The sequence below is a fragment of the Sus scrofa genome, chromosome 3 (genome assembly GCF_000003025.6).
Source record: "Sus scrofa isolate TJ Tabasco breed Duroc chromosome 3, Sscrofa11.1, whole genome shotgun sequence".
In the NCBI taxonomy this organism is placed as follows: domain Eukaryota; kingdom Metazoa; phylum Chordata; class Mammalia; order Artiodactyla; family Suidae; genus Sus; species Sus scrofa.
In genome coordinates, this window is record NC_010445.4 from 43466459 (window position 1) to 43577830 (window position 111372).

Consider the following 111372-nt stretch of genomic DNA (forward strand, 5'->3'; position numbering starts at 1 on the left):
GCTTAGGCTGGCAGCTGTAGGTCTTATTCGACCCCAGCCTGGGAATTTTCATATGCCCCTGGTGTGGTCCTAAAAAGCAAAGAAAGAAAGAAGAAATTTGAAGTCAAGCAGCAGGGGACCAGGCCGCTGTGGAATTGTGAATAGGTTTGCTGCCCCGGTAGAAATGTCCAGGGTGAGATTGTAGGTGGTAAAGGTAAATACAAACTGGAAAAGCACTGTCACAGCTAAAATGGAATCAGGTTGATTATGATTCATTCCCCAGTTTGGTTTTTTTGGGTGGCTTTCGGCATTGTAACCATGTTTTATAGGTGTGTTGATTTGGACAGCTTAATTTTCCAGCCTGGAAAGGGAGATACTGGGCTCTGGGTTCAATTTTTGCTCCCTGGTTAAGTCACTAAGACCTTAGCTTTGCCCTGCCCTCAAAACCTGAGCTGGGTCTTCACTCACAAAGGAATGAAGCTGTCAGATGAGGAGATCCATAGTTTGTTTTAAAATGCAAGGATCGTGCTCAAAAGAACTGCTTTGAGTTTTAACACCCATGAAGACCTTCTTCTAACGTCTAAACCATATGTTGCCTTGGGCCCTTATAATTAAGCAAAGCTAAAGCTCCTTGCCGTGTTTTAAGTGTTTGCCATCTATTTTATTTGGGGAGAAGGAAAAGAGGCAAAGTGGAGGTGAGGAGAGGTCACACCTTTTCCTAAATATCTCCGTCTGTCCTGAATCTTAATATCTAAGATAATTACTGTGTGGTGCCATCGGCAGAAGGAAACCTGCATGATCCAGAATTGGTCTTTGTTATAAACTAGACATACATAGGTAGAAGGCTTTTATAGTCAACTGCCTTTTGTTGTGCCAAAGAAAAGTGGGAGTGTTAGAGAAATTGGCGAGTATAAGTTTTGGATTTGTAGTACATGTGCCTCCAGTGTAGCTATTGTCACCACTCTGCAGTTGAAAACTTAACTAATACCTAATGTTTGGTGAAAAATATATACCTTTTAGGAGTTCCTGTTGTGGCTCAGCCGTTTACCAACCTGGCTGATATCCATGAGGGTGCGGGTTTGATCCCTGTCCCTGCTCAGTGGTTAAGGACCAGGCATTGCTGTGAGCTGTGGTTTAAGGTCGCAGATGTGCCTCAGATCCCAGTTGCTGTGACCGTGGCGTAGGCTGGCAGCTTCGACCCCTAGCCTAGGAATTCCATATGCCATAGGTATGGCCCTTAAAAAAAAAAATTATGTCTTTTATTAATTACCCAAGGACCCATTTCATAACCTTATTGGCCAAGCACAATGGCCAATTGAATGGAATTGTGGAGAATTAGATTTTGTGAAAACCTTTAAATGTACTTTATGGAGGGTTTCTCGTGTGGCGCTGCAGTGATTTGGGTCACTTCTGTGGTGCAGATTCAATCTCTGGCCCAGGAATTTCCACATGCTGCAGGCCCCCCAGCCCCCAAGTACCTTATGGTACAGTGTGACAGTCTGCAAAAGCTTGTTGATGGTTTTCTAAAACCATGAACAGAATTTGCTTGTTTAACACTCTAGATGAAGGGTCAAAATCCCCAAATAACCATGGCCTGGAAGTGGCTGGCTGTAACTGGAGAACACGGCATCTAAAGGGGACAGGCAGTAAGTTAATTGCTTCAGTTGATGGTGGCAAGGATTTATACATGCAGTCACTAATTTTCTAGTTTATCAAGAAAGGTGGAGAGTTTATGAAATTTGATGATATAAATTTTGACATTATAGTAAATATTTCTTAAAATCTGTGGCTTCAGCAGTACATGGTGGGCTGGGTATTAGGCCTCTGGTTTGCATCCTCTGATGTAATTGAATTGTTTCTTCATAGCAAGAGGTTTGATTTTAAGCAAACATTTTGTGATTTTTACCAAGGGCATATGGCCAATAACTTTTTTAGAGCCTCTCAGTGAGTGAATTCTGATTGGTTTGAATTTGAAATAAAACCCCCAAAATATGACCTAATTTAACAGGTTAATTTGAAATCCATCTGTTAAGTGGAAGACTGGCAAGAAAAAAAAAAAATGGGTTCCTAGGAAGAGGTAGTAGGTTGCATAGTTTTAGGGCAGAGATTTTGCCCACAAGGAGGTAACTATACGACCTGCTGCCTTTCTTAGGGCCTTATTATTCCACGGTAACCAGTTTCCTTGCTACCTTGCTTTGGTGTAAGCAGAGTTGTTTCTGCAGGTTTTCTGACAAATGGAAACATTGCAGGAATACCAGAGGAAAGAAGCATTGCTTACATTGGTGATTTAAAAACAGCAGCATGGTACCAACATTGATTAATAAAAGTAAAGTACTGAGAATTTAATAAGACTTTTGTAGTATATCTAGTTGCTTATATGATCTCATTTTGGGGTTGCTGTGGAAAATTTTGGAAAGCATAGTTTTTTTATTTTTTTGGTCAAGTACCTTTTTCTGATCAGAGACTGCCGGCTCCTTTCCCCCTCTGTAGCCTCTGTTAACACTTCAAAGAAGGCATTCACCGAAGCTAGTGGGAAAATTTTGCTTTTTCATACACTGTATTTGTAAATATTTATCTTGCTAAGTGTTTGGGTTTCTTTGTCTTCTGGACTTAAAATTTGGAATAGTTGTTAGGGGTGGAATGTATTGCATATTGTGGGAATCCATCATTGCATTGAGCACCCATTGTGGTATGCAACTCTGAATCTGTTTAATGTGTACAGGGACTGGAAGGTCAACAAAAATGAGTGATTATAAAATTATTTGTTAAACATCTTTCCAATAAAAATAATTACTTTTGCTTTAAAACTTGTGCTTTTAAAATCATTAACCTGTCCCCCCCCCCCCCCCCCGAGAATGTTACAGTAGGAGGAAGGTCAGTAGGTTCTAGGCACATTACACACCTTTGACGGAGATAGTTATGTCTGGCATCTAAGGCATTTTTTACATTGTGCAGTCCTTTGAAATCAAAGTTTTAAAGATTTTAGTTGAGTGGCAAAGCTGCATCAATTACATGTATGCTGATTTGAATGAAAATGCATAGGAAAAGAGCAAGGAAGTGAAGGTGATACTGGCTATAGCAGGATTTGGGATGATTTTTTTAATCAGTATTTCAAGTTTTCCCTAGTTTTACTTATAAAGGCATTCTAAATGACCTGTAACCACCTTCCTATTAAAATATTTGGACCACACCATACAGCCCTTAATTTTCCAGGTGGTTCTATTTTGTGTTTTCTGTTTTGCTTCTTCCTTTGGTTGGGATCTTGGTGGGAGGGGAGCTGAAGCTTTCCTAGGGATTGGGCATCAGTGCCTTGAGAAATGTTTGATGGTTGGAGTTCCCATTGTGGCTCAGCAGTTAAAGAACGCTACTAGGATCCATGAGGATGCGGGTTCGATCCCTGGCATCACTCAGTGGGTTAAGGATCCGGCGATGCCATGAGCTATGGTGTAGGTCGCAGACGTGGCTCAGATCCCACATTGCTGTGGCTGTGGTGTAGGCTGGCAGCTGTAGCTTCTATTGGACCCCTAGCCAGGGAACTTAAATATGCTTCAGCTGCAGCCCTAAAAAGCCAAAAAAAAAAAAAAAAAAAAAAGGAAAGAGAAATGGTTGGTGGAATTCACTTCGTGGCTCAGTGGAAACAAATCTGACTAGTATCCTTGATTTTGATCCCTGCCTGGCCTCACTCAGGGTGTTAAGGATCCAGCGTTGGCTGTGATAAGTGGTATAGGTCACAGTCACAGCTCATATCTGACATGGCTGTGGTGTAGGCCAGTGGCTACAGCTCCAATTTGACCCCTAGTCTGGGAACGTCTGTATTTGCCATAGTGCGACCCAGAAAGACAAAAGAGTGTTTAAATGGTTGAACAAGCACATGAAAAGATATTCAACATCACTCATTAGAGAAATGCAAATCAAAGCCACAATGAGGTATTCCATCAAAATGGCTCTCATCAAAAAAATCAGAGTTCCCATCATGGCTCAGTGGTAATGAACCGGAACAGTATTCATGAGGATGTGGGTTTGATTCCCTAGCCTCACTCAGAGGGTCAAGGATCCAGTGTTGCCCTGAGTTGTATAGGTTGCAGATGCACCTCGGATCCCTAGTTGCTGTGTGTAGGCTGGCAGTTGCAGCTCTGATTCAGCCCCTAGCCTGGGAACTTGTATATGCCATGGGTGTGGCCATAAAATATATAATGTACAAGTAGCCGTTCTCTTATGGGTTATGTAAATTGGTGCATCCATATGGAAAATAGCATGGGAGTTCCCGTCGTGGCGCAGTGGTTAACAAATCCGACTAGGAACCATGAGGTTGCAGGTTCGATCCCTGCCCTTGCTCAGTGGGTTAACGATCTGGTGTTGCCATGAGCTGTGATGTAGGTTGCAGATGCGGCTTGGATCCCGCGTTGCTGTGGCTCTAGCGTAGGCTGGCAGCTACAGCTCCGATTAAACCCCTAGCCTGGCAAAAAAAAAAAAAAAAGGACAACAGTATGAAGGTTCCTTAAAGAACTAAAAATTGAGCTACTGTATGATCCAGTGGTCCGTCCCACTGCTGGATAGATAACTGGAAAGACAAAAACTAACTTGAAAAGATACATGTACCTCAGTGTTCATAGCGGCACTTTTTACAATAGCCAAGACATGGTAACACCCCAAGTGCCCATCAACAAATTGATGTAAGAAGTGGGAGGGGTATGTGTGTGTACACAGTGGAATGTTACTCAGACATAAAAAAGTATGTGGAATCTTAAAAAATAATGTAAATGAATCTACATACAACACAGACAAAATAGACTTAGCTTATCAAAGGGGAAGGGAGGGGGAGCAGGGGACTATATTTAATATAATCTGTAATGGAAAATTATCTGAAAAAATAGTCACTTTGCTGTATACCTGAAACTGACATCAGATTGTAAATTAATTGCAATTGGGAGTTCCCGTCGTGGCGCAGTGGTTAACGAATCCGACTAGGAACCATGACGTTGCGGGTTCGGTCCCTGCCCTTGCTCAGTGGGTTAACGATCCGGCGTTGCCGTGAGCTGTGGTGTAGGTTGCAGACGCGGCTCGGATCCCGTGTTGCTGTGGCTCTGGCGTAGGCTGGTGGCTACAGCTCCGATTCAAGCCCTAGCCTGGGAACCTCCATGTGCCGCGGGAGCGGCCCAAGAAATAGCAACAACAACAACAACAACAACAACAACAACAAAAAATTAATTGCAATTAAAACAAGTTTGGCAGTTGGCCCACCTGAAGGAAGCATCTTCTGTATTAACTCAGATCCTGGAAACCTTGCTTAAAATCCATTAACTTTAATATTTTAGATCGATTTAAGGCTATTTTCCTTAAGTAAGAGAGCCCAGGGGTAGAGTAATTGAATTTAACTGCTATTAATATTAGAACAATGTGTTAGAGAAATTTACATTTCAGAGAAGTGTGGAGGTTGCCCAGTGCTGATGTGGAAGCTTAATAATTGCAGTCCTGAACTTTTTTTTTTTTTTTTTTTTTTGCTTTCTGCCAGCTCTAGCACATGGTTTCCACTTTTAAGTTCACCTCTTTGTCATAATATGGCTCCTGTTAGGTGGTCATCACCCCTTTTCTAAAGAGAAAGATGTAAGGAGAAGGGCACCTTTTTGTAGAGTTTTCCCAGCCATGCCCCATGGTGGCTGCAGGGAAGGCTGGTAAATGGTTTAGGCCATTTTCCAGGCTGAACAGGATTGGTTCCATTGGTACGGAGATGAAAGAGAAGTACACCATACCTCAAAGGGCATTAGGAAAAATCTTGGCATAACGGCCAATGGTTTCTGTTCTACCCCTCCATACTTGAGTGGCTTTGGGCAGGGCCCCTCCAACTCCTCTGAGCTTGATGAGAAATTTCTTTTGAGATGGAGTGGTTCAGTAAGAAGGGCTGTTGTGCGGGACTTTCCATCAGCAGAGAGAACTGGCAAGGGACCTGCACAGACCCGACAATGTATAATTGCCCCTAGCACAGGGCCTGGTACAGAATTGCATCTGATGAGTCTTTTTCTCTTAATAAACTATTAGAGTAGCTTTAGGATCACAGCAAAACTGAGCAGAAAATAGTTTACATATACCCTGCATCATCTATACCCTGCCCCCCAAAGTCCCCAGCCCAAACTTAGCCACTGTGGACATCCTGACCACAGTGGGACATTGTAATAAAGCTTTTTTTTGTCTTTCCCTTTCCTTTGAAGTTCTTCTATCATTAGAATTAGTCCAAGGCTTAGATTATGGCCCCATGGAAGGAAGGGAACAAAACTGCAATGACCAAAGGACAGATTCCTGGCCTTGAGTGCCAAAGTTGGCTGAAGAAAATGTCAGAAGCAGGTACTTACAGTGCCTTTTTTATTTTTTGCTTTTTAGGGCCGCACCCGAGGTATATGGAAGTTCCCAGGCTAGGGGCCAAATCAGAGCTACAGTAAACCACAGCTACAGCCGCTCGGGATCTAAGCCATGTGTGCAACCTATACCAGAGCCCATGGTAATGCCGGATCCTTAACCCACTGAGCAAAGCCAGGGATCAAACCCCCATCCTCATGGGTCCTGGTCTGGTGGTTACTGCTGAGCCACGATGGGAACTTCCTAAAGTGACTTTGGAATTTTGAATAAACTTGTCAAGAGCTAAACCTGAAAGACTGAAGACAGTGAGTTGCATTATGACAATAGTAGAAGAAAATGTGTAATGAACTTTCCACTCCAGAAGAGTTTTACCAGCAAGTAAGGAGAGAATGACTTCAATGAGTGCTGGAGAAAAGGTTCCTGTGCTCAGTACTGTGAGCATGTGGAATTCCATAAATGAATTGGGGGGAATGCAGGAGCAGGGGTTGGCAGGTTTGCCGCCTTTGCCAGGGCAGAACCTGGGAGACTTGTAGGCAAGACCGTAGATAGCATGGTACCTCAGCAGTTAGGGCTGGAGGAGTGCTGTGGCTTTTGATGGAGCTGGAAGACCTATGCAAATCACGTATTTCTAGGAGGGCCTCAGTTTCATTGAAGCATGAATCCTTGTCTCAGGAAAAGTGCCCCAGCTCTTGGTCTGGGGATAGACAGACCAGATCTGAACTGAAATGTAAAAAGGAGTGGTAGAGGGTTCATAAGGGGAACCTTCTGGAAAAGAAACAGGCTTGTAGTGTACCCTGCTGCTTACCTTTGGCTGTGGTTGTGTGATGACCAGAGCTATAACAGCCTCCTGAAGACACCCGGGAGGGAGGGAGGTCAGTGCCAAGTGGAAATTTTGACATCATTGAGCCTGTGTCAAGCATTTGCCATCCTTCTGGTTATATGTGAAAAAGAAACTACCCCACAGTGAGTGGGTATGCAGAGGAGAGCTCCTTTTACAGATCCCACATTCAGGGACATCTTAAGGAAAGCCCCTAGATGTGTTTAAGTATGAGGAGTGAAGGTGTGAAGAGACTGTCAACTAGGTAGAAGCTTTGGTGCTGGGTTGAAGATTGTAAGAGACTGCATATCTGACATTTGGAGGCCATGGTATGATCCTGAACAGGAGCATAGCTTGCTGTGGATAAAGGCTAACAACAAAGACCATGTTTCTGAAACTGAGATCTTAGGAGTGTTGGCCAGCAAGGACCAAGTTCGGACAACATGTGGACCAGCCATCCCTTTCTGGTGGTGAGGTGTCAGCTCCTTGGAAACTTAGATCCTCAAGGAGGAAAATGGGTCGGGGAAGAACTCTGAGTTTGATAGGCTACTCTGTTAAAACTGCTTTAAATCAAAACAGTTTCAGCTTTCTGTCAGCAGAAATGGGAGCATTTTAAGACATTTAAAAACAAATGTTAAGTTACCTTACGCTCCTGAATGCTAAGTGCAATTTTGAACATCTACAGTTAGCCTAACGCAGAACTTACTACTCAGAAATAAGAGCTTCTTTGAGGATTTGCAGTGAAATACAGATGTAGAAACATTTTAAAAGGCAAACTATATGGCTTACCTACTTCTTAATGGGTAATGTAGATTAAGTTTTCTAACATCTCATTTTATACCCCAGGTATATTATCCTTAGTACTTAATATGAGCATTAGTCACATGACAGGCTCTCAATAAATGCAGTGTGTGTGTGTGTGTGTGTGTGTGTGTGTGTGTGTACTCCTTGCTTTGCATGGTACCTTGCTAACAAATTTATGCATATGAGAAATGTTCTTCCTTTGCTTTGCCTAATAGAGAACCATGCAAAGTGAGTACAGCGGAACCAGTATATACATGTTTTCATTAACATGGCACCATGCAAAGTGAGTATTGCCTGCATGTATATGTACCCTTTGCTTCTTAAAATATGCCCAGCTCCCTTCCTTGTCTTGCTTCCCATCAGTCTAGGACCCTTTAGTCATAGATTCTCATGGAGCTAACTCTCTAAACTTCCAGGTTTCATCATTCAGCCCATTGGCAGTGCTTAGAAAGCTTAATACTAAATCTTGAGGTGTGGTTTTTCAACCAGGTCTGAAAGTGGAGGAATGACGCAGTGGAGGGGGAGCACTGGCTAAAATGAGAAAGGAGACGGCTAAGGAAATCTGTAGAGATGCACAGAGTTTGAGGTCCAAATACATTGGTCTGGTAACTCTCAAAATTGTAAATAATGCCCTCTAAGTAATCTTAAAATGATTAATATCTTGGATACCCCAGGGTAGGGACTAAGGAGACTCAGGGTATGATGAATGGCAGAGCAGAGGATGTTTGAATGGTGGGAAAATACATTGCAGTTACTGGAAACCTCCATTGAAAAAAATGTATCTGGTTTGTATATGGTTATTTTGTGATTGGGGGTATGGCAACTTAGTTCGTAAGAATGATGAAACACGCAGTCCTTTGAATATGGTTTCTTTTGCTTAGCATATTTTAAAAGTTCATTCCTGCTATAACATATATGAATAATCTGTTCCTTTTTATTATTGCATAGTATTCTGTCATATATCACATTTGTTTAGTCAGTGGTCATTGGATTTTTTTTCTAGATTTGGCTTTTTTGATTGATGTGCTATAAACACTTGTGTACATCTCTTTCTGTGGATATCTGTTTTCATTTCTCTAGGAGAAATACTAAGGAATGAAATTGCAGGGTGATCTGGTAAGTTTATGTTTAACTTCTAGAAAGTTGCCAGATTGTTTGTTGCAAAGTGTACTATTTTACATTCCCAACAGCAATAAATGAAAGTTCTATGCATCTTTATCAACACTAGATAATTACTTTCTAGTAGGTGTTTAGTGGTATCTCATTGTAGTTTTAATTTGCATTTCCATAATGACTAATAATGTTACACATCTTTTCCTGGACTTATTAGCTATTCTTGTATCTTTGGTAAAATGTTTACTCACATCTTTTGACCTTTTTTTCCCATCAGCTTGGTTATCTTTATATAATTGTGTTATAAGGATTCTTTTTATATTCTGAGTACAAGTCCTTTATCAGATAGGCTTCCAAGTATCTTTTCTCAATCTGTTTTTCATTTTATTAATGGTGTCTTTTGAAATACAAAAGCTTTAACTTTTGATGAATTCTAATTTATGGGGGGGTTGTTTTATTTTTTAGGGCTGCAGATGCAGCATATGGAAGTTCCCAGGCTAGGGGTTGAATCAGAGCTACAGCTGCCAGCCCACGCCACAGCCATAGCAACGCCAGATCCCAGCCACATCTGCAACCTACACTCACGGTAATGCCAGATCCTTACCCCGCTGAGTGATATCTTTATACCTTTGTATCATAAAGGTATAATATAAAGGTATAAATTTATCTCTTTGGCTGCCCAGTTGTTTCTCAGCACCATTTGTTGAAAAGATTGTCCTTTTCCAATTGAATTGGCTTGGTGCCTTAAGTGAAAATCAATTCACCATACCTATGAGGCTTTACTTCCTTTTTTTTCCTTTATGTTTCTAGCTTTATTGAGGTATGATTGACCAAAAATTATATGCATTTAAGGTATATAATATGGTGTTTTGATATAAGCAAGCATACTTTATGTAATGATTGCCATAGTCAAGTTAATATATCTGTCACCTCATATACTTCGATTGTGTGTGCATTGAAAGCAAGATCTACTCTCACAGTGGATTTCAGGTATACATTATTATTATTATTTTTGTCTTTTTTTGTCCTTTTAGGGCCGCACCTGTGGCATATGGAGGTTCCCAGGCTAGGGGTCTAATCGGAGCTATAGCCACCAGCCTACACCAGAGCCACAGCAGTGTCAGATCTGAGCCGCGTCTGTGGCCTATGCCGCAGCTCACAGAAATGCTGTATATGTAACCCACTGAGCGAGGCCAGGGATTGAACCTGCAACTTCATGGTTCCTAGTCGGATTCATTTCCACTGAGCCATGACAGGAACTCCAAGTATAGGTTATTATTAATTATAGTTACCACATTGTACATTAGATTTCTAGAACTTAGGCATCATGCAATATTTGTCTTTCGTATTTAGCTTATTTCACTTAACACGTTGTCCACCTTCATTGCCATTATCACAAATAGCAGGATTTCCTTCTCATGGCTGAATAATAGTCACTGCATGTCTATACCATACTTTTAAAATCTGTTTCTTTGTCAGTGAACATAGATTTTTTTTCCTCATATCTTAGATAATTGTGAATAATGCTACAATGAAAATGGGCGTACAGGTATCTCTTCAAGATAGTGATTTTACTTCCTTTGGATATTTACTCAGGAGTGGGATTGCTGGATTACATGGTAATTTTTTAGTTTTTTGAGAAATGTCTATATTGTTCTCCATAGTGGGTGTACTAGTTTACTTTCCCACCAACATTGTACAAGGATTTCCTTTTCTCCACATCATCTCTTTTTGATAATCTTCATCCTAGGAGTGAGCTTTATTGAGCTGTAATTGACATATAACTTTGTATAAGTTAAAGTGTACAGTATGATGATTTGATATACATATGTATTACAGAATTACCAAAATAAAGTTACTTAACATATCTTTCACCTCACATGATTACTGTTTTGTTGTTATTGTGAGAATTTTAAAATCTATGCAACTTTGGAGCATAAATACAGTATTATTAATGTAGTCACAGTGTCGTACGTTAGATCCTGATACTTAGGTCTCTGTCACTGAAAGTTTGTACCTTTGTCCAGTACGTCCTCATTCTCCCACTCTTGCAACCCTTGGTAACTACCTTTCTATCCTCTGCTTCTACAAATTCAGTTTTATTTTTGTTGGTGTTCTTGTTTTTGGTTTTTAGGGCTGTATTTGTGGCACATGGAAGATCCCAGGCTAGGAGTTGAATTGGAGCTACAGCTAGGGCCTTTGCCACAGCCACAGCAGTGTCAGGTCACAGCGTCTGCGACCTACCCCACAGCTCACAGCAACGCTGGATCCTTAACCCACTGAGGATTGAACCTGCATCCTCATGGATACCAGTTGGGTTTGTAACCTGCTGAGCCACAACAGGAACTCCCCAACTTTTTTATTTTTTATTTGTACATTTTTAAATTTTATGGCCACAGTCAGGGCATATGGAATTTCCCAGGCTAGGGACTGAATCTGTAGCTGTAGCAGTGCCAGATACTTCTAACCCACTGCCAGGCTGGGGATCACACCCAAGCTGCTGCAGTCAGATTCTTAACCCAGTTCACCAAAACAGGAACTCTGAGTACACCTTTTCTAGATTCTGCATATAAGCGAGATTATACAGTATGTGTTTTTGTCTGACTTCTGTCACTTAGCATAATGCCCTCAAGGTCCATCCATGTTGTGGCAAATGGCAGTATTTCCTTTTTTTGATGGTGGTGGTGGGGTTATGCTTGCAGCATGCAGAAGTTCTGGGGCCAGGGATTGAACCCCATGGCAGTGACAATGTGACAGTGCCAGATCTTCAACGTGCTGAACCATTATTTCCTTTTTTTTTTTTAGGGCTGCATCCACGGCCTATGGAGTTCCTAGGCCAGGGGTTGAATTGGAGCTATAGCTGCCAGCCTACGCCACAGCCACAGCAACATGGGACCTACACCACAGCTCATGGCAATGCTGGATCCCTGACCCACTGAACAAGGCCAGGGGTTGAACCTACATCCTCATGGATACTGGTCGGATTTGTTTCTGCTGCGCCACAACGGGAACTCCTGGATTTCCTTCTTTTTAGTGACTGAATGATATTTGTGTGTGTGTGTGTGTGTGTGTGTGTGTGTGTGTGTGTGTTTTCTTCATCCATCAGTAGACACGGGTTGTTTCCATGTCTTGGCTATTGTGAATGATGCTGCAGGGTATATGTGTGCAGATACCTTTTCGAGATACTGATTTTATCATTTTTGGATATATACCCAAAATGAGAGTTCTGGATCATATGATAGTTCTTTCTTTAAAATTTTTTGAGGGATATTTATACTGCTTCCATAGTAGCTGCACCAATTTACATTTCCACCAGCAGTGCACAAGAGTTCCCCTTTCTCCACATTCTTATCAGCATTTGTTATTGCTTGGTTTTAGGGTTTGTTTGTTTTTGTTTTTTTGTTGTTTTTTTGTGTGTGTCTTTTCTAGGGCCGCACCCACGGCCTGTGGAGGTTCCCAGGCTAGGGGTCTCATTAGAGCTGTAGTCGCCAGCCTACGCCAGAGCCATAGCAACACTGGATCCGAGCTGTGTCTGCGAACTACCCCACAGCTCATGGCAATGCCAGATCGTTAACCCTCTGAGCAAGGGCAGGGATCGAACCTGCAACCTCATGGCTCCTAGTCGGATTTGTTAACCATAATGGGAACTTCTAGGGTTTGTTTGTTTCGTTGGTTTTTTCTTTTTGTCTTTTTAGGACCTTACTCACAGCACATGTTAGTTTCCAGGCTAGGGGTTGAAATCAGAGCTGTAGCCACCAGCCTACGTCCCAGCAATGCTGGACCTGAGCCGTGTCTGTGACCTACACTACAGCTCATGGCAGTGCCAGATCCTTAACCCATTGAGCAAGGCCAGGGATCAAACCCGGGTTCTCATGGATACTAGTCATGTTTGTTACCACTGAACCATGACTGGAGCTCCTTTTTGGGGTTTTTCGATAGTAGCCATACTAATAGGTGTGAGGTTTTAACTTTCATTTTCCTGATGATGAGTGATGTTGAGCATCTTTTTGTGTATTCTTTGGCCATTTGTATCTCTTCTTTGGAAAAATTTTCTCTCTCCTTTTTTTAAATCAAGTTGTAAGCTTTTTGCTATTGAATTAAAGGAGTTCTGTATATATTTTGACTCTTAACCCCTTATCAGATAGATGGTTGCAGATATCTTCTCCCATCCTGTAGGTTGCCTTTTCATTTTGTTGATTATTTTTTGGGACTCCTTTAATTTAGCCCTTATTTTTTTTGAAGGACAGTTTTGCTGGCTATAAAATTTTCATTTGATAGCCCCGCCCCCCCACCCCCTGCATATTATTGTTTTTTAGGGCCTCACCTATGGCATATTGAGGTTCCCAGGTTAGGGGTCAAATCAGAGCTGCAGCCCCTGGCCTACACCACAGCCACGGAAACACCAGATCCTTAACCCACTGAACAAAGCCAGGAATTGAACCTGCATCCTTATGGTTTCTACTTGGGTTCCTTAACCTCTGAGCCACGAAGGGAGCTCCCCCTCCAGCACTTTAACTGTTGCCTTCTGGCCTTCAAAGTTTCTGTTGAGAAACCTACTAGTAATCTTATTTGAGATCCCTTGCACATGATGAGTAGCTTTTCTCTTGCCCCTTTCAAGAGTCTCTTTTTGTGTTTGCTTTTTTCATTGTGCATCTTGATGCATTTGGTTCTTTCATTGTGTCTTGATGTGGGTCTCTTTAGATTTATCCTACTTGGAATTTGCTGAGCTGGCCATTGTTAATAAGTCTACAAATAACAAATGCTGGAGAGGGTGTGGAGAAGAGGGAACCCTCCTACACTGTTGGTGGGAGTGTAAATTGGTACAGCAACTGTGGAATACAGTATGGAGGTTCCTCAGAAGACTAAATATAGAACTACCATATGATCCAGCAATCCCACTCCTGGGCATATATTTGGGCAAAACTGTAATTCAAAAAGATACATGCACTGCTGTGTTCATTGTAGCACTATTCATGTTAGTCAAGACATGGAAACAACTTAAATGTCCATTGACAGATGAATGGATTAAGAAGATGTGAATATATACAATGGCATACTACTCAGCCATTAAAAAGAATAAAATGCCATTTGCAGCAACATGGATGCAACTAGAGATGATCATACTAAGTGAGGTAAGTTAGAGAAGGACAGATACTCTATGATGTCACCTATATATGGAATCTAAAATATGGCACCAAATTACCTATCTATAAAGCAAACAGACTCACAGACATGAACAGACTTGTGCTTGCTAAAGGGCAGGGGGAAGGAGTAGGATGTACTGGGAGTTTGGGGTTAGTAGATGCAAACTATTACATTTAGAATGGATAGACAAAAAAGTCCTGTATAGCACAGGGAACCATATCCAATCTCCTGGAATAAACCATGATGGAAAATAATTTTTTTTAATGTAAATATATGTATGACTGAGTCATTTTGCTATACTGGAGAAATTGGCAGAGTATTGTAAATCAACTATAATAAGGAATAAATGGGCAGAGGACCTAAATTAACAGGTTTTCCAATGAAGACACAAAGATGACCAACAGGCACGTGAAAAGATGTTCAACATTACTAATCAGGGAAATGCAAATCGAAATCACAATGAGATATCACATCACACCTGTCAGAAGGGCTGTAATCAAAAAGACAAGAAATGAGTGTTGGTGGGCAAAGGAAACCCTCAGGCACTGTTGATGAGAATGCGAATTCATATAGTCACTATGAAAAACATGGATATTTCTTAAAAAAATAAAAATAGAACTACTATACAATCCAGCAGTTCTACTTATGGGTATTTGACAAAACCAAAAACACTAATCTGAAAAAATATAAGCACTGTTGTGTTCATTGAAGCCTTACTTACTATAGCCAAGATATGGAAGCAACCTAAGTGCCCGTCAGTGGATAACTGGATAAAGAAGATGTGATTACTCAGCCCTAAAAAGGAGGAACTTCTTCCAGTTGTGAAAGATGGATGAACCTAGAGGTTATTATGCCAAGTGTGACAAGTCAGAGGAAGGCAACTATGGTATAATTTCACTTATGTCCTTAAATGCAAAGGAGCTCCGTTGTGACAGTGGGTTAAGGATCCAGTGTTGTCACTGCAGTGACTGGGGTCACTGCTGTGGTACAGGTTCAGTCCCTGGTCAGGGGACTTCTGTGTGCTGCGGGTGGGGCCAAAAAGTAAATAAAAAATAGGAGTTCCTGTTGTGGCTCAGTGCAACTAACCCAACTAGTATCCACAAGGATGCAGGTTCGATCCCTGCCCCCACTCAGTGGGTTAAGGATCTGGTGTTGCCGTGAGCTCCCTGTTGTGGCTCAATGGTAATGAACCCAACTAGTATCCATGAAGATGCGGGTTCGATCCCTGCCCCCACTCAGTGGGTTAAGGATCTGGTATCGCCGTGAGCTCCAGTGTAGGTCACAGACACAATTCGGATCTGGAGTTGCTGTGGCTGTAGTGTAGGCTGACAGCGGCAGCTCCAATTTGGCCCCTAGTTCAGAAGCTTCCAAGTGCTGCGGGTGTGGTTCTAAAAAAACCAACCAAACAAGCAAACAAACATAACTAAACAGAACAGAGTCATAGATACAGAACAAACAGGTAGGTGGTTGTGTCATCCTATGCATGAACAAGGTCTTTTAAAGGTCTTTAAGAATAACTCAGTGATGTTTTGTAGTTTTCAAGTTTTGCAAATCTTTTTTCGTATTTATCCCTCAGAATTTCAAATTTGAGGAAAGTGTCAATTGCTGATTGTTCCTAATAAAGATAATCTTTTATAAAAACAATTTAAGTTATTTTAAAAATTTTCTCAAGTTGCTAAACTTTTTAGTTTCATCAGAACTAATCATTGGGAGTTCCCGTCATGGCGCAGTGGTTAGCGAATCCGACTAGGAACCATGAGGTTGCGGGTTCGGTCCCTACCCTTGCTCAGTGGGTTAATGATCCGGCGTTACCGTGAGCTGTGGTGTAGGTTGCAGATGCGGCTCGGATCCTGCGTTGCTGTGGCTCTGGCGTAGGCTGGTGGCTACAGTTCCGATTTGACCCCTAGCCTGGGAACCTCCATATGCCGTGGAAGCGGCCCAAGAAATGGCAAAAAGACAAACAAACAAACAAAAAACTAATCATTGGGTTTTCTACAAAGGCGATCATGCTGTTGTGAATAAAGACATTTTTGTTTACCATTCTCTATGCTTTTCGTTTATCTTCTTGCACTTACTCCAGTGCCCAATTCAGTGTTGCATAAAGTGGTGAGCATAAGCATCCTTTTCTCATTTCTGACATTTGTTGAAAAGTTTTCATTCAGTATAATGTCCACTGTACCTTTTATTCATAGTTTGCTGAGAAATTTTACAAATTAGGAATGGATCGAATTTTGTGAAATGCTTTTTCTGTGTCTATTTAAATAATCTTTTTAGGGGAGTTCCTGTTGCGGCTTACTGGTAACGAACCTGACTGGTATCCATGAGGATGCAGGTTCGACCCCTGGCCTCACTCGGTGGGTTAAGGGTCTGACTTTGCCATGAGCTGGGGTGTCAGGTCACAGAATCTGCTTGGCTCTGGCATTACTGTGGCTGGGATGTAGGCTGGCAGCTGTAGCTTGGATTCAACCCCCAGCCTGGGAACTTCCATCTGCTGCAGATGCAACCCTAAAAACACAAACCCCAAAAAATAAAACAAAATTTTTTTCCTCTTAGCTTGTTAATATGTGGATTTACAGCGATTGATTTTTCAAATGTTAAATGAATCTTGCATTTCTGGGACCCACTTGGTTATGATGTGTTATTATTCATTTTTAAGAATCCTTCTTTAATACTATTTTTTTTCTCTTTTTGTATTTCAACTTAAGTATTTTCTCTTGACCTGTCTTAGATTTGATTCTTCCGTTGCCTTACTACAAAGTCCACTGAAAGACTTCTGTGATGGTATTTTTCATTTCTAACATTTCCTTTTGGCACTTTCTGAATGAAGGGATAGTTTTCATCTGCATGTTAAAATTCCCTGCTGTTCAATGTTGTCCCTCCTTTCTGCTGTTTTCTTTAAAATACTTATTATAGTTATTTAAAATTTTCTGTGTAATAATTCCCATATTGGAGCCATCTCTGGATTAAGAGTCTTTCTTCTCTTGGTGATGACTGCCATAGACTGCCATTGCCTGTGCTAATACTAAAACCCAAAGGTCTTGGAGTTCCTTTAAGTTCTCCCAGCCTGCCTCCAGGCTTAAGCACACACTGCCTCTGCACACCTCTGCCATTTCTCTCTCCGCTCCCCACTCCTTCCCTCCGCTGTAGACCACCACTGCCTCATGCTCAGTATAGGGCTCAGATTTCACGTGGGATTTCTCTGTTGCCCTTTTTTGTCCCAATTTTCTATAGAGCCTCTCTATAGATAGGCTGCCCTTATATCTGGGGCTACTAAAGATCCTAAATTCTCAAACTAGCCCACATTTGGCCTTCAAAAGTTCCTACCCATGTCTGTGCACCCTTCTCTTCCTCCTGCTGCTCACTCAATGATAAAATAACTGGGATGCCTTTATTTTCAAGAGGGGTCTGTCATGTTCTGTATTTTTGCTTAGCATTTTTTTTTTTTTTTTTTTTTGGTGACCTCAGCTTTCTGATGGTTTAAACGATCACTTTGAAGAAATATGATGTCGTAGGTTATCTGCCTTTGTTTTTGTTGTTTTTTTGGGTAGGAGAGACATTTCCCCATGACTTTCTGTGTCCTAAGCAGGAGTGGAAGTTCCTAATGTCTTTTTTTTGGGGGGGGTCTTTTTTTTAGGGCCGCACCCCCAGTATATGGAGGTTCCCAGGCTAGGGGTTGAATCAGAGCTACAGTTTCCGACCTATGCCAGAGCCACAGCAATGCCAGATCTGAGCCACGTCTGTGACCTATACCACAGCTCACGGAAATGCTGAATCTGTAACCCACTGAGCGAGGCCAGGGGTCGAACATGCAACCTCATGGTTCCTAGTCAGATTTGTTTCCGCTTCGCCATGACGGGAACTCCCCTCATGTCTTTTAAGCCCAGGTCCTAGTTGTCTCCAAGCTTCAGTGGCACTCACTCCTTCCCTGTGATCCTTGAATTCCACTTTTGTTTAAGCTGAGTAGAATTTGGTTCATCTCAGTGTAACCTCAAGTGTCCTGTCTAACACAGGAGTGGGAAGACATTGGGGAGATGTTAAGCAGAGACTACAATCTACCAGAATGCCTCTATTCCTTTACTTGCAGAATGGGGGTGAAATTCTCTCCTCTGTCTGCTTACGGGTCTCTTGGGAGAGTCTTCTGGTATAATGGATGTGAATGAGCTCTGTAAACTATACAGTCACTATGCATGTGTAATTACTGAAGATAAAGGTTTGTTTTTCCCACTGCCTCAAATCTATGGAGCTCAGGTCTTCTCTCCATTGGTACTCCCACCTTCTGGTTTGGGTCCATCATTTCTCATCAGTAACTTCCTATGTGATAGTGATCCTGCCTGAGCTCTTTAGGCATCTGTGCTGTCCTTATTACAGATATGGTCTACAGATTTATGACTCCAGCTTCTTACTGGCTGTGTGAGGTTGGAGAAATAGTTTAACATCCCAAAGCCTCTGTTTCTTTATTAGTAAACGGGTTAAAATAGCATATAATCTCAGAGTTATAAGAATCAAATGCCGTGTTTGAGATGTGTTCCTGGCATGCTGGAAGTGACTGGCCCCAAGGCCATGTGGTCAGTTTACATTAGGGCTAGGCTGGAGCCCAAGTCTGATGTCAGAGGCATCATTTAGAATTACTGAGTTATGTGGTCTCTGAGTAGCTTTCCTGGACTCTCCGCTTCGCCTTTGTCAGATATTCCAAAAAAACACATACTTTTAAAAAAAGTCTTTCTCTTGCCCTTAAACATTTGTTTGTACCTCAATGCCAGGAACTCTCTTCACATCTCCAAATGAATTATCCCAGCATTCAAGGCTCCTCACGGTCCTGGATAAAACTTATCTGTCTGTCAAGCATGCCTTATTGCTCTATTTAGCCCACAAACACTGGTTGTGCCTTGAACAATGAGTAAGCTAAGGACAGGCACAGACAGAGAGGGCTATTTTGGGTTGTGTGGGAGAGGGCATTTCCAGGGGAAAATGATGAGAGTGAAGACCAAGGGACAGGTAAGCAAGGTGGCCTGTATGGGAAGCAGAGAGCAGGCTATTGGATGCATGGAAGATGTGTACTGTGGAAGGTGAACCCGGGGTATTACCCATAGTTGGACGGTTTGGACAGCAAGTATAAGCTGCCTGATTCTTGTTCATTGTGTTTTCCATGGGAAACCCATGGAATTGGTTTGAGAGGTAAAGACATGACCATCTGCGCTGCAGGGTTTCTTGCTCCTGGTTTTACTTCCACTATTTCAGAGGTCAGACAATCTGGAGTGGAGTCTCAGGGCTCTCCTCTCTGACTTCATTCTCCTTGCAGCCTCTGAGAGGCCCAGCCTCACCCTCCATCAGAAAGTTACTGTCTCTAGCCTCATCCTCCTGAGACACCACAGCTTGAAGTCCTGAGAAAGACTTAGAATATGACCACAAGATCTCAATATCTGCTTGTCCACATCAAGATCTCTCTGTGCCTTAGTTTCCTTGACTGTATATTGGAAGGAATATCACCTGTTTTGGAGGGATGCACTGTGGGTTAAGTGAGATAATGTAAGAAAAGTGCATAGCACAGGGTCTGGCATGAAGCTAGCTCCCAGTAAAGCCTTCTGCTCTGGCCTTCTCCTGGGACATTCTTCCCTCTAGCACTTTCCATTCACAGACAGTGAATGGTTCCATTCCAAGGCGCCTGTTCACTTGTTCAGAGTGTGGGCATCACCTGAGAGGCAGGGCACACAGTTTCTGCCTTGAAGATCGCATGGTTGATCTATGAATAGAGAGGACTGGTGTCCAGACGTCCAGCACAGTAGGGAGCATGAGGAAGGAGAGTTCCTTCCTCTCTCAGAGGCTTCTGTGCTCACAGGGACAACAGTGTGACAGAGGAAAACTGTCTGCCTCCAGGGTTAGCTGATTACAGTCACCAGCTGCAGAACGCAGGCAGGTCCCTCCACTTCTCCGATCTGTTTTCTTCATTGAAATTGGTTCTGTGTGAGGGGAAATGGAAGAGTACAGGTAAAATGCTGCATATTGTCTGGCAACACTAGCTCCTGATGAAGGCTGCCCTCTCCCACATGATTCTCCCTGAGACCCATGGAGAGGAGGAGCAGTCAGGATGGTCAGAGAAGCTCCTGGTTGCTCTCAAGGCCTTGCAGCAACCTGGACCTCAAGGGCCAGCTCTGATGTGATGGTGAAGTAATTCTGTGATATCCATGTGCCATATTGCTTTCCACCTTGGGGCACAGCCAAGACCACCAGGGTCTTGATTCTGCAAGTTCTCTTCGGAGATTCTACAGAGGGTCAAGCACTATACTGTCCATTAGAAATGTAATGTGAACCACACGTCTAAGTTTAAATTTTCTCGTAATCACATTAATAACGAGGAGTTGCCACTTAGGTGCAGTTGGTTAAGGATCCATTGTTACTGCAGCTGCAGCTCGGATTTGACCTCTGGCCAGGGAATTTCCATATGCTGTAGGTGGTATGGCCAAAAAATGAGGACAATGTTAATTATTTAACCAAATATATCTAAAATACTGTTTCCACATGTAGCCAATATAAAAACATTATTAATGAGATAATTTGTTCTTCACACTAAATCTGCAGACTTCCATGTGTATTTTATATGTAAAACAATCTTAATTAGGACTGGTCACATTTCAAGTGGTCATTAGCCATGATGTAGCTAAGTGGCTATGAACTGGACAGATTCAGCGTGACTGGACCTCCAGGAAAGAGCCATGCTGCCACCTGGTGGTCGTGTTGTCAAATAGCAACTTGAACATCCACCCTGGGCTGGCACCAAAGACACAGAAGTTACATATTTCTTGCCCTGGCATGCATTCATCCCAGTGAGAGAAAAGGCAGTCAGAAAGAACCAACCTTCAGAGGGTGCAAACTCCCAGAAGAGAAGGCCCTAACAATGCCCTGGGATCTGGATGCATCAGGCACAGAAGTCAGCCAGAGATGTGAAAACACTCTAGGCAAGGAGGCATTTCACAAACATGGGAGAGGAGAGGCTTGGGCCACATGATAAGTAAACAGTTGTCCTAGGGTGAAGAGGCTCTTGGCCAGGCCACCGGCATCTTCACATGGGCCATGGAAATCATTTTAAGTACTTTTTTGCCTCTTTTTATTAAATACTACATTTAATGATTCAAAAATCCAGTAAGAGCAAAAGCAAATAACCTCCCTCTCATCCTTGCCCCCTAACCACCCTGTTCTCATGAGAACATTTATGTGAAACATAAACATTTAGTGAAGTATGCAAGCAATGCCATGATAACTTTGTAGACAATTTGTAGACAATTATTCTACACGTGCAAGTACACCTGTAGAATAAGTTTCTCTCTCTCTCTTTTGCCACAATCACAGCATATAGAAATTCCCAGAAAGTCACAGCAGTACAATGCTGGATCCTTAACTGCTAGGCTACCAGGGTACTCGAGAGTAAGTTTCTTGAAATTATTGGGCCCGAATATATATGCATCTGTAATTTTGATAGATAAGGAATAGCTTTTAAAAAAGATTTAGCTTTTTTTTATTTTTTAATTTTTCAGCCATGCCTTGAGTGTTTGGAAGTTCCTGCACTCAGGATCAAACCTGCACCACAACAGTGACAATACCAGAGCCTTAATGGATAGGTCAGCAGGGGACTCCACATTAAGTTTATTTAGATAATAATCTGCATGTAATAAATTCCCTGTTTTAACTGTAAAATTTGATGAGTTTTGAAAAATGTATACAGTTGTGTAACCACAACCACATTCAAGATATAGAACATTTCTATTGCTTCACAAAGTTCAGTCTTGCTTCCTCCCTTTTCCTTTCACGCGAAAGTACTTCCTAGGAAACCCTTTCACTCCTAACTGTCTCAGCACCTGCTTCTTAGAGGACCCAAGCAATAAACAACTTAAAAAAAATGAAAATTTATAAACAACAGTTCACAAAAGGATAAACACTAAAAGAGGCTTAACACTATTAGTGAAGAAATATAACAACGAAATGACCATTTAGGGAGCAATTAGATAAGAACTTTTGTCTATCGCATTGGCAAAAGCTTAAAGAAGTTGAATAATATCTGTGTTGGTTAGCGTGTGTTGAGAATGTAAATTGCAAAGTGTATGGTAATGGAAACTGATATAGTCATTTTGGGGAACTGGCTTACAAAATATTTTGAAATTATGTATAAATACCATATGACTCAGAATATTTCATTTCTTAAAATGTACTTTAAAGAACAATTGCTAATGTATAAAATGAGGTATATTCAAGAATATTCATTGTAACATGGCTTATAATTGGTAAACAATTCTAGAAAGAAACAAACGAACCTGACTCCTGAGGTAGTTTTGTATAACCAGTTAAATTTAGAGATCTCTTCGCTCCTTGGCAAAGAACATAGTGATTTTTTAAAAACTGTAAAATCTAATATTTAGTATTTTAACCATTTGTAAGTGTGCAGTTCTGTGACATTACATATATTCATAATATTTTGTTTGTTTGTTTGTTTGTTTTTAGAGCCACCCCTGTGGCATATGGAAATTCCCAGGCTAGGGGTCCAATTGGAGCTGCAGCTGCCAGCCTATGGCACAACCATAGCAACTTGGGATCCAAGCCACATCTTTGACCTACACTGCAGCTCATCATGCCCAGATCCTTAACCCACTGAGTGGGGCCAGGGATGGAACCTTCGTCCTCATGGATACTAGTCAGGTTTGTTACTGCTGAGCCACAACAGGAACTCCTATCATTCACAATGTTTTCAAGTTCCATCTATGTTGTAGCATATTTAAAAAGTTGTTGGTCTGAATTAAATAAGATTCCACCACATTTTGTTTATCCATTCAACTGTTGATAGGCACTGAGTCTTTTGACTGTTGTGACAATGTGAATATGGGACTAGATATTGCTTCTAGGAACACTGCTCTACAGATTCAAGTTGGTGCTTTCAATTCTTTTGGATTATATACCTAAGAGTAGAATTGCTGGATCATATGGTAATATAACTATGTTCTAGTCCCATCAGCAATGCACAGAGTTCCAATTTCTCCACATACTTGCCAATACTTGTTATTTTATATTTTTAAAATTAGAGCCATAATATCTTATCTTTTATAGTTTCAATTCACATTTCTCTAATGGCTAATGATGTTGAGCATCTTTTCATGGGCTTATTGGCTATTGGTATATCTTCTGTGGAGAAATGTCTATCCAAGTCCTTGGCCTACTTTTTGAACTGAGTTATTTTCTTGTCAATGAGTTGATTTGTATGCGTTCTTTATATTTGTGGATAACAATCCCTTATCAGATATATGATTTGCAAATATTTTCTCTTATTTTGTGGACTGCCCTTTGATTCTTTTTTTTAAAACTGTTATAACACAACATGTCATTTATTGAACATTTTCTAAGAGCTTTACATATACTAGTTCTATGATATTTCTAAAAAATCATGATAAATTAGGAAGCTGAGGCTTAGAAAAGTTAAGTGATCTGTCCAAGGTCACATATCTAGGTGAGCGGAGCAGTCAGCATTTGACTCCAGATTCAAATGATTCTAAACAGTCTCTTCCCATCTATTAAGGTGTGACTTCTCAACAAGCCATCAAGAGGATCAACAGCTTTGAGGTACAGAGCCAACAAGAATTCAGCTAATATCAAATAGTCGAGATGTAAGATGGTGGATGAAATCTGAGGGGCAGGCTAACACTCACGTGTGGTGGACCTTCATGAGATTTTTGGCATCCTAAGGTCCTTTCCTTTCTTCCCAGCACCTTGGTTTCTATAGGGGACTTACTTCTTTCCTTCAGGATACCATATGATGAGATCTTAATCGGGAACCCTACTGTCACTGATAAAAAGAGTATATATTTGATCTAAAGTCAGCTGGACACTTGTTCCCTGGAATTTTGAATATTTTTTTCTCTATTTTTGACATTTTCTTTTATTTATTTTTTTAATTGACATATAGGTGATTTACAATGTCATGCTATTTTTAGGTGTACAGTGCAGTGATTCAGTTATATTTATTTATAGCTATTCTTTTTAAGATTCTTTTCCCTTATAGGTCATTACAAAATATTGAGGATAGTTCCCTGCGCTATATAATAGGGTCTTTTTTTTTTTTTTTTTTCTCCTTTTTTCTTTTTTGGCTGCTTCTCAGCATATGGAGTTCCTGCGCCAGGGATCAGATCTGAGAACCTCAGTTGCTATCTACACTGCAGCTTCAGCAACTGCCAGATCCTTTAACCTACTTTGCCTGGCTGGGGATCAAACCTGCATCCTGGCCCACTGCAGAGATGTCACAGATCCATAGCGCCATAGCGGGAACTCCTGTTTGCCTTTTCACTCTTGATGCTATTTTTGACACATAGAAGTTTTTTTTTTTTGTTTTTTGGGTTTGTTTTTTTTTTTTTTTTTTTTTTTTTTTTTTTTTTTGCTTTTTAGGGCCACACCTGCGGCACATGGAAGTTCCCAGGCTAAGGGTTGAATTGGAGTTGCAGCTGTTGGCCTATGCCACAGCAACAGCAACGTGGGATCCAAGCCGCATCTGCAAACTATACCACAGCTTATGACAATGCCAGATCCTTAACTCACTGGCCAAGGCCAGGAATCAAACCTGAATCCTCATGGATTCTAGTTGGGTTGGTAACCTGCTGAGCCACAACAGGAACTCAAAAGTTTTTAATTTTGATGTTCAGTTTGTCTATTTTTTTTTTCTCTTGTTGCTGGTGCTTTGGGTATCAAATCCATGAAATTGTTGCCAAATCCAGTGTCCTCAAGATTTTCCTGAACATTTCTTCTGAAAGTTAAATCGTTTTAATTTTTATGTCTATATCTTTGTACTAATTTGAGTTCATTCTTTTGCATGTGGATATTCAACTTTTCCTAGTACCATATTGTCCTTTCCCCCACTGAATGGTCTTAGCACACTTGTCAAAATTCAGTTGACAATATGTGTGAAGGTTTAGCTCTGAACTCTCTTCTGTTCCATTCTGATATTCTATATGTTTGTCCTTATGCCAGTACCATAATGCTTAATTATTATAGCTTCCTAGTAAGTTTAGAAGTTAGGAAGTGTGAGTCCTCCAACTTTACTCTTCATGTTCAAGATTATTTTGGCTACTTGGAGATTACATTTAACATGCTAAAATTATAATGTTATAATCTGAGTTGATACCGTTTGAATTCCATATGAGTTTGAGGATAAGCTTTTCCATTTCTGTAAAAAAAGGCAGTTGAAATCTTGATAGTAATTACACTGAATCTATAGGTTACTTTGGTAGTACTGACATCTTAATAATATTATCTTCCTATCCATGAACACAGGATGTCTTTCTATGTATTTAGATTTTCCTTAAATTCTTTCAGTAATGTTATGTAGTTTTAGCATGTAAGTCTTTTAACTTCTTGGTTAGATTTATTTCTAGGAATTTAAAAATGCCATTATAATTTAAATTTCTTTCCTAACTTCCTTTTGGATTGTTCATTGCTGGTATATAAAAACACAACTAAATTTTATGTTTTGATCTGTACTGTGCAACTTTGCTGAATTTGTTTATTAACTCTAGGGGCTTTAAATGGCTGTGAATTCTTTGGAATTTTGCATATATAGGATCAAGCACCCACAGATAGAGATAATTTTACCTGTTCTTTTCCAATTTGAATGCTTTTATTTCTTTTTATAATAGCTCTGGCTAGAAATTCTAGTACAGGGTTGAGTAGCAGTAGTGAAAGTGGGCATATTTGTCTTATTCCTGAACTCAGGAGAAAAACTTGTAGACATTTACCATGTTAGCTATAACCTTTTCTTAAACGGCCTTTGTTGTGTCAGAAGAATTTTTCCTTTATTCCTAGTTTTCTGAGTTTTTATCATGAAAGGATATTGAATTTGTCAAATGTGTTTTCTGCATCAATAGAGACGATCATCCTTTTTTCCCTTCATCTTCGTAATTTGATGTATTTCATTGATTAATTTTCTTATGTTGACCTATGTTTTCATTCCTGGGATAAATCTCACTTGGTAATGGTGAATAATTTTATTTATTTTTTTTTTCTGGTCAACTTTGCCCTAGTTTGTGAATAATCTTTTTAATGCACTGTTGGATTTAAATTGGTAATATTTTGCTGAGGATTTTTGCATCTATATTCATAAGGAATATTGGCCTGTAGCTTACTTTCTTGTTATATCTTCATCTCACTTTGGCATTAGAGTAATGCTGGCATTACTAACATGAGTTAGGGAGTATTTCCTCCTCTTCAGTATTTTGATAATTTGAGAGGTGTTGGTGTTCATTATTTAAGTGCTTCGTAGAACTCTCCAGTAGAGTCATCTTGTCCAGAACTTTTCTATGTTGGGAGGTTTTTAATTACCTTTTCAATCTCCTAACTTGTTATATGTCTGTTCAAATTCTGTATTTCTTCTTGAGTCAGTTCATGTAATTTTATGTTTTAAGAAATGTGTTGGAGTTCCCGTCGTGGCGCAGTGGTTAACGAATCCGACTAGGAATCATGAGGTTGCGGGTTCGGTCCCTGCCCTTGCTCAGTGGGTTAACCATCCGGCGTTGCCGTGAGCTGTGGTGTAGGTTGCAGACGCAGCTCGGATCCCGTGTTGCTGTGGCTCTGGCGTAGGCCGGTGGCTACAGCTCCGATTCGACCCCTAGCCTGGGAACCTCCATATGCTGTGGGAGCGGCCCGAAGAAATAGCAAAAAGACAAAAAAAAAAAAAAAAAAAAAAAAAAAAAAGAAATGTGTCCATTACTTCTAGGTTATCTAATTTTGTGGTGTACATAGTATTCACTTCTAAACCTTTTTATCTTTATAGGATTGGTAATAATGTCCCCACTTTCATTTCTAATTTTAGTTATTTGCATCTTCTCTACTTTGTCATCTTTTTTTTTTTCTTTTATTTTTAGGGCCACACCCATGGCATATGGAAGTTCCCAGACTAGGAGTCAAAATTGAGCTGTAAACACCAGCCTATGCCACAGCCACAGCAGCTTGGGGGCTGAGTGTCATCTGTGACCTACACCACAGCTCACAGCAATAACAGATCCCTGACCCACTGAGCGAGGGCAGGGATTGAACTGCATCCTCGTGGATACTAGTCGGATTCCTTTCCACTGTGCCACAACGGGAACTCCTCAAAGAACCAAGTTTTAGTTTCATTGATTTTCTCTATTGCTTTCTCTTCTCGAATTTATTTCTTTACTTCCTTCCTTCTGCTAGCTTTGGGTTTAGTTTATTTGTCTGCCCTCACCAGCTCCTTAAGGTATACATTTAGGTTCTTGATTTGAAATCTTTCTTCTATTTAATGTAGACATTTGTAGCTATGAATTCCCCTCTGCTTTTGTCTTTTGCCTTTTTAGGGCTGCACTCATGGCATATAGAGATTCCTAGACTAGGGGTCGAATGGGAGGTACAGCTGCCAGCCTACACCCCAGCCACAGCAACACGGTATCTGAGCCTCGTCTGCAACCTACACCACAGCTCATGGCAACGCCAGATCCTTAACCCACTGAGCAAGGCCATGGATCAATCCTGAATCCTCATGGATGCTAGTCAGATTTGTTTCTGCTGAGCCACAACGGGAGCTCCTCCCCTCTGCTTCTTAATGCAGAATGTAAATGTAAGAATTTAAAACTATTTCTTTCCCATAAAATTTGGTATGTTGGATTTTGTTTACATTCATCTCTGGATTTTCTAATTTCTCTTGTGATTTATTCTTTTACCCTTTGGTTGTATAAGAGTGTGTTGATTAATTTTTGTGTGTGTGTGTCTTTTTGCCATTTCTTGGGCCGCTTCACGCGGCATACGGGGGGTCCCCAGGCTAGGGGTTGAACTGGAGCTGTAGCTGCTGGCCTACACCACAGCCACAGCAACTCGGGATCCGAGCCGCGTCTGCAACCTACACCACAGCTCAGGGCAACGCTGGATCCTTAACCCACTGAGCAAGGGTAGGGACCAAACCCGCAACCTCATGGTTCCCAGTCGGATTTGTTAACCACTGAGCCACGACGGGAACTCCCTGTTGTTTAATTTCTATATATTTATGAATTTTCCAGTTTTCTTTTGTGTTATTGATTTCTAAATTCATCCTGCTGTGATTGAAGTTGATGCTTAATATGATATCTACTTTAAAAATCTATTGAGAAGTTCCTGTTGTGGCTCAGTGGTAATGAAACCAACTGGTATCCATGAGGATGTAGTTTGATCCCTGGCCTTGCTCAGTGGGTTAAGGATCTGGTGTTGCCATGAGCTTGGTGTAGGTTGCAGGCACGGCTCATATCCTGTGTTGCTGTGGCTCTGATTCAACCCCTCGCCTGGGAACTTCCATATGCTGCAAGTATGGCCATAAAAAGAAAAAAAAACCCTTTTATTAATAAACAATGTCCTTCTTTGTCTTTTGTAAACCTTTTTTATTTTAAGTCTATTTTTTCAGATATTAGCATAGTAACCTGCCGAGACCAGCTGAGCAAGTGAGGGCTGAAGAACGGGTGCTGTGAAACTTAAGGTTATCATAAAACAAGACACAGAGACATTTATCTTAATCAAATATGGGAACTGGGGGACTCAAGGTCTCAGGGACCAAGAGCGCCACTTCAAGAAACCACACTGCTTTTATTGTGCTCTTTAGGATTACGTCAGGTGAGGAGGGGGCTGTAGGTGCAGGATATAGTTTTTCTTTATTTTTTTTTTTTGTCTTTTTGCTATTTCTTGGGCCGCTCCCACAGCATATGGAGGTTCCCAGGCTAGGGGTCAAATCGGAGCTGTAGCCACCGGCCTACGCCAGAGCCACAGCAACGCGGGATCCGAGCCGCGGCCGCAACCTACACCACAGCTCACGGCAACGCCGGATGGTTAACCCACTGAGCAAGGGCAGGGACCGAACCCGCAACCTCATGGTTCCTAGTCGGATTTGTTAACCACTGCGCCACGATGGGAACTCCAGTTTTTCCTTTTTTTAAAAGTCATGTAGCTGGTAGCTGGTTAAGCTTTTACTCTGACCTTTAGGCATTTAACAATCTAGCATTGAGGAAGCCTGTCATCAGCTGTCTATGCATAGCATCTAGAGGATCACCATTGTGCTTCTGCAGACAGTGTGCCAATCTGTGGCAAACCAGGAGTGCCTAGGTTTGTACCTTGTTCTCCTTGCTAATGCATATCCTGCTAATGACCCCTCATAAACCCCTTGGGGTCATGGCTCATCTTCCTCTTATTCTTTTTTTTTTTTTGTCTTTTGTCTTTTTGTTGTTGTTGTTGTTGCTATTTCTTGGGCCGCTCCCACGGCATATGGAGGTTCCCAGGCTAGGGGCTGAATCGGAGCTGTAGCCACTGGCCTACGCCAGAGCCACAGCAACGCAGGATCCGAGCTGCGTCTGCAATCTACACCACAGCTCATGGCAACGCCGGATCATTAACCCACTGAGCAAGGGCAGGGACCGAACCCGCAACCTCATGGTTCCTAGTCGGATTTGTTAACCACTGCGCCATGACGGGAACTCCTTCCTCTTATTCTTAACAGGACCTAACATGCTGTGCAAACGGCATCCCTATCTGCACAGGTCTGGCATGCCTAGACCAACACATTATGTCCTCATTCAGCTGACCACATGAATAACTTATGCCTTTTAGTCTTTGTTCTTAAGCTTAAGTTATTTGCCAGCACTTTGACTGTTTTTCAAGCAGGAATATAGGGTAAAGGTAAAGCAGGACAAGAGTTTTCAGCATAGAAAACAGAAGCAGAGAGGCTAAGAAAAGATGGTAGAAACATGTCTCCCAACAGTAACCCAACTCTTTTTTAGGTATAATTTCATGGATTTTCTTTTTTTTTTTTTAACCAACCTTTCACTTTCAACCTATTTGTGCCTTTGGATCTGAAGTGAGTCTTTTGTAGAAAATTTATAGTTGGATCATGCTTTCTTTAAATCCATTCCATTAATCTGTGCCTTTCATTTGAAGAGTTTAATCCATTTACATTTAAAGTAATGAGTGATAAGGACTGGCTTGTTTCTGCCATTTTTTCTTTCTTTTCTATATGCATTATAGACTTTTTGTCCCTAATTTCCTTCATTAATGACTTTTTCTGTGTTTAGTTGATTCTTGTAGTGAATTTTTTTTTTTTTTTTTAATTTTCCCACTGTACAGCAAGAGAGTCAGGTTATCCGTGTTTTGTTTTGTTTTTTAGGGCCACCTCCGTGGCATGTGGAGGTTCCCAGGCTAGGGGTTGAATCAGAGCTACAGCTGCCGGCCTATACCACAGCCACAGCAACATCAGATCCTAGCCACATCTGCGACCTACATCACAGCTCATGGCAATGCTGGATCCTTAACCCACTGAGCAAGGCCAGGAATCAAACCTGAATCCTCATGGATGCTAGTCAGATTTGTTTCCACTGAGCAATGATGGGAACTCCTGTAGTGAAATATTTTTATTACCTTATCATTCTTTTTGTGTATAGTCCTTAGATATTTTCTTTGTGGTTATCCTGGGGATTACATTTAACATGCTAAAATTATAATACTATAATTTGAGTTGATACCAATTTAACTTCTATAGCATGTAAAAACTCTGTTCCTAAATAGCTCTACCTTTTTTATGTTGTTGTCACAACCTATATTTGTATATAAACTATGTGCCCAATAACATAGTTTAGTATTTGCTTTTTGGGGAGTTCCTATTGTGGCTCAGTGGGTTAAGAACCTGATAGAGTGTCTGTGAGGATGAGGGTTCAATCCCTGGCCTCACTCAATGGTTAAGGATCCAGTGTTGCCATAAACTGGGGCATAGGTCATAGATGAGGCTCAGATGCACTGTTCCCATGGCTGTGGTATAGGCCTGCAGCTGCAGCTCTCATTCATCCCCTAGCCCAGGAACTTCATATGGGGTAAGTGTGGCTATAAAAAAGACCAAAAAAAAAAAAAAAAAAAAAAGACTCCTGCATTTTATGCATTTGTCTCTTAAATCATGTAGAAAATGCAAAGTAGTGTTATAAATCAATGTTGCAGTTATATTAGCTTTTATAATTATCTGTATATTTACTTTCACCTGAAATCTTTATTTCTACATACAGCTTACAATTAGTGTTTAGTGTCTTTTCATTCCAACCTAAGGACTCTCTTTAGCATTTCTTGCTGGTCATATCTAGAAGTAATGAGCCCCTTCAGGTTCCAATTATCTGAGAATGTCTTAATTTCTCCCTCATTTTTGAAGGACTATATTTCCGGATATAGAATTGGTTGGGAGTTTTTTTCTTTCAACACACTTTGAAAGTATCACCCAACTGGTTTCTGGCCTCCAAAGTTTCTTTTGAAAAATGATGAATACTCTTACTAAGGATCATTTGTATTTGATAAGCTTGCTGCTTTCATGATTCTTTGTCTTTCTTTTTTGACAGTTTGTTTATAATGTATCTCATGTGTGTCTCCTTGAGATTATCCTACTTAGAGTTCATTGACCTTCTTAAAGTTATAGATTTATATGTTTTTTTCAAATTTGGGAAGTTTTCAGTATGTATTTCTTCAATTATTCTTTTTTGCCCTTTCTCTCAGTCTTCTGGGACTTCCACATTGCAAATATTGATTTGCCTGATGGCATTCCACAGGTCCTTTAGGCTCTGTTCATTTTTCTTCAGTCTTTTACTTTGTTCTTCATATTTTATAACTTCAGTTGCCCTATTTCAAATTTGTTGCCCTATTTCAAATTTGTTGATCCTTTTCTCTTCATGCTCAGTTCTGCTTTTTCTTTTTTTTTCTTTAGGGCTGCACCTGAAGCATAAGAAAGGCTAGGGGTCGAACTGGAGCTGCAGCTGCAGGCCTATGCAACAGCCTCAGCAATGCCAGATCTGAGCTCTGTCTGCAACCTATGCCACAGCTCACGGCAACACCAGATCCTTAACCTACTGAGTGAGGTCAGGGATCAAACCTGCATCCTCATGGATACTAGCTGGGTTTTTAACCAGCTGAACCACAAAGGAAATTCCTCACTTCTGCTTTTGAACCCCTCTTACGAAGCTTGCATTCAGTTATTGTACTTTTCATTTCCACAATTTCTTTTTATTTCCTTATTATTATATTTATTTACTTGCTTATTTATTTATTTAATGCTGCACCTGAGGCTTACATAAGTTCCCAAGCTAAGGGTCAAATCAGGGCTGCAGCTGCTGGCCTATGCCACAGCCATAGCAATACCGAATCTGAGCCACATCTGTAACCTATGCCACAGCACATGGCAACACTGGATACTTTAACCCACTGAGCAGGGCCAGGGATTGAACCTGCATCCTCATGTATACTAGTTGAAATCATTACTGCTGAGCCACAATAGGATTTTTATATTTTCTTTTTATTAATATTCACATTTTATTTATGCATTGTTTTCCTGTCTTTGTCCATGTTTTCCTTTAGCTCTTTGAGAATCTTTAAGACAGTTTTTAAAAATCCTTTGTCAGAGTTCCATGGTGGCCCAGCAGTAAAGGATTTGGTGTCATCACTGCTGTAGCTTTGGTTCTATCCCTGGCCCAGGAACTTCCACATGCCACCAAAAAAAAAAAAAAAAAAAAAAAAAGAGTCTTTGTCTAGTGAGTTTAATGTTTGTGTGTCTTTAGGGTACTTTCTGTTGATTTATTTTTTTCCTTTAAATTAGACATATTTTTCTGTTTTTCATATACTTTGTGATTTTTTTGTTGTTGAAAACTGGACATTTAAGACTTTTAATGTGATAATTCCAGAAATCAGACTCTCTCCCTTTCCCAGGGTTTTCTTTAAAATAAAAATGTTGTAGGGTGGAGTTTTTGCTGTGGTGCAATGGGATTAGCAGTATCTCTGGAACACTAGGATGTAGGTTCAATCCCTGGCCTAGCACCGTGGGTTAAGGATCCAGTGTTGCTGCAGCTGTGGCATTTTACAGCTGTGGCTCATATCTGATCCTTGGCCCAAGAACTCCATATGCTGCACAGTGACAAACAACAAACAAACAAACATGTTGTAGGGTATTTATGTACCAGGTATCAGCCTAAGGTGAAAGGTTAAATTCTTTTCAAGACTTTGCTGAGGCTGTATCTTTCCCTGGGCATTATGGTGACTTTCTAAATATCCTTATACATATGGTTGCTTTGGAATGTCCTAAACTTCAAATATCTGTCTTCCAAAATGGGAAAGCGAAGAACAAAGTAAGAACAACACCCCCTAGGTGCTGTTCTTTCAAATACTCTGAATATTGCTTCTTCCAGTGTGGGTTAAAACAATAGCTGGTCACTTCTGTGCCTGCACTTTCATGATCAAAAGCAGCAAGCAATCAGAACACAGATCCATAATATTTAGAAAATAAAGTCCCTATTGATCACCCTGGCTTCTGCAAGTCTCACCAGGAACATGGGCATGGCTGCCTGTGAGGGATGGGGAGCTACTATCACACTAGTGGCTGTAATTGACTAAAATTATTGCTATTTAGTATCCAGGCCATCCTCTGGAAGCTGCAAGTGCCCATAGAGACTCTAGAGTTTCAAAACAGTTACTTCAGTAACTATTTAGTTAACTGGCAGTTTTTGCCAGTATAATTATTGTGTATGCCTAGAAACAGATTTCTGGTGCTTCCTAATCTACCTTCCATGGTATCACTCTATACAGATTTTTTTTTTGTGGGGGGGAGGCTATGCCCATGGCATGTGGAAGTTTTCAGGCCAGGGATCAAACTTGTACCACAGTTGCAGCCTGTGCCATAGCTGCAGCAATGCCATGTTCTTAACCTACTGCCCCACAAGGGAACTTCCTCAGTACAGATTTTTTTTTTCTTTTTTAGGGCTGCACCAGCTGCATGTAGAAATTCCCAGGCTAGAGGGTCCAATTGGAGCTACAGCAGCTGGCCTACACCATAGCAATGTGGGATCTGAGCTGTGTCTAAGACCTACACCGCATCTCATGGCAACACTGGATCTCTGACCCACTGAGCAAGGCCAGGGATTGCACCCAAATCCTCGTGGATACTAGTCGGATTTATTTCTACTGCATCAGAATGGGAACTCACCTCTATACAGATTTTTGGTTGTCATTTTATTTTAAAAATTCCATGAAAGAAATAGCAATTAAGGCAGTAAAGTTTGATTTGACTGTGGCCAATAGCTTTATTTTCCAAGTTTAGCCATGTAGCATTCATGTATGGCGAACAGTAGTCATATACTTCTGACACACATTGGATTACTTTCCTCTTTCAAAAATTATTAGAGTTCCTGTTATGGCTTGGGTTAAGGACCTGATGTTGTCTCTGTGAGGATGTGGGTTTGATGCCTGGCCTCATTCAGTGGGTTAAGGGTTTGGCATTGCCATGTGCTATGGTGTAGTTCTCAGATGCAGCTTAGATTGGTATTGCCATGGCTGTTGTGTAGGCTGGCAGCTGCAGCTCTGATTTGACCCTGCCCAGGAATTTCCATATGCTGCAGGTGCAGCTGTTTAAACAAACAAACAAAAAACAGGAGGGCTTCAACTTTGTAGGAACTTGAACTGCAGAGAGATGACAGAGGAGTTACTAATAATCTGTACCCAAAATTCTGAGTGCAGAACTAGGGACTTCACTGAAGAGAAGGGAAAAAAATGTAGGCCCATAAAACTAGCCAATTATAATACTGTTTAATTTTTATTTTGGCTATTGATGCTTCTCTTTTATTATACAGAAACACAATTAATATGTATAAGTTTCATTTCTAGTAACTTGGTTATTCAACTAAATGCAAAGACTATTGGCAACTAAAACAGAGAAAATATTTTTAAAAATCGACTTGAAGGCATTAAAGAGCTAACTAGAGAGTGAACAGTCTGGCCAAGAAGTTAGAAAAGACATCTTTCTTTTGGGGAAAATAGAGATGAGCCATTCTTCTGTGGATTTTTGTATGGAAGTGCTTGTGCATATTGAGAGGTAGTTGAGAGGCTGAGCAGTGATTTCCACAGTCATTTAGGGCCAGAAGGTATCAGTCTACACTTTGGGATGGTCCCTAGAGCCTGAGCCCTAGAAGTGTAGATGGACCAGAAGCAAACCAATTCTCACATGGGTTGCAACTTAGCTTTGTGTCATTAGGTAGCTCAGAAAAACTCAATTTCTTTCCAGATTGCCTGTCACTAATTATCTCAAACGACATCAACTTTTCCATATTCTTTGCAGCAACAAATAGCTTCTTCAGTTGCCTGAGTGCCAGGTTTTCCAGGTTCCTCTCTTGCTACAACGCATTTTGGCTCAATCACTCTTCCTTCAATTAAATGAGATTTTGTAGCATCAACTTCAGTTATGGAAGAAAAAGTTACAAAACCAAATACTCTTGATTATTTGCTTGCAGGATTCCTCACTACCACACAGTCTGTAAGTTTTCCCCATGGCTCATAGTAGTTCGTCAGACTTTGCTCTGTTTCAAAGCTTAAGGCACCAATGTTTACAAAAACGTCCCTTTTCTCTCTCAATAGCAGGCTTGGTCACTTCAGCTGGATTTCCCAGACAGATGAGAGAGAAAGCCACCAAGGAGTATGAGCACACCTCTCCTGGCGCTGTTGTCTTGAGGCATTCTTTTCTTTATGGTCTTGGTTTCAGTACAACGCCTGCAGAGGCTTTCCATACCACAAGATGGTTTTCAAAATAATATTTCGTATTACATCTCTGATTTCGTTTTTTATATTTGCCTTGTGAACTAGCTTAATTTCTCCCAAATAACTACTTTTCAGGCTTTCCAAACTGATTTGAAATAAGCTTTCTCAATTTTCCTCCCTCTCTTCCTTATTAGCTAATTTATTGATGTTCCCTTAGTTCCATACAGCTGACTTGCATCACTGACACAGATTATTATACCTTTGTAACTCAAATAAAGCAAATTGAGGTTTTTATAAATTTTTAATTTTTTAATTGCTTTTTAGGGCTGAACCTGTGGCATATGGAGGTTCCCAGGCTAGAGGTCCAATTGGAGCTACAGCTGCTGGCCTACACCACAGCCACAGCAACACAGGATTCAAGCCAAGTTTGGATCTCAAGCTGCATCTGAGAACTACACCATAGCACACTAAGCGAGGCCAGGGAACAAACTCGCAACCTCATTGTTCCTAGTCAGATTAGTTTCCACTGGGCCACAATGGGAACTCCTGAGCAAATTGACTTTTATTAATCATTTTTTGATAAATATCATCAGTATAGCCATCCAGACAAACATTAGAATTACTTTGTGGTATTGAAATATATGCACATGCTATTTTAATTGAATTATGTTAAATTTAATGTTCATTTTATGAGAAATCTTGAATTTATCCTTCTTTAAAATTTTATGTAAGAATATGTATAATTACATATTATACATTTTACATACATGATGCATGCAGAAATGAAAGTGGGAGTTCCCGCTGTGGCTCAGCTGTAATGAACCCGACTAGTATCCATAAGAATGTGGGTTTGACCCCTGGCCTCACTCATCTGGCATGCTGTGATCCGGTATTGCTGTGGCTGTGGCATAGGCCAGCAGCTGCAGCTCCCATTCGACCCCTAGCCTGGGAACTTCCATATGCTGTGGGTGTGGCCCTAAAAAGCAAAAAAAAAAAAAAAAAAAGTTTAAGATTTTTTTTTGGCTGTGCCCACAACATACAAAAGTTCCCAGGCCAGGGATTGAAGCCACACCACAGCAGTGACCCAAGCCAAAGCAGTGACCATGTGGATCCTTAACCCATTAAGCCACCAGGGAACTCTAACTCTTAAGATTTCTGAAACGGAGTTCCACTTATGGTGCAGTGAAAATGAATCTGACTAGTATTTATGAGGATGCAGGATCCCGGCCTTATTCGGTTGGGGATCCGGCATTGTGGTGAGCTATGGTGTAGGCTGACAGCTGTAGCTCCGATTCCACTCCTTGGCCTGGGAACATTCATATGCCATGGGTGCAGCCCTAAAAAAAAGCAAAAATAAATAAAAATAAAACCTAAAAAAAAAAGGGTCTTTGAAACGTATTTGACACACTTCTCCCTTAATTTAAGATTCAATCAAGCATTTAGGCCTAATTTTGCTCCTATCATTCAGGCAAAACCCTGTATTTTTACTCCACACTATGCATGGGAATTATGATTTCCACTCTGTTAGGAACAGACACTGTTCCTGGCCCTATGTGAACTAAGGGTATTTCCCTCCTTCCTTTTCAGTTTCTTTCCTAGGGGTTGTACATGTGCATGCTGGTTGGCACCCAGTGGAACTTCAGGAAGAGGACCCTCACTGGATTTCCTTTCTCTCCCCTGTGACCTGAAATTTCTCTCCAACCAGTGATGCTCAAAGGCTTGCACCTGGTTCCTCACCCATTTATCAGGGTTCATTGCTCTTCGTTGTCTTACGTCCAGTGTCTTCAAACTTGTCATGTCATTTAAAAGTTGTTTTAGGCAAGGGGTTAAATCTGGTTCCCAGTACTCCATTTTGAGAAGTAAACAGGAAGTAACTTTAAAACACTTTTGTCAAATTCCTAGAGTCTCTTTGTAAAGACTTTATGTTCCTGAGATTCCTATTCTGTTACATATAACCCATGATTTTTGGACTAGTAAAATAATTTTTATTTTAGTTATTGTAGCCCTATATGTTTTCATGCTTACTTTTTCCTTTTTTTTTTTTTTTTTTTTCTCTTTTTCCCATTTTAGGGCCGCACCTGTGGCATATGGAGGTTCCCAGGCTTGGGGCTGAATTGGAGTTGCAGCTGCCTGCCCACACTGCAACGCGGGATCCGGGATCCGCTCCGAGCTCCGTCTGCGACCGACACTCCAGCTCACTGTAAGCTCCCGGATTCTTAGCCCACTGAGCAAAGCCGGGGATCAAACCCAAATCCTCATGGATACTAGTCGGGGTCATTGTTGCTGAGCCACACGGGAAGTTCCCCCAATTGGCTTGCCGTCATTACCTGGACCGCAGGTGCCGGAGGAGCAGAGGGATGGAACGCTGGAGCTGGCGGCCTTATAAAAGGCCTGGTCAGGTTGGGGGGTGGGGGTGTACCCGTGCCGCAGGGCATTGTGGGTATGGTAGTCCCACCCCGAGGAATTGTGGGTAGCGTACTTTCGCGCCGCCGGACCTTGGTTCGTGAGGCTTGGACGACTTTCCGAGCTTGTGGTGAGCTAGCCCACCTTTGGCCACTGGCTCCCTGGTAAAGCGGGTCGGGAAAGCCGGGCGAGGGCGGCGCGGTTGGTCCATTTTGGCTGCGGGTTCTTTGAGAGTTGATTTTTTTTTTTCCGGGCGGGGTCGGAGAAGCTGTGGGCAGAGGTCTTGGGTCGCGCTGGCCAGTGGTGCTGCGGACCCAGCGTCCGTCCCAGAGGGGTCGGGACTAGTGCAGGTAATTTGGGGGGCACAAATGCTCCTCGTCCGGAGCAGACGTCCCCACTGCTGAGGCGCGCTGCTCAGGCGCCCTTCCTGGATGTTAACTGGGGGGCCGCTGCCAGGTGGTGCCCAGCGCTTGGCTCCTAGGACCTGGGTCTTTGGGGAAGGTCTGGCTTGGGGCAAACACCCAGATTTACCTTGATGGGAGAGAGGGATGTGGGTTAACAGCCTCAGGCCCGCGGTCTTCTGGGGGTGTTGGTAGGATCTCGGGGGGCGGGGGGCTGGGCCAGACATCCAAGGGTTTGTGGCCCCATGATTCTGCCCAGGTCTGCAGCTCCCGGACATGTCTGGCTTCTCCGGAGTCGGTCTCTTTGAGAAGCATGGGGTGGAGAAAGTCGGGTGGGAGGAAAACTCCTAGGGGCATGGCAGGCCCACCTCAGATGGGGACTACCACCTCGTGTTCTTGCCTTTGCTCATAACTGGAAGGTGCATTACGTGGTTGTCCTTAATATTGTAGTCCTATCTCATATTTTAATAGCAGGATATCACTGCTGGACACTTAGTGCATGACCTCAGGATTCTCCTTGCCTCTTTGAGTTTTACAGATTTTCCCACTAATCTCACGTGCTGTTAAATCTTGTAATTTCTTCTTCCCTTTCTCCTCTCCCCTCACCTTTGTGTTCTCTCAACATATTTTGTCTTTTCCCATGTTCTAGTTCAGCTGTTAAAAAAGGGGGTCCTCTCTTTATTGCTTTTCCCTGCTTGTGGGCTCTAACGTTGGACTTGTGAGGTTCTACCATCAACTCTGGACCTTGGGCGTTTGCGTTTATTCTGTGTGCCTCCCTTTCCTCGTCTGTAAAATGAAGTCGAGAGCACTCTTTTTATTGTGAGGTAGAGATGCGACTGTGTTTCTGCAGTGGTTAGGGTGCCTGACAGACAGTGAGGGCTCAGGAAAAGGGATTATCATCAATTCTGAATTGCCTCTTCAACCCACCTTTCCAGAATTAGCTCGCTCTCTCTCTCTTTTTTTTTTTTTTACCTTTTCTAGGGCCGCTCCCGCGGCGTATGGGGGTTCCCGGGCTAGGGGTCTAATCAGAGCTGTAGTTACCGGTCTACACCAGAGGCACCACAACGAGGGATCCGAGCCGCGTCTGCAACCTACACCACAGCTCACGGCAACGCCGGATTGTTAACTCACTGAGCAAGGCCAGGGATCAAACCCACAACCTCATGGTTCCCAGTCTGATTCGTTAACCACTGAGCCACGATGGGAACTCCCAGAATTATCTCTTACTCTTCACTCTGGTTGGACTCTGTTTTACAATGACATGTATTCCACTCCATGGAGTTTTATTCCTTCATTCCTTTATGCTTCACAAATTCACTTTTTTTTTTTTTTTTTTTTTTTGGTTTGTTTGTTATGCTTTTTTGTCTTTGTAGGGCCTGCACCTGAGGCATATGGAGGTTCCCAGGCTAGGGATCGAATTGGATCTACAGCCGTCGGCCTACACCACAGCCACAGCCACAGCAACTCGGGATCCGAGCCCTGTCTGCAACGTACCCACAGCTCATGGCAATACCAGATCCTTAACCCACTCAGCGAGGCCAGGGATCAGGCCCGGAGTCCTCATGGATGCTAGTTGGGTTTGTTAACCACCAAGCCACAATGAGAACTCCACAAATTCACTCTTGTTAACTAACCAGCTCAGATGTTCCTTCAGAGCAAGGATTTCGAAGTGTTCTTGCCAGAATTACCCCCACTGCCCCCTTTAGTCCCGGAGCACTTTATACATGAGGACTCCAGGGCTCAGTGCATGGTACATCCTGATTGACTGTCCCACTGGGTTTGAGATATTGCTTTGAGGAAGGGGCACCTTGTTTGGCTCTTCATGGGTCACTGATTGTACCCAGCTGTGAGGATATGATGGCTTGTTCTTTCTGCCTGGAAAGGGACATGTATGGAAGGAATGATGGAAACTCAAGTGGGAAGTGGGGTTAGGCTATTGTTGGGGTAGGCTGTGGTTATTAAGATAATAGGTGTGGATCTCTTTCTGTGGTCTTTGGGACCCACTGCAGGGTTTGGACCAGAGCAGGTTCATCGTTTCTTCATTCAGTTATTTATTACCTCATCTCTCTGTTCCCCTTTATAATGGAAGGCATCAAGAGAGTTGTCTATGTTTGATAATCCAGTTTTTCTCTGCCCAGTCTAATTAATTTTCAGATATTTGGGATTTTTTAAGGTAATCTATTGTTACTGATGTCTTACTGAATGCCATTCAAGTTCAAGAACCTTCATAGTATTTTCCATAGTGGCCGCACCATTGTACAAGTCACCAGTAGTGCACTAGGGTTCAGTTTCTCCACATCCTCTCCAAAACTTGTTATTTTGTATGTGTAGTTTTTAAATTTTTTTTGTTGAAGTTGATTTACAATGTTCTGTCAATTTCTGCTGTACACCAGTGACCCAGTTATACATACATATATATGCATGCTTCTTCCCATATTATCCTCCATCATGTTCCAGCACAAATGATTACATGTAGTCCCCTCCCTTTTAAATAATGGATATTCTGATGGGTCGAGGTGCTATCTCATTGTGCTATTGATTTGCATTTCCCTGATAATTTGTGATGTTTAGCATCTTTTCATACTTTTGGCCATTGTATCTCTTCTTTGGAGAAATGTTTATTCAAATCCTTTGTCCATTTTTTAGCCAGGTTATTTGTTTTTAGTTATTGAGTTGAAGTTCTTTATATATTTTGGATAGTAACCTCTTATCCCATGTATAGTTTATATCTATTTTCTCTCATTCCGTAGATTGCCTTTTCACTTTGTTGTTTGTTCCCTCTTCTGCATAGAAGTTTTTAAGTTTAATGTAGTCGCATTTGTCTATTTTTGCTTTTGTTGCTTGTGGTTTTGGTGTTATAGCCAAGAAATTATTGCCCATTTCAGTGTTAAGAAGCTTTTTCCCTATGTTTCCTCCTGGGAGTTTTATAGTTTCAGGCCCAGGGTTTAGAAAAATTTTTTTTTTTTTGAAAACGATAAGAATAATATTTATTGAATTCTTACTAGGTATAAGATGCTACATTTGGCTTATTGTAACTAATTCAACACATTGAGTATTATTCCCATTTTAAGACAGGGGAGCTCTGCTTAGAGAGAATCTGTACCACTTTACTAGTCAGTTGCAGAGCTCATATTCTTTAACAGCATTTCCCCAAGTGAGTCCCAATTTATGTAGAAATTTTAACATTTGCCAATAATCAACCTTTGGCTTTTTCATTCTCTTTGGAGTTTCATTTATATTTCATGAAATATAAATTCCTCTCTATTACTTTTTCCTTTTCATGTCTTAGCTTCTTAAGGTGGGAGTTGGTTTTTAATTTCTTTTTTTTTTTTTTTTTTTTTTTTTTTGTCTTTTGTTGTTGTTGTTGTTGTTGTTGTTGCTATTTCTTGGGCCGCTCCCGCGGCATATGGAGGTTCCCAGGCTAGGGGTTGAATCGGAGCTGTAGCCACCGGCCTACACCAGAGCCACAGCACCGCGGGATCCGAGCCGCGTCTGCAACCTACACCACAGCTCACGGCAACGCCGGATCGTTAACCCACTGAGCAAGGGCAGGGACCGAACCCGCAACCTCATGGTTCCTAGTCGGATTTGTTAACCACTGCGCCACGACGGGAACTCTGGTTTTTAATTTCTTTAAATTAAAACTTTTCTGGTGCATTCATTTGAAGCTATATGTTTCTCTTTAAGAACTGCTTTAGCTGCTGTCTTTGTTGCTAGGACTGTTATAATAAAGCAGCACAGACTGGGTGGCTTAAAAAACAGATTGATTTTCTCCCAATTCTGGAGGTTAGAAGATAAAGATCAAGGTGTTGGTTTCTCCTGAGGCCCTTCTTAGGCTTGTGGATGGCTGTCTTCTCACGGTTTACACGGTCTTCCCTCAAATCTGTCTGTGTTCCAATTTTCCACTCACCAGTTATATTGGATTAGGACCCACTCTAGTAATACCATTTTAACTTAATTGTCTCTTTGAAGACCCTGCCTAAAAATACAATCACATTCTAAGGCACTGGAGGTTAGGGCTTTGTGAGTTTGATGTGAGTTTGATAGAGGACACAATATGGTTAGATCCATATTACAAATTTGGTTAGTTGTGACATGTTTTGATATGTTGTGTTTATTAGAATCATTCAGTTAAAAATATTTCTAAATGTCCCTTGGAATTTTTTTCATCCATATCTCCTTTAGACCAGTACTGCTTAATTTTCTAATTGTGGAGGTCTTTCTAGATACTGATTTCTGCTCTAATTCCATCTTGGGCAAGGAACATACTCTTTTAAAATATTAATCTTTTGAAATTGGTGACTTATTTTATATGCATTGGTTAATATTCTGTGCCCTTTCTACACTTGTGGGGTTTAGTGTTCTATAAACATCAATTTGATCTAATCTGCCTGATAGTATTTTTTAAATCTTTTGTTACTTTGCTTTTTTCATTTACTGAGAGGTGAAAAAATTTCCTTAACTGTGATTATGATTCTCTTTCTCTTTTCCATGCTGTTATTTTTTTTCCTTCAAGTATTTTTCCCCCAATTTATGGCGTGACTTTTTATTTTCTTGCCAGTATTTTTTGCAGAAGTATTTTTTTTTTCCATTTCTTGGGCTGCTCCTGTGGCATATGGAGGTTTCCAGGGTGGGGTTCGGAGCTGCAGTTGCCAGCCTATGCCACAGCCACAGCAACCTGGGATCTGAGCCACGTCTCCAGCCTACACCATAGCTCACGGCAATGCCAGATCCCCAACCCACTGGGCAAGGCCAGGGAGTGAACCTGCAACCTCATGGTTCCTAGTCAGACTGTTAACCACTGAGCCACAAAGGGAACTCCAGAAGTTTTTAATCGTAACAGAATCCAGTTTACCAATTTTTTTTCTTTTATGGATTGTGTTTTTGGTGTTATGTCTGAAGAGACATTGCCAAACCCCAGGCCATCTAAATTTTCTCCCATGTTCTATTCTTTTCTTTTTTTTTTTTTTTTGGTCTTTTTAGGGCCACCCCTGCAGCATATGGAGGTTCCTAGGCTAGGGGTCGAATCGGAGCTACAGCTGCCAGCGTACACCACAGCTCATGGCAATGCCGGATCCTTAACCTTCTGAGTGAGCCCAGGGATTGAACCTGCATCCTCATGGATGCTAGTCACATTCATTAACCACTGAGCCACAACGGGAACTCCCTCTTCATATTATTTTCTAGGCATTTCAGAGTTTCACATTTTACCTTTAAAAGCCTGTGGTCCATTATGAGTTAATTTTTGTGAAAGATATAAGATTTATGTATGTGGATGTGTAATTGTTCCAGTGCTGCGGTTTATTGAAAAGATAATCCTTTCTCCATTGAATTTCCTTTACTCCTTTGTCAAAGTTAAGTTGACCCTATTTGTGAGTCTATTTCTGTACTCTATATTTTGTTCCATTGATTTTTTTGTCTGTTTTTTAAATCTATTTTTTGCCAGTATCACACTTTCTTAATCACTGTAGCCATATAGTAAGTTCTGAAATCTGGTCATGTCAGTTGTCTGATTGTGTTTGTGCCTTGCCTCTACATATAAACTTTAGAACCAGTTTGTTGATATCTTCAAAGTAGCTTGCTGAGATTTTGATGGGTTGAATGTTACGACCATTTGGGAACAACTGACATCTTAAAAATATCAGATCTCCCTATGCATGATATGAACTACCCATTTTTTTAGATCTTTGATTTCTCTCAGCAGAGTTTTATAGTTTTCATGATATAGATCTTGTACAAATTTTTAAAAGATTTATACCTAAGTATTTGATTTTTCTGAGTGCTAATGTTATAGTTGTTTTGATTTCAAATTCCATTTGCTAATGACTGGTATAGAGGAAAGCGTTGATTTATGTATATTAACCTTATTTCCTGTAGCCTTGATATAATCACTTCTTAGTTCCAGAAATTTCTTGTCAATTCTTTGGGATTTTCTACACACACAATCAGGTCATCTGCAGACGAAGACAGTTTAATTTCTTTCTTCCCAGTCAGCATACCTTTTATTTCCTTTTTTTGTCTTCCTATATTAGCTTGGAATTCTAGTATGATATTAAATAGGAGTGTTAAAATGTGACATTCTTGCCTTATTTCTATTCTTAGTGAGACAGCATCTAGTTTCTCACCATGAAGTATAGTTGTAGATTTTGCACTCTTTATTTAAGCATAGCTACGGTTTTTTGCAGAGGGTAATAGCACAGCCCATTTTTAGTCTAAGCCTAACAAAATTGATATTAACTCTTTTTTTTTTTTTTTCTTTTTTGGTCGACTCACAGCATATGGAGTTCCTGGGCCAAGGATCAGATCGATGCCACAGTTGTCACCTATGCAGCAATGCTGGATCCCTTAACCTACTGTGCTGGGCTGGGGATATGCTCCAGACACACTGCTGATCCTGTTGTGCCACAGCAGGAACTCCAGTATTGATTCTTTAATGTTGTCAAATATCTTAGCACTGTTCACATTTCCTTGAGTGCCTCCAAAATGTCTAAGCAAGGTCCACACATACATTTGATTGATAGGTCTCTTAAGTCTTCTTTTATTCTATAAGACTTTTCTCTTTTGATGCTATTGACTTGTTGAAGTCTTCACATTTTTTAAAAATTGCAAGTTACTTCAATTCACCCTCAGTACTTCAGCATTGTTTCTTAATAATGTTTTTTTTTTTTTTTTTTTTTTTTTTTGTCTTTTTATCTTTTGTTGTTGTTGTTGTTGCTATTTCTTGGGCCGCTCCCGCGGCATATGGAGGTTCCCAGGCTAGGGGTCTAATCGGAGCTGTAGCCACTGGCCTACACCAGAGCCACAGCACCACGGGATCCGAGCCGCGTCTGCAACCTACACCACAGCTCACGGCAACGCCGGATCGTTAACCCACTGAGCAAAGGCAGGGACCGAACCCGCAACCTCATGGTTCCTAGTCGGATTCGTTAACCACTGCGCCACGACGGGAACTCCATTTTCTTAATAATGTTTTCTTGTTTTTCTCTGTGTCCAGAATATCGTGATCATACCTAACAATATTCATAATAATGCTCTAATATCATCTAATATCCAGTTCATTTTAATTGGCCTTCATAGTCCCCAAAGTGTCTTTCAGTACATTTGTTCAGATTAGCCAGTTAAGGCTTATAGATAACATCTGAAGAATGGTTTATCTTTCTCTCTCTCTCTCTCTCTTTTTTTTTTTTTTTAGTCTTTTGTCTATTTAGGGCCTTACCTGTGACATATGGAGGTTCCCAGGTTAGGGGCTGATCTGGAGCTGTAGCTGCTGGCCTATTTCACAGACACAGCAAAGCCAGATCTGAGCTGCATCTGCGACCTACACCACAGCTTATGGCAACGCCTTATCCTTAACCCACTGAGTGAGGCCAGGGATCGAATCTGCCATCTCATGGTTACTAGTCAGATTCGTTAACCACTGAGCTATAACGGGAACCCTTATGGATTTTCATTTAAGGAAAATTTTCCCTCTTAAAAATTTCATCATGAAATTGACTTGTTGAAGACCTATACCATTTTATGACTGCCCATTCTTAAATTTTGAATCATATTTCAAATCTTGGATATAGAAGTAGAAGGGAAGGTGCAGCCAGGTTATGACTTCTGCCCTGCTTCAAGTCTCCCCCGAAATCTACATTCTGTGGAGAGCTGTAGTGCTCTTGCTGTTTGGAGTTTCTTGGGCCTTGTCCTTTGACCCATGACTAATGTGGTTGGGAAACTTGTCTTTTCATTGTAATAGGTCACTTTTTCTCCATGCGAACACTCACCTGTGGGCATAATGCAGCCCTTTTCCTCTTAACAGAGCCCACACACTTACTTAACAGAGTTTCATCCAGCTGCTGGGGTCGTGGGCTTCATTTCCCAGCTGGAGACTGGGGCTGAACTGCTCCTGGTCCAGCCCTGGGGCCTTTTTTTATAGGACACTGGTTAAGAATGGGCTGCCTGGAGTTCCCGTCGTGGCGCAGTGGTTAACGAATCCGACTAGGAACCATGAGGTTGTGGGTTCGGTCCCTGCCCTTGCTCAGTGGGTTAACGATCCGGCGTTGCCGTGAGCTGTGGTGTAGGTTGCAGACGCGGCTCGGATCCCGCCGGTGCTGTGGCTCTGGTGTAGGCCGGTGGCTACAGCTCCGATTCAACCCCTAGCCTGGGAACCTCCATATGCCGCAGGAGCGGCCCAAGAAATAGCAACAACAACAACAACAACAACAACAAAAGACAAAAAAAAAAAAAAAAAAAAAAAAAAAAAAAAAAAAAAAAAGAATGGGCTGCCTGATGTCCTCTGTAACCTGCCTTCCTTACCTCCCTCTCCACTCTGCTGCACTGGCAGGCTGGATATAAGGGTCTTCCTCCTAAGCACCCCCTCACTTCTCTCTTCTCTTTCCCCAGCTCTGCTTTTGCAGCTTGACTCTTCTCTAGGAAGAGCACTTAGCAGACCAAGAATATGGCCCCAGGGCCCCTGACAACCAGGGATGAGGTGAGTCCTGAAATTTCTCCCTAGCTCTTAAAGAATGGACCCACTGCCTCTTGTCCTGGAGCTGCCTTGTTGGTGTCAGGCTGTACCTAGCCCTGATCTTGGCTCATCTAACCTGGCATCTTTTCTCAGACTCCTTTTCTCCATTCATGACTCATGCATTCACCAAGTAGTAAACTGTTACCAGCACAGATAAAACACAGACTCAGGGTATTTATGCTAATGGGCCCAAGGTGTAAAAAAGCGAAGGAAGGCTTTCAAGGGAGGAGCTGCTTGAGCTGCCCTAATAGATTTGGCAAGTTGAAGAGCTGAGGGCATGTATTCCTGTGGGAATGAGGCAGGCCTAGCACATCTCAGAGACCAGGTGACCTGCAGGCTGTCCCTCATCATATAGGAAGCTTGTCAGTGGCCTTTTGTCACGTTAGTTTTCTCTTTGTAGAGGTGAGGGTGTTGACCTGATATCTGTTGGTGACTCATGGATAGATTTAGTTGGGCTGGCCCAATGCTTTATATTTATTTATTTATTTATTTTGCTTTTTAGGGCCACACCCATGGCATATGGAGGTTCCCAGGGTAGGGATTGAATCCAAGCTGCAGCTTCCGGCCTATGCCACAGCCATAGCAACACCGGATCCTTAACCCACTGAGGGAGGCCAGGGATTGAACCTGCAACCTCAGGGTTCCTAGTTGGATTTGTTTCAGCTGTGCCTCAATGGAAACTAACCCCCCTATGCTTTATATTTAAATGAGTTTTCTGCACTTAAAAATTGGAAGATTACAACTAAGTCCCAAGTCCACACTCTTGGCACATATGACAGGTATCTGAAGCCAGTGGGATCTCTGTGATGAAGTAACACCCCTGATCCTCTTGACTCTATGGCTGAGGTGCCTACCTCATTCACTCATTACTTGTCTTGCTCCTGAGGGCTGTGGTTTCCTCCCTCTGGGTCTGGATGGAGGTGATTCAGCCAGAAATCTGAACGTCAGGATGAGGAGTGTGGACTTGAATTTGGAGCAAGCTGGGTTTTGAAGGATTTTCAGAAGGAGTTTGCCATACTGAAATCAAGGATTTGGAAATAAATAGTAATCCAATGAATCTATGTCCCAAAGGAAAGATTTTCTAATCCCTAAGCCTAGGCATTATGCGAACATGACATAATCAAATGGAGTTAAAATTTACTGACCACGTAAAGTGATACCATGTGGGATACTGTGTTGATTATATCAGGTTTGAAAGATAGTATTTACTGGGTTAAGTTTTGTGTTTCCTGTCCTATAAATGTGATATGTGTAGAATTTTTTTGTAAGAGCTGAACTTGATCTTAATGCTGAGTTCATATGGTAGATGTCTGCCTGTAACTGTATCAGTTAAAAGTGATTGGTTTTGGTGTTATCAGCCATCATTGAGGGCTGTGTCTCTCAATTGTCAAATCTTTTATACCTTTGAGAGAAAATGTTTATATAGTGTATGCAATTCAGAATGTCTGCTAAGGTAGCAGAGGACAGCTTTTCTTTTGTAGGTCTCACTTTAACATTTCCGATGTTAACAGAGAGGCATTCTTGACGAAATGGAACATTGCTTTTCCTGTCCCTATTCTGCCACTTCTTGTGGGGGATCCTTAGCACACCCTGAACCTCATTCTGTCTATGACAAACCTCTCTCAATGTATATATTTTTCTTTTTATTTATGTCCTTATGAAAAATTGATGCCGGGGCACAAGCATTTGAGTGGCTTTGTCTTTTATTTTATTTATTTTTATTGTTTAAATTTTTATTATTTCTGTTATAGTTGGTTTATAGGGTTCTATCAGTTGTTGCTTTTTTAAGATGCAGTTTCCTTCCTTGCAAATGTCAGGCGCTCATAACATACTTGTTACATAAAGGGGCCCAATCGTAACTTAACTTTGAAAGAACAAAGAAGTTTGTTTGTAGCTCTTTGTTATTTGAGGCATAGCAATTATATTCTTTAGGGTTCTTTAAATTGTATTTCTATTACTTTGTTTCGTGTCAGATCTGAATTATATAGAATATTCTGACCTACGTATTCATCATGACACATAGGTATTTTTCCTAAGGGCTTTTGCCTGAGAGGAAAATTTGGAATACGCACTATCGTTGTGACGTAGAAGGGGGCTGTGCCTGTAGGCTACTAATGAGTAAGAAATTGCCACTCTTAGGAGTTCTCTTGGGTTAAGGATCTGTCGTCACTGCATTGGCTTAGGTCACTGCTGTGGCATGGGTTTGATCCCTGGCCCTGGAAATTTCACATGCCGAGGGTGTGGCCCCCCCCCCCAAATTTAACATTCTTTTATTTAATCTTAAAAAATTGGGCGTTTCCTTGTGGTGCAGCAAGTTAAAGATGTGGCTTTGTCACTGCAGTGGTGTGAGTTTGATCCTTAGCCCAAGAGCTTCCACATGCTGCAGGTGTAGTCAAAAATTTTTTTGAATGTCTGCTGTGTGCATGAGCCTTTGATAGTGTACAGTGTTACCTACATCATAGCCTGCATTCTTACAACACTTTCAGCTTATTTGGGGTTTACCTATCACTGGAGTTTAACATTTTGGAAAGTTTTTATTGAGATATAATGCACATCTAGTAAAATTTGCCCTTTAAAAGAGTACAATTCAGTAGCTTTTAGTATATTCACAAGGTTGTGCAACCTTCACCACTATCTAGTTCTGTATGTTTTTTAGTATTCCCTCAAAAAACCCTGTACCCATTAGGAGTCACTCCCCGTTCTCCCCTCTACTAGATCTTGACAACCACTGATCTGTCTTCTATCTCTATAGATTTGGTTGTTTTGGCTGTTTCATAGAAATGGAATCCTGTAATAAGCAGTTTTTTATATATGTTTTCTTTCACTTAGTGTAACATTTTCAGGGTTCATTAACATTGTAGCCCAAATCGGTAACAGTTCATTCTGCTTTAAGGTTGAATAATATTCCATTGTATTGGTATGAGACATTTTGTTTATTTATTCATCAAATGATGGACATTTCAATTATTTCTATCACTAGAATTTAATTAATATTTTCGGTCTGTGTGTATCTGACAGATTTTAATGGTAAAATTAGAGTGTATTAAAACTAGTGACTACCCCATTATCATACCTTTAGAGATGAAGAAACCCCATTCACATTGAAATTGATGACTATGGGTTAAAAACATTCACAGATTTTCATTATTCCGTCCCATTATTTTTCAGTCATTTGAAATTTAATCCATTCTCAATGTTTGAGAACCTATTGAAGGGATTTTTTTTTTTTTTTTTTTTTTTTTTTTTTGGCTGTGCTTGTAGCACATGGAAATTCCTGGGTCAGGACTCAAACCTTATTTATTCATTTATTTATTTATTTTTATTTTTTAAAAGATAGCTTATTTGGATATAATTGCAATACCATATAGGTTAAAACATACAATTCGATGGTTTTAGGTGTATTTACAGAATGTGTAATCATGGCTATTTAATTCATGAACATTTTATCACCCCCCCCAAATAAACCCCATGCCCAAGAGTAGCCACTTGCCAACCCCTCCTTCCCTCAGCCCCTGGCAAATACTAATCTGTTTCCTCTTGATAAATTCATTTCACATAAATGGCATTTTACATTATACGGCAGGACTCAAACCTGAGTCACAGCAGTGACTGCCGAATCTTAACTGCTAGGCTACTAGGGAACTCCACTGTGGGAAATTTTGTTCATGAAAAGAATTTTGGACTTACCACAAAATACGACCAAGTGAAGAGACATGAATATTTTGAATATATGAACTACATCTCTGTAGTAGAGTGTCTGTTTTTTTGTCTGCTTTCAGAACCATCCACGGTTTGCTACACCTCTGCTCTTAAATATTCTTAGTTTACCTTTCCCTGCTGCCAGAAGTTTTTCCCTATGCATATTGTAGGCTTTTTCCCTCTCCCTCTGCTCATGGAATCTGTGTTCCCTTCCTTGCTACATGTCTCAGCTTGATTCTTAGCCCTCTCTCTGCTTTTTCCTTGACTATTCTGAGTCTTACCTTTTAAATTTTAGTTTTTTTGGATATATAGTTTATACTATAATTTACCCTGTAGATGAAATTATTAGACAAGGACTTTAAAGTCTCTATTTTAACAATGCTCAGTGAGGAGAAGGAAAATGTAGTACTGTCAGCTATCAGATAAAATCAACTTCAAGACAAACAGGAAGAAGACCATTTCAGAATGATAAAGGAGTCACTTCATCAGGAGGCTATAATGGCTCTGTGTGTATATGTCTAATAACAAAGCTTCAAAGTGGTTGACAGAATTCAAGGGAGAAAAAGGACTCCCTCTGAGTAATTGATAGAACTAGGTAAAAAAATCAGTGAAGACATAGCTGATCTGAAGAAAACTAGCAACTCTCTTATCCTGGTTGGTATTTATAGAACACTGCACCCCACAGCTGGAGAATACACATTCTTTTAAAGTACATTTGATATGTTCACCAAGATAGACTACATGGGAGTCTATAAAGAAAGTCTTAATGAATTTAAAAAGATTTAAAGACTATATTAAGTATATTCTGAGACTGTAATAGAATTGTATTAGAAGTCAATAATAAGAGATCTAAAAAAATTTCAAACATTGGAAATTAAACAACACATGCCTTAGTAATCATTACATCAAAGAAGAAATTCTAAGAGAAATTAGCAAATATTTCAAACAGAGTGATGATAGAAATACAACATACTAAAACTGGTGAGAGGCAAACCTGGCTAGTTCTGCTTTGCCAGCCCTGAAGCAGAGCCTTCTACTCTTGGGGCTAGGGACTCTGTGCTAGCCCCACCCCTGGCATCCAAGTTGAAGCCCCCATGCCATGTCCCCAGAGGCCCTGGAGGAAGACAGGGTATTGCTGATTTGGCTGCCATATTCTCTTTCCTGCCTGACTTTCTGTCCTTGATGGAGAAGCTCATGGTCTGTGATTGGTGATGAGGTTACAGGGATTAGCACTAAGGACAAGTAAGGGGGCTTAGCACTTGGGAAGTGACTGAATGAACACTCCAGAGCAGAGCCATCACCTGCTTGCCTTCCCATACTTGGACAGAGGCAGCTACGTGTGGTCACAGTGCTAGCTTGCCAACTGGCTAATGAGCCACTCTGGATTTTATTTGCATTTCTTAGGTCTCAGGCACAATGGGTCGGAAAGCAGGATCTCCTTTGCCTAATGAGAAAGGTTCAGGACAGACAGCAGAGGCTCTGCTTTCAATGGTCTAATGTTTAGTAGGAGAAAATCCATGTATACAACTTAAATCAAAACAGGCAATTCTGCAAAAAGATGGAGATAAACCATCTTATTTTGTGAAAGAAGGAGTCTTGAGGTAGAGTCCTTAGGAGCCAGGTTTGGGGAAAGCTTGTAACACTGGCTCAGGTTAGATTCTTCCAAGTTGCTCCTGTATTTCTGGCAAGTAATCTTGTCTCCTGAAATTCCACAGGAGCAAGTACCCAGGGATTTGGTGAGTGTAGGTGCAATGTCAGTCTAAAGTCAGACTTTCCTTCAAGGAGAATGATACTTCAGGAAGAAGAACCCACAGATATATTATTTATAGTATACGTTTCAATTTAATTATGAGCTCAGGCAGCATCAAGAAAATGCATTCTGGTGAGAAACCCTATATGTGTGATAATGGCAGTAAATGCCTAATCAAAAGCACAAAACTTAGTATCAGAGATATATACTGGAAAGAAACTTTACAAGTGTACTGAATGTTTAAAAAGCCTCAGTCAAAATTCTAATCTTCAGCATTAGAGATTTCACACTGGAAAGAAATCCTGTGGAAACAGTGTAGGTAAATAAAGGATTCAGATCCCTCTCAGATCTCTTTCAGCATCAGAGCCTCCATTTGGGAGAGAAACTAAAAATCTGGTAAAGGTCAGGTAGCTTTAGCTAGAGCTCACATCTTGTTCTACATAGACAAACTTACAGGGAGAAGCCCTGTGAGTATAAGGTGTGTGGGAAATGCTTTATCTGTAGCTTAAATCTAACCAACACCAAATAGTCTACTTCAGAGTGGAGCCTTACAGATGGGATGAATGTGGGAGGGGTTTCTGTTTGACCTCACAACTTGGCCAGCACCAGAAAAGTTAGGGCATGGGAAAAAAGCCATACAAATGTCGTGTCTATAGAGAGTGCTTCAGTCAGACCTTCTACTGTCTTTACCAGCACAGAATCCCACTGGTGATAAGTGTGGGAAAGCCTTTGTCAAGTTGCAAATCTTATTCAACATCAGAAAGTTTATATTGGAGAGAAACCCCATGTATTAGTCTCCTAGGGCTACCATAAAAGAATATCACAACCTGGGTAGCCTAAACAACAGAAACTTTATTTTCTCACAGTTCTGGGGGCTAGAAAATCAGCCAGTTCAGTTCCTGATGAGAGTCTTCCTGGCTTGTAGATGGCTGATTTCTGGGTGTATGCTCTCATGGCAGAGATGGAGTGTTCTGGTATCTCTTCCTTTTATGAGGTACCATCCCTATTGGATCAGGGCCTCACTCTTATGACCTCACTTAAGCTTAATAGTTCCTTGGAGGTCCCATCTCTAAATATTACCAAATTGGGGTTAGGGCTTCAACATAATTTGGGAGGACATAATTCAGTCCATAGCATTCCACCCCTGGCCCCTTAAAAATTCATGTCCTTCTGACTTGAACATGTATTATTTCATCTTTAACAGCTCTCAAAACCTTAACTCACACAGTGTCAATGTTATAGCTCAAAGTCTTATCTAAATATCTAAATCTGATATAGGTGAGACATGAATAGAAGTACCATCTAAGGTAAAATTCCTCTCCATTTGTGAACTTGTGAAACCAGATAAGTTACGTACTTCCAAAATAAAATGGAGAGGAGTTGGATACACATTCCTGTTCTAAAAGGGAGAATTCAGAAAGAAGATAGGATGAAGGATTCTAATAAGCCCAAAACCTAGTAAGGTAAATTGTATTAGATCCTAAGGCTGGAGAATAACCCTCTTTGAGTTGATGTTCTACTCTAGATTGTCAGTGCCCCTGTAGCTTGAAGGGGTGACCCTGCCTCTTTGGCCCTCTGAGAGGGCCCTGCTGTAACCAAGGAGTGGCAGCCTTGTTCCCTGGGCCTATGGTGTTATTAGCAGCTGTGTTAATTTGTGAATAGCCTCTCTTTCTTTGAAGGATAATGCATACGCACACTCTTCCTAATCCACCTCATTTTCTGTGTTTACTGTCATCCCAACTGCAGTGTTTTTGGTGACATACTTCAATCTCTTCATGGCTTTTGCTGAGATGAGTGATTAAATTCATGTTTCACACTCATACTAATTACCTTATCAAATCGTTGTTCAAACATGCCCTTGGTGTTCTCTTTAGAACATGTTTTCTCTTTTTTCGTTTTGTTTTGTTTTCAATGTAGATAAACTGAGAATTTTATCTTCACTTCACGTTTCTTTTTACTTACCAATTCCATCTTCAATTCATCTCTTTTCTTGTACATTTTACTCTAAGCAGTCAGGAGGACTGCTTGAATCTCCTCTGTTAAATATCGTCTCATCACTCACAAGTTCAGCCTTCCACAGAACACTTTGAGAATCTAATTCATGGTGTTTCCCTCATGGTGCAATGATAACAAACCTGACTAGTAACCATGAGGACGGAGATTCGATCCCTGGCCTTGCTCAGTGGGTTAAGGATCTGGTGTTGCTGTGAGCTGTGGTGTAGGTTGTGGCTTGGCATTGCTGTGGCTCTGGGATAGGCCGGCAGCTGTAGCTCTGATCCAACCCTAGCCTGGGAACTTCCATATGCCATGCATGAGGCCCTGAAAAAGACAAAAAAATAAAAAGAATACAATTTACACCTGTTCTTTGCCATTGTATAACAGAGATCACATTTCCTCCAGTTTCTAATAAACTGTTCCCCGTTTCCATCTGAGCATCACCAAAATGGCCTTTAAAGCCTATATTTCTGCCAACATTTTCGTGGTTATTTATGTATTCTCTAGAAGATGTAGGTTTTCTTTTCATCTCTTCTCTTCTGAGCCCTCATCAAAATCACTTTTGATGTTTGTATGTCTGCTAGCATCTCTTTCATGTCAATCTGTTTTTTCTAGCATGCATCACAGAAATCTTCCAGCCTCTACACATCACACAATTTCAAAGCTGGGTTCAAAGTTTTACGGATTTGTTACAGCAGAGCCCCTCTCTCAGTACCAAAACCTGTATTGGTCTACTAGGGTTGCCATTAACAAATTACCATAGACTGGTGACTTAAGCAACATAAATTTATTTTTCACAGTTTTCAAGGCTGGAAAGTTAAAATCAGGGTACCAGCTGATTTGGTTCCTGGTGAGGGCTCTCTTCTGGCTTGCATGTTGCTGTTTTCTTGCTGTGTGCTCACATAGTAGACACAGAAAGAGAGTGAGCACTGGTCTTTTCTTCTTATGAGGTACCAGTCCTATCAGGGCTTCATCTTTTTGATCTCACTTAGCCTTATTCACTTCCTTGCTGGCCATAGCTCCAAATGTAGACACATAGAGGACTGGGAGGACATAGTTTAGTCCATAGCACCCCACAAATATTACGAGTGTGGAAAAGCCTTTAGTCAAAATTCACAAGCATCAGAGAGTACACAATTAAAAATTCTTAGGTGGAGAGAACCCTTTAAATACAGTGAATATGAAATGCCTTATTTGTTCAGTGTCAGAGAATTGATAGATTGGGAAAGGCCATAGATGCAGGTGACATATAGGAAGCTTCCATGTGCTAAGCCCACATGGATCCTGGCTCCGCCTCATAGTATTGACACTAGGAAGTGTAAGGAACATGGAGAAGATTCTGGTGATGCACTGATCCTCAGTGTATGTAGGATCATGAGAGCCCTGTGGACAGTTTCTTTCCAGCTTGTTGGAAAGTATTTATTATTCTGGGCCATCTGCTAGGATATGGAAAGTGTCCTTGGAAATACATCTCCTTGAAAGTAACTACAATATTTGTTGATGTGAAATTCATATAACATAAACTTAAGCCATTTTAATATGTACAATTCAGTGGCATTTAGTACATTCACAATGTTGTGTAACCATCACCTCTATTTAGTTCCAGCATTTTTTCATTATTCCCAAAGGAGTCATTAAGCAATCACTCCCTGTTTGCTCCTCTTTCCAGATACTCACTAACCTGCTTGTGTCTCTATGGATTTACCTGTTGTGGATCTTTCATATAAATGGGATCATTCAATTAAAAACTTTGTGACATCAAAAATGGCAAAGTAAGGGAAAATCCATGGCTATACCTCCTCAAAAGCAACTAATGAGCTGCCAGAAACTATCAAGAGTTAACTCTTATAAAACTTTGGAGGCTGGTCAAAACTGGAAGATTTGCTGAAGAAAGAAGCTCCTTTCTTTGTGGCAGGAGAGTACTGTGGCATTTTAAACTGCCTGCCTACCAATTATCCATGAGGAAGCCCAGGCACAAAGACTTTGACTCAACTATCCCAAATATTCATAAAGAGCTAAAGGAAACCATGGATATGGAACAAAAGGAATTAGGTCAACAATGTTTGAAGAGATGGAGAATATCAATAAAGAGAAATTATAAAAAGGAACCATATATAAATCCTGGAGCTGCAAAGCCATGATAACTGAAGGAAATAAAATTCATTTATAGGGGGTTAATGGCATATTTAAACAGGCAAAACTAAGTCAGTGCACCTGGGAGTACTTTAATGGAGGTTATCTACTCTGAGGAACAGAAAGAAAAAAATAATGAAAGATGAATGGTGCTTGTTGGACTGGTGTGACACCATCATGTGTACTCACATACATATAATGGGAATTGCAGAGGGAGAGGAGAGAGAAAAATCAAGAAATAACATCCAGAAACTTTCCAAATTTTATGAAAGACGTAAATCTATATATCCAAGACACTCCACAAACTCCAAGTAGGATAAACTCAAAAATATCCACACCAACACATACTGTAGTCAAATTTTTGAAACCTGACAACAGAGTTTTGAAAGCAAATGAGTTGTTTGTTACCTACAAGGGATCCTCAAATAGATTAACAGCCAGTTTCTCGTCAGAAACCACGAAGGCTGCCAGTCAGTGGGATGACATATTTTAAGTTTTGGAAGAAAAACTGTCCACTAAGAATTCTGTATCTGGCAAATTACTTTTTAAGAATATTAAGTTACCAGGTAAAATGTGAGAGAGCTCATTTAAAAGTAGATGTGCTCTTAAAAAACAAAACAAAACATGAAGCCCTTCTGGCTGAACTGAAAGGACACTAGATAATAACTCCAAACCATAAGAAAGAAAAGTGAACAGTAGCACATAGGCTAATATAAAAGCCAGTATTGTGCTTTTTGTTTGTTTTATCAATTCTTTTTTTTTTCTATATGATTTCAGGCAAACACAAGTATACATCTGTTGAAGAGCATACATTGTATAAAGATGTAATCTTTTGGACAATTACAAAATAAAGGGAGAGGAGTCCCCATGGTGGCTCAGTGGGTCAAGAACCTGACATAGTGTCTGTGAGGATGCGGGTTTGATCTCTGGCCTCACTCAGTGGGTTAAGGATCCAGTGTTGCTGCAAGCTCTGGCATAGTTTGCAGATGGAGTTCAGATCTGGTGTTGCCATGGCTGTGGCATAGGCCTGCACCTGCAGCTTCGATTTGACTCCTAGACCAGGAACTTCCATATGCCACAGGTGCAGCTGTTAAAAAAAAAAAGTATAGGAAACAGAGTGTTTGTATACTCTTGAAACTAAGTTGGTAGATTTTTACAAGTTTAACATGTAAACATGATAACCACTAAGAAAATAATTTAAAAAATACAGAAAAATGAAGGAAGAGAATGTTATACTACAAAAAAATTTTTGAAAAGGCAGTAATGGAGGAATTGAGGAACAAAAGACATACAGAGAAAACAAATGGCTAAGTAACAAAAGTATGTCTTTTCTTTCCAGAAGGTCCCATTGTGGCTTGGTGGGTCACTAACCTGACGTATCTATGAGGATGCCTCATTTGATCCCTGGCTTCACTCAAGTGGGCAAAAAAAAAAAAAAAAAAAAAAAAAAAAAAAATCTTTTCAGTAGTCACATTATTGTTATTATTAGTCTTTTTAGGGCCACACCCATGGCATATGTAGGTTCCCAGACTAGGGGTCTAATTGGAGCTGTAGCTGCCGGCATACACCACCACCACAGCAGTGTCAGATCCTAGCTGCATCTGTGACCTACACCACAGCTCATGGCAATGCTAGATCCTTAACCCTCTGTGCCACAGCAGGAACTCCAAAATACATTTTAAATTAGGAAAATAGGGAGTTCCCGTTGTGGTGCAGTGGTTAATGAATCAGACTAGGAACCACGAGGTTGTGGGTTCGGTCCCTGCCCTTGCTCAGTGGGTTAACGATCCAGCGTTGCTGTGAGCTGTGGTGTAGGTTGCAGATGCGGCTCGGATCCCGCGTTGCTGTGGCTCTGGCGTAGGCCAGTGGCTACAGCTCTGATTCGACCCCTAGCCTGGGAACCTCCATATGCCGCGGGAGCAGCCCAAGAAATAGCATAAAAAAGAAAAAAAAAAAAAGACAAAAAAAAATAAATTAGGAAAATATTACAAGAGATGAAGAAGGATATTTATTGGTAAAAGGTTCACTACAGAGAGAAGATTTCATGATTATAAATATATACATACCTAACAATATAGTCCCAGAATACATGGGGTAAAAATGGGCAGAATTGGAGAGAAAAACGGTTCTACAATAATGGTTGGTGTCTTCAATACCTAGCTTTTTATGTTGAATAGCAGCCAGACAGGATCAACAAGGAAATATAGGACTTGAACTACACTATAAATCAATTGCACCTAACATTTATCTACAGGACACACCATTCAACAACAGCAAGATATGTATTCCACTCAAGTGCACATGGAACACTCTCTAGGATAGACCATATATTAGGCAACAGTTAAGGTAAGTCTTAGTAAGTTTGAAATGATTGAAATCATACAAACTAACTTCATTTCACAATGGAATAAAACTAAAATAACAGAAATAACTCTGGAAAATGCATGAATATATGGAAACTAAATAGCACACTCTTAAATGACCAGTGTATAAAGAAGAAAAATCATACAGTAGAAAATACTTTGGGAGACAGATGGAAACGAAAACATGGTATTTCCAAAACTTAAGAAATACAGTTAGGGAGTTCCCTTTGTGGCTCATCAGTTAATGAACCTGGCCTGGATCCATGAGGATGCAGGTATGATCCCTGGCTTTGCTTCAGTGGATTAAGGATCTGGCATTGCTGTGACTGGCATAGGCTGGCAGCTGTTGTTCTAATTAGACCCCTAGCTTGGGAACTTCCATATGCTGCAGGTGCAGTCCTAAAAAGAAAAAAAGAAAAAAAGAAAAAAAAAAAAAAAAGGAAATACAATGAGAGCAGTGCTTAGAGGGAAGTTTATAACTGTCAATGCATACATTAAAAAAGAACTTGAATTAATAACTTTATAACTTATGTAACTAGAAAAAGAAGCACTAAGTAAACCCAAGCTAGCAGAAGTAATAAATGTTAGAGCAAAGCCAAATGAAATAGAGAACAGAAAAATGATAGGTCAACAAAACCTACAGTTGGTTCATTAATAAGATCAACAGAATTGACAAAACTTTATCTAAATTGACCAGCTAAAAAAGAAGACTCAAATTACTAAAATCAAAAGTGAAATTGGAAACCTTGTTATCCATTTTTTAAAAATGAAAAGGACTCTAAGGGAATACTATTAACAGCTGTATGCTGACAATTTGGCCACCCATGGTGATGTGAACACATTTTGAAACATGCACGATCTAAAGTGACTCAGGGAAGAATAGGAATTCTGGATAGATCTAAAACTAGTAAGGATGTTGGATAAGTAATTAAAAAAAAAGTCCCAGAGTTCCCATTGTGGCTCAGCTGAAACAAATCTGACTAGTATCCATGAGGACACATGTTCGATCCCTGGCCTTGCTCAATGGGTTAAGGATCGGGCATTGCTGTGAGCTGTGGTTTAGGTCACAGATGCAGCTCAGATCTGGTGTTGCTGTTGCTGTAGGATAGGCCATTGGCTACAGCTCTGATTTGACCCCTAGCCTGGGATGCCACAGGTGTGCCCCCCCCCCCCCAAAAATCAAATCTCCCAACAGAGTAAAGCTCACAATGAGATGGTTTCATTTGTTAAATACATAAAGAAGAGGTAATATGAATCTTTCTCAAACTATTCCAAAATATTGGAGAGGACACTTCATAACTCATTCTGTGAAACATTGCTCTGATTCCAGAGGTCTCAAAGACATTACAAAAAAGCAAAGTTCAGACTGATATCCCTTATGAATACAGATGCAAAAAGCCTCACCAAAATGCTCCCAAAGTGAATCCAGCAGCATATTAAAAGGATTGTACCTCATGACCAAGTGAGATTTACAAGGATGTTTCAGTATATTAAAATCCTGCATATGTCACAGTAAGAGAGGAGTTCCCATTGTGGCGAAGCAGAAACAATCTGACTAGGAACCATGAGGTTGTGGGTTTGATCCCTGGCCTCGCTCAGTGGGTTCAGGATCCAGCGTTGCTGTGAGCTGTGGTGTAGGTCACAGACTTGTCTTGGATCTGGCGTTGCTGTGGCACAGGCTGGTGGCTATAGCTCCAATTAGACCCCTAGCCTGGGAACCTCCATATGCTGCAGGTGCAGCCCTAGAAGGACAAAAGACCAAAAAAAAAAAAAAAAAAAAAAAAAAGAGTGTGATGGACTGGAAGTTTGGGGTTAGTAGATGCAAACCATTACATTGAGAATGATAAGCAATGAGGTCCTACTGTATAGCAAAGGAAACTATACCCAGTCTCTTGGGATAGACCCTGACAGAAGATAATGTAAGAGAGGGAATGTATATGTGTATGTATGTACACATGTACATACACACATATGACTGGATCACTTTGCAGCAGAAATTGGCACAACATTGTAATCACCTATACCTTATTTTTTTAAAAAAAGTACTAGAGTAATCAATGGCTGAAAACTTCCTACTTCTTTTGTTGTTGTTTTGCTTTTTTTTTTAAGGGGCCTCACCTGTGGCATCTGGAGGTTCCCAGTCTGGGGGTCGAATTGGAGCTACAGTTGCTGGCTACACAGCCACAGCAACACAGGATCCAAGCCGTATCTGTGATCTACACCACAGTTCATGGCAACGTCAGATACTTAACCCACTGAGTGAGGTCAGGGATTGAACCCATAACCTCATGGTTCCTAGTTGGATTCGTTTCCACTGCACCACAACGGGAACTCCAAAATGACAAAACGAGTGAAGGAACAGATTAAAAAAGCTAAGTGTATCCCAATCATGATAAGCCCCACTCCTGCTGCAATTCATGCCAAGATATAGTGAAACTTCTGAAGACTAAAAATGAAGAAAACATCTTGAAATCAGCTAGAGAAAAAGAATGCATTTCTTACAGGGGAAGAACTATTAGAATGGTAGAGAATTTCTCATCGGAAGTGACAGGAGGTTAGATGGAAGTGGTGTAGTGTTTTTCAGGTTCTGAAAGAAAAGAATTGTAAAGCCCAAATCCTGTACGGAATGAAAATATTTTTCAGAAATGAAGGGAGATCAGAACATTGCCAGATGAAGGAAAACTCAGAATTTGTCTCCAGGAGAATGAGGGAAGGCAAATTTATAAACAAAAAGTAAACATTAAATGAGGGAACCTTGGAACATCTCTGTGCTGTGAAGAGTTAACATAGCAGACTCCTATCCTTAGAAAGTCCCGCTGGCAAGATTGTATTTTGGCTAGCATTGCGATCTTGCATTTCAGGTAGGTTGGCACCATTCCCAGAACTGATAAAATGAATGGCTCTCTATTGCCTAAAACTATGTGCACAGTGTGGTTTATGCTTTCCTTTAGGATCTTGAGTTTTGGTATGTGCTAGAAAGAAGGTGCCTATGTTACCATCCTGCCACTAAAATTTGGGCACTGAGCCTCTAATGAGCTTCCTTGTCAGACAACATTTAGTACATGTCACAAATTCCTTGCTGGAGGAATTAAGTGGGTCATTTGCGACCCCACAGAGAGAAGATTCTTAGAGGTTTATTCCTAGGCTCCTCTGGACTTCATCCTCATACCATTCCCCTTTGCTGGTTTTCCTTTGTATCCGTTTGTTATAATTATAGCCAGGCATTACTACTCTACACTTTATCTTGTGAGTCTCCTAGTAAACATCAAACCGGTGGGGTGGGGGTGTGTGTGGTCTCGGGGACTCTTGGCACAATTAGGAAGAAGGAAAACATTGTAGTGAAAAATATGAGTAAACAAAATAGGTGCTTATATATGAATTTTTACAAATGATTTTGATGATTAAAGCAAAAATTTGAGGCTATTCTAAATGTAGGTAGAGGAAGTTAAGTCTTTAGCAAGACCAAGAAAAAAGAGTAGACACAAACTACCAGTATCACGAGTGAAACGGGGTATTACTACATTCTTGGTAGTTATCCAAAGAATATCTGCCCACAGGTTTGACAACTTAGATGAAAAGGGACTGGATTCCTGAAAAAAAAAATGTGAATTACTTTTAACTTGGACAATATGGAATAGATAATAAGACCTAAACACCAGTGCTACATCATTTCTTTCAGAAAATAGTGAACACTTTCCAATTCACTTTATGGAGTAGATAGCATGCTGATAATAAAACCAGACAAGGACAATAGAAAAAAATGAAAACTACAGGTCAACATCTCATGATTATAGAGATGAAAATCTTTATATTATTAGCAAATTGAGTTCAACAGTATATAAAAATAATTTTACATCACTACCAATTATAATTTATTGCAGGGACATAAGACTTGCTCCATATTTGAAATTCAGTCAATGTAATTCTCCATGTTACCAGCTAAAGAAGAAAAAGCACATGATGTAGTTCAAGCATTTGACAGGATTCAATAATTGTTTGTGGGAAAAAACCGCAAAATTTACAACAATAGAAACAGGAACTCCCACATGATTAGGGACACCAAAAAATATGTATATATCTGTGAGTAGCATTATTCTTTTTTTAAAAAAAAAACAGACATATACATAACAAAATTTTTACCATTATAAAATGTCCAGTTCAGTGGCATTAAGTTCTTTCACACCATTGTGCAGTCATCACCATTCTTTCCAGAACTTTTTCATCTTCCCAGACCAAACTATCCATTCATTATACAATAACTCCCCATTCCTCACCTCAGTAATTCCTATTAACATCAGTTTTACTTTGTCTCTATGAATTTGCGTATTCCCAGTCCCTGCTATAGGTGGCATTAAACAATATTTGACCTTTGTGACTTTTTTTTTTTTTTTTTTTTTTTTTTTTTGCTTTTTGGGGCAGCACCTGCAGCATATGGAGGTTCCCAGGTTAGGGGTCCAATCAGAGCTACAGCTGCCAGCCTACACCACGGTCACAGCAACATCAGATCCTTAACCCACTGAGCTAGGCCAGGGATTGAACCCGTAAGCTCATGGTTCCTAGTCGGATTCTTTTCCTTTGCACCACAATGGGAATTCCTTTTGCGACTGTCTTATTTCACTTAACCCCTAACCCCTGGTGTAGCATATATCAGAATTTCCTTCCTTTTTAAGCAGAATAACGTACAATTATGTATATATATGTACTATATTTTATCTATTTTTAGATTTAATATATATTTTATATTGGATTAGTATACTTTGATTTACAATACTGTGTTGATTTAGGTGTACAGCTAAACAAATCAGTTATACATATATCCATTCTTTTTCAGATTCTTTTCCCACATAGGTTGTTACAGAATATTGAGTGAAATTCCTTGTGGTATACAGTAGGTCCTTGTTGATTGTCTATTTTGTATATAGTAGTGTGTATCTGTTAACCCCAAACTCCTAAATTATCCCTCCCCTCCATCTTTCCGTTTTGGTAAACAATAAATTTGTTTTCAAAGTCTGAGTCTATATCTGTTTTGTAATTCAGTTCATTTATATCACATATAAATATCATATGATATTTGTGTTTCTCTGACTTACCTCACCTAGTATGGTATTCTCTGTCCATCGATGTTGCTGCAAATGGCATTATTTCATTCTTTCTATGGCTAAGTAATATTCCATTGTATAAATACACTACGACTTTACCTTTTCCTCTGTCAATGGACAGTTAGTTTCCTTCCATGTCTTGGCTATTATAAGCAAAGATGCATGTATCTTTTTGAATTATTGTTTCCTCTGGATATATGCCTAGGAGTGGGATTGCAGGATCATAGGTAGGTTCTAGTTTTAGTTTTTTTTTTTTTTTTTCCCCCTTTGTTTAAGGCTGCATCTGTGGCATATGGAAATTCCCAGGCTGGGGGTTGAATTGGAGCTGCAGCTGCCGGTCTATGCCACAGCCACAGCAACAGCCACAGCAATGCAGGATATAAGCTGCATCTGTGACCTATGCTGCAGCTCACAGCAATGCTGGATCCTTAACCCACTGAACAAGGCCAGGGATCAAACCTGCAGGTATCCTTGTGGATACCAGTCAATTTCGTAACCCACTGAGTCACAATGAGAACTCCTATTTTTAGTTTTTAAGGGAACCTCCTTACTGTTCTTCATAGTGGTGGTACCAATTTACATTCCTACGAACAGTGAAGGAGGGTTCACTTTTCTCCACACCCTCTCAGCATTTATTGTTTGTAGACTTTCTGATGATGGACATTTTGACCAGTGTGAGGTGATGCCTCATTGTAGTTTTGATTTGCATTTCTTTAGTGATGTTGAGTATCCTTTCATGTGCTTTTTGTTCATCTGTATGTCTTCTTTGGAGAAATGTGTATTTAGATCTTTTTGCCCATTTTTTGGTTGTTTTTTTTTTTTTTTTTTTTTTGAGCTCTTTGGATTTTGGAGCTTAAGCTCTCATTGGTTGCATCGTTTGCAACTATTTTCTCCCATTCTGTGGGTTGTCTTTACATTTTGTTTATGGTTTCCTTTGCTGTATGAAAGATTTTTAAGTTTCAGTAGGTCCCATTTGTTTTTTTGTTTGTTTTTATTTTCATTACTCTAGAGATCTGAAAAGATGTTGCTGTGATTTATGTTAAAGAGTGTTCTGTTTATGTTTTCTTCTAAAAGTTTTATAATATCTGGTCTTACATTTACCTTTATGATCCATTTTGAGTTTATTTTTGTGTATGGTGTTAGAGAATGTTCTAATTTCATTCTTTTCAATGGGCTGTCCAGTTATTCCAGCACCACTATTGAAGAGAATGTCTTTTCTCCTTTGCATCTTCTCGTCTCCTTTGTCCATGGTTGTATTAGTTGACCACAGGTGCATTAGTTTTTATTTATTTTTTGAAATTTTATTTTTATTTTTTTTACAGAATAAAATACATATATTTAAACACAATTACATTCACACAGATTATTATATCATGGATCTTAAGAAACAGATTAAGTGACTCCCTCTGGAGAAGTGGAATGGAAAATATGCTGAGACAAATAGGAAATTTATTCTATACTTTATCCCATTTCGTATGGCTTTCATCTCTACTATTTAGTATTATCTATTACATTTCAATGTTTCTTTAAAAATCAGCATTATATTAAAATTGTATATATTATGCAACTAAAATTTATAAAGAAGAAAGCCTTATATACCATAATAAAAAGAATAACTTAACTGGTAAGAATAACAAAAATAATACACCCTCTTAAAATAAGTAAAATATGAAATGCATAAATTGGTTAAAAAACAGTGTAACTATATAAATATGTCCTCACAATTTGTTACATCTTATTGATTCTTCAATATAGGCATTACACCATTCTAGGTGATGTGATAAACAAGGCATTATAGACCTTACATTGTACCATGGCGAGAAATGGTTATTAATAATACAATTGTAGAACTGTATTATTTAATTGTACAGTGGCATTATTTAATTATAATTATCATAAATTCTTTGATGGAGAGGAAATCCGAATCAGATCTAAGACGACTTCAGCATTCCAAGGTGATGTCAAATGGCCCCCTTCATGGTGGATTATGCACTTATTTACTATGAGATATATTTCTTCTCCAGAGATTCCTTGTTTGTGTATCAATTGTAGATTTTTGGTTTGCAGTTCTTCTGAAGTTTTGATATAGGAGTCTATATGTATATGAGATTGTTTTAAGTTGTTGCTCTCTTAATTGCAAGTTTATCTCCAGTGTCCTGCATTTGTACCCACCTCTTTTCATGATTTCTGATTTTGATGGTATAATTGTGCATGGATGATTTCGTATCTTCACTATATATATACCTTTACTGGTGAGCCTTGTCATTTGTGGAATTTTTGTTTCCTGTTGCTGTCTTTTCTTTTCTGCCTAGAGAAGTTCCTTTAGTATTTGTTGTAAGGATGGTTTAGTGTTGTTGAATTCTCTTAGCTTCTGCTTATCTGTGAAGGTTTTGATTTCTCCTTCAAATCTGAATGAGGGCCTTGCTGGGTAGAGTAATCTTGGTTGGAGGTTTTTTTCCTTTCATCACGTTAAGTATATCATGCCACTCCCTTCTGGCCTGCAGAGTTTCTGCTGAAAAATCTGCTGATAATCTTATTGGGGTTCCCTTGTATGTTACTTGTTTCTTTTCCCTATCTGCTTTCAAGATTTTCTCTTTGTCTTTAATTTTGGTCAGTGTGATTAATACGTGTCTTGGTGTATTCCTCCTTGGGTTTATTTTATATGGTACTCGTTGTGCTTCCTGGATTTGAGTGAGTGGTTCCTTTTCCATGTTAGGGAAGCTTTCGGCATTACCTCTTGGAATAATTTTTCTGTCCCCTTCTCTCTCTCTTCTCCTTCTGGCACCCCTATAATACGGATGTTGGTGTGTTTAATGTTGTCCCAGAGTTCTCTGAGACTCGCTTCATTTGTTTTCCATCTTTTCTCTTTTCTGTTCTGCATCTGTGATTTCTACTAATCTGTCCTCCACCTTGCTTATTTGTTCTTCTGCCTCCTGTATTCTGCTGTTAGCTGCTTTTAGTGAATTTTTTATTTCAGTTATTGCATTTTGCATCTCTTCTTGTTTAAATTTTATATCTTGTATCTCTTTGCTCAGTGTTTCCTGTAAGTTATCCATCTTTGCCTCCAGTTTATTTCCAATGTCTTGCATCATCTTCAGCATCAGTAGTCTGAAGTCTTTTTTCTGGAGGCTGAGAATCTCCTGACCACTTAGCTGATTTTCTTGGGTTTTTCCTTTCTCCTTCATCTGAGTTATACTTCTCTGTCTTCCCATTTTTATAGGTTTTTGGTGTTAGGTGCATTAGTTTCTGTGCTTCTGTGCTTTGTATCTTGTTCCATTGATGTATATTTCTGTTTTCGTGCCAGTACTGTACTATTTTGATGACTATAGCTTTGTAGTATAATCTGAAGTCAGGGAGCCTGATTCCTCCAGCTCCATGTTTCTTTCTCAATTTTGCTTTGGCCTTTTTCTTACCTATTTATCTGTTGATGGACATTTGGGTTGTTTCCACCTTTGATCTATCATGAATAATGCTCTTATGGACATTGTTATATGAGTATTTGTTTGAGTTCAGAGTACATACTCAGGACTAAAATTGCTGGATTAGGAGTTGCTGCTGTTGTGCAGTGGGATTGGTGGTGTCTCTGCAGCAGGACACAGGTTCAGTCCCTGATCCAGTGCAGTGGGTTAATGGATCTAGAAGGATCCAGTGTTAGGTCACTGCTGTGACTTGAATCTGATCCCTGGCCTGGGAACTCCATATGTCATGAGGTGACCAAAAAAGAAAAAAAAAAAAGCAATAAAACTGCTGGATCATATGGTAAATTGTATGTTTTTTTTTTTTTGGTACATTAAACTTTTTGAGGAACTGCTGAACTATTTTTTCACAGAAACTATACCATTTTACTTTTCCAACAGCAATGCACAAAGGTTCTGATTTCTCTATACCCTGAGAAAACTTGATCATTTCCATTTATTTGGTAATAGCTATGCTAATGAGTGTGATGTGGTATCTCTTTCTGGAATAGTATTCTTAATGCTTTGAGACATTATGCTTTCCTCCTTATGTAAAGACCAAGGCAAGAATGTCTATTCTTACCACTCTTATTCACTGTTACGCAGGAAGTTCTACAATAAGGCAAAAACAGGAAATAAAATGCACATAGATTGTAAAGGGAGAAATAAATCTGTCCCTATATGCAAATACCATGATTGTGTATATAGAAAATCTAAAAGAATCTAAGAGAAAAAAAAACCTAGAGCAATAAGTGAGTTCAGCTAGTTTGAAGGATTCAAGGTAATTAAAGTATAGTTTTACAATGTTGTGCCAATTTCAAACTATTTTTATATCATAGCAGTGAACAAATGGTCACTGAAGTGAAAATACAATACCGTTAAAGTCACTAAAAAAAGAAAAATGGGAGTTCCAATTGTGGTGCAGCAGAAGCAAATTCCACTAGTAACCACGAGGCCTCACTTGGTGGGTTAAGGATGTGGCATTTCCATGAGCTGTGGTGTAGGTTGCAGATGCAGCTAGGATCCTGCATTGCTCTGACTGTGGTGTAGGCTGGCACCTGTAGCTCTGATTCGACCCCTAGCCTGGGAACCTTCATATAGCACAAGTGTGGCTCTAAAAAGCAATAAATAAATAAGTAAACACCCCCCCAAAACCAACAAACAACAACAACAACAAAAAGAAGAAATTTTTAGGTGTTAGTTTTCTTTGGTTTTAGTTTTTTTCCAACAAAACATATATAGGATTTATATGCTAAAAATCACAACATGCTGATGAAAGAAATCAAAGACCATCTCAGTAAAGGGAGCGACATATCATGTTTACAGATTTGAAGAGTCAACATGGCAAAGATGTCAGTTCTTCCTAAATTTATATACAGGTTTAATGTAAATCTTGTCAAAATTCCAGCATTTTTTTTTTTTTTGGTAGATATAGATGAGATTATTCTAAATTTGCATGGAAAGGCACATGTCCTAGGATAGCTAAATTAATCTTTAAAATGAAGACTGAAGTGGGGGTGAGAATCAGTCTGCCTGATTTTAAGACCTATTATATAGCTACAATAATCCAAACTATGTTTTTCATAGCATCACAGATGTAGAGATCAATAGTACCGAACAGAGAACCCCTGAATAGATCCACCAGCAATGTGGGAAGAGGATTAGCAGTCTTGAACACATACCAAAAGGGATTGGGTTGAAAGCAAGGATTTATGGATCTCACCTATATATCCCACACCAGCCTTTCTGCTGTCTTGGTTAGTGGCTTAAGTTAAGCTGACAGTGGGCATGGGTGGCTTCTGGATGAGCAGGGATGTGTTTGTATTACAGGCATTAATGGCCTTCAGGGATGTGGCTGTAGCCTTCAGCCAGAAGGAGTGGAAGCTACTGAGTCCTGCTCAGAGGACCCTGTATCGGGATGTTATGCTGGAGAACTACAGCCTTTTGGTGTCACTGGGTAAGGATGGCCTGACTCATATCTCAGACTCTGTGGGCATCTTTAAGTTTTTATGTAGCATCCATCATACTTTTAGCTCTGAATTCTGTAATATTTTTCTTACACTCTGAGAGAAGGTCTGAATTCTGTAGAGCTGGAAATAATGAAGGGGTGTGTGTGTGTGTGTGTGTGTGTGTGTGTGTGTGTGTATGTTTGGGGTTGGGGGTGACACTGTATTTCCAGGCCTCTTCCAAGGCCAGGCCCTCCTCCAAAGTGATCTTGCTTCAAATGGAGGAATATTTGTATTCATTCAAGCACAGAGGAGAATCAGGATACTGGCTTTACATCCAGGATTCTCCCATCCCATGAGTCAACTTTTCTTAGCATTCAGAGAATCTTTGCCCCTCTCCACCCCTGCCTCCCCCACTGCCCCCATTCCCTGGCTGACTCTGAGTTCTGTGGTAGTCTCTTAAGTCGCTAACCCAAGGTCGCCTTGGTTTTTTTCCTTGTGAGTAGGAATTGCCTTTCCTAAACCAAAACTCATCACACAACTGGAACAAGGAGATGAGCCCTGGAGAGAGGAGAGCGAATGTTTCCTGGACCTTTATTCAGGTAAGTGGGGACACCAGGCAGACTAGGAGACAGGGCAGTGAGGTGCTCAGGAGGCATCTGTGAGCTGCTGAGGAGGAAGCTCTGCTGCAGGCTTCTCTTCCATATGCCATCCTGCTCAGTCCAGATAGGGCTTCTCTGGCATCCCCCTCTTTCCTCCTCCAGTGAGCCATACGCTGCTCACTTGGTGTCCCTTTTCCAGCATCTAGGATCTCACCATCCTTGAATTTTTGTTGCTTGGCTTGATCTTCTGAGTACTTGCCATCTGAGACTAAGTCATCTGCCCCTGCTAGATAATGGCCAATTTCTAGTCTTAACCCACTGACATTTGTGCATTGATTCTACCCCATAATTTCCCATAACTTTGTTTCTTTTACTTTATGATGGATTATTTAGGATTACAACAGTGTGAGAAGAATTATATAATGAGTGCCAAAGTGCCTACCCTGAAGCCTAAGGAAGAGACCATTATAAGACCACGTGACAGCCCATACCTTTCCTGGTTGGGTCCCATTCCTCCGCCCTGCTGCTGAGAATCTGATTTCAGTGTTAGCATGTCCATGACTACTTTTATCCTTTTTATCCATCCACTGGGTCTTTCAACCATGTAGAGAGTTGTTTCCCATGTCTGTAAACTTCTCTGCACATAGTATATTGTATATCTTTTTCTGGAATATGCCTTTTCATCAACTTTATGTGAGATTCATGTTAAAATGTGTAGGTTTAGTTTATACTTTTAAAAATTCTTACATGTGGTTCCATTATATGAATATGAATATGATGTAGTTGAATTATCAGTTCTCTTCTTTTGGACATTTGAGTTATTTCCAATTTTTGACTGTTAAATAATGTTGCTATATATTCTTGTTACTTCCTTGGAAATAACATGCAAGAGTTTTTCCAAGATGCATACCTAGAGCACAGTGGCTAGTTCAGAGGCATGAGTAGCCTCAGCCTGATTAGATTGTGCCATATTATGTTCTGAAGCTGTTCAGCACCATTTTACACTCCCAGCAGCAATGATGAGTTCTTGTTCCACATCCTCACATTTTCCACCCAGTTGTTGAGTTCGTGGTGAAGCCTCAGATGAGTTTTGCTTTCCAGTGAGCATGAGCGTCTTTTCCCATGTTGACTTACCATTGCTATTTACCTTTCTGTGATTAGACTGTTCAGGTATTTCCCTATGTTTGATTTGGGCTGTTTCTGTTACTGATTTGTAGAAATTCCATATACATTCTGGGAACATTTAGGTCTTTAACTGGAATTAATTTAATGTGAATGTTGGAAGGTAAGGATAAATTTCTGCCTGATTTTTTTTTTTTTTACTCTTATTTTCAACATTCCTGGCATTTTATTTATTTATATACTTTTTTTTTTTTTGCTTCTAAATACAACCATATATCTGGGCTACATTGTACTTTACAGCAAACTCAGGGCTTTTTTCTTTTTTTTCTTTTTCTTTTTTTGCCTTTTCTAGGGCTGCTCCCCGGGCATGTGGAGGTTCCCAGGCTAGGGGTCTAATTGGAGCTGTAGCTACCAGCCTATGCCACAGCCACAGCAACACGGGATCCAAGCTGCATCTACGACCTATACCACAGAGCACGGCAACGCTGGATCCTTAACCCACTGAGCAAGGCCAGGAATTGAACATGCAACCCCATGGGTCCTAGTCAGATTCGTTAACCACTGCGCCATGACGGGAACTCCAGGGCTTTTTTCTTTTTTTTAAAAAAAGAACTATTATATAAGCTATATGTATAAGAGAAAAATGTTATTATGTACAATATATTATTATGGTATATAGTCAAGGAATAAATGTGTGGTATATTATCAAAGAACAATAAACTATGTATATTTAAAGTGTAAAATTTGGTAAGTTTTGACGTGTGCACAGCCATGAAACCATTGCCATGATCTAAGTCCCAAGCGTACTTGTCACCCCGACATTTCCTGGTGCCTCACTGTAATCTCTGTCTCCTGCCCCTCGCTATCCTCCCCCTCCTCCAATACCCAGGCAACCACTGATCTGCTTTCTTTTTTTTTTTTTTAACTTTTTAGGGCCACACCAATGGCACATGGAAGTTCTCAGGCTAGGGGTCTAATCGGAGCTGTTGTGGCTGGCCTATGCCAGAGCCACGGCAATGTGGGATCCGAGCTGCATCTGTGACCTACACCACAGCTCACGGCAATGCCAGATCCTTAACCCACTGAGCAAGGCGGGAATCGCAACCTCCTGGTTCCTAGTCGGATTCGTTAACCACGGAGCCAAGACAGGAACTCCTCTAGTTTTGATTAATACAAATAAAACCTCTGCGAACATTAAAGAAAAGTCTTTGTGTGAACGTAGGCTTTCATTTCTTTTGGATAAATACCTGGGACTGGAATGGCTAGGTTGGATGATAGAGGGTATATTTAATTTTTTATGAAACTCACGAAGTGGCTACACTGTTTCACATTCCTATCAGCAGCGTATGAAATTTCTGATGCTCCATATATTTGTCAACACTTGGTATTATTGTTTTAATTTTAGACATTTTCATAGCTATGTAGTGGCATTTTACTCTGGTTTTAATTGACATTTTCCTAAGAGCTGATGAAAATGAGACACTTTTCATGTGCTTATTTGCTTTCTGTATATCTTCTTTGGAGAAATGTCTTCTCAAATATTTGGTCCATTTGAAAAGTTGGTTTCTTATGTTTTTATTGGATTTTGAAAGTTCTTCATATATTCTTTATAGAAATAGATTATCAGATATTTGGGTTTCAAGTATTTTTTTCTGTGGCTTGCTTTTTATTCTCTAGTGTCTTTCAAAGAGAGTTTCTTAATTTTGGTGAAGTCCAAATTTCAATATTTTCTGTTATGAATTTCACTTTTGGTGATGTATTTTAAGACATCTTTCCCAAAATGAAGGCCAAAAAGAGTTTCATATATTTTTTTTCTTTTAGAAGTTTTATGATTTTACACTTTACATTTACATTGTGCTTTACTTTGCATTTAGTTCTCTACCTGAATTTGAGTAAATTTGTATACTTGGTTCCAGGTCTGGATTTAAGTACAATTTTTCTCTCTTTTTTTAATGTATGCAAGTATGCAATTTTTCCAGCACCATTTACTGAAAAGACAGCTCTTTTTTTTTTTTTAACTGAATTTCCTATGCACCTTTGTGGTAAATCAGTTGTGTATGGGTCTATCTCTACTCCTTTCTGTGTCTATCTCGATCACACTACCACACAATCTTGATTACTGCAGCTTTATAACAAGTCTTGAACTTAGTATAATTCCTCGAACATTCTTTTCTCTTTTTAAGTTGTTTTAGTTATGCTAGATGCATTGCATTTCCACATAGGTTTTAGAATCAGCTTGGCAATTTTCACAAAAAAAGCCTGTTGGGATTTTGATTGGGATTGAATTGAATCTCATCAATTTGAGGAGAATTTACATGTAAATAATACTCTGTCATCCAATATATGAACACAATCTAGCTCTTCATTTTTATGAGACTTCTGAATTTTTGTCAGCATTGTTTTGTAGTTTTTCATACACAGGTCTTATGCATCTTGTCAGATTTATCCCTCTGTGTTTCATATTTTTGACGCTATATACCTTAAAATTTCAGTTTTCAGTTGTTGATAGTATATAGAAATACAGTTAACTTATGTACAATGATCCTACATCTGGTAAACTTGCAAAACTTCTCAGTGCTAGTAGTTTTATGGATTCAATAGGATTTTCTACGTGGATAATTATGTTATTTGTAAATAAGTATAGTTTATTTCTTTCCATTCTTTATGTCTTTAATTTCTTTTTCTTGCCTCATTGCACAGGTGAGAACATCAGTGCAATGATGAATTTAAATGGTGAGAGTGGAATCCTTTCCTTGTTCCTGGTCTTATGGGGAATGCTTTCCTCCTGAGTGTAAGTTTTAGAGCTGCCTTTCATCAGCTTGACAAAATTCCCTTCTATTTCTTGTTTGATGAGTTTTTATTGGGAATGGATGTTGGATTTTGTCAGTTTTATTTATTTATTTATTTTTGTCTTTTTAGTTATTTCTTGGGCTGCTCCCGCGGCATATGGAGGTTCCCAGGCTAGGGGTCAAATCGGAGCTGTAGCCACCGGCCTACACCAGAGCCACAGCAACGCGGGATCCGAGCCGCGTCTGTGACCCACACCATAGCCCACGGCAACACCGGATCGTTAACCCACTGAGCAAGGGCAGGGACCGAACCCGCGACCTCATGGTTCCTAGTTGGATTCGTTAACCACTGCGCCACGACGGGAACTCCTGTCAGTTTTATTTATTTTAGCATCTTTAGAGATGACCATATGTGTTTTTCATTTTTAATCTTTTATTATTTTTTCTTGTTGAACCAGTCTTGTATTGCTGTTAATACAATGCACTAACCTTATTCAGATTTGACCAGTTTTTCCTTCACTTTTGTGTATATGTGTATGTTTAGTTAGTTCTATGAAAATTTATACATGTACATTCATGTAATTATCACTATATTCAAAGATATAAGACAGGGATCCCTCGTGACACCCTTTTATAGTCACAACGAACTCTCTCACTCTGCCCCTCTCTTCACCTGGCAACCACCAAATCTATTCTCCGTCTATAATTTTGTCATTTCAAGAATGTCATATATAAAAAAAATCATGTGTTACCTTTTGGGATTGCTTTTTTTCATTCAGCATAAATTCTTTTGAGATCCATCCACATTATTGGATCATTCCTTTTATTGCTCTGTAGTAGTCCATGGTCTGAATATACCACAGTTTTTTAAACCATTCACCACTGAACTACTTTTGGGTTGTTTATAGTTTTGGGCTATTTATAAATAAAGCTGCTGTGGACATTTCTGCATAGGTTTTTGTGTGAACATTAGGATTTCTGACATAAGTGCCCAGAAGTACAGTTGCTGGTTCATATGGTATATATATGTTTAGTTTTGTAAAAAAAAGTCTCATACTCATTTCCAGAATGGCTATACCACTTTATATTTCCACTAGCAGTGTTTGAATGATCCAGTTTCTTTGCATTCTTGACGGGATTTGGTATTAGCTATTTTTTTTTTTTTTCTTAGCCACTCTTACAGATTTCTAGCAATATCTCCTTAGCTGGTGAGAGTAAGTAGTTTAGTGCAAGCATTTCCTCTCTGGGGAGAGCTGAGTAGCTGAGCATATCTCAATAGGTGTACTGTATCAGGGCTTTACTCTTCTTAGAAAAGAGACTTGTGTGCGGCCTGAGGTAGGTAAAGCACTTATGAGGCCCTGTAAATGGGTAGTTACTGCTGTCATTTTGTGAGGGCTTCATGACATGTCCTTAGCATCTACTCATTCTCTTCAGATGATCTTTATTCCTGAGTGGTTGGCAAGTGTGTGTGTTGAGATCTGATCTGACTGCCAAGTGGCCCTCCTCCTGGGTCCCCTCATGAGGGTGATTGGCAGGCAGGGACTCACGGACTCAGGTCCAGGGTATCCACTTGAATTCTCCAGACGCCGCAGTTTCAAAGGGCCAATTTCTGGCAGTTCATTTCAGCTTGGTGAGCCCCAAGAACAGGTGGTTGGCTCCAGGAGTAATGGGTAGAATGAGTATCATTACTTAAAGTTATTTAGTTTTTTCTTTTAAGGTGGAATTTACTTACAGGAAATGCAAAATCTTAAGTGTACTAGTCTGTGAGTTCAAACAATGCTCTATAACCCAAACGTTACCAAAATACAGAGTATTACTGTTAGCCAATAGTTCTCTTCTGACTCATCCCAGTAAACTCCTGCCCCTACCCCTCAGAGGTACCATTGTTCTGATTTTATTTCACCATACTTAGTTTTGACCAATGTGCAATTTTGCATAAACAATCATATAATATAAGGCTTCTTTCACTCAACAGTTTTTAAGCTTCATTCATGTTGTATGTATCAGTAGTCTATTCTTTTTTTCTTTTTTGTAAACACCAAATAGCATTCCATTATATGAATATGTGATGTTTATCCATTCTCCTTATAGACATCTTGACAGATTCCATTTTTTCGTTGTTTTGAAAGAGCTGCTGTTAACATTCTTATGCTAATTTTTTGTTCATTTGTTTATTTTTGGTAAACCTTTGTTTTTGTTTCCTTTGAATAAGTACCTAGGGTTTATTCATTTCCTAGGGTTTTTTTTTGTTTTTGTTTTTTGCTTTTTTAGGGTCCACCTGTGGCATATGAAAGTTCCCAGGCTAGAGGCTGAATTGGAGCTACAGCTACCAGCCTACACCATAGCCACAACAACATGGGATCTGAGCCACATCTTCCATCTACACCACAACTCAGGGCAATGCCAGATCCTTAACCCACTGAACAAGGCCAGGGATCAAACCTGCATCCTCATGGATACTAGTTGGGTTCATTACTGCTGAGCCACAATGGAACTTCCTCTTTTTTTTTTTTTTTTTTTTTTGTCTTTTGTCTTTGTTGTTGTTGTTGTTGTTATTGTTGCTATTTCTTGGGCCGCTCCCGCGGCATATGGAGGTTCCCAGGCTAGGGGTTGAATCGGAGCTGTAGCCACCGGCCTACGCCAGAGCCACAGCAATGCGGGATCCGAGCCGCGTCTGCAACCTACACCACAGCTCACGGCAATGCCGGATCGTTAACCCACTGAGCAAGGGCAGGGATCGAACCCGCAACCTCATGGTTCCTAGTTGGATTTGTTAACCACTGCGCCGCGACGGGAACTCCGGAACTTCCTCTTAATATAAAATTACCATAAACTGAGAGGCTTAAAACAAAAATTTATTCTTTCATAGTTCAAAATCAACCTGTTGTCAGAGTTGTTTTTTTCTGGAGGTTCCGAAGGAGAGTTTGTGTCTCTCCTAGCTTCTGGTGGTTGCTGGCCATCTAGTATTCTTTGGCTATTGCTGCATCACTTCAATCTCTGCCTCTTTGGTCTCATAGCCTTCTTCCTTCTATGTGTCTCTGTATCCAAATCTCCCTCTCCTTGTAAGGATACCAGTCGTTGGTTTAAAGCTCACTCTAATCCACTATAACCTCATTTTAACTTTATTACATCTGCAAAGACTCTGTTTCAAAATAAGTCCACATTCACGTGTTCCAGGTTGACATTAAGTTTGATGGGATGGTACTCAACCCAGTATACTGAGTCACAGGATAACTGTATGTGTAGTTTTATAAGAAGCAACTAGACCTTTTCCAAAGTGGTTATACAATGTCTCACTTCCATGAACAAGAAACATATGAGAGTTACTAGCACTTCACATTCTTCCTGACAATTTTCTTTTTATCTCTGGGAATGGATGTGTAGTGTTATCTCATAAAAGTTTCCATTTCCCTGATGATTAATGATGCTGAGCACTTCTGTGTGCTTTTTGATTATTTACATATATATATCATATACATTATTTTGTGAAGTATGTACTCAAATCTTTGTCTAATTTTTCTGCATTGTTTTCCTTTTTATTACTGAGTTTTATGAGTTTTTTATTGATCCTGGATACAAGTCCATTGTCATTTGTATATATTGCAAATATCCTCTCAGTCTGAAACTTTTTTTTTTTTGTCTTTTGTCCTTTTAGGGCCACACCTGCGGCATATGGAGGTTCCCAGGCTAGGGATCTAATCAGAGCTGTTGCTGTCGGCCTAGCCACAGCCATAGCAACGCCAGATCCGAGCCACATTTTTTTTTCATTTTTTTTAATTACTCAAATGATTTTATCACATCTGTAGTTGTATAATGATCATAATCTGACTTCACAGGATTTCCATCCCACAGCCCAGGCACATCCCCCCACCCCCTGAACTGTCTCCTTTGGGCACCATAAGTTTTTCAAAGTCTGTGAGTCAGCATCTGTTGTGCAAAGAAGTTCAGTCTGACCTTTTTTCAGATTCCACATGTCAGTGAAAGCATTTGATGTTGATGTCTCATTGTATGGCTGACTTCACTTAGCATGATAATTTCTAGGTCCATCCATGTTGCTAAAAATGCTGGTATTTCGTTCCTTTTCATTGCTGAGTAATATTACATTGTGTATATGTACCATATCTTCTTGATCCACTCCTCTGTCGATGGACATTTAGGTTGTTTCCATGTCTTGGCTATTGAAAATAGCGCTGCAATGAACATCGGAGTACATGTGTCTTTGTGAGTCGTGGTTTTCTCTTGGGTAGATGCCCAGGAGTGGGACTGCTGGATCAAATGCTAGTTCTATGTTTAGTTTTCTGAGAAATGTCCATACTGTTTTCCACAGTGGTTGCACCAATTTACAATCCCACCAACGGTGTAATAGGGTTCCTTTTTCTCCACACCCTCTCCAGCTCTGATTGTTTGTAGACTTTTTGATGATGGCCATTCTGGCTGGTGTAAGGTGGTACCTCAGAGTGGTTTTGATTTGCATTTCTCTAAGAATGAGTGATGTTGAACATCTTTTCATGTGTTTCTTGGCCATCTGTCTGTCTTCTGTGGAGAACTGCTTAGATCTTCTGCCCATTTTTGGATGGGGTTTTTTGTTTTTTTTTGGTGTGGAGCTGCAGAAGGTGTTTATAAATTTTGGAGATTAATCCCTTGTCCACCAATTCATTTGCAGAGATTTTCTCCCATTCTGTGGGTTGTCTTTTTGTGTTGTTTAGGGTTTCCTTTGCTGTGCAGAAACTCTTAAGTTTGATTGGGTCCCATTTGTTTATTTTTGTTTTTATTGTCAATGCTCTAAGAGGTGGATCTGAGAAGATGTTGCTGTGGTATATGTCAGAGAGTGTTTGGCCTGTGTTTTCCTCTAAGAGTTTGATAGTGTCTGGTCTTATATCTAGGTCTTTCATCCATTTTGAGTTTATTTTTGTGTATGGTGTGAGGGAGTGTTCTAATTTCATTCTTTTGCATGTGGCTGTCCAGTTTTCCCAGCACCCCTTATTGAACAAGCTGTCCTTTCTCCACTGTATATCCTTGCCTCCTTTGTCATAGATGAGTTGGCTGTAGGTGCATGGGTTGAATTCTGGGCTTTCTATCCTGTTCCACTGATCTCTATTTCTGTCTTTGTGCCAGTACCATAATGGTTTTGATGATTGTTGCTTTGTAGCATAGTCTGAAGTCCGGGAGCCTGATTCCTCGAGCTCCATTTTTCTTCTTCAGGATGTCTTTGGCTATTCTGGGTCAGTCCATTCACATTTAAGGTGATTATTGATATGTATGTTCTTACTGCCATTTTATTAACTGTTTTGGATTTGTTATTGTTGCTCTTTTTTTCTTCTTCTCTTGTTCTCTCCTCTTGTAGTTTGATGACTATGTTTAGTGTTGTATTTGAGTTGATTTTTCCTATTTGTATGTATATCAATTGTAGATTTTTGGTTTGCAGTTACCCTGAAGTTTTGATATATGAGTCTGTATCAAAGTCTGTATCAAATCTCTTATATGTATGAGATTGTTTTAAGTTGTTGTTCTCTTAATTGCAAGTGTATCTCCAGTGTCCTGCATTTGTACCTTCCTTTTCTCATGATTTCTGATTTTGGTAGCATAATTGTGCATGTATCATTTCCTGTCTTTACTGTATGTCTTCCTTTACTGGTGCACCTTGTTATTTGCAGTGTTTTTGTTTCTAGTTGTGGCCTTTTCTTTTCTGCTTAGAGAAGTTCCTTTAGTATTTGTTGTTAAGCTGGTTTAGTGTTGCTGAATTCTCTTTGCTTTTGATTATCTGTGAAGCTTTTGATTTCTCCTTCAAATCTGAATGAGAGCCTTGTTGGGTAAAGTAATCTTGGTTGGAGGTTTTTTCCTTCATTGCATTAAGTATATTGTGCCACTTCCTTCTGGCTTGTAGAGTTTCTGCTGAAACCTGCTGATATCCTTATCGGGGTTCCCTTGTATGTTATTTGTTTCTTTTCCCTAGCTGCTTTCAGTATTTTTGCTTTGTCTTTAATTTTGGTCAGTTTGATTAATATGTGTCTTGGGGTCTTCCTCCTTGGGTTTATTTTATATGGTACTCATTGTGCTTCCTGGATTTGAATGAGTGGTTCCCTTCCCATGTTTGGGATGTTTTTGGCTATTATTTCTTTGAATTTTTTTCTTCCCTTTCTCTATTTCTTCTCCTGATGTTTGTGCATTTAACATTTTCCCAGAGTTGTCTTAGACTCTCTTCATTTCTTTTCAATCTTTTTTCTCTTTTCTGTATCAGTAATTTCCACTAATCTGTCCTCCACCTCACTTATTCGTTCTTCTGCCTCCTGTATTCTGCTGTTTGCTTCTAATGAATTTTTTATTTCAGTTATTATATTTTGCATCTCTGCTTAAGTTTTAAATCTTGTATTTCTTTACTCGGTTTTTCTTGTAAGTTATCAATCTTTGCCTCCAGTTTATTTCCAGTGTCTTGCATCATCTTCAGCATCATCAGTCTAAAGTCTTTTTCCTGGAGGCCGATAATCGCCAGATCACTTAGTTGTTTTTCTGTTTTTCTTTTCTTTCTCCCTTACCTGAGTTATCGTTCTCTGCCTTTTCATTTTTATAGGTTTTTGGTGTGGTGTCCTTTTTGCAGACAACAGAGTTGTAGCCTCTCTTTCTTCTGGTGTCTGTCCCCCTTTGTGGCTGAAGTTGGTATGGGGGCTTGCTGTAGGCTTCCTTATGGGAGGCACTGGTGCTTGCCCAGTGGTAGGTGGGGCTGATTTCTCTCCCTTTGGTGGGTAAGGCTCTGTCTCTGGGTGAGATTAGAGTAGCTGTGTGCCTTGGGGGTCTTTAGGCAGCCTGTTTACTGATGGGTGGAGCAGTGATCCCACCTGGATTATTGTTTTTCCTGGGGCTTCTCAGTGCTGATGGGTGGGGCTGGATTTTCCCCAAATGGCCAGCTCTAGAGAAACACATGCTGATGAATATTCCTGAGAGCTTTGCCTCCAGTGACTTTCCCCCACAATGAGCCATGGTCACCCACTGTTCTCTTTGGAGATCCTCCAAAGACTGCAGTCAGGTCCGACCCAGACTCCTATGGAGTCTGCTCTGCCCCTGGACCCAGTGCATATGAGAACCTGCATGCACCTCTCAAGAATGGGGTCCATTTCCCCCAGTCCAGTAGAGCACTTGCGAACAAGCCCCACTGTCCCTCAATGCCAGATGCTCCAGGGGCTCTTTTTCCCAATGCCAGATCCCCAGACATGGGGATTCTCACTCCCGTAGGTGACTCTCTGTGATACAGTTACTTTCCAGTCTGTGGGGCTTCCTGCTCAGGAGCTATGGGGTTGCTTATATCACGTGATCGCCCCTTCTACCTCTTGATGTTGCCTCCTCTTTGTCTTCTGGAATAGGATATCTTTTTGAAAGTTTCCAGTCCATTTAGTTGAAGGTTGTAATTTTGTTGTTTTTAGGAAAGAGGTTGAGCTCTAGTCCTTCTATTCTGCCCATCTTAATCCCATCTCAACTCTTCTCTAAATGTTTGATAGAATTCATCTTTGAAGCCATCTGGTCCTGAAGACTATTCCATATATATTTTCTATTTCTTCCTTGGTCAGTCTTGGAAGATTGTACCTTTCTAAGTATTTGTCCATTTCTTCTAGGTTGTCCATTTTATTGGTATATAGTTAATGGTAGTAGTCTCTTCTGAATCTTTGTATTTCTGTGGTTTCAGTTGTCACTTCTCCTTTTTTCGTTTCTAATTTTATTAATTTGAGCCCTCTCCCTGTTTTTCTTTATGGGTCTTGCTGAAGTTTTATCAGTTTTATCTTTTCATCTTTTCACAGAGCCAACTTTTAGTTTCATTGATCTTTTCCATTTTCTTCATCTCTATCTCATTTATTTCTGCTCAGATCTTTGTAATTTCTTTCCTTCTATTAACTTTGGGTTTTGTTTGTTCTTTCTCTAGTTCCTTTAGTTGTAAGGTAAGGTTGTTTATTTGAGATTTTTTTGTTTCTTGAGGTAATATTGTACTTCTAAACTTCCCTCTTGGAACAGTTTTTGCTGCTTCCCGTAGGTTTTGTATTGTCACATTTTTCTTATCATTTGTCTCTAGGTATTTTTTGATTTCCTCTTTGATTTCTTTGGTGATCTATTGGTTGTTTAATAACATTGTTTAGCCTCCACATTTTTGTGTTTTACACTTTTTTTTTCTTCTTATAGTTGACTTCTTTTTTTCTTTTTTGGTCACCCCATGGCATATGGAACTCCTGGGCCAGGGTTTGAATCCGAGCTGGACTTATGACCTATACCACACCTGTGGCACTGCTGGATCCTTAACCCACTCTGTCAATCTGGGGATCAAATTCACATCCCTGTTGCTGCAGAGACATGGTAGATCTCGTTGTACCATAGTGGGATCTCCTGTAGTTGATTTCTAATCTCAGAATGTTGTGGTTGGAAAAGATGCTTGATATGATTTCAGTTTTCTTTTTTTTTTCTTTTTTTTTTTTTTTTGGTCTTTTTGTTGTTGTTGTTGTTGTTGCTATTTCTTGGGCTGCTCCCGCGGCATATGGAGGTTCCCAGGCTAGGGGTTGAATCGGAGCTGTAGCCACCGGCCTACGCCAGAGCCACAGCAACGCAGGATCCGAGCCGCGTCTGCAACCTACACCACAGCTCTCGGCAACGCCGGATCGTTAACCCACTGAGCAAGGGCAGGGACCGAACCCACAACCTCATGGTTCCTAGTCGGATTTGTTAACCACTGCGCCACGACGGGAACTCCTGATTTCAGTTTTCTTAAATTTACCAATTGCTTTGTGGCCCAGGATGTGATCCACCCTGAAGAATGTTCCATGTGCACTTGAAAACAATGTGCATTCTGCTTTTGGGTAGAATGTTCTATAAATATTAAGTCCATCTGGTCTAATTGTCACTTAAGGCCTGTGTTTCGTTATTAATTTTCTGTTTCGATGATCTGTCCATTTGTTTAAGTGGGTGTGTTAAAGCCCCTGCCATTATTCTGTTACAGTTCATTTCTCTTTTTATGGCTGTTAGCATTTGCTCCTATGTTGGGTGCATATATTTACCTAATATCTTCTTCTTGTGTCAATCCTTGATCATTATATAGTGTCCTTTATCTCTAGTAACAGTCTTTATTTTAAAGTCTTTTGTCTGATATGAATATTGCAACTCCATCTTTCTTTTGATTTCCATTTTCTCAGAATACCTTTTCCCATTCCCTCACTTTCCCTAGATCTGAGGTGGGTCTGTTGCACACAGCATGTATACTGTTTTGTTTTTTTGTTTTTTTTTTTTTTAGTGGGGGCCAGGGAGGGAAATCCATTCAGCCAGTCTGTTTCTTTTGGTTGGAGCATTTTCCATTTACATTTAAGGTAATTATTGATATGTATGTTTTTATTGCTGTTTTGTTAATTGCTTTAGATTTGTTTTTGTAGGTCTTTTTTCTTCCTTTCCTCTTTTCTCTTGTGACTTAATGATTATTTTGGATTGCTTTTTCTTTTTGTGTGTGTGTATCGGTTGTAGATTTCTGGTTTTCTCTTACCATGAAGTTTTCATAGCAGTCTATGTACATATGGTGAGTTTTCCTTTTCATAATTTTGTTTCTAGTTGTGTCCTTTTCTTTTCCACCTAGAGAAGTTCCTTTAGCATTTGCTGTAAAGCTGGTTTGGTGCTGCTGAGTTCTCTTACCTTTTGCTTGTCTGTAGAGCTTTTGATTTCTCTGTTGAATTTGAATAAGAGCCTTGATGCATAGAGTATTCTTGGTTGTAGGTTTTTCCCCTTCACTACTTGAAATATATTGTGTTTTTCCCTTCTGACCTGCAGAGTTTCTACAGAAAAATCAGCTGATATAATCTTATGGGTATTTCCTTTTATCTTATTTGTTGCTTTTATATTTTCTCCTTGGCTTTGATTTGTGGCAGTTCGATTATGTGTCTTGGTGTGTTCCTCCTTGGATATCCTGTATGAGATGCTCTGTGCTTTCTGTACCTGAGTGTTTTCTTTTCCATATTAGGGAGGTTTTTTGCTATTATCTCATCAAATATTTTCTCAGACCTTTTCTTTCTCTTTTCTTGTTCTGGGACCCCTGTAATGCAAATATTGGTATGTTTAATATTGTCATAGATATCTCTTAGACCCTCATTTCTTTTCATTCTTTTTTGTTTATTCTGTTCTGGAGCAGTGATTTTTACTGGTCTGTCTTCCACCTCATTTATTTAGTTCTTATGTCTCATTTATTCCACTATTTAATCCTTCTAGTGTACTTTTCATTTTGTTAAATATTCCTTGTATCTTCTTGGTCTGTACCTCCACTCTTTTCCCAAGACTTTGGATCATCTTTACTGTCATTACTCTGAATTCTTTTTTTGGGTAGATTGCCTATCTCCACTTCACTTAGTTGTTCCTCTAGGGTTTTATCTTGTTCTTCATCTGGAACATATTTCTCTGCCATCGCATTTTCTCTAATTTTCTGCATTTATGGTCTCTCTTATACAGGCTGCAGGAATTCAGTCCTCTTGCTTCTGGTGTCTATCCCTTGGTGGGTGAGTTGCGTCAGGGGCTTTGTGCAGCCTTCCTTTTAGGAGGGACTGGTGCTTGTCCACTGGTAGGTAGAGCTGGACATTGCCTTCAGATGGGCAGGGCTTTGTCAAAGGGTGTGTTTAGAGTTGAGGTGGCTTTGGGTTCAGAGTGATGTTACACAGTCTATCAAACCCTATTGTTTGGCCTCAGGTGTCCCAGCACTGGTTCCTGCAGGCTGTTGGGTGAGGCCAGGTCCCAGTGCCAAAATGGTAATATTTGGGAGGGCTCATGCTTGTGAATATGGCCAGGTCCCCGTGGCCAGTATCCTTGTCCTGAAAGTGAGTCACAGGTCACCCCTGCCTCCCCAGGTGTCCCTCCAAGACCCACAGGTAGATCTGGCTCAGGCTTCCATGGAGTTGTTGCTTTGCCCTGAGTCCTAGTGCACATGAAGCCCAAGGTGCACCCTCCATCAGTGGAGTCTCTGTTTTTCCCAGTCTTTTGGAGTTCCTGTGCTCAAGCCCTGCTGGCCTTGAGTGGCAAACTCTCTGGGGATTCCCCTTCCTGATGCTAGACCCCCAGGCTGGAGAGTCTCATCTTTTTTTTTGTTTGTTTGTTTTCTGCTTTTTAGGGCTTAACTAGTGGGATATGGAAGTTCCCAGGCTAGGGGTTGAATCAGAGTTACAGCTGCCAATCTACACCACAGTCACAGCCATGTCTGCACCCTACACCATGGCTCACAGCAACACCAGATCCTCAACCCACTGAGTGAGGCCAGGGATTGAACCCAAATCCTCATGGATACTAGTCGGACTTGTTACTGCTGTGCCACAACAGAAACTGCTGACGTGGGTCTCTTAACTCTCACTCCTGTGGGAGAACATCTGTGATACAATTATTTTTCAGTTTGTGAATTGCCACCTTGGTAGGTGTGGGATTTGATTGTATTGCGCAAGTGCCCCTCCTACCATGTCATTGTGCCTTCTTGTCTTTGGATGTAACATACCTTTTTTGGTAGGTTCCAATCTTTTTTGTTGATGGTTGTTCAGCAGTTAGTTGTGATTTTGGTGTTTTCATGAGAGGAGGTGAGCACTATCATTTTCTCTTTCTTCCTTGTACTCCAGTGGCTATAGTCGTTCATTTAACTCACTGCTATACATTTATTCTTTACAATTGCAGCTGCAAAAGGAAAACTTTCTTTGAGGAGCCATTAGGAATGGATGTTTTTTCCTTTTCCTTTGGAACATGTGAGTTCATGTACAATTATTGAAGCACTTATTGGTCTGAAAAATCAATTGGTACAAGAACAGCTATAGACTGTAACAGAGTATAAATTCATTTTTTTTCTACATTCTGGAAAATTTTATGATTAACTGAAAAGTATTACCTTGGTAAAATTTTATTTTTCCTTTTATTAAGGAAGTTCTGGATGTTGAAAAGTGTGTTAAGGTTTGGGGTTTCCCAAAGTGGATATTGTCATTCTTAATTGCTTTTAGCTAAACTTTGCCACATTGTTAGAGGCACAAAAATGATGATGAATGAACAGTCTGATTAGAGGCTTTGCCTCCCAGAAGGGCAGTGTTAGCTGTATTTAAACCCATCACTATATTTAATACAGAAGACACTGAACAGGGCATCCGTAATGATATGTAGTTTCCTGCTAACCTTAGATCTTGTAACCCAGCTGGGAATATAATCATGCCAAGGTGAAGGCAGTGGGTGCTTTTCTCTTCCCATCACATCACAGACAAGGATATAAGAGCAAAATGCTGAAAGCTCAGCTGTCAGAACCTTAGAATTACAGCCAAGTATTGGAAACTGCTGGTCAGAAATGCACACACCCGCCACAAGTTCTGAACATGTGGGCAGCCAAGCTTAACAAAAGAAATTCCCTGAGAGTTCAGTGAGCTGAACTAGAGCACATTCAATGCTGAGAGACCAACCATGGTGGGACCCCTGATGGCCAGATCTGTATACCAAGACTGAAAGGACGTGCACTTTCCCAGTGGAAGTCCAGCAGGGCCAGCACTTGTGGATGATTATCAGGGTCATTTCTCAGGAGCCTCTAGATCTAGCAACACTTACACACATATACAGAGAGAGAGGGGAAAGCACTGAGGAAGGGATGAGAGAGGACACAGACTAAGTTTACTGGATGGCTTGCTGAGGAGCAAATGGAGGAAGGGGTTTCCTGGAAGCTCTTCTTGTTAGTATTGGTAGCTAGCATCTTTGACCAGATGGGATGAGTAATTTTCTCTAAAGGGCCATATTGTAAACGTTTTAGGTGTTGTAGTCTTTACCTTCTGTGTTGCAAGCACTCACCTTTGCTGTTGTATGTGAAAACTGCCATAAACAGTACAGAAAGATCGAGTGTGGCTGTGGTCCAACAGACTCTATTCACAAAACCTGTGGTTAATTGTACTTTGCTGACCACTTTTGTAGAGTGTTTATAAAACACATCTCATGTTTGGTGAGTCAGGTAGGCCTGCCAAGGCCTGGTATATTGAGTTTATAGTTCATGGTATTTTTCAGCAGCTTAAGGTGAACAGAAGCAGTACAGTGGAAAAGGGGATACAAATATGATGTCTGCTAGCAATATTTTGGGTAGAAAATTTCCCATTTACAACAATTTGTAAAAATAAACAAACAAAACCCCCAAAATGACAACACTTAGAAAAGCAGATCCTGGGTTGATTGGGGTCATCAGGAGCCAAAATCCTTCAAGAGGTTGCAGGCTTAGACTGTGACTCTGTGTTTCACTGTTGGTTCTGTGTGCCATGATAGAGAACCCAGCATGTTATCCTCTAGGAAATATTTGTTTTGGATGGAGGAAACCCCTTCCAGGTCATTTCTCAAATGGAGCTCTCAACTCTCCTCTTATACTGCCTCTACCATGCCACCTTTGGGTGGAGTGACTCCCTTTTTTTGACTCCATCCTTTTTTGTAGGACGTCCCAATAGAAATTTGTAGTAAATGATGTAGCTATATCAATAAATGCATATATTTGTCGATACTGTTTATATCAGTGTTAATGACCGTGGCTTGTAAGATTATATTATATTTGATTGTGATGATCATTGTACAACTATAAATGTAATAAATTCATTGAGTATAAAATATATAAAAATTATATTTATTAGGGGGAAATGTATAACTTTAATGGTAGCAATTTATAGGGCTACACATGCCTGTGATTTTTTTTTTCTTTTTTTGGTGGTGGTGGGGGTGCTGCATGCACAGCATATGGAAGTTCCCAGGCTAGGGATCGAATTGGATTGCAGCTACAGCTGTTGGCTACAGCCACAGCATCTCAGGATCTGAGCTGCCTCTGTGACCCACACCACAGCTCACAGCAATGCTGGCTCCCTGACCAACTGAGCAAGGCCAGGGATCGAACCTGAATCCTCATGGATGCTAGTCAGATTTGTTTCAATTGTGCCACAATGGGAACTCCCCTGTGATGCTTTCTTAAACTCTTTAGCTGGGTTGAAATTTAGATCTGGCTCATTGTGTATTGCAAAAGGATATGCATTGATGTAGGAGTTCCCCTTGTGGCTCAGCAGAAAAGAATCTAACTAGTATCCACAAGGATGCGGGTTTGATCCCTGGCCTCACTCAGTGGGTTAAGGATCTGGCATTTTACTGTGAGCTGCGGCATAGGCCTGCAGCTATAACTCTGGTTTGACCCCTAGCCTGCGAACTTCATTATGCCCTAGGTACAGCCCTAAAAAAAAAAAAAAAAAAAAAAAAAAAAGGCATTAATGTGTCGCTATGTGATGGAAGGTAGGTCTGTGAAGGGAATATGAGCATCTGAGTAATAACTGTTGGATAAGGTACCTGCAGTGATACTGACCAAAGCTTTCTCTCCAGCAGAACCAAGAACAGAATTTCAGCCCTGTCTCTCCTGCCCAGTGACCTTTTCCAGTCCAAAGTTCTTCCATCAATATGTGCTGTGCAGTCATTCCCCCCAGATCTTCTCATGTTCATCTGCAGGAAGCCACCTCCTACTAGAAGCTCCAAGCTGCTTGAGTGACAAAGCAGAAGATGGAGAAAGAGAAGGCTCTGGCACTGTTCTTGGGAGACTGCAGCTAAGTGGGACTTCAGGGGTGTTCTTCAGCCCATCTCAACATCAGCCAGTAGACAAGGAAGGCAACAGCAGTAGAGGGCTAGACCAGGGGTTGAGCCCTGAGGAGGCAGATGCAGTGTTGACAGAGGCAGATGTCTCAGAATGTGGAGCAGTCGTATCTGAAAAATACAGACTAGGATTTAGCACAAAGTCAAGCCTCTTTAGCCTTCAGAAACATCATATGTGCCCTGAATGTGGCAGAAGCTTCTGCCAGAGATCAGATCTCATTAAGCACCAGAGGACACACACAGGTGAGAAGCCATATAGTTGTAGGGAGTGTGGGCGAGGCTTTGGCCGGAAGTCCTCCCTCACCATACACCAGAGGAAACACTCAGGGGAGAAGCCCTACATGTGCAGGGAATGTGGTCAGCACTTTAGGTATACGTCCTCCCTAACTAACCATAAAAGGATACACTCTGGGGAGAGGCCCTTTGTATGTCAGGAGTGTGGGCGAGGCTTTCGCCAGAAGATCGCTCTCATCCTGCACCAGAGGACACACTTGGAAGAGAAGCCCTTTGTGTGTCCAGAGTGTGGAAGAGGCTTTTGTCAGAAGGCATCACTCCTCCAGCACCGTAGTTCACATTCAGGTGAGAGGCCCTTCTTGTGCCTTGAGTGTGGGCGTGGCTTTAGACAGCAGTCACTGCTCATCAGTCACCAAGTCACACACTCAGGGGAGAAGCCTTATGTCTGTGCCGAGTGTGGGCATAGCTTTCGCCAGAAGGTCACCCTCATCAGACACCAGAGGACACACACAGGGGAGAAGCCTTACCTGTGTTCTGAGTGCGGGCGTGGCTTTAGCCAGAAAGTCTCCCTCATGGGCCACCAGAGGACGCACACAGGGGAGAAGCCTTACGTGTGCCCTGAGTGTGGGCGTGGCTTTGGTCAGAAGGTCACCCTTATCAGGCACCAGAGGACGCACACAGGGGAGAAGCCTTACCTGTGTCCTGAGTGTGGACATACCTTTGGCTTCAAGTCACTCCTCACCAGACACCAGAAGACACACTCAGGAGAGAAGGCTGATGTGTATAGAGTATGTGAGCAAAGACTTAGTCAGAAGAACCTCACCTCTGACCAGAGGACATGGTCAGGAGAGAAGCCATGTGTCTGTGATGAGTGTGGTCGTGGCTTTGGCTTCAAGTCAGCCCTCATCAGACACCAACGGACCCATTCAGGAGAGAAGCCATACATATGCAGGGAGTGTGGTCGTGGCTTTAGCCAGAAGTCTCACCTCCACAGACACAGGAGAACCAAGTCTGGCCATCACCTCCTGCCACAAGAGTTGTTCTCTTGACGTTTCCTTTTCTTTCCCCATGAGTGTGTAGATGGCAGAAATCAGTAGGAAATATTCTACTCCCTTTAAATGCAGTAGAGGAAAAACAATGTTGCATCTTTCAGTGATCATAAGATAGTTGATTTATGGTTTATTTTCTGTACCAACAATGTGTTTTTTGTTTGTCTTTTAAATTTTATTGAAGTATGGTTGATTTACAAGCAATGTGTTTTAATTTTCTAGGGCTTCCATAATAACAAAATATTGCAGACATGGTGGCTTAAAGAACAAACCTTTATTTTCTCATGGTTGTTGAGAAGTTCAAGATCAGTGTGTAAGCAGTTTGTTTTTTATTGATGTCTCTCCTCTGGCTGGCAGATGACCACATTCTTGCAGTGTCCTGAAATGGCCTTTTTCCCCCTGTGGGCGTGCTTTCCTGGTATCTCCCTCTCTTCTGAAGACATACCTTTGGCTATTGGGTTAGGGCCCAACCCTATGACCTCATAATATTTACCTTTTAAAGGCCCTGTCATCAGATAGAAGTCACATTGTAGGTTATGGCTTCAAAATGTGAATTTAGGGGAACAGTTCAGTCCTTAACAACTCAGCCTTCTGGACCCCCAAAATTTATGTTCTTCGCATACAAAATACATTCATCTTAACAGCTGCAAAGGTCTTAACCCATTCTAACATTACTTCTACATTCAAAAATCTCATCTAAATCGAGTGTAAATGAGATAATTTCGTCCTTTGTAAAAGTGTGAAAAAAGGTGTAAAAGAGGTATGTTTCATCCTTTGGCACAATTACTTTCCAGCTGTGAACCTGTGAACCAGACAAGTTATTTGCTTACAAAGTAAAATGATGGGACAGGCACAGAATTCACATTCCCATTCTAAAAGTGGAAAAAAAGCTTGATGGGCCCCAAGCAAGTTTAAAACATTGCAAGGCAAATTCTTCTGGTTTTTAAAGCTTGAGAGTAATCTTTGGCTGTATCTGCTGCCCCAGGGGTGGCAGCCCCATCTTCTGGTCTCACTGGAGTGGTAGCAGTGATACCTGGCCCACTGGAACCATGGAGTAGACATTCTGGCTGCCCAGTTTTTAACTTTCTGGGCCTGTTTTGGAAATGGCAGGCCTGCTGATTGATCTCTGTTTCACCTTTGGGGTCATTCTTTCCTCTTAATGGATAACATAGTTGTAGTCAGATAGTTAGTTAGCTCATATCTCCCTCTTGCAGAATACCAGAAGTCTGTCAGTCTGCCTTCATTTTGTCCCATCTGTGTCACTGAGGTGGTTCATTGGCTCCAAACTAATCTCTTTCAAATAGTGGCTAGCCACACAGAAGTAGTCTTTCCAGATAATGCTTTCTCATTTTTTACAACAAGGATAGGCAGGGAATTTTCCAAATTTTGGTTCACTTTTGCTTAATGGTTCCCTCAATTTATCTCTGCTCTCACATTGTACCAAAAGGAGGGGGAGGAAAAACTTCGTTGCACCTCTAACACCTTGCTTAAATCTCAGCTAAATTTCTGCCTTCCACAAAATAGTGAAACACTGGCCAGAATCTTTTCCATGTTATAAAAAGGACTGTCTTTCCTTTCCTCCAGTTTCCAGTAACATATTTCTCATTTTTGAAACAACACCGTGATCACTTTTTTTTTTTTTGGCTGCACCCGTGGCCTGCGGAAGTTCCCAGGCCAGGAATTGAACTGGAGCCACAGCATTGACATTGCCAAGTCTCTAACCACTAGGCCCTCAGGGAACTCCCAGCTTGAAATGTTCTTATATTCCTACCAACACTGTCTTCTAGGCAATCCAGGCTTTTTTACAACAAGTGCCTCAAACCTCTTCCAGCCTCTACCTATCAACCAGTTCCAAGGCATTACATATTTTTAAATGTTATTCTCAGTAGCAAAATTGTACTAAATTTTGCTAAGGCTGCCATAACAAAATCAGAGACTGGATGGCTTAAGCAACAGGAACTTATTTTCTCAGTTCTGGAGACAGGAAGTCCAACATCAAAGTATCAGCAGGGTTATTTTCGATTGAAGCCTCTGTCTGTGGCTGGCCAGTGGCTGCCTTCTTGCTGTGTCCTCCTGGAGCCTTTCTTTTGCACATGTGCTGGAGCGAGAGCATGAGTGCTGGTGTCTCTTACTCTTATAAGGATGCTAGCCCTATTAGATTTAGATTATGGCCCCAGCCTTATGATACTATTTAATCTTAATTATCTTCTTATAAGCCCTATATCCACGTACTGGAGGATTGGGGCTTCAACCCCTAGGGTGAAGGAAATTCAGTCCATACAACTGCCTTCTGGATACCCCAGATATATATCTGGCCAAGAACTATGCCATAAGGGTGTGTCCTGACTTTTCCTTTCCTTTCCCTATGAGTGTGAAGATGGCAGAAATCACTAGGAAATGCTCTGCTTTCTTGAAGTGGAATGGAGGGGAAAATGTTGCTTTCTTTCAGCATTCATTAGTTTGTCTATCACTTCTTAAACAGCAGTCCTTCTCTATAGGTTACAGCTTTTGTTTTAATAAATTGCTTCTTTACACAATTGCATACCTGGTTGCATACCTCATTCACTCATCTGTCAAGAACCCCCAGGTATTCAGTCTCTTGGGAGACATGAGAGAGTCACTGTATACTTTGTTCTGGACTCTGGTCCTGCAGAAGGAGAGCAATATTACAATGGCCTTCATCTCTAAAGTCTTGCAAAGCCATATGAGATCCCCACACCCCACACTGGCCTTCCCCAAAAGCTGACTGAATGGGCCTTGGACACATCCCTGCGCTCCAAGGCCCATTAGCTGGGCATACATGCCACACCAATTTAGCCCATAGACTTGTGGCCTTGAGCCACAACCCTCCCTAGGGTCCTCTAGTTAGGAACTAAGGATCTGGAGCACCCAGCTTTACATCTGGGCCAGGGCACTTTCCCCCCTTCATTTTAAAAAGTTTTATTGAAGTAAAATTGATTTACAATGTTGAGGTAAATTTCTGCTGTACAACAAAGTGATTCATTTTAGGGCACTACCCCTTTGACCATTGTTTCTCAGTTTCTCTAATCAACAGAGCCTGACAAATACCCTGTCTATCTATGACTGGGTATGTCCCCCCCTTGCCTCAGGAAATGAAAGGTCACCACAAGGTCATTTTCCCCAGGCCTGAGCAGCTTTGCTGGTTTAAAATTCAGAGGCAATTAAAGACAAAGTTTAGCATACAAAAGTTAAAAGAAAAACCTTTCACGTGGCAAGAAATACAATAAGTAATATCAAAAGACAAATGATTGGAAGAAAAGTATATATCAGCATATAAGTCAACATCTTTCACAGGTGATGGGTTAATATCCCCACTTTATAAGAACTCTTAAAAATCAAGGGGAAAATATCAGATGTCCTATAGAAAAATGGACAAAAGACATGATCAGACAGTTTATACCAAAAGAGGTATAAATGAGTGAAAAGGCTTCATTCATAAGAAAAATACAAATTATAACTACACTGATTCCATTTCTCACTCATCTTGACAAAAATGCAGCTTGACATTCAGCTTGATAAAAATGCAAAAGCTTGACAATACTCTGCATTAGTGAGGCTGTGAGGAAACACATTTTCATATCTTTGTAGAAATGCAGAATGGTAGAAGCCTTTCAGAGGGGAATTGGCAGTATTTAAACTATATACATATCTATTGACACAGCAAAAACATTTCTAAGATTCAGTATCACTTGCATTTTTATACACATGATGTGACTTTTTCACAGCATTATTTATAGTTGCAATATCTTGTGTAATATTGTAAAATATTGCAACTATAAGTAGACGGGGGGCGGGGGGGAGGACTGGTGTTGGCTGTGTAGAAACAGCTTGAAGGGGCTGGAGTGTGGAATGGCCACAACCATAAGTTCATGTTAGAAGCCCGGGCCTGTCATAGAAGTAAAGCACTATTGCTAAGTGGTGCACAAGAGCAGAGCTGCCCTAGTTCCCTCTTTCTCTGTGCACTAGTCTGCTGTCTCCACGGGCTCTGGGCTCATATGCTTCTACCACTGCATTGGCTGGTTCCCGCCTGGGCAGCTCCTGCTTTCCAGCCATCATAGTGGCCAGTTCCCATGCCAAGAGCCCCTTTGGCAGGCCCCAGGAGCAGATGCCAGTGGGTTGCCCACACACAGAGGTAGAGCTGAATCCAGAGATGAGCCCCAGGGCCACATGACTTAGGAAGTAGGGCTGAAATCTCGCCCTACAGTTGAGTAAGCCACATATACTATACTTCTGCCACTAGCTCTTTAAATTCAGCACATGTGAGACATCCAAATGGACAATGGGTGCTTCCACAGCTGGAACCAGTCTGGCCTTAGAAACTTGCACTTTGTGGGCCTGTGCACATGGGGGCCAGGCCAGGCCAGGCCAGGGTCTGAGCTGCCTCCATAGCTCTCACAGTGGGCTCAAGTGTGCAACTGTTGTAGTCCTGGGACGTGACTTCAGTGGATCTGCTCCGCTGGCCTTGTGAGAATACCTGAGAGACTAGGGCCAATTGCTGGCATTTTCACAGTTGAGAGGCCAGGGTAGTGCAAACAACAGTGTACTTTGAAGCCCAAACAATGGGTGAAAGGTGACACAACAAAGCACACTCATGGGGAACAGCTCTGGCAGAGGAATACTCAGTGTCTCTTCTCCCAATGGCAGCACTCCAATCCTTCCTACTTCACACTGCACCTCAGAAACAGATCTGAGGGCTTCTATTCCAACAACTAGGGAGTAGACTCTGTCCCTGAAGTGACAGCCAAGGAACAAAGAGGAGGCCTCAACTAAATATCCAGTACAAACTCTAGTCACCAAAACATCAGTCACATCTCCTATTAAGGGAACAATGGCCAGTGAAGAAAGAGGTGGCAGGTATCCATAGTAAAAAAGAACTCTCACCAAAAAAAAAAAAAAAAAATTAAAATTAGCACAAGCTACACAGGAATGTTCCCATATAAAAATAGCCCACAGTAGATGATGTTTCTCCTAAACTCATATGTCAAGAGAAATAAAAGTAAAATGAAGAAGCAGAGGAACCACTCCTGATGAAAAGATCAAATTCCTCTGAAAAAACAAACAATGAAACAGATGTCTCCAAGATAAAATTGTCACTATATACAGCTGACATAATACAATCTATAGAAAACCCTAAGGACTCCACACAAAAACTACTTGAACTGATAAACGAATTCAGCAAAGTAGCAGGATACAAGATTAACATTCAGAAATTGGTTGTGTTTCTGTATACTAACAATGAAATATAAGAAAAAGAATATTAAAAAATACCTTTTAAAATTGCACCCCCCAAAATTAAATACCTATGAATAAACCTGATCAAGGAGCAGACCTTTGGAAGATTTATATGCTAAGAACTATAAAACATTAATCTAGGGAGTTCCTGTCGGGGCTCAGTAGTAACAAACCTGACTAGTATCCATGAGGACATGGGTTTGATCCCTGGCCTTGCTCAGTGGCCTAAGGATCCTGTGTGGCCATGAGCTGTGGTATAGACCAGCATCTGAGCTCTGATTTGACCCCTATTAAGGGAACTTCCATATGCCGTGGGTGTGGCCCTGAAAATAAAATGATAAAAAATTTAATCTAGGAAATTAAAGAGGATTCACAGAAATGGAAAGATAGATATCCATGTTCCTGAATTGGAAGAATTAGTATTGTTAAAAATGGCCATACTACCCAAAGCAATCTCCAGATTTAATGTGATCCCTATCAAAGTGTTGATACACAATGTACAAAATGAAATGAAAAGCTTCAAGACAAAAATACAAAATGAAACACAAAGCTTCAAGACAAAATGAAACACAAAGCTTCAAGACAAAAATAGCTGGAGAAATGTTAAACATAACTGGTATCTTCCCTGTTTCTTACTCTATCAAAAATCTGTGCTAAAAATAGAATTGCTAAAAACAGAAACTACCCCTTTCTCTAAATACCTAGCTGCTCCCTAAGAAGTGGGGAGCCTGAGTTCTCTCTGCTCAGTGCTCCTGACCACTCTGTTGTTCGATAACCTGCTTGAGAACTCATTGCTCCAGTCTCCACCTTGTTCTTCCCCACTGTTTCTTTCTTTTTTTTTTTTATGATTTAAAGGACTTTATTCTTTTTTTTTAATAATTTTTTTATTTTCCCACTGCACAGCAAGGGGGTCAGGTTATCCTTACATGTATACATTAAAATTACATTTTTTCCCTCACCCTTTGTTCTGTTGCAACATGAGTATCTAGACATAGTTCTCAATGCTATTCAGCAGGATCTCCTTGTAAATTTATTCTAAGTTGTGTCTGATAAGCCCAAGCTCCCGATCCCTCCCACTCCCTCCCCCTCCCATCAGGCAGCCACAAGTCTCTTCTCCAAGTCCATGAGTTTCTTTTCTGAGGAGATGTTCATTTGTGCTGGATATTGGATTCCAGTTATAAGTGATATCATATGGTATTTGTCTTTGTCTTTCTGGCTCATTTCACTCAGTATGAGAGTCTCTAGTTCCATCGATGTTGCTGCAAATGGCATTATGTCATCCTTTTTTATGGCTGAGTAGTATTCCATTGTGTATATATACCACCTCTTCCGAATCCAATCATCTGTCGATGGACATTTGGGTTGTTTCCATGTCCTGGCTATTGTGAATAGTGCTGCAATGAACATGCGGGTGCACGTGTCTCTTTTAAGTAGAGTTTTGTCTGGATAGATGCCCAAGAGTGGGATTGTGGGGTCATATGGAAGTTCTATGTGTAGATTTCTAAGGTATCTCCAAACTGTTCTCCATAGTGGCTGTACCAGTTTACATTCCCACCAGCAGTGCAGGAGGGTGCCCTTTTCTCCACAAACCCTCCAGCACTTGTTATTTGTGGATTTATTAATGATGGCCATTCTGACTGGTGTGAGGTGGTATCTCATGGTGGTTTTGATTTGCATTTCTCTTATAATCAGCGATGTTGAGCATTTTTCATGTGTTTGTTGGCCATCTGTATATCTTCTTTGGAGAAATGTCTATTCAGGTCTTTTGCCCATTTTTCCATTGATTGATTGTTTTTTTTGCTGTTGAATTGTATAAGTTGCTTATATATTCTAGAGATTAAGCCCTTGTCAGTTGCATCATTTGAAACTATTTTCTCCCATTCTGTAAGTTGTCTTTTTGTTTTCTTTTTGGTTTCCTTTGCTGTGCAAAAGCTTTTCAGTTTGATGAGGTCCCATGGATTTATTTTTGCTCTAATTTCTATTGCTTTGGGAGACTGACCTGAGAAAATATTCATGATGTTGATGTCAGAGAGTGTTTTGCCTATGTTTTCTTCTAGGAGTTTGATGGTGTCCTGTCATATATTTAAGTCTTTCAGCCATTTTGAGTTTCTTTTTGTGCATGGTGTGAGGGTGTGTTCTAGTTTCATTGCTTTGCATGTTGCTGTCCAGGTTTCCCAGCAATGCTTGCTGAATAGACTTTCCTTTTCCCATTTGATGTTCTTGCCTCCCTTGTCAAAGATTAATTGACCATAGGTGTCAGGGTTTATTTCCGGATTCTCTATTTTGTTCCATTGGTCTGTCTGTCTGTTTTGATACCAGTACCACACTGTTTTGATGACTGTGGCTTTGTAGTATTTCTTGAAGTCTGGGAGAGTTATGCCTCCTGCTTGGTTTTTGTTTCTCAGGATTGCTTTGGCGATTCTGGGTCTTTTGTGGTTCCATATAAATGTTTGGATTGTTTGTTCTAGTTCTGTGAAAACTGTCATGGGTAATTTGATAGGGATTGCACTGAATCTGTAGATTGCTATGGGTATTATGGCCCCTGTGTCTTTTTGAGTCATGATTTTCTCTGGGTAGATGCCCAGGAGTGGGATTACTGGATCAGATGGTAGTTCTATTTTTAGTTTTCTGAGGAATGTCCATACTGTTTTCCACAGTGGTTGCACCAATTTACAATCCCACCAACAGTGTAATAGGGTTCCTTTTTCTCCACACCCTCTCCAGCACTGATTGTTTGCAGACTTTTTGATGATGGCCATTCTGGCTGGTGTAAGGTGGTACCTCAGAGTGGTTTTGATTTGCATTTCTCTAAGAATGAGTGATGTTGAACATCTTTTCATGTGTTTCTTGGCCATCTGTCTGTCTTCTGTGGAGAACTGTCTGTTTAGATCTTCTGCCCATTTTTGGATGGGGTTGTTTGGTTTTTTTTGGTGTGGAGCTGCAGAAGGTGTTTATAAATTTTGGAGATTAATCTCTTGTCCACCGATTCACTTGCAGAGATTTTCTCCCATTCTGTGGGTTGTCTTTTTGTGTTGTTTAGGGTTTCCTTTGCTGTGCAGAAACTCTTAAGTTTGATTGGGTCCCATTTGTTTATTTTTGTTTTTATTGTCAATGCTCTAAGAGGTGGATCTGAGAAGATGTTGCTGTGGTATATGTCAGAGAGTGTTTGGCCTGTGTTTTCCTCTAAGAGTTTGATAGTGTCTGGTCTTATATCTAGGTCTTTCATCCATTTTGAGTTTATTTTTGTGTATGGTGTGAGGGAGTGTTCTAATTTCATTCTTTTGCATGTGGCTGTCCAGTTTTCCCAGCACCCCTTATTGAACAAGCTGTCCTTTCTCCACTGTATATCCTTGCCTCCTTTGTCATAGATGAGTTGGCTGTAGGTGCATGGGTTGAATTCTGGGCTTTCTATCCTGTTCCACTGATCTCTATTTCTGTCTTTGTGCCAGTACCATAATGGTTTTGATGATTGTTGCTTTGTAGCATAGTCTGAAGTCCGGGAGCCTGATTCCTCAAGCTCCATTTTTCTTTTTTCAGGATGTCTTTGGCTATCCTGGGTTTTTTGTGCTTCCAAACAAACTTTAAAATATTGTGTTCGAGTTCTGTGAAGAATGTCCTTGGTAATTTGATAGGGATTGCATTGAATCTGTAGATTGCTTTAGGTAGTATAGTCATTTTGGTAATATTAACTCTTTCAATCCACGAGCATGGTATATCTTTCCATCTATTTGTGTCATCTTTGATTTCTTTCATCAGTGGCTTATAGTTTTCAGAGTACAGGTCTTTTTTCTCTTTAGGTAAGTTTACTCCTAGGTATTTCATTCTTTTGGATGCAATGGTAAACGGGATTGCTTCCCTAATTACTCTTTCTGACCTTTCATTGTTAGTGTATAGAAATGTCGTCGATTTCTGTGTATTAACTTTGTATCCGGCGACTTTGCCAAATTTGCGGATGAGCTCTAGCAGTTTTCTGGTAGAGTCTTTAGGATTCTCTAGGTATAGTATCATATCATCTGCAAATAGTGGTAGTTTTACTTCTTCCTTTCCGATTTGGATTCCATTTATTTCTTTTACTTCTCTGATTGCTGTGGCTAGGACTTCCAAAACTGTGTTGAAGAGTAGTGGTGAGAGCAGACATCCTTGTCTTGTTCCTGATCTCGGTGGGAATTCTTTCAGCTTTTCACATTGAGAATGATGTTTGCTGTGGGTTTGTCATATATGGCCTTTATCATGTGGAGGTAGGTTCCCGTTATGCCCACTTCCTGAAGGGTTTTTATCAGAAATGGGTTTTGGATTTTGTCAAAGGCTTTTTCCGCCTCTACTGAGAGGATCTTATGGTTTTTATTCTTCAGTTTGTTCATGTGGTATATCACACTGATGGATTTGTGGATATTGAAGAGCCCTTGCATCCCTGGGATAAATCCCACTTGATCATGATGTTCATTCCTTGTAATGTATTGTTGGATGTGGTTTGCTAGTATTTTGTTGAGGATTTTTGCATCGATGCTCATCAGTGAAATTGGCCTGTAGTTTTCTTTTTTTGTGTTATCTTTGTGTGGTTTTGGTATCAGGGTGATGGTGGCCTCAGAGAATGAGTTTGGGAGTATCCCTTCCTCTGCAATTTTTTGGAATAGTTTCAGAAGGATAGGTGTTAGCTCTTTTCTAAATGTTTGATAGAATTCGCCTGTGAAGCCATCTGGTCCTGGACTTTTGTTTGTTGGAAGTTTTTAAATCACAGTTTCCATTTCAGTTCTTGTGATTGGTCCATTCGTCTTTTCTATTTCATCTTGGTTTAGTCTTGGAAGATTGTACTTTTCTAAGAATTTCTCCATTTCTTCTAGGTTTTCTGTTTTATTGGCATATAGTTGCATATAGTAGTCTCTTACGATCCTTTGTATTTCTGTGATGTCCGTTGTTATTTCTCCTTTTTCATTTCTAATTTTATTGATTTGAGTCCTCTCTCTTTTTTATTGATTTGAGTTCTCTGTCTTTTTTCTTGATAAGTCTGGCTAAGGGTTTATCAATTTTGTTGACCTTCTCAAAGAACCAGCTTTTCATGCCATTGATCTTTTCTATGGTTTTCTTCTTTTCTATTCCATTGATTTCTGTTCTGATTTTTATGATTTCTTTCCTTCTACCAACTTTAGGTCTTGTCTGTTCTTCTCTGCCAGGCTGCTTGAGATGTAATGTGAGCTTGTTTATTTGAGCTTTTTCTTGTTTCCTGAGGTGGGCTTGTCTTGCTATAAGCTTTCCTCTTAGAAGGGCTTTTGCTGCATCCCATAGGTTTTGGAGTGTTGTATCTTCATTGTCATTTGCTTCCAGGTATTTTTTTAATTTCCTCTGATTTCTTCAGTGATCCATTGGTTGTTAGGTAGCATGTTGTTTAGTCTCCACATGTTTGTGTTTTTTGCAGTTTTTTTTTTCTTGCTGTTGATTTCCAGTCGTATAGCATTGTGGTTGGAAAAGATGCTTGATATGATTTCAATTTTCTTAAAGTTACTGAGGTTGGATTTGTAGTCTAGGATGTGGTCAATCCTAAAGAATGTTCCATGTGCACTTGAGAAGAATGTGTATTCTGTTGCTTTTGGATGGAATGTCCTATACATATCTATTAAGTCCATCTGGTCTAATGCATCATTCAGGGCCTGTGTTTCCTCATTGATTTTCTGTCTGGATGATCTGTCCATTGCTGTAAGTGGGGTGTTAAAGTCCCCCACTATGATTGTGTTATTGTCGATTTGTCCTTTTAAGGTTGTTAGCAGTCACCTTATATATTGTGTTGAACCTATGTTGGGTGTGTAGATACTTAAAATTGTTAAATCTTCTTGGATTGATCCATTGATCATTATGTAGTGAGCTTCCTTGTCTCTTAAAATATTCTTCATTTTAAAGTCTAATTTGTCTGATAAGAGTATTGCTACTCCAGCTTTGACTCCCATTTGCATGAAATATTTTCTTCCATCCTCTCACTTTCAATTTGTATGTGTCCCTAGAAGTGAAGTGGGTCTCTTGAAGACAGCATATATATGGGTCTTATTCTTGTATCCATTCAGCCAGTCTATGTCTTTTGGTTGGGGCGTTTAGTCCATTAACATTTAACGTAATTATGGCTATGTATGTTCTTATTGCCATTCTATTAATTGCTTTGTATTTGTTTTTGTTGCTCTTTTTTCTTTCCTTCTTCTCTTGTCCTCTCCTCTTCTGGTTTGATGACTATCTTTAGTGTTGTATTTGAGTTGATTGTTCTTATTTGTTTGTGTATCCATTGTAGATTTTTGGTTTGCAGTTCTTCTGAAGTTTTGATATGAGAGTCTGTGGTATATGAGATTGTTTTAAGTTGTTGTTCTCCTAACCGCAAGGTCATCTCCAGTGTCCTGCATTTGTACCCACCTCTTCTCATGATTTCTGATTCTGGTGGTGTAATTGTGCATGGATGATTTGGTATCTTTACTGTATATGTACCTTTACTGGTGAGCCTTGTCAATTGTGGTATTTTTGTTTCCTGTTGCTGTCTTTTCTTTTCTGCCTAGAGAAGTTCCTTTAGTATTTGTTGTAAGGCTGGTTTAGTGTTGCTGAATTCTCTCAGCTTTTGCTAATCTGTGAAGCTTTTGATTTCTCCTTCAAATCTGAATGAGGGCCTTGCTGGGTAGAGTAATCTTGGTTGGAGGTTTTTTTCCTTTCATCACATTAAGTATATCATGCCACTCCCTTCTGGCCTGCAGAGTTTCTGCTGAAAAATCAGCCGATGACCTTGTGGGGTTCCCTTGTTTGTTATTTGTTTCTTTTCCCTATCTGCTTTCAAGATTTTCTCTTTGTCTTTAATTTTGGTCAGTGTGATTAATATGTGTTTCGATGTATTCCTCTTTGGGTTTATTTTATGTGGTACTCATGCTTCCTGGATTTGAGTGAGTGGTTCCTTTTTCATGTTAGGGAAGTTTTTGGCTATTATCTCTTAGAATAATTTTTCTGTCCCCTTCTCTCTCTCTTCTCCTTCTGGCACCCCTATAATACGGATGTTGGTGTGTTTAATGTTGTCCCAGAGTTCTCTGAGACTCGCTTCATTTGTTTTCCATCTTTTCTCTTTTCTGTTCTGCATCTGTGATTTCTACTAATCTGTCCTCCACCTTGCTTATTTGTTCTTCTGCCTCCTGTATTCTGCTGTTAGCTGCTTTTAGTGAATTTTTTATTTCAGTTATTGCATTTTGCATCTCTTCTTGTTTAAATTTTATATCTTGTATCTCTTTGCTCAGTGTTTCCTGTAAGTTATCCATCTTTGCCTCCAGTTTATTTCCAATGTCTTGCATCATCTTCAGCATCAGTAGTCTGAAGTCTTTTTTCTGGAGGCTGAGAATCTCCTGACCACTTAGCTGATTTTCTTGGGTTTTTCCTTTCTCCTTCATCTGAGTTATACTTCTCTGTCTTCCCATTTTTATAGGTTTTTGGTGTGGTGATCTTTTTGCAGATAATAGAGTTGTAGCCTCTCTTACTTGTGGTGTCTGCCCCCCTTGTGGCTGTAGTCAGTGTGGGGGCTTGCTGTAGGCTTCCTGATGGGAGGGTCTGATGCCTTTTCACTGGTAGGTGGAGCTGATTCTAATCCCTCTGGTGGGTAGGGTTTAGTCTCTGGATTTGATTAGAGGCAGCTGTGTGCCTTGGGGGTCTTTAGGCCACCTGTTTACTGAGGGGTGGGGCTGTGATCCCACTTGGATTGTTGTTTGCCCTGGAGCGTCTCAGTGCTGATGGGTGGGGCCAGATTTTCCCAAAATGGCCACCTCCAGAGAATGGCCCAGCTGCTGAATATTCCCGAGAGCTTTGCTTCCAATGTCCTTCCCTCACAACAAGCCACATTCACCCCTGTTTTCCAAGGATGTCCTCCAAGAACCGCAGTTAGGTTTGATCCAGATTCCTATGGAGACTTTGCTTTTCCCTGGGAGCCAGTGCATGTGAAAGACTGTGCACACGTTTTAAGAATGGGGTCTCCGTTTTCCCCAGTCCTGTGGAGCTCCTGCACACAAACCCCACCGGCCTTCAATGCCAGATGCTCCAGGAGATCTTTCTCCCAGTGCTAGATCTCCACATGTGAGAGTTTGTTGTGGGGCTCAGAAGTCTCACTCCTGTAGGTGAGTCTCTGTGAACCAGTTAGTTTCCAGTCTGTGGGGCTTCCCACCCGGGAGGTATGTGGTTGCTTATATCACGTAAACACCCTCCTACCTCTTGATGTGGCCTCCTCTTTTTCTTCTGGAGTAGGATATCTTTTTTAAGGTTTCCAGTCCATTTGGTTGAAGATTGCTCAGCCTTTAGTTGTGAATTTTGTTGATTTTAGGAGAGAAGTTGAGCTCCAGTCCTTCTATTCTGCCATCTTAATCCCATCTCTGTGTCACTATTTTAAAAAGTAAATAAACACAAAAGAATCCAATAAGTAAAAGAGGGAGAAAAATTGTAAAACATTCAGAAAACAATTACCGCAAATGGCAAAAGAAAGTCTTTCCCTGTCAGTAATTAAGTATAATGGATGAAATTCACAAATTAAAGGGCAGAAGCTGGTAGAATGGATAAAAAACAGAATCCAGCTATAAGCTGTCTATAAGCTGTCTATCCAGCTAGAAGCGATTCAGTTTGAAAGTTTATGGGTACACATAGGTTGAATGTGAATGATGGAAAAATATCCCATGCAAATGGCAACTAAAAGTGAGCTAGGTGTCTATACTAATATCTGACAAACTAGATTTAAGCCAAACCTCCTACAAGGGACAAAGAAGGAAATTATATATACAAAAGAATCAATTCTCTTTAAAAAATTACAAATATTTGCACTAATTCTGAGAGTTCCTAAATAAATGAAGGAGATGTTGACAGAAGGGAGAAACAATAATAGCTGGAGACTTTGATAGCCTTCATTCAGTAGTGTGAGGGAATAACCAGTCAGATCAATAAGGAAATGAAAGACTTAAACAACTGTATAAGTCAAATGAACCCAACATACATATGTATACAAAGCATTCCCACAACCCAGTAAAAGACATATTATTCTGAAGTGTACATATATTATTTCCAGAATAGACCTTACATATGTTATGACACAAACAATTTTCAATAAAATTTAAAAAACTGAAACCACAGAATGAATATTTTTCTAACACAGTGGAATAAAACTAGAAATCAGTAACAGAAGGGAAATTGGAAAATTTGTGAGTATGTGAAAAACAACACACTCAAACCACCAATGTGTCATGGAAGAAATTACAGGGGAAATTGAAAAATACCTTGAGCCCAATGAAAAGAAACACAAAATAGCTAAAATTATGGAATGAGCACAAGCACGATGAAGAAGAAAATTTTTAGCTGTAAAAGTTTACATTAAAAAAGAATAAAGGGCGCTCCCATTGTGGCATCGTGGAAATGAATCCGACTATGAACCATGAGGTTGCAGGTTCAATTCCTGGCCTTTCTCAGTGAGTTAGGGATCCAGTGTTGCCATGAGCTGTGGTGTAGGTTGCAGATGTGGCTTGGATCTGGCGTTGCTATAGCTGTGGCATAGGTCAGCAGTTATGGCCGTGATTAGACCCCTAGCCTGGGAACCTCCATAAGCCATGGGTATGGCCCTAAAAAGAAAAAAAAAAAAGAAGAAAGATATCATTTCAACAATCTAACTTTTTCCCCAAAGGAAGAAGAAAAAACAGGAAAAATTTAACTCAAGGGCAGCAGATTGACAGAAATAATAAATATTACAGCATATATAAACCAAATAGAAAAGGAAAAGGAAAGTCAACGAAACCAAGAGTTCTTTCTTAGAAAAGATCAACAGGTACCTCAAGATGGTGACATAGGATACTCCTGAATTTCCCTCCTTCCATGGATGTACTGGATATACAGCTACACACAGATCAGTTCCTTCTGAGACAAATCAAGAAACTACTTGAGTGACTTGTATACACTGGGCAACAGAGAAAAATAACCACATGGAGATGTGTAGGAAAGGATGCAGTACAATTTTGCTGTTTATAAGCCCACCTTATAATCTTTCTGTAATCACCAAGTGTTTGGACCAAATTTCTAATGCTCCAAATTGTAAGGCTGCCATTTGAGGGCCACCAAATCACCTAGCTCTGAGCACCAAAGGGCTTCCATTCAGAAGGCCCACATTATTACAGCAAACAAATAACCTACTGGTACTAGGTGCTTGGGCATTCCCTGCGGCTATCTTCCCAAGCCCAGAGCAGAGGAAGCAGAGACAAATGCTTATCTCCCAATCTCTTCCTGGAGGATATTGGACTGCATAATTTCCAAGCAAGTGTTGTAAGGTCCTGCTTGCATTTGAGTTGCCTGGGATCCCCCCCTGAGCCCAAAAGAGCCATTTGGTACATACCCTGCCCTCTCCCTCCTGCTTTCTCCAACAGGAAAACCAGGTGGCCTTCATGTCCCTGAAAGCAGCTTGTCTATACACCTAGAAGCAGGACTTTTAAAGCTTCCCCATGAGGGATGGACCCCAAAATAAACTATCTCTGAAAGACAATGAAGCTTGCATTCATGAATCCCACATTACTATAGTAAACCTAGAAACAGTTTTTGAATGGGCACATGAGGCCTCCCTGTAACTGTACACCCAGACACAGAAAGAGAAGACAAAAATGCCCTACCCCCCAGTTTCTCCCTGGAAGAAATTTGTATTTTCCTACTTGCTTCCTATGGTTCTGGCTTCAAGTCCATCTACATGTTGGAACTAAGTGGGATCCTCCTGTGAGCCTGAGAAAGTTGGTGAGCATGTCCTTTGCTGACTCCCTGAACACAACAATAAGACCAATTCTTCATTTTCTCTCTTAGAAGAAACATTTCTACACATCTAGCACACCAATTTTCAACTGCCACCTAAAGGTCTAGTCCCAAATTCATTTAGCTATTAGAGCTGATGGGTCTTAGCATTCATGAGTCCTTGGGACCACTAAAAGCAGGGGTTATCTTTCTTGAACACAAAAACATCTGCAGCAACCATTTCCCTTGGCTCAGCACAGAAAGAGTAAGCAAGAACACCCAGCTCCTTGATTCTTCTTCATAGGGGCTATATACTGCACTTATAATGTCCTGACTTTTCCAGCTGCTGCCTGATGATGGGGCTTCCAATTAACCTGCATCAGGGAGTTATAGGAGCGGACAATGAGCAGTCGTCTGGGAACCTAAATAAGCATATGAACATTTCCCAGATTTTTGGAGTCAATGATGGGTAATGGCATACCCTCAATTCCTGCAAGACACTAAGAACAAAGATAATGACTTGAGCAATCATAAAAGTTGGAGAGGCAACCAGGAGCACAGGCAAGGCTGATTAAGGAACTTCGTTTCCTACACAAGGCCAATCTGTCAAGACTGGGAAAAGAGGCTGTTTTATACTGAAATTTACACAGAGTCAAGGTAAATAAAGTAGGAATATATTTAAAAAAAAAGTTCAAATAAATCTCCAAGAACTGATCTTAACAAAATGAAAATAAATGATTAATCCAATAGAGAGTTCAAAATAATGGTCATAAAGCTACTCACTGAGGTCAGAGGAGAACAAAGGTGAATTTCAAGACAGAGAAAATATTTCAAAAGTATCAAGAAGAAATTATAGACCTGAAGAATACAATACCTAAAACGACAAATTTAATTGTGAGATTCACAAGCAGACTAGATGGAGTGAAAGAACAAGTCAGACAATACAGTGGAAATTATCCAATCAAAAGAGCCAAAAGAAAGATGAACAAGAAAAAGTGAAGATCACCTAAGGGACATCATTAAATGGACTCGTATGTGCATTAATAGGTCTTAAAGAAAGAGAAAAAGGGCTGAAGACATATTCAAAGAAATAATAGCTGAATGCTCTTCTAACATGGGCAAAGAAAGAACTATCCAGATTGAGGATGCCCCAAATACTCCAACTAAGATTAATCCAAAGAGATGTACACAGACACACATTGTAATGAAATTATCAAAAGTTAAAGTCAGAGAATCTTAAAGGCAACAAGAGGAAAGCAACTTGTTTATATGTGGGAATCATCTTAAGTCCATGAGCAGATTTTTCATCAGAAATGTGGGCCATAAATGATTGGGATGATTTATTCAGAGTGCAGAAAGGTAAAAAAATAAATAAATAAATAAAGGTAACAAAAAATTATACCCTACCCAGCAAAGACCCTTGTCCTTCAGAATTGAAAAGACAGAGATTTTACAGAGAAACAAAACCTGAAGGAGTTTTATACAAATGTTGTTAAAGAGAGTTCTTCAATCTGAAATGAAAGCATGTTAATTATGAACATGAAAGTATAAAACTCATGGGTAAAGATATATGTAAATTTAGAATAATATTGTATTGGTGATGGTAAATCCCTCATAGCTTTTGTATAATTGTTAAAAGACAAAAACCAATGTAATTTTAATAGATACACAGAATAATATATAAACAGGGACCACACCAAAAGCAGAAAATGAGGAGAGTGTAAAAATGTACAGCTTTTATACTTATTCAAAGTTAAAAAATAGTCCATCATAATAGTAAGATAACATGTAAGCCTCATGATAACAAAGAATCAAAAACCTTTATGAGATACTGGAAAGACATAGATGAGAATCAAAGCATACCACAATCAAAGCATTAATTCAAAAAGGAAGGTAGCAAGAGGCCAAGAAAGGAGTAAAGGAATGACAAAAACAAAACAAAACAAAACAAAACAAAAACAAAACAAACCCCAGAAATTTGGTAATATAATGAATGGCAGTAGTAAGTCCTTCCCCATCAGTAATTCCTCCATATGCAATGTATTAAATTCTCCCATCCAAAGACAGAGGGTTTGGGAGTTTCTGCTGTGCTGCAGTGGGTTAAGAATTCAACTCCATTGGCTCGGGTTGCTGTGGAAGTGCACAGTTGATCCCCAGGCCAAGGAAGTGGTTTAGAGAGTTCAGCATTGCTGCAGCTACAGCACAGGTCACAGATATAGCTTGGATTCAATCCCTGGTTTGGAAAGTTCAATATGCCCTGGGGATGGCTAGTTAAAAAACAAACAAAAAAACCCCCAAAACACAAAAAACAAAAAATCAGACTGGTGTTATGAATTAAAACAGAAGCATGACTGTGTACTCATTAACAAGAGACTCGCTTTGGCTTTAATAATATACATAGACTCAAAGTAAGTGGATGGGAATTTATATTCTACTCAAATGGAAACTAAAATAGATCAGTGACAGCTATGCTTAGACTTGTAGTCAAACACTGTAATGAGACAAAGAAGTTCATTATATACTGATAGAGTAATTTATAAAGAGATATACCATTAGAAACTGTTACTTATCCAATATCAGAGCACCCTAAATATATAAAGCAAAAATAACTGAAGAGAGAAATAATAAGCAATATACTATTATGGGACTTTAATATCCCATGTTTAACAATGTATAGATCATCCAAAATAAAATGATAAATAAATGTTGGATTTAATCTAGACATCAGACCATATGGACCTAAAAGTCACATGGAGAGCATTTTATCCAAAAGCAGCAGAATACACACTCTTCTCAAGCATATAAGAAATATTCTCCATGATAGGTCATATGTTAGGTCCTAAAACATTAACAAATTTAACTGAAATAACTCTAAGGATTTTTTCTGACCATGGCAGTATGAAACTAAAATCCATTAACAGGAGGAAAAACAGAAATATCACAAATATGTGGCAATCAAACAACATGTTCCTGAATGACAAAAAGATCAAGCAGAAGTCAAAAGGAAACTGACAAAATATTTTGAAACAAATGAAAATGAAACACAGCAAACTAAAATGTATGAGGTGCAGCAAAGGCATGTCTATGAGGGAAGTTTAAAATGCTAACACTCTACATTAAGGAAAAAGAAAGGTTCAAATAAACAACCCAATGAAAACACAATGAAAAAAACCTCAGGGAAGTAAACAACAAAAAACTAAGCCTAATGTTATCAGAATTAAGTAAATGAAAATTTAGAGCAGATATAAATGAAACAAAAAATAGAAATACAAGGGAAAAGATCACTGAAACTAAGAGCATTTTTTTTAAATAAAAAAAGATGGAAGTTCCCATTGTGTCTCAGTGGTTAAGGAATCTGACTAGTATCCATGAAGAAGATGCAGGTTCGATTCCTGGCCTCGCTTAGTAGGTTAAGGATCTGCATTGCTACAAGCTGTGGTGTAGGTGGCAGATGCAGCTTGGATCCTGCATTGCCATGGCTGTGGTGCTGTGGCACAGGCCAATGTCTACACCTCTGATTCGAACTCTAGCCTGGGAATGTCCATATGCTGAAGGTGTGGCCCTAAAAAGCAAATAAATAAATAAATAATAAAAGATAAAAAACAAGAACAAGTCTTTAGGTAGACAGAGGACAAAGAGAAGACAGAATAGTATCAGAAGAGAAAGAGGATACATTACCACTGTATCAAAAGATGAAGGATCATCAGAAATTACTGAGCAATTACATGTCAACAAATTAGATAACCTAGAAGAACTGGAAAAATTCCTAGAAATATATAAACTATCAAGACTGAATCATGAAGAAATAGAAAATAGGAACAAATTACTAGAAAGAAGATTGAATCAATAATAAAAAACTTCTCAACCAGGAGTTCCCAGTGTGGCTCAGTGAAAAAAAACCCGACTAGTATCCATGAGGATATGGGTTCTATTCCTGGCTCTGCTAATTGGGTTAAGGATCAGACTTTGCCAAGAGCTGTTGTGTAGGTTGCAGAAACAGCTCATTTCTGGAATTGCTGTGGCTGTGACATAGTGCAGAAACAGCTGTGGCTCCATGTCAACCCCTACCTAGGAACTTCCATATGCCTCAGGGGAGGCACTAAAAAGACAAAAAACAAAAACAAAAACAAAACTTCTCAAGCAAAAAAGTTCCAGGACCAGATGGCTTCACTGCTGAATTTTACCAAATCTTTAAAGAATTAACCACTCAATTTCGAACTCTTCCAAGGAACTGGAGAAGAGGGAAAATTTCCTATCTCATTTTACAAGGTCAGAATTATGCTGTTACCAAAGCCAGGCAAACACAGCACAGGAAAGAAAACTTAATGGTCAATATCCTGGATGAAATTAGATGTAAACATCCTCTGCAAAGTATCAGTAAACAAACTTCAACAACACATAAAAATCATACAGCATTACCATGTGGTTTTATTCCTGGGATGCAAAGATATATAAATCAATAAATGTGATAAACTACATTACCAAAATGAGGGGTAAAATCATATGATCATCTTAATACATGCTGAAAAAGTAGTTGATAAAATTAAACATCCTTTCATGATAATAACTATTACCAAATTATGTGAAGATATAAAACATTTCATTGTAATAAAGGCCATGGATGACAAGATGGAGGTTAACATCATACTCAAAATGAGAAGCTGAAATGAGAAACATGATCCTCTACAATCAGGAACAGGGCAAGGATCCAACTATCATCATTTTTTAAAAATCACAATTGGACTGGAAATCCTATACAGAGAAATTAAGCAAGAAAAAAAAAGAAGGCATCCAAATTGGAAAATAAATAAATAAAATAAGTCATGTTTGCAGATGACATGATATCATCTGTGGAAAACCCTAAAGACAAAACATATGGTTAGAAGTAATAACTGGATTCTGTAAACTTTCAGAATCAATATGCAAAAAATAAGTTGTATTTATATAACAATGAATATTAACTTACAATGAATTTTCAGAAAGAAAAATTAAGACAGATTTCCCATTGTGACTCAGCAGGACCCAACATCAAGTTCCCATGCCTAGGTATCTGTCCTTGGGAGGAGGAGCCCCCAGAACACTTGGCATTGATGGCCAGTGGGGATTATGCTTAGGAGCCCCATGAGACTGGAGAAAATGGAGACTCAACACTTCAAAGGCCTACACAGGTTTTGTATGCACTGGGTCCCAGGGCAAAGCAGAGACTCCACATGAATCTGGGTTAGAACTGCCTGCAATTCTTAGAGAATCTCCTAGGAAAACAGGGGATAACTGTGGCTCATTGTGGAGGAAGAACACTGGAGACAAAGAACTCAGGAATAATCATCAGTGTGAACTCTTCTAGAGGTGGCCGGTTTGGATAAGCTTGGCTCCACTCATCAGGACTGAAAAGCCCCAGACCAAACAACAAACCAGGTGGGAACACAACCCTACCTGTCAAAAAAACAGACTGCCTAAGACCC

General features: G+C 40.2%; 1 protein-coding gene and 1 non-coding gene across 19 annotated transcripts; both read left to right on the forward strand.

Moving 5' to 3' along the window:
* MIRLET7D (microRNA let-7d) lies at nt 2043–2138 on the forward strand. Its single transcript, NR_128407.1, has one exon. It is a non-coding gene; the product is annotated as a microRNA let-7d (primary transcript).
* ZNF169 (zinc finger protein 169) lies at nt 36767–94841 on the forward strand. Of its 18 annotated transcripts, none has more exons than XM_021087001.1 (6): nt 38202–38316; nt 46939–47026; nt 56176–57205; nt 69387–69513; nt 70009–70104; nt 88365–94841. In XM_021087001.1, the coding sequence occupies exons 3-6, from the start codon at nt 57119–57121 to the stop codon at nt 89909–89911; spliced, it is 1857 nt and encodes a 618-aa protein (XP_020942660.1). In that variant the 5' UTR covers nt 38202–38316; nt 46939–47026; nt 56176–57118; the 3' UTR covers nt 89912–94841. The 18 variants fall into 18 exon arrangements, with proteins under 18 accessions (XP_020942675.1, XP_020942661.1, XP_020942664.1 ...); XM_021087006.1 differs by having other exon boundaries at nt 88368–94841; XM_021087003.1 differs by having other exon boundaries at nt 38233–38282.

Bases quoted from the DNA above. Each gene is read 5' to 3' on its own strand.
- ZNF169 (XM_021087002.1), top strand. From the start codon at position 57,119: ATGACATATTTTAAGTTTTGGAAGAAAAACTGTCCACTAAGAATTCTG. The intron at 57,206-69,386 runs GTAAAATGTGAG...TTTGTATTACAG, and splicing joins TAAGAATATTAAGTTACCAG to GCATTAATGGCCTTCAGGGA. The intron at 70,105-88,364 runs GTAAGTGGGGAC...CTTTCTCTCCAG, and splicing joins TTTCCTGGACCTTTATTCAG to CAGAACCAAGAACAGAATTT.